The sequence below is a fragment of the Heptranchias perlo genome, chromosome 5 (assembly GCF_035084215.1).
Source record: "Heptranchias perlo isolate sHepPer1 chromosome 5, sHepPer1.hap1, whole genome shotgun sequence".
Taxonomy (NCBI): domain Eukaryota; kingdom Metazoa; phylum Chordata; class Chondrichthyes; order Hexanchiformes; family Hexanchidae; genus Heptranchias; species Heptranchias perlo.
Genome location: NC_090329.1, coordinates 53,118,548 through 53,262,726, shown reverse-complemented (window position 1 = coordinate 53,262,726; position 144,179 = coordinate 53,118,548). Strand labels below are relative to the sequence as shown.

At 42.7% G+C, this 144,179-nt stretch overlaps 1 protein-coding gene and 1 long non-coding RNA gene across 4 annotated transcripts; one reads left to right on the top strand and one right to left on the bottom strand.

Moving 5' to 3' along the window:
- Positions 1–27,678: 27,678 nt before the first annotated feature.
- On the bottom strand, positions 27,679–37,566 carry LOC137321379 (uncharacterized). The gene is made up of 3 exons (XR_010962799.1): positions 37,428–37,566; positions 27,899–27,989; positions 27,679–27,774 (listed from the first exon to the last, which is right to left on the bottom strand). It is a non-coding gene; the product is annotated as an uncharacterized lncRNA (long non-coding RNA).
- Positions 37,567–44,076: 6,510 nt separating this feature from the next.
- Positions 44,077–110,735, top strand: osr1 (odd-skipped related transcription factor 1). Of its 3 annotated transcripts, none has more exons than XM_067983766.1 (4): positions 44,077–44,399; positions 51,211–51,907; positions 52,353–52,452; positions 110,307–110,735. In XM_067983766.1, exons 1-4 carry the CDS (start codon positions 44,288–44,290, stop codon positions 110,307–110,309), a joined length of 912 nt encoding a protein of 303 aa, XP_067839867.1. In that variant the 5' UTR covers positions 44,077–44,287; the 3' UTR covers positions 110,310–110,735. The 3 variants fall into 3 exon arrangements, with proteins under 3 accessions (XP_067839867.1, XP_067839866.1, XP_067839865.1); XM_067983765.1 differs by lacking the exon at positions 110,307–110,735 and adding an exon at positions 97,068–97,126; XM_067983764.1 differs by lacking the exon at positions 110,307–110,735 and adding an exon at positions 52,806–53,634 and having other exon boundaries at positions 44,081–44,399.
- The last annotated feature ends 33,444 nt before the right edge of the window (positions 110,736–144,179 follow it).

The window sequence follows — 144,179 nt, the reverse complement described above, 5'->3', positions numbered from 1 at the left end:
TTTTTGATTTTGGTAGAAAGACTGACCTGTGGAAATCTTCGTGAACACATTTACAATGTCGCTACAAATATTGATCAAGGCAATTCTATCCCCAAGGTAAAAAGGCAGGTAGGTGGGGTCTAGATCTGTCAAAAAGGGGCAGGCTTCATTGGGCCAAATGTCCTTTACCTGATGCTAACATTTTTTATGTTCTTATGTTTAGCTTGACCTGGTTAGATGAAATACTATTACAAGAAATCCATTGCATTGCCTGTTAAAGAAAAACTCCAGAAAAAGAACAGTCAAAGGCAAATTACTGTAGCTTATCTCTATCATATGCGCCATGAGTTCACAACATGCTAAATAAAATAGTAAGTCCTTCTTGCTTGAAGCAGCCCTTTTGTAAATAGTTAGACAGTAATTACATTTGTTTCAATTTGTTCTCAGGATGATGGATAACCCTGACAAGGCCAAATTTATTGCCCACCCCTAGTTTCCCTGAGAAGGTGGTGGGCCTTCCTCTTGGAAGGAACTCAGTGGCTTGCTAGATTACTTCAGAGGGCATTGAAAGCAGTGTGGGACTGAAGTCACATGTATGTCAGATCGGGTAGGGATGGCTGTTTCCCATCCCTGAAGGATGTTAGTGAACCAGTTGGGGTTTTAATACGATCAGGCAGCTTTCATGACTACTTTTTTTTCTGATGCCAGCCCACAGATTACCAGATTTATTGAACTCAATTCTATAACTTGACATGGTGTGATTTGAACTCACAACCTCTAAACCACATTTCATTGACGACACCTGCTGAGTTAGGTCAAGCAACAGTCTCATTCTCTGCCTCTTCTGCCCAATTCCCATCACATGTACAAGGCTACTTCACAAAAACAGAACATTCTTTTGTCTTTCTCATTCCCACTTCCAACTAATAAGCTCCACAGCCTATTATCATCAGTCTGCTAAGCTTGTTGGAATGTGTTTTTTAAAATCTCCTGGGTAATTTCGATTATTTTAGCTTATTTTTCACATTAGGATCACTACAGTGTTGATTAGTGAATAGCAATCAATCAGACACAATGCATTTAGGCTATTTTTAAGACTGTTGAATGGAATTAAAAATATACAACTTGGAGTTTGCATGAGAGATATATTTTGCTCTGTCCAACCACTTTTAACTGCTTTCAATCTGTAATTTTTTCCTTCTTCCAGTGGGTAATCTGTTATTAGGCCAATGTGGTTGGCAGCTTGCTCAGTGGAATGTCTTACTAACCATTGTCTATTTTTGTCACAAATGTCCCTATTTGGTTATGGAATGATTTCTTGATTGATGCATTTTCATGAATGACATCACATAGAGATCTGCTAGATGGATTTGAAGTTGGCACAATGGCTTGTTAAATTGCTTACGACAATTTAAACTAACAGTCACTTAAAATTGTTAGAAAGCTATTAAACCAATTACCAGTGGACCACCGGTGACTTTGCTCATGGTGAGTCAGAAGATATGTTGATTTGCACAGTTAGCCCTGACAGCAACATTTCCTCTCTTCCAGCAGTAAAGGTGCCCACCCATCGCAAAGGTATTTCTATCTGTCCCTTTACTCATGTAAGTCCTGAGAGTGAGTGTTGCTAGATTATTCACTTCTGGAGGACATTACTACGATGCTCACTCCTGATCGTCACACAATCAGGAGTGGCAATCCTGATTGATTATTCCCCTCTCTAGTCCAAGACATTGAAGCCAATTGTAGCACTCTTGCCATCATCTTTGTGTCAATGAATTCACCACAGATCAGGGATTGAATCTGGGACGTTCCTGTCTGTTTTTCACAGTGTGATCCATGCTTCAATCAGATAGTCAGCATGTTCAGGATAGTGTCCACTTGTTCACAGTCATGGGTGAAAATCAGAACCACTCACAGTACATTTGCTCAGCCTTGTTCTTGGCTCCTATCTCGTTTCTAATCTTGCAAGATCAAGAGTTCATGCCTACAGTGTACAATAGTGTTTAATTAGCCTGTCTAGGTTCACACTTGAGGAGAGAAAGAAAAAGAAAAGAAGGAACTTGATTTATAAAGCATCTTTCACGACCTCAGGACATCCCAAAGCAGTTTCAGCCAATGAAGGACTTTTGAAATGTAGTCACTGTTGTAATGTAGGAGAGGAAGCCATCAACCAGCTTCAATCTAACTGTCAATCAGCATAAAGGCCAGGGAGGGGTGTTGGGTGGCCAAGAGTAGAGTGGGAGATGGAGATCAAGGGAGTAGGAGGTGGGTCTCATGGACGAGCTGAGCTTGGACAGAGTGAGGAAAGAAACTGCAGAAAGATGCGGGTTCAGGATTAGAGTGGTGGGAGATTTTTTTTTTTTTTTTATTCGTTCACGGGATGTGGGCGTGGCTGGCAAGGCCGGCATTTATTGCCCATCCCTAATTGCCCTCGAGAAGGTGGTGGTGAGCCGCCTTCTTGAACCGCTGCAGTCCGTGTGGTGATGGTTCTCCCACAATGCTGTTAGGAAGGGAGTTCCAGGATTTTGACCCAGCGACAATGAAGGAACGGCGATATATTTCCAAGTCGGGATGGTGTGTGACTTGGAGGGGAACGTGCAGGTGGTGTTGTTCCCATACGCCTGCTGCCCTTGTCCTTCTAGGTGGTAGAGGTCGCGGGTTTGGGAGGTGCTGTCGAAGAAGCCTTGGCGAGTTGCTGCAGTGCATCCTGTGGATGGTGCACACTGCAGCCATGGTGCGCCGGTGGTGAAGGGAGTGAATGTTTAGGGTGGTGGATGGGGTGCCAATCAAGCGGGCTGCTTTATCTTGGATGGTGTCGAGCTTCTTGAGTGTTCTTGGAGCTGCACTCATCCAGGCAAGTGGAGAGTATTCCATCACACTCCTGACTTGTGCCTTGTAGATGGTGGAAAGGCTTTGGGGAGTCAGGAGGTGAGTCACTCGCCGCAGAATACCCAGCCTGTGACCTGCTCTCGTAGCCACAGTATTTATATGGCTGGTCCAGTTAAGTTTCTGGTCAATGGTGACCACCAGGATGTTGATGGTGGGGGATTCGGCGATGGTAATGCCGTTGAATGTCAAGGGGAGGTGGATAGACTCTCTCTTGTTGGAGATGGTCATTGCCTGGCACTTATCTGGCGCGAATGTTACTTGCCACTTATGAGCCCAAGCCTGGATGTTGTCTAGGTCTTGCTGCATGCAGGCTCGGACTGCTTCATTATCTGAGGGGTTGCGAATGGAACTGAACACTGTGCAGTCATCAGCGAACATCCCCATTTCTGACCTTATGATGGAGGGAAGGTCATTGATGAAGCAGCTGAAGATGGTTGGGCCAAGGACACTGCCCTGAGGAACTCCTGCAGCAATGCCCTGGGGCTGAGATGACTGGCCTCCAACAACCACTACCATCTTCCATTGTGCCAGGTATGACTCCAGCCACTGGAGAGTTTTCCCCCTGATTCCCATTGACTTCAATTTTACTAGGGCTCCTTGGTGCCACACTCGGTCAAATGCTGCCTTGATGTCAAGGGCAGTCACTCTCACCTCACCTCTGGAATTCAGCTCTTTTGTCCATGTTTGGACCAAGGCTGTAATGAGGTCTGGAGCCGAGAGGTCCTGGCGGAACCCAAACTGAGCATCGGTGAGCAGGTTATTGGTGAGTAAGTGCCGCTTGATAGCACTGTCGACGACACCTTCCATCACTTTGCTGATGATTGAGAGTAGACTGATGGGGCGGTAATTGGCCGGATTGGATTTGTCCTGCTTTTTGTGGACAGGACATACCTGGGCAATTTTCCACATTGTCGGGTAGATGCCAGTGTTGTAGCTGTACTGGAACAGCTTGGCTAGAGGCGCAGCTAGTTCTGGAGCAAAAGTCTTCAGCACTACAGCTGGGATGTTGTCGGGGCCCATAGCCTTTGCTGTATCCAGTGCAGTCAGCCGTTTCTTGATATCACGTGGAGTGAATCGAATTGGCCGAAGACTGGCTTCCGTGATGGTGGGGATATCGGGAGGAGGCTGAGATGGATTATCCACTCGGCACTTCTGGCTGAAGATGGTTGCAAACGCTTCAGCCTTGTCTTTTGCACTCACGTGCTGGACTCCGCCATCATTGAGAATGGGGATGTTTGCAGAGCCTCCTCCTCCCGTTAGTTGTTTAATTGTCCACCACCATTCACGACTGGATGTGGCAGGACTGCAGAGCTTTGATCTGATCCGTTGGTTGTGGAATCGCTTAGCTCTGTCTATAGCATGTTGCTTCCGCTGTTTAGCATGCATGTAGTCCTGAGTTGTAGCTTCACCAGGTTGGCACCTCATTTTTAGGTACGCCTGGTGCTGCTCCTGGCATGCTCTTCTACACTCCTCATTGAACCAGGGTTGATCCCCTGGCTTGTTGGTAATGGTAGAGTGAGGAATATGCCGGGCCATGAGGTTACAGATTGTGCTGGAATACAATTCTGCTGCTGCTGATGGCCCACAGCGCCTCATGGATGCCCAGTTTTGAGCTGCTAGATCTGTTCTGAATCTATCCCATTTAGCACGGTGGTAGTGCCACACAACACGTTGGATGGTGTCCTCAGTGCGAAGACGGGATTTCATCTCCACGAGGACTGTGCGGTGGTCACTCCTACCAATACTGTCATGGACAGATGCATTTGCGACAGGTAGATTGGTGAGGACGAGGTCAAGTAAGTTTTTCCCTCGTGTTGGTTCGCTCACCACCTGCCGCAGGCCCAGTCTAGCAGCTATGTCCTTCAGGACTCAGCCAGCTCGGTCAGTAGTGGTGCTACCGAGCCATTCTTGGTGATGGACATTGAAGTCCCCCACCCAGAGTACATTTTGTGCCCTTGCTACCCTCAGTGCTTCCTCAAAGTGGTGTTCAACATGGAGGAGGACTGATTCATCAGCTGAGGGAGGACGGTAGGTGGTAATCAGCAGGAGGTTTCCTTGCCCATGTTTGACCTGATGCCATGAGATTTCATGGGGTCCAGAGTCAATGTTGAGGACTCCCAGGGCCACTCCCTCCTGACTGTATATCACTGTACCGCCACCTCTGGTGGGTCTGTCCTGCCGGTGGGACAGGACATACCCAGGGATGGTGATGGAAGAGTCTGGGACGTTGGTTGAAAGATATGATTCTGTGAGTATGGCTATGTCAGGCTGTTGCTTGACTAGTCTGTGGGACAGCTCTCCCAATTTTGGCACAAGTCACCAGATGTTAGTAAGGAGGACCTTGCAGGGTCGACTGGGCTTGGTGTTTTGCCGTTGTCGTGTCCGGTGCCTAGTGGTCCGATGCCGGGTGGTCCGTCCGGTTTTATTCTTATTATGACTTTTCGTAGCGAGATTTTACAACTGAGTGGCTTGCTAGGCCATTTCAGAGGGCAATTAAGAATCAATCACATTGCTGTGGGTCTGGAGTCACATATAGGCCAGACCGGGTAAGGGCGGCAGGCTTCCTTCCCTAAAGGACATTAGTGAACCAGATGGGTTTTTACGACAATCCGGTAGTTTCATGGCCATCATTACTGATACTAGTATTTTAATTCCAGATTTTTTAATTTTTTTTATTAATTGAATTTTTTAATTAATTAATTGAATTTAAATTCGCCAGCTGCCGTGGCGGGATTTGAACTCATGACTGTGGATTTTAGTCCAGGCCTCTGGATTAAATAGGGGGAGGGGGCGCTGGAGCCTAAGGGAAGGACACAGTGAAGACAGCTGCACAGATGATCTTGAAATTGGTAATGAACAAATTCATGAGCTCCTCACATTCGGTGTTTGAGGTAAGGGTGAAGAGGCGGAGAGAGGAGTTTAAGGAGGTAGATAGCCATAGAAAAATTGACCCTGAGATTAACCATGCCCTCTAGGATGATTGTAAAGTAATGGGTAGTTTTGGCTGAGGAGAGGAAAGCGGGTAGTGCCTTTAGTGGTCAAGCCAGATAAAGCAGTGAATGGCTAGGCCAGTTGTGTGCTAAGTACATTCAAGTTTAGGCAGCAATGTCCAGAGGCAGGATTGAGGGCAGGAAAAAAGAGATTGCCAGAATACGTAAGGAGATCCATATTAAGTTATTCCAATGCAAAATATTCCAGTTCATTCAAAGTGCACATATTGGGATAATTTTCCAACTACACGCTGGCAGCATGGAACTTCATCCATTGCCAGTGCATATATCAGATTCCTCACTGCCAGCACATACACAGAAAATTTAGGCTGTTCTTCTTTGATATCACTTTTTTTCTAGGAAAACTAAAGTTAAAAATAGCAAAGTAAAGGTCTATTTGAGCAGCATTCGAAAATATACAGCTTCCCACAGTCTTCCTTCCTTAGGAATAAAGGAATATACAATACTGAAACAGATCACTGAGGTCCATCTGGTCAGTCCAAAAGTTCAAATAATTCATACGGTACTTTATCTGGTATACCTCTCAATTACTTCTTTTAAAAACTATCTAGCTCCCACTTGAATTTGCTGACATTTAATATGTGAAATAGTTAGCTGAAAACTGGCAGTTCACCTTTCCTCTTCTCAGCTTGAATCTGTACCTCCAGTTATGGAGTTTGTCGGTATTGTGATCGATCGGTCTTGTTTTAAATCATAAGAAGCTCTCAAGCCAGTTTTCTTGATTTCCTGTCTCTCCGCAGCTGGCCGCCAGGCAGGCGAAGTAAATGTGTTCTGCCTGTGATGACTTGAATCTGTTTGAAGTTGTTTGTTCAGGACAGTATTCTAACCCATGCAGGCGAAGTACATCCAAAATGTGTTCTGCCTGTGATGACCTACAATTTATTTGCATGTGTGGGTTTAGGTCCTCTGATGTCCCCTGATTCATGTCCACCTTCTGGCAGGAAATTGGAGCAGAAATATGTCATCAGCCAGAAGGCCTCCAATACCAATCCCTGCCCCTGAAAGAAAAAAGTGGCTTACTGTGGATCCTCTGTTCTTTGCTGCCTAGCCTTTCTGGTCAGAGAGAGAGGCTGAGTGCTGGCCAAAGGCCCACCTCTTCTGGGTACTGCTCAAAATGGTTCATCCTTCCAGCACTACTAGAGGAAAATGAGGCGGGAGAACCATGAATGCCCCCTCCTGTTTCATTAGCATGGCTTCACTTTGCCAGCACCTGTTGTAGGCGCAGGCAACTCTTCAGGGGAGCCCCAGAAATTTGGGGGCAATATAAAGAGGGTGAAGACCTGGCATCATAGGTTTGCACCTCCTTTTCCTTTCCTTTGTGCCTGGCAACTGAGTGTTTCCCAGGTTCACGAGGAGGAAATCAGCCCTTCTAACTTTTATTATTCCTTTATGGGGTCTTGTAACTGCATTAACATTGTAACCACTACGGTGGCTGCTACTGCAGGCTGGGAGAGATTCTCTCAGCTGTATGTTGCCTAGTTTTGGAGTGAATCCACATCACTGGCTGGTATGCAGATTGCCACTTCAAATTGAGAGACCAGATTCAATCATGTCTTTAAAACAGTGGCCCTGAATTCTCCTAATCTCCAGCCAAAGTTATGATGAGATATCAGGACAACTCACCATGGAAATCCAGGACCATGGATACTACTAGGTTGAAAGAAGGTGACAAAGCTAATTGTTTCAAGTTTCTTACCCACCAGGGGAAACACCTGTATGAGAATTGCTTTGTTTCAAAGATTTTAAATATTGGGGGGTTCAATGTTTCTCTGACCACCTGTTTTGTATGAACATGTCAGTAATTTGCAAGGGGTTCTCCTGATCTCTTGCTGCAACTTTAGTGGAAGATTGAAAAAAAACCCTGAAAAATGGTCTGTTGATGCCATTTCTCCAAGATTTCTGCCAATGCTCTGCCGAAGATACAGTGGGAGGTCAGGGAACCCGAATGGAAATTCTACCCCTTATTCACTAAGTGCTTTCACATTGAGTTCCATAATCCTAATATCATTTTCCATTTTAACTTTCCTGACCAGTTTCATAACCTTTTCAACCATGTTATACTCATCACAGTCCTCTGAACTACATGTAGATTTATACTTGAAAAAGTTTGTTTTTTCTTTCACCCAAATTGCTTCACTTGATGCACATTAAAATCCGTGGGTCAACTGTAGTTATTCTCTTGGATTCAGTGTCATCGGTCACTTCTGTAAGTGGACCCCATGTCCACTATGATCTGGAGAGCATCTTTACAAAATGTAGTTAAATTATAGAGTGACCCAGGGATCATAACAATAGACCCCTGGTATGTACTGGATACCATGATTTCACATGTGCCACCACATGCATTCTCCTGCCTTTTTGGAAGGCAGACTGAAAAACACTCTAGTGAGACAAGGCTGATTATAGACTAGCCAGGTAATTGATTTTATATGACGTGATTGAACAGAATACAGTTTTCGAGAGAGATGCATGCATTTCCTACAATCTTCATGCTATATATAAAAGAATAAAATATGACTTCACCACTTTCTAATCAGAACCCATTTATAAACTAGCTGTCCTTGGGCTAGATGGACCCTGATTCTCTCTGTTACAGGCCATCCATGTTCATACCTCGGCCTGAACATTTTTGTGGTAGAAATTTGCCTTGGAAGGTACTGCATTGGCCATTCGTTATACGCCCCATTGGATATTCAGCTCCATTAATGTCAATGGATTTTAATTGAGGTGTATAAAATTATGAAGGGCCTGGATAGAGTGGATAGGAATGACCTATTTCCCTTAGCAGAGAGGCCAATAACCAGGGGGCATAGACTTAAAGTAATTGGTAGAAGGATTAGAGGGGAGCTGAGGAGAAATTTTTTCACCCAGTGGGTAGTGGGGGTCTGGAACTCATTGCCTGAAAGGGTGGTAGAGGCAGAAAAGCTCATTGCATTTAAAAAGTACTTGGATGTGCACTTGAGGTGCCGCAACCTACAAGGCTATGGACCAAGAGTTGGAAAGTGGGATTAGGCTGGATAGCTCTTTTTCAGCTGGCACAGACTAGATGGGCCAAATGGCCACCTTCTGTGCCATAAATTTCTATGATTCTATGGAACTGAATATCTGATAGGGTGTATAACGGGCAGCCAGTGCGACACCGTCCATTTTGCGCTTCCGCCCAAGATCAGTGTCTACCCCTCTCTCTTTCTCTTTCTGACAGACTCAAGAGAGAAATCTTTCTTTCTTTGCCTCAGACTCACACTGACTGCCACACCAGTGTGGCAGAGTGAGAAAACAAAGATTGTCCTCTGACCCCTTCTACACCCATAGGTGTCAACTATTGGTCCATTAAGCCACCAATCAAAGTTACCACCTTGAATGAAAACCTGTCTCATTCATGTGGAAGCTTGTAGTACCATTCTTGTTTATTCAGCTAAGCCTCTCTTGCTAGGTACAATGAATGAAAACCATTCTACCTTTAGGATGTGAGTTGCTATAGAACGTATCCAGTGAACTCCCGTTCTCTGAAAGCTGATTTAACAGAATGATATCTATTATGACTGGTATTCCAGCCCAAGAATTATCCTAATAACTTCTAAATGACTTTTGTATCTCTGGGAGTTAACCCTTTGTAAGCTGAATCAGATCTTATATCAATAACATAACAAATTCAAACAAAATCCCTTCCAGGCCAAATAGGCAAAAACCCTAAAATGTTACAATGCCACTTCCTCTGCTACAGAGCTTTCCCAGTGGTATTTGATGACCCTGTATTTGCTGTATTATATTCTTGAAAATATCCCATTTGTCCTTCATACTCATTCTTCTAACAATGTGACCCAATCTATCCATTATATTCTCTTCTTATACCCTAAAAATCTGCCCTACTAAGTTAACAGTCTTTGTTGTATTCCTCACTTTCTCTGTTGTAAGCATAAACTCAATCATGTTGTTATTATTGTTTTCGAGGTGCTCTCTTAAGCTCCTCTACTTTCTCTGGTTATTAAGTAGTATTGCCCCTTTCTTGTGGGTTGTGACCATTTGAAACATATATCATCGAGAATCATGTCCAGAAGCATATTTATACCTCTTTTGCTCCCATTATAAACCTCCCAATTTACACCTAATCAACAGAAATCACCTGTAACGATTATGTTTGATCCCTCGCATGCTGCTCCTATTTAAATATATATGCCAGTAATTTCCAGAGGGGTGGAGGGAGGATGACGTTTTCCAGCCATAACATTGACAGAAGATTGGCAGAGGCCCAGGAGAAACGGGACAACTCCTGTGGAAATTCTACCCCAAGGTTACTTTCGTTGATGGTCCAGCTCTAGCAAACGTCCAAGGGTGCCTTAGTGTGAATGCCAGTCTTGACTGCACAAAGGCATTTTTAAAAATAATTGATAGTTCTTGCATTTAACAAAAGATGTGCTGCAATGATATTTTCAAATGGAAATACAAAAGGAGAAACTGATTTCTCTGACTTACCCATGTTGTTTTCTTACTCCACTCAATTACACTTATGGAGGCTATGGGTTCCATACATTACCCAGAAATGTCTATCATCACTGATTTTGATTTTGAAATATAGTCAATGTTGATATTTGTCACTCTTAAATATGAACGCAACTCCTTAATAAATAATTTTGCTCTCCTGATATTTATCCATTGTTAACAGCTCCAAAATAAATTTCTGACTTGTGGATAATCATTTTAAGAGTTATTGTACAAAGTGCGTGACACCAAAGCTGTCCTGAATTAGCAGAATTACATTGTTATCTCTGGCAAATTGTACTGAATTGAAGAGTTTGTAACTAACATGCCATTATAATGCTACTGTTGGGGAAGTTCTTCATGTTTCAAGAGATGTCTTTGGTTTCCAGCATACATTGTAATTCCCAACAATGTACGACAACATTCACACCCATCTGATATTTAATTACGTTTCACAAAAGATGTGAAAAAAGCATTGAATTGTAGGACACATTTTTCTATCAATTCAATCCATTTCTGAAGGTAATGACATAGGATGTGGTTCCACAGACACCAACAGCCTTCTGTTACCTCACCTGAGTGATCATTTTTCATGTGTGAATCTAGACAGTGAGCATCAGCAGGCTATTTGAACATGTGGGAGATCAAATTCAAGCTTGATTATGCTCTATTGTTGTGTTTACGGACTTGCACTTTCCAGCAGGAGTCACTGGGAAGGGAAAATTGGGTAGGGAAACCCTGTTGACACATAGGAACAGGAGCAGTCCATTCAGCCTCTTGAGCCTGATCTGCCCATTCAATTTGATCATGGCTGATCTGTACCTCAATTCTATTTATCCGCCTTTGCTCCATATCTCTTGATATCCCTACCTAACAAAAATCTATCAATCTCAATTGACCCAACATTCACAGCCTGGGGTAGAGAATTCCAGATTTCCACTATCCTTTGCGTGAAAGAGTGCTTCCTGATTTCACTGCTTAATGGCTTAGCTCTAATTTTAAGATTGTGCTCCCTTGTTCTGAATTCTCCACTGGAGGAAATAGTTTCCCTGGGGGTAATTTTAACCCTAAAGAACGGGTGGGTTGGGTCAGGTGGGAGGTTAAAATAACAGCTTTTTCAAGCACGACCACAACCCAGCTCCAATGTGCCCACTTCCGGGTTTAACGTGGGTGTGTTTGGATGTGTGCAAGCAGCCGAAACCCAGAGGTTGCATCCCCAATTAATGCCAGCAGGCGGATCATTAACCGGGCAATTTACCTGCTTGAAATACTGGAGGTAGGTAATTTTTTGTTGATTCTGAACCTGAAACAAATTTTATTTCACCTGCACAGGTTTCCCATGGCTTCTGAATCTCATCATTGAAACAGAGGCGAGATGCAGCCGAAGTTGATTTGGCCCTTTAAACCTGTGATTGACACGTATCAATAATAGCTCATATATTACCACCCATCTCTCAGTTCTCTCAGGCAAACGTTTGGCTGAGAGTTTTTTCTGTTGGGTCTCTATTTACCCTTCCAGCCATCACTCAATTAAATATTCAGAAAAAAATCAATTGTTAGCATCCTGAATCAATCTTGAGTGCGTGCACAAGTTTATATTTTTAAGAATGATGACAAAATCTGAAATACTGAAATATTCTGTAGTCAAGTTACTTGAAAGGATCCTAACATTTTATAAGAACTTGGCTCTTTTACTAATATAAATTATAGCACTCCAAATATGTTTCCAATTCTCATCAATTTTTTCCTTTTTTTTCTTTTTCTGGCTTTCTTTCTCTCCATCTTCGGCAATAGGCTTTCCTTAGATATTTATTACAAATTCAGACTCCCACCCACATCCCTTTCTCTAATTGTCTCTTTCTCTGTCATATTTGCTTTAATAAATCTACTTTCCACACCAGAGTTCCTAAAGGTCTTTCTTTTTCCTCAGCTGAGTCTTTCCCCATCAGTTGTTGACAGCCCTTTGATTGAATCCACCACATTTCCCATATGCAGCAGAAAATAACTGCCAGGGACATCCATTATGCTTTTCATCTTTTATTGCTAATGCTAGTGCTGGTGCTGTTAGGAAGCTTCTCTCCTGCTCACCCTGGTATATGTTCCTTATTCCTGGCTTGAATCTGGAGCCAGCTCTTCATGCCCTCCTCCCAATGCAGACTAGCATGTACTGCAGTAGGTACGAGATGCTGGTGGCTCCCATTAACTCCCTGCTCAATTTCAGTACATTGGCTGCAGGTCTTCCCTTGTTTAATATTGATATATGTTGTCTGCTGGCTTCTCTCCACCACTACACAGTCAGTAATAAAAACCCTGGAGTTGTTTGTAAACATAAGGAAGTGTAGAGTACCTTAGAAATACAACAAGATGTCTAACCTGCAAAGAGTAAACATCCGTGGAAATCCAAGATGGTGGAAACACACACAGAATCAACAGTATAATCCTCAGAGCAATAGGCAACCCCAAAGAATGAATCCCAAATAACATGAAACACAGAAGCCATCCAAAAATGATTGAAAAAGTTTGTTAACAAATCTACTTGAATTACACTTGTGGCTGGCAGCGGGTGTACGTGTCCTGCAAATAGCTCGGCAAACATCCAATCTGCCGAGGAAAGTACCAATTGGACTTGTTGCTGAGTTCTTGAGAAGCACCAAGACACCCCATCCATAAATCGGATAAATCTCAAGCTCCTACCTTGTTGCCCCTTCCCCCACTCATCCCTCTCTCCCCCTCAGCTGCTTTTCTCCTCCTCCACCTCACCACCTTCTCTCCCTTTCCCCTTCTCCTGCTCCCTCTCTATTCCCCCCTCTTTCATTTTCCCTCTCTCCTCTCCCTTACCATCCTCCTCTCCCTCTATCTGCCCTCTCTCCCCTCCCCATTCCTCACCCTCGCTGCCTCTCCCTTCCCTACCCTTCCTCTCTCTCTCACTCAGTCTGCCTTCACTGTTCTGATTCTCTCCCTTTCTTTCATCCCTCCCCTCCCTTTCATGGTTCAATTATCTCCCTTGGTTGACTTGAAAAGTTTAATTGGTTTTGACTCCCCATGTGCAATGCCATCGGAGATCAACTAGCAAAAACTGCAACCGATGAAAATAAATCTCTCCCCTGCAGCACCACCATTGCATCACTTTCTACATCCCCGGTAGAATAATAAACGTTGCCCCCACTCAACTGAGCAAAAAATACTAAACCAAACCCCACCTACTGAGCAAAAATTGGGAACCAAGCCAATGATTATATCATAGTAGGTACAGCACAGAAGGAGGCCATTTGGCCCATTGTGCCTGTGCTGGGTCTTTGAAAGAGTTATCCCATTAGTCTCCCTGCTCTTTCCCCATAGCCCTGTAATTTTTTTTCCTTCAAGTATTTATCCAATTCCCTTTCAAAAGATATGATTGAATATGCTTCCACCACCCTTTCATATATCCGGAAACAACCACCCAAAAAATGACCTTAAGCTCAAATGCATCCCCATATCATAGGACCACAAACACATAGCAGATATTCCAGGGTAGGACAACAAACCTCTCCCCCAGCACGGAGCAGAAATTCTGGCATAGGATCACAAACTCTTATTCACCCCCATCTCAGAAATTGCTAGTTAGGATTTAAACCAACATTCACCCCCAGACCCCCCCCAACCCCAACCCCGATGACCAAGCCTCCCCCCACCGATGTCCAAGAGCCCCCCCCCCCCCCCCGCCACCGATGGCCGTGAGCAGCCCCCCCCACAACTGATGGCGGTGATCTCCCCCTATGGCTAAGACCTCCCCAATGGTTGATCCACCCCTTGCGAAGTCTCAGACCCCATCCCCACCCCCCCCCCTCCTCCGATCTCAGACTTACCTGGCATCTGCTCCCCAGCTGCTTTCCCTTCAGACAGGCAGCCAGCCTGTCAATCTGGCTGGCTGTCACGCAGGAAACCCAAAAGCAAAAATAATTGCCTTCGATTGAGTTGTGATCGCAGTTTCTGATGCACTCACTTCACTTCCGGGTTTCCCACATGGAAGTCTATTCACCCACTCAGTTCCCGGCTCCAAATAAAAATCGTGCCCTCTATCTCTAACCTATCTAATCCTTTTATCCTTTTAAACACCTTGATTAGATCACTCCTCAACCTTCTAAATTGAAGGGAGTACAAGCCATGTTTATGCAACCTCTCCTCATAATTTAACCCTTTAAGCTCTGGTGAATCTCTGTTGTACCCCCTCCAAGGCAAATATATCCTTCCTGAGGTACTGTGCCCAAATCTGAATGCAGTACTTCAGATAAAGTCTGACCAAGACTCTGTAAAACAGAAGTATAACTACCTCCCCATTGTATTCCAACCCCTTTGAGATAAACACCAACATTCCATTAGCCTTTTTGATTACTTTTTGTACCTGTGCAGTGGCTTTTAGTGATTTGTGTACCTGGATACCAAATCCCTTTGTTCTTCCACAGTTCCTACTCTCTCGCCATCAAGAAAATATTCTGATTTTTCTTTCTTGGATCCAAAGTGAACGACCTCACACTTTCCCTCATTGAACTCCATCAATGAGTTGTGCCCACTCACTCAATTGGTCTATGTCCTTTTATAATGTTCCACTCTCATCCACACAATTTGGATATACAACTCTCTATTCCATCATCCAAGTCATTGGTGAAAAGTTGAGGCCCCAGTAGAGATCTGTGGAAACACCACTGGTCCCTACTTTCTGTCTCCTACCTCCCAACCAATTACCATTCCGTCACAAGAATGGTGGCAGGTTGGCAGCGGGAAGGTGGGGGTGGGGGCTGAAGGTGCGCGCGGCAAACCCGAATAAACAAAACTTACCGTTTCTGACGCGATCGCAACGTAATTGATGGTGATTAAAGGTTTTTCCGGGTTTCACGCCCAGCAGCCAGCCTGATTGCGGGGGAAAGTGGAAGATCGGGGGGACATCGGGGTGGGGGGTGAAGAGGGGAAGATCGGGGGGTGAAGAGGGGGAGATTGGGGGGACACGGGGGCTGAAGGGGGGACATCGGGGGCATGAAGAGGGGAAGATCGGGGGAACATTGTGGGGTTGAAGACGGGGAGAACGGAAAGGGAGACATCAGACATCGGAGCAGGGTGGAAAGGTAGGTTGATTTTGTGTTTCAACTTCGTGCAATGGTTTTTTATTTAATTTATTTTGTTTCTTTTTGCCTGAGCCAGTCCTTAATCAGAAGCCATGGGAAAGCTGCCCAGGTAAGTTAAAAATCATTCTAACCATCTAATATGTCGCAAGTAAAGTGCCTTAAGTACCTCAATGAGGTACATTTGGCTCTTTAACTATCATCCCGCCGACTTTAATTGTCGGCAGGACTTCCGGATTCGGAATGCCCGTGCGCACACAGGTGCATCTGTGGGGTACTCAGAAGTCGTTGGGTTGGAGCCGGTTTCCGATCTGCTCTGCATTTCTGCAATTTTCGCAGCCCCTCGGCCCCCAACACACCCGCAATTTCCGTGTAAAATCGAGCCCAAGGTTACCTCACCAGATTTTTCTCCTCAGTGCTTAAATGGCGAAAATGTCAGCCAAGGTTTCCATTTCTGATCCTGATTAAGGCCAAGTGTAGAACTGTATCTCAACACAAACCATGAATTGACCTTGGGACCTTCCAGGTCTGCATGGTGCAATACCATATAGATATCTGCATTTATTTACAGACCCATTAGGAAAGCTCCATTAACAGTATATTCGAATCATAATCTTATGTTTCCCCATTTAAAATTTGAACCCAGAATATCCCTTTAAAGAAATGTTTTGTGGAGTTTACCCATTAAAGTTGAACAAGTTGGCTAGAACCCACTATAAAGCAGCCAGCACTTTTATATGGTTTCAGAGTGTCAGATTATGTCGCAGAGCACATTTAATACTTAAACTATAACTAATTATTAGAAAGTTAGGTATGGATTTCTAACTTATTTGCTTCACATGATGTATTGAAAGGGCCAAGGAATTTAGTGAGAGTACTTCTCTGCATAGCAGAAAAGTAATAATATTACATTGGGGAATCTCTGCAACCCACAATATGAGTGAAAGGATTGTTTTGGCAGCGGTCACTACCTCGAGCGAGGGGTCTCGTTTCATATTAGGAAATCACAACATATGTTTGAAATAATTTTGGAATCCCTCTCTTACCAGGATTTTAACTTAAAATATAAAGTAAATAAATAAGTAAATAATTCAACTGGAAAATTACAGATGATCCATAGCCAGACTCCAGCAGACTGTAATATCGACTGACGTGTACAATGCTGCCTGTTTTTATTTGTGTCAACATTTTTGGGTGGCTCTATACTCAGTAGTGATCCTGCCACTTCTACACTGTGGCTTATTTATTCGGCCACCACTATACATATCTGAGCTTAGTAGATTGATGAATAGTTTCAGATGAATTTATAGAATATAGAGACGCATCAGGTGACGCATTAGCAATGTGTAAGTGGTGCAGGAATTTCTTTCAGCGCAGTAATTCAGTTGGAAATCGTTTTTGCCACATGCACTTTAAAAATGCTTCCCCCAAGATTCCTTGCACTTTTTGAGCCATCTCATGATCCGCCCACCCACTGGCCTCATTTGCATGTGTCAGAATGAGAACCAATGGCATTGCAGCGAGGGGTTGCCTGGTTTCACACTGCTATTGCACTCTCGGTAAATTAGACTGGGATTTATGAGGCACAGCGGCTGCCAGGATCACATGATCGAGACGGAACTGAGGAGTCTGTGAGCGTGAAGAGTCTGGACATTTAATACAGTGATTTCTGCAGCTTCAAAATGCTTTTCGAACTTTCTTTTTGTATTCTTCTCCACAACAGCCTGCACTTGATTCTGACTGCCTCTCACAGGCTCAGCCCAATGGAAGGTTTTTGGACCACCCATCCTCTTCACCCACAGGCAGTGCATCTCAGGAGCAGTTATGGCTTTTCCTATAGACTTGCCACTCTATGCCATTATCATGGAGGAGGAGCAATTACCCCTCACCCCTCCTCCCTGGGAATATACTGGCAGCACAGGTCAAAACAGAACCTCTCTGAAGAACTCTGCATAAGAAGTACGTGCTTTACCAAAGAGGCAATAGAGCATCTCTGTGACCTGCTGCATAAAGACCTGCAGCCTGCCCGCACCACTCTCACAGTGGTAATGAAGGTCACCACCACAATCAACTTCTACAGCACAGGGTCATTTCAGGCAGCCATGTGGGATCTCTGCAACATCACCCAGAGAGCAACACAGGCTGACACACTTTACAGCAGAGCCCATTTCATAAGCTTTGGCATCACAGTAAGGCAGCAGAGAGATTGGGCCTTTACTGTTTAGTTGAACTGTCATTGTGAAACTTACAGACTGCCCTCCCAATCTCTGACTGACTGAGAGAGATATGCAAATGAATGCTGAAGAGATAGAATGGGAAGTGCTGGATGAACCCAATCAACACCTGAGGTGGTATTGCCAACAATATTCTTAGGAAAGGAAAGGGAGGGAAAGAGACTCTACACTGTTCAGTCTGGAATACAGATGCTTAAATATTTAGTATAGTTAGCTTGTAGTTAAGGGTTTACTGTGCAATAAGTGCTTAGCATGTCAGGCCAACTATCACAATGGAAGAAGGGGCCAATGCTACATTTCTTTCCTTGATTTATTTAGCACATATGTCCAGAAAAGATTTAACGTGGTGCTTCTCTTACTCTTTGGATGGGTATGAAGCTTTTTAAAGGATGTGTGGGATGACAAATGATCTGTTCTATGATCCAGTTATGTCAAAGTGAGGTTAACTTGTCAGACCATTTTCCCTAACACTGTTGGTAGCCATATGTATGAAGCCATTTTTGTGTACAGTTGCACGAAAATGCAATTCCATCCAACTTGTTGTCAGCTTGTCTTACAGAAAGGAAGATTGCTTTTTATTTTGTCCAAATGTTTTATATTATGTTACAAGAAGCAAAATAGGAAAGAACAAAAAATGTTTTCACATATTTGAAAATTCAATCATTATACATTACACTCAAATGGTATTAGCAGATGAGACATTGATAAAAAAAGTTTAAATAGTGCATGCTTGGGTGGCATTGTATATTGGGAAGCGTTGGGGAGGCGTTAGTGTACTGTGGTCTTGGATGAATGGAGGAGGAGACACATTGGATTAGACTATTTCTTGCATGGTTGGAGAGGAATATTTCACTCTTGTTTGTTCCATTCATGCTGGTCTGTGAAGGTATTGGTGCATTCATGGAAGATGTTGTGTCATGTGTGTCCATAAAAACTACAATGATATTGGTATAATTGGCAGATGGACACCTGAGATGATACATGCTATGAAGGAGTTGCTGGGTCTAAGTCGCTGCACTATAAGAAGGCAGCCACATGCTTTGTCAAGTACAAAATCAGTTCTGAGAGACAGAAATGTTGAGCTGCTGTGTCTTTCCAAGGAGAAGTAAGAAACAAAGGGATACTGAACAAGAAAGAATCTATTGAGTGTGCTGTGACTAGAATATATCATAATGGGAATAAAGATCAGATTATCTGGTATTCTTCAATTCTAAGTGGAAAACATAGTTCACCGATTCAGGCGGTGAACATAGCTCACAAGACTTTTACCTACATGTTTGCTGTTGGAAGTGTTGTACGTCACCATAGTTGGGGGATGCATTTTTTTGCAATTAGCAATAACAGTTGTCATAACCTATGGCAGCAGAGCAGCAGCAGCAACTCCAAGGAAATTCCTGGCCCTAGAACTCAAAGTGGATAAGTCATTGGGTCCCAATGTCATGCACTCTAGGTTTTTAAAGGAGGTGAGACAGGGGGTAGCAAAGGTCTGATTATCAATCCTCCTTGTTACCTATATTGTGCTGCTGGATTGACTGTACTCAGTCAGAGTTTTTTGAAGAAGTGACTGATTGTATTTAATAAAGGAAATGTAGCAGATGTATTTAGAGATGAATTTCTGAACCATTTTTGGGATATTTCCGGTGCATAATCGGGACAATGAAACCTTTGTGGCAGGCAATTCAAGCAGAAGCCATTTTCCTCCGTTTTCTGCCATTAAATCGCACCACCCAAAATTACTTGCAATTTTTGGGCCTTTCCACAATCTGCCTGAGTGGCCTCATTCAAATATATGATAATAAAGGCCAATGGCACTGCAACTCCAAGGCCTCGATTTTAACCCCCCTCCACGAGCGGGAGAGGGTCTGGGCCTGGGGGTTAAAATATCAGGATCGACCAACCCGACCCCATTCCCACTCCTTTAAATTTTAACATATAGGAATGAGATTATTGACGAGGTGCCTGCAAAAAGCAGACGGGGCTTAAGTAACATTCCAAAGTCATGGCCTGTGATATCATCAGGCCTCAACTTAAATTTAAATGGAAGTGAGAGGAAGGCTTGAGCTGTCGGCTGCCCAGCAGCTGATCTGAGGCGAGAGGTGCTGACTGGCCAAGTTAAGTACTAAAGATCTGCTCTTTTGAACAGTCCTTGTGGGCCAGGAGGAGCAGGAGTGCTCCCTGCAGGCCTCACAAGGAAGCTTTCTGCCTGTGTCTGCCCCGATCACTGCCTGGAGGCTCTGCCACCGCTTCCCCCCACCCCACCCATATCCCTGATCTCTGCCCAGAACTTTCTGCTCCCCCCGGCCCCATCACCAGCCTCCATCGCCATCCTGATTGCGGCCTGGAGCTAATGTTCCCTTCTGAGTGCCAGGGACCGTCCCCACGGGTCCCTGACTGCTGGACAGGAGGCAGCCCAACAATATTCTAATGAGGCCCTGCCGTTAATATCGGCAGGGCCTCCACGTCCTCAGCCTTGCCACGTTCTTTGGCCGATTTCAGTCTCCCCCGTACCCTCCCTGGCTCCCCGCTAACCTATAGGCCCAAGTTTCCTGCTTTTACACCCGAAATGTACTCATGGTAGCTTAGGCTGAGGATTATAAAGCGCAGCTGTTGCCAGGATCAGCTGAGACAGGTGGACGTGAAGTGTTTCGGAGCCTGAAGAGTCGGGAGAGTTTGATTAGCAATTTCTGCAGCTGTTTTTTTTGCCTACACACAGCTGAACTTTCTTCTCACTGCTTCTGACAGGGTCAGAACACTGGCAGATTTTTGGCACCCTCCACCCACCTGCCCCCAGGAGCAGATATGGCATTCCCAAAGGGCACACCCTCGTTTGCCATTATCACACAGCTTGATCGACATCCAGTCCTAAATGAGCCGCAATTGTCTCCAGTTAATTATTGGGAAGACTGAAACCATCACCTTCGGCCCCCGTTACAAACTCTGTAACCTCGCCGCCAACTCCATCCCTCTCCCCAGCCACTTTCTCGGGTTGACAGATTGCTCGCAATTTCTGCATCCTAGCTGAACTTCTGACCCCATATCCTTTCCTGTAGCATCGACTGTCTCTGCCCTGCCTCAGCCCATCTGTTGCTGAAGCCCTCATCCATGCCATTGTCACCTCCAGACTCGACTATTCCAATGCTTTCCTTTCCAGCCACCATTCCACATAAGTTTCAGCTCATCCAAAACTTTGTTTCTTGTATCCTATCCCATACCAAGTCCCACTCACCCATCACCTCTGTGCTCACTAACCTATATTGGCTCTCAGTCCCCCAACACCTCAAATTTAAAATTCTCATCCTCGTGTTCAAATCTCTTCATGGTCTAGCCGCTCCCAGTCTGCATAATCTTTTCCAGCCTCACAATCCTCTGAGAACTCTTCATTCTTTCGACTCTAGCCTCTTGTGCATCCCCCCTCTCTTCACCCCACCTTTGGAGACCATGCCTTCAGCCATCTAGGACCTATATTCGGGAATTCCCTTTCTAAATCCTCTCTACATCTGCACCTGTCTCTCCTCCTTTAAGACCTTCCTTAAAACCCACCTCTTCGAACAAGCTTTTGGTCACTCTTTTCAATACCTCCTTCTTTGGCTCTGCATCGATTTTTGTCTGATTAAGCTTCCTTAAGTGCCTTGGCTCATTTTTCTATGTTAAAGGTGCCAGATAAGTTGTTGTTATTCTACTTGATATTGTTATGAAGGTGACCATTACATTCAGCTATAATGGCAAAGGTTCATTTCAGGTAGTCACAGGCGATCTCTGTAATATTAGCCAGACTGCCGTAAGGCATGCATTTGTCAGATAATTGATGCATTTTACAGGAGACCTGGTGAATTCTTCACCTTTGGCATCACAGCAAGGCAGCAGTGAGTTAGGTTTTACTTTGATGGCACGCACATTGCTTTGCATGCTCCCACAGAACATCCCCTGAACTACATCAACAGGAAGGGCTTCCACTCTCTCAATGTACAGATAGGATTCTACATGTCAGCACCCAATATGTTGAAAGTTATCAATACATTTATCCTTTGAGCAACAGGGAAGTTAAGTGCCTGGAAGAGCCACATATTATATTATGTTGTACAACTGAAGCGATGCTATTTTCGGAATGTAATGTTGTTTTTCAATGCAGCCTGCTTCACTGCATGTACAATAATGAGAAAAGCATCCCATGCTGATTTTGGAGATGATGACATCCTTTTGCAAGAATGTGATTTTTAGTATTACGAAGGAATTGTCTATCCAATGGTTTTGATGAATGCTACTCTCCCCTGTTTAATGCATTGAAAATTATTATTTGCCCGATAACCTGAAATATCCCCAAACGGTAATGAAAAGTGTCAGCGACATTAAAAGTTATCACAGCAATTAATTTAACTGCATAGACATGGCAATGCAGGACTTCCTACTCAGATCATTACAGAAAAGGTTTAGGAATAATGCAGAGTTCCTTTCCAGACTCTACATTTCTTTGCATTATACAACTGTGGCAAGAGAGAGATGTGGGCCCTGAAATTATTGGGTTTTGGAGGATGTAAGTCGGCAATTATGCCTTTGTGGGACCAAGAATTTTTGACGGGGCCCAGGTACTTTGGGGCTCCTTTACAGAAGCACCCCAGTATAAATTCTATGGAGTTTCAGGGTGCAATGAAGCAGTATCTGCCCTCCGAGTGACAGCCACATGCAAATGATGGAGTTAGGATAGGATGGTGTCACCTGTTTTAAATTCCAATACTTGTACCTCCCTATCTGCCCTCTAGGATCTGCACCACTGTTTAAAAGGTACAGTTTGCCAGGATCTGTTCATCAAGGCAGAAGTACTTGGTTAAAGGAACGTTGATTAATTGAGATTGCTTGTGGAGACTTTTGGCCATATCTTTGGATTTACTGCAGGTATTTTAAAAAAATTCACTCAGGAATTATACTCAAGAAGCCTTTCCCTACATTCTGTATTGTCCTTGAAAAGCATTGTATTTCAAGAGAACTAGCGGAGCTAGTTTCTACAGATACACAATGAGCTTCCCATAGCTTTGGCTCAGTGGTAATACCTCTGAGTCAGAAGGTCATAGGTTCAAGCCCCACTCCAAAGACTCAAGCACATAATCCAGGCCCTCACTTCGGTTCAGTACTGAGGGAATGTTGCACTATCTGGTGTGACGTTAACCAAGGTCCCATCTGTCCTCACAGGTGGATGTAAAAGATCCCGTGCCATTATTTGAAGAAAAGGAAGTGAGTTTTCAAGGTGTTCTGGCCAACATTTATCCCTCAATCAAAAGCATCAAAAAAAAATTTCTGGAGGGAAGCAGGGCCTTGTCCTGGCCAATATTTACCCCTGAACCAACATCACTAAAACAGATTATCTGATGATTAACTTCATTACTGTTCGTGTGACCTTGCTATGTGCAAATTGGCTGCCATGATTGCCCAGATTACAACCTTGACAGCACTGCAAAATTACTTCATTGGCTGTAAAATGCTTTGGGACTCCCTAAGGATGTCAAAGGTGTTATATAAATGCAAGTTCTCTCTTTCCTTCTCAATGACAATCCCACCTTATATGACCTATACAATGGAAGAAGAAGAGCAGCAGGAGGGTGTAAAAGAGAAACCAAATAATCAGACAGCACCAGAGTTGAGCCAGATCATGCCGGCATAATCCATCCAGGAGGATCTAGAGTCTCAGACATTCTTTCCGAGACCATTCCCAGGAGTTCTGTCGCAGGAGGCTGTGCTTCAGTCATGAAGCTTTGGAGGAGCTCTGTTTGTTGCCACAGCATGAATGGCTCTGACTGTGACACAGAAATATACACCAGGCACAGCTGCTGTCCCGGTCACCTGAATCAGGCAGAAGTGAGGAATTTGAGAGATTTGAAGACTCTACAAACTTTTCTTGCTGATTTCTGGCTTCACAGATGTTTTGTCAACACATTATTTCAGTTTTTTTCACTGAGACTTGCACTTAACCCCAACCCACAGTGTTATAGTCTCACCCCACCCCTTCAGCCTCCTTCTGTGCCAGTTGCCAAAAAAGTGATCTTTCTTGAAACCACTACTTAGCATATGATTATTGAACAGCCCTTGATGCCCCAACAGGACTGTGGTAATATTCATCACCTGAGTATAATTGTCCACACCAGCTGAATACTCCCTTTCCCGAATGCCCAGGAATAACAAAGCACAAGATCAGTGCAAAATGTACATAAATAAAAACGTGTTTTCCAGTTGAAGTAAACAAACATTGTAATCTTTGTTTACACTCTGCTTCCTTTGGTGAACAGGCATCACGTCCTATCCCCTCATCTGTTGCTACTTCTAAGTGCCACCTGAGGGCTAGGCTGGTCGCTCCTCATGCTGTACAGAAGAATCTAGGGACTGAGGTGACCCTCAGCTCATGGCAGCTGGCTCTTGACAAGGAGCCGCAGCTGGCTGCATCTCTGGAGGGAGCTCCTAGGCAGCCTGGACTTGCCTGCCACCATCCGTGGGCATTGTGCTTCGAGGGGGATTAACAGAGTCCTGGCATCTGCTGCTATCCTGAGAGACGGCCCCAATGATCAGTGGGATGATTGGTCTCATGGCAGCAATGTGATCCTTGAAGTCCTGAGACACACCATTGGCAACCGTGTGGAACCAACGATCCATGCTGCGTTCCAGGCTGTCTCTAAGGCCTACACAGCTGTAGTAGTACTTCCATGGAGGTGGAGCCTCTGACTGGTCCCTGGCTGTCTCTCATCTAGGGATCTGCTGCAGATGTCAATGCAGTTGCCACTTGCTCTATTGGTACCTAGAAGGAAGACAAGGCGTCTGAGATGTTGGTGCAAATGAGAGGTGTGAACTGACTGAGGATGAGGTAGATGGAGTGGAATCACTATGCTGATTCTGTAGCCTAGCCTGCTGTCTGCTCTCCTTCTCCTCCAGAACTTCCACTTACTGCTCCATTATTGACGATGGGCACTGGTTCATTTCCTCCTCTCCCTCAGGGTCCTCTTGTCCCATGGGAGGCTGCAGGGAAGGATGACAGAAGATGAAAAGGAGTGAACACGACCCCTCAGGATGAAGGAGAGATGGAAAAGGGGATGAAAGATTAATGGGTGTGTGGTTATGCCACACGATGCCAGGGTAAGATTATAGGTATTGAGGTATTCATCATGGTATGAGCTGCAGCAATGGGACTGCGCATGCCCAGGATGTCCATGGCCTTCTCCTTTTGGGGGGTCAGGGGTCTGCAGGTGGGATGCCCCCACTGGTGGTGAACCTCTGCCAGGCACTATACAACAAATTCTCCTGCAACAAGGCAAGTAAATGAAAATTAGGCTTGCTGTTTAAGAGTGTGTGGCAAGAGGAATGGGAGAGGTGAGGTGAGAGAGGAGTGGGTTTGAGCATGTCCGAATGGAGAAAGGTATTTCCAGTTTGTGCAAGGCCGTTGCTCTGTGTTAGGGAAGGTGAATGGCCATAATGCGAGATAGGGAGATGTAGTTGCCTTTAAGCAGAGTAGAGTGTGAAAGGTTAGTAAGGTCAGTGTTACTTTAAGAGGGTCGAGAGTGTGGGTGGTGCCCACAGCGAGCAAGGAAGAAAAGGAAAGAGTGCTTTTTACCTTACCGTGCCTGCCCTGGTCAAACATTGAACTTATTCCGGCATTGTTGTACAGTCCTTGGCATGAGGGAGCTGGCAGTGAGTGCCAGGGCCACCTCTCTCCAGGCAGTAAGGCTGATACTGCTGGATGGTTTGCTGCCTGACATGCCCAAGAGTCTATGCCTCCTGTCTTCCACTTCTTCTATGGAGGCTTGCAGATCTTCCTGTGAAAAATCCACAGTCCTTTGGCGAGATACTGCCCTGTCAGAGTGCCCCAATGACACAGCTGGCCTGTGACTGCTCATGGTTCTGACAAGAGGCACTTCTGATGTTGGTGGGAAATCCCCTGAGTGGATAAAATGCAAAGGGGTCAAAGAAAGAATCTCTGCAGCCTCCCCTTTCTGTCCCCAAGTGCTTTTAGAAAGATTCTTTACAGATGTTGCATTGCTTCTGCACTGAAGTTACACCACTTTCTATGCAAATGAACTTACATAGAACTCCCTCTGCTTGTGAATGGTGGTGCAACAGACATCAAGGAAATTCAGGGCCTATATTTCCTGATTCTACTGTCGTGGTTGGATTTGAAGTCATTCCGTATTTATCTTTTGTATACCATTTAGTATTTTATTCACTTCTGTAAGATCAGATCTCAGCTGGCTCCTTTCTCCAGCCTTTGCTCATAATCCAGTGTTAGGAATCAGCCTTGTCGCTCTTCTTTGAACTGCCTTCAGGGCCTAAATGTCTTCCTTGGTGATAAAAATTGGACACAGAGTTGAGTGTGACTTTCTCTGACTTGTCCTCGTGACTCTGGCTGGAAATTTTGTGTGTGTGTGTGTGTGTGTGTGTGTATGTGTGTGTATGTATGGGTCAAACTTTCAACTTTGGCAGAGGTGTACAATGGACAGTAGTGGCTCAGCCACCCCTTAAACACCCGCCTAATTTTCCTTTCTATTGACTTCACAAATCCGCTGCAGTTTAAAGTTCCTCCCAATGTATGTACTGAAGGCAGAATTGGGCATGGCTGTGTCCAAAGTTGAATAGCTTGCTGACATTCACTGTCTACACTCACACATGAACAATGATCACTTTGACAAGTTACTGAAAGCAACCAGCACTTCCAGCATGTGTCAGGTGCCCTCAGGAGAGGAGAGAAACTAGTGGAGAATTAAAATGTTCCAAAAAATCAGTACAGAATTACTGTGCCCTAATGAAGAGTGGCTGACATTTTGCACCCAACTGATAAATGTTTTCAAAGCACCTTTCCAAGTCCCTTCACAGTGAGCTCCTGCTCACTGCAGCCCAAGCACCTTGAGAATCCTTATGTTATCCTTCCCAGATATAGCATCAGGGTGTCAGGTACATACATTTTACTTTGTTACCAATTGATTGCAGGGCAACACTAAGAACATAAGATAATTTCAAATATCTATGAAATCCACAAAGTATTTAGCATGTTTTTAACTGGCTTATCGTGTTAACTCCACCAGCTAAAAATTCATATCTATCTGTTTCCATGATAAAGCTTTTCTTCCCTCTCTCTCTCCCACCACTAATAAACAGAACGCCAGATAAAAATGGCTTTACTTTTTTAAACTCTTGTACATATGGTTTGAAGCCAGAGAACAATACTGGAGAAAGAATACATTTTATGTGCAGAGTCAAGCTCATGTAACCCAAAAACCATGCAAATTTTACTGCTAAACTTCAGAAATGACAGGCACAGGAGATAAATTGTAGCATTAAATAGATTCACTCTCCGTTTTATGGAGCAACCAGAACAAACAGTTCAGTATTGGAATGAGCTCTGGCGCAAGCTGAAGATTCATGCAATGCAAAAGCGTGCCACTCAGTGTAGAGATTACTCATGCTGACGGGGGGGGGGGATCTCCTCCATATCCTCCTGTTTCATTTCAGTGTTCATTTCTTTATAAAAAAAAACTTTTGACAGGTTAATTCTTGATCACAGAAAAACCTAATTGGCTGCAAATGATAAAGTGATTTCTTCTACTTGAAGAACTCCAGAACAAAATACATTTCTTAGCACATGGAGGGGAGCAGTGAAATTAATCCAATTGCAGAGTAGTGAAATAGCTTCAGTAAAATTAAATGAAGTGAATGTACTCTGTGCAGCAGTTAAATGTTGAGCAGACTAGTCTTGCGTTAGACAGGGGTTGGCATTTTTTCTTGTTTTCTCTCCATATAACTTCTTTCTTGAAACTTAAGTGTTTCTAGATTCGCCTTTTGTTTTATTTGGTACAACCAAAGAAACTGCAACAAGAAAAAATGTTTCATAAATTTAACCATAAGTGAGAGGAGTGAAAGATCTGAAGGCAACAATTGTGCTGGAATATCAATAGGCAACGTTTAATGATTGACCCAACAATGCTATTTCAGCCATTGATGGTTAACTTTACATCTCAGCTACAATGTATACAAATGTACAATTTATGTTTGCTTTTTCCTTCACTTATGCACGCAAGAGGTTTTCTCAAAGTTTCCTCAGCTGATTTTCTTGGGCTATAAAAATATAATAGAAATACTCAGTAAGCTCATCATTCTCATTATACTTAGCATGACAGTTTTGTATTAGTTGCAGATGCTGGTTATGCAAAATCAAATCTTCCATGGGAGGCCTGCTTACACTGATCATTTGCTCTGGGTTGGGCCAGGGCAAGGACAACAGAACTCTGCAGATATTTGAAACTTTTCATCACCTCAGTTGTTTTGAGATGCTAAACTCATAAAAGATAAAAAAAACAAGAATTGTTAACTCATTGTGTTATACAAACAATCTCAAATCTACAGTGTTTGAATTAGGCACAACTTGAGATGGCAGATGGTCTGAAGATGCCAGTTAGCCATACTGCAGCTGGCATGAGGCATTTCTACTGTGAGAACATCGCTTGAAAATGGCATTATTTATGTCCACTCGTATGAGTTTGGGACATCAATGGGACTCTAAACTATACTGGTTTCACAAAGATAACAGTGGAGCATTAGGATATTTGGCATTACGATGTCATACTAGTGGAAGCAGGTTTTTTTTATATCCACTGGCGTTTCTCCACATAAGCATGATAAACTTAAATAGACTAATAGATCACAGAAGTTCTGAAGGACAGAAGGAGGCACATCAATCTAATTAGTATAACTGAGAGGCTCCACAAGTACTTTAGTGATGACAACTGATGGAACTACAGATGAAAAAAATTAACAAAATGATTCAAATATATCCTTACAATGTGATTTTGTTTTAACTGGAGAAGCTGTTTAGATATCTTTTCCAAACAGTTGAACTGATGCCGTGGTTTAATTTCACAATGCTGACCCAAGGAGTGATGCCTCCCTCTCTCTCTCTTTCTCTCACTGTCTGTGACCTCTTCTGATGAATATCTAAGGGTTGAAAATGCAGGTACCAAGGATATACTAAGCCATGACTTGAAAAAGATAGCCTGGAAATGACAATGAATGAAAGAGCATGTAATTTAACAGCTGAAAGTGCCAATGGAATGTGTGAGTACACAACCGCAGCTGCCAGGGAATGAGCAACTTTTAAGAGTGGAAACTTTATATTAGGTTATAATTTTAGTCAGAAGGATGATTTCTGTCACTTGTCAACACTTGAATTGGATTTTCTGTATGTACTACTGCAATCAGTTCTCATTGTAAATATTCCGAATAAATGTAATCATTTATTCAAAGTTCTCAGTGGCAACATTTCTCCCTCAATCAACTCAATCCAAAAACAGACTGATTCATCGTTCAGCTCATTACTGTTTTTGAGACATTGGAGGTGAAGATTGGCTGCAAAGTTTACCTACATAATAATGGTCAATGCACTTCAAAGTAATTCATTTGTAAATGGCATTTATATTTCTAAGAGATGTGATGAGACACTATATAAATGGAAGTCATTCTTTCAAATAGTCTGCCACTTCTTCTAGATTGCAGCCTTGAATACAGCAGAACTATGCCTGCCACAGACAGCAAGATTCCCATTACAAGGTTGATCATGGCACTTTGACAGGTTTTAGTTGTGTAAGGAAAGTTGGAGGTATCATAAACCTGAGTCAGGAATTGGGGTGAGGTAGATTGTAATAGCACATTGAAGCATTCGTATAAAGGGGCATTCCTCATACAAAGAGATAGTATTATTGGCCTTGTTGTCAAGACAGTCAGAGAGCTGAAGGCAGATCATCGGCACATTCTCTCAGCTGGGAGAGGTATGAAAGTGAGGGACCTAAAAAAGGGAAAAATAAGACATTAAGAATAAGTGGAGTGACTGATTGTAAAACATTCTCTAGTATGACGTGATGGCAGCTACCTTTTCACAGATTTTGTTTTTTCCTATCTGATCTTTTTTTAATGAGGCCTGAAAGAGATTCTGAGAAAGGAATGGCTCACTTGCATATGTTAAAAGACAGAGAGGAGGGATTCAGCTGTAGTGGATGAAAGAAGAAAGACAGAGACTGAGAAGGACTCAGCTGTGAGAAGATAGAGAAACACAGAGAGTTTCAGCTGTGAGAGAGGGATTCCAATGTTGGTGGGTGAAAGGAGAGACTAGCAAGAATTCAGCAGTGAGACACTAAGAAGAGAGAGACTGCTGGAGATTCAGCTGTGTGGAAATGAAAAGAGAGAAAGTGTAAGGGACTGAATTCTGGGTGGGTGAGAGACTGGAATGAATTCATTGATTCAGGTGTGAATCAGTGAATAGGGTGAAGACACACACAGGAATTCAGATGCAGTGAGTGAACAGAGTCAGACCAGAAAGTACTCAGCTGCTGGTAGTCTTGTGATGCACATACAATTATTTGTTTGCTGATATTCTAGAGTAAGAGGTGGGGATGGATAATATTAGGCATCTTGGTGATTGATACCAATGTCCAAGACCTGACTTGTGGGAATTTATGGTACAGTTGACTTCCTGGTGGTGCTATATTTACACTATATACATGTTCACATGCATACTCCTTAATCTGGTGAAATTCACTTTTTAAAACTATTGTGACTCGCACACTATGGAGAAGCATCACCATAATGAAGTTATCTTCCCTTTGTTCATTAGAGTAGAAATCGTCAGATACATGGTTTACCATTCAAGGGTTGCATCATATTATGTGATATTAAAAATATATTGTAACCATATAAAACACTTCATTTCTTTTTGAAAATTCAGGCTACAAATGAATAATGGCCCAGACCTTTAAAGTAAGCCGTAGAAAAGTAAGGTAGAAATTAATTTCAACGGTTTACTATAACAAAAAATGTGAGGCAACAGAGCTCAACAACTGATTGCAGGGGTTCCCCAATGGTTTAGTAGGTAAATGCAGTGTGGTACTGAGCAGTTTAGTCCAGAAAGGTCCCATGTTCAATCTGCAGTATGTGCCCAGTTATTCAACCTCATTGGGGTGTTACAATTGGCCTCAGTGCATCTGAGCTAAGGAGGGGAAATAGCAGGCTTGATAATGGATTGGATATGGGAGAGAAAGATGGCAATGACATAAGATTGCCAGATGTAGAAATCTGTGGTTCAGTCCTTAATTCAACATTAGTGTATCCTCCGTGGTATTGCTATGGAGACAAGGCTGACATTGAGTTGTGTCACCTAATTCAGTTGCATATGTTAAAAGACAGAGAGAGGCTGTAGTGGATAGAATATCAGCAATCAAATAATTGTATGCACATCACTAGACTACCAGCAGCTGAGTACTTTCTGGTCTGACTCTGTTCACTCACTGCATCTGAATTCCTGTGTGTGTCTTCACCCTATTCACTGATCCACACCTGAATCAATGCATCCCACTCCCTTTCTGCCTTCCCAGGCCTGTCACTGTGTTTATTCTTGCTCTCCTACTGCCCCTGCTTCTGCTGATTTTTTCTTTCTAACTTTTTCCATATAATAAAACAAATATTAGAAATCACCGCGGCGTGTTCTACCACTACATCACAAATGGAGAGCTAAGAGTGTCATAGTAAGATCAGTAATGAAGCAGTACAAGCAGACTGGCTGGCTCCAAATGATAAGGCAAGGAGGACTGCGAATACACAGGATCTGCTCAGACGAGGAGGAACGCGATGAACACCTACAGACGCTAAAAGACGCCCTCGTAAGAACGGGATATGACGCTCGACTTGTCGATCGACAGTTCCGACGGGCCACAGCGAAGAATCGCATAGACCTCCTCAGAAGACTAACACGGGACGCAACCAACAGAGTACCCTTCGTCGTCCAGTACTTCCCCGGAGCGGAGAAACTACGCCATGTTCTCCGCAGCCTTCAACATGTCATCGATGATGACGAACACCTCGCTAAGGCCATCCCCACGCCTCCACTACTCGCCTTCAAACAACCACCCAACCTCAAACAGACCATCATTCGCAGCAAATTACCCAGCTTTCAGGAGAACAGCGTCCACGACACCACACAACCCTGCCACGGCAACCTCTGCAAGACATGCCAGATCATCGACACAGATCCCACCATCACACGAGAGGACACCACCCACCAGGTACATGGTTCATACTCCTGTGACTCGGCCAACGTTGTCTACCTCATACGTTGCAGGAAAGGATGCCCCGGAGCATGGTACATTGGCGAGACCATGCAGACAATGCGACAACGGATGAACGGACACCGCGCAACAATCGCCAGACAGGAGGGTTCCCTCCCAGTCGGGGAACACTTTAGCAGTCAAGGAAATTCAGCCACCGATCTTCGGGTAAGCGTTCTCCAAGGCAGCCTTCAAGACACACGACAACGCAAAATCGTCGAGCAGAAATTGATAGCCAAGTTCCGCACCCATGAGGATGGCCTCAACCGGGATCTTGGGTTCATGTCACGCTACACGTAACCCCACCAGCAAGGGAAAAAAAGTTATCTGTTTTTAATACAACTGGACATTCTCTCTCTCTCTCTCTGCCTTTCGGGTCTCTTTCTCTCTCTGGCTTTGTAATCTGACCCACTGTGTATTCAGTATACTGGGATGTACTGTTTTCCGTGGCTAACCTGTCTGAACATAAACGACACCTTTGATTGGTGTGACCGTGTCCCAGCCTAATATAAGATATGCGATTTGTGAACCTTTCACTCACTCACCTGACGAAGGAGATAATCTCCGAAAGCTGGTGATTTTCAAATAAAACTGTTGGACTACAATCTGGTGTTGTAAGTTTCCTTACATTTGTCCACCCCAGTCCATCACCGGCATCTCCACATCATATTTAACATTAACACTGATGTTCATTATGAACTTAGACCGAATGGACTACTGAGCTTTGGATTTACCAAATATCTGCACAGGTTGTTGTCATTACTATGCACAATTCCTGTTCTGCAGGACCTGCCTTTACTAGCATTGGTTTAGAGTTCTGTCACAGAACAATCAGGATGGCCACAATCATACTGGCTAATGAGAGTGCTGGAAACTGACAGTCAAGAATAGTCATGTGATTACTATAGACCAATACTGTTGATCAATATTGGCTGATAAGCTGGCTCAAAGGAAACACAGAACAATAAAATACATCTCTCAGGTCTCTTGATAAATGTTGTTCTGTACTGATAGTGTTGCCATATGCTCTAATTATGCCAACTCAGTTGCTTGAACTCAACTCACTTAAATAAGAACATAAGAACATAAGAAATTGGAGCAGGAGTAGGCCAATCGGCCCCTCGAGCCTGCTCCGCCATTCAACAAGATCATGGCTGATCTGATCCCAACCACAAATCTAAAGAACACAATAAGTCGGAGCAGGACCCGGCCACATAGCCCCTGGGCCCTCTCCGCCACCCACAGGGCATTGACCGATCCGAACTCAGCTTCATGTCCAATTTCCTGCCCGCTCCCCATAACCCCTAATTCCCTTTACTTCTAGGAATCTGTCTATTTCTGTTTTAAATTTATCTAATGATGTAGCTTCCACAGCTTCCTGGGGCAGCAAATTCCACAGACCTACCACCCTCTGAGTGAAGAAGTTTCTCCTCATCTCAGTTTTGAAAGAGCAGCCCCTTATTCTAAGATTATGCCCCCTAGTTCTAGTTTCACCCATCTTTGGGAACATCCTTACTGCATCCACCCGATCAAGACCCTTCACAATCTTATATGTTTCAATAAGATCGCCTCTCATTCTTCTGAACTCCAATGAGTAGAGTCCCAATCTACTCAACCTCTCCTCATATGTCCGCCCCCTCATCCCCGGGATTAACCGAGTGAACCTTCTTTGTACTGCCTCGAGAGCAAGTATGTCTTTTCTTAAGTATGGAGACCAAAACTGTATGCAGTATTCCAGGTGCGGTCTCACCAATACCTTATATAACTGCAGCAATACCTCCTTGTTTTTATATTCTATCCCCCGAGCAATAAAAGCCAACATTCCGTTGGCTTTCTTGATCACCTGCTGCACCTGCATACCAACTTTTTGATTTTCTTGCACTAGGACCCCCAGATCCCTTTGTACTGCAGTACTTTCCAGTCTCTCGCCATTAAGAAAATAACTTGCTCTCTGATTTTTCCTGCCAAAGTGCATAACCTCACATTTTCCAATATTATATTGCATCTGCCAAATCTCCGCCCACTCTCCCAGCCTGTCTATATCCCCTTGCAGGTTTTTTATGTCCTCCTCACTCTCTACTTTCCCTCCCATCTTTGTATCATCTGCAAATTTTGATATGTTGCACTCGGTCCCCTCCTCCAAATCGTTAATATAGATTGTAAAGAGTTGGGGACCCAGCACCGACCCCTGTGGAACACCACTGGTTACTGGTTGCCAGTCCGAAAATGAACCATTTATCCCAACTCTCTGCTTCCTGTTTGATAACCAATCCTCCACCCATGCCAGAATATTACCCCCAATCCCGTGATTTTTTATCTTAAGTAATAATCTTTTATGTGGCACCTTGTCGAATGCCTTCTGGAAGTCTAAATACACTACGTCCACTGGTTCCCCTTTATCCACCCTATACGTTATATCCTCGAAGAACTCAAGCAAATTTGTCAGACATGACTTCCCCTTCATAAAGCCATGCTGACTTTGTCCTATTAAATTATGCTTATCTAAATGTTCCGTTACTGTCTCCTTAATAATAGACTCCAAAATTTTACCCACCACAGATGTTAAGCTAACTGGCCTATAATTTCCAGCCTTCTGCCTACTACCCTTTTTAAATAACGGTGTTACATTAGCAGTTTTCCAATCTGCCGGGACCTCTCCTGAGTCCAGGGAATTTTGGAAAACTATCACCAAAGCATCCACAATCCCTACTGCCACTTCCCTCAAGACCCTAGGATGGAAGCCATCAGGTCCAGGGGATTTATCCGCCTTGAGTCCCATTATTTTACTGAGTACCATCTCTTGAGTGATTTTAATCGTATTTAGCTCCTCCCCCCGAGAGTCCCCTGTTTGTCCAGTGTTGGGATATTCTTAGTGTCCTCTACTGTAAAGACTGAAACAAATTATTTGTTCAGCATTTTTGCCATCTCCATGTTTCCCACCATTAATTTCCCGATCTCATCCTCTAAGGGACCTATGTTTGCCTTAGCCACCCTTTTTCTTTTTATATAACTATAGAAACTCTTGCTATCTGTTTTTATATTTTTTGCTAATTTCTTTTCATAATCTAACTTCCCTTTCTTAATCAATCCTTTAGTTACTTTTTGCTGTCTTTTGAAGAATTCCCAATCTTCTATCTTCCCACTAAGTTTGGCTACCTTATATGTCCTTGTTTTTAGTCGGATACTATCCTTGATTTCTTTACTTAGCCACGGGTGGCTGTCATTTCTTTTACACCCTTTTTTCCTCAGTGGAATATATTTATTTTGAAAGTTGTAAAATAACTCCCTAAATGAACACCACTGCTCATGTACCGTGTTACCCTTTAATCTATTTTCCCAGTCCACTTTAATCAATTCCGCTCTCATACCATCATAGTCTCCTTTATTCAAGCTCAGTGCGCTTGTTTGAGAATCAACCTTCTCACCCTCTAATTGGATATGGAATTCAACCATGTTGTGGTCGCTCGTTCCAAGGGTTTCCTTAACTAGGACATTATTAATTAATCCTGACTCATTACACAGGACCAGGTCCAAGGTTGCCTGCCCCCTTGTAGGATCAGTTACATACTGCTCAAGAAATCCATCCCTGATGCACTCAATGAACTCGTCCTCAAGGCTGCTCTGCCCAATTTGATTTGTCCAGTTAATATGATAATTAAAATCCCCCATAATTATGGCTGTTCCCTTATTACATGCCCCGACTATTTCCTGATTAATACTTCTTCCAGCAGAGTTGCAACTATTAGGAGGCCTATATACTACGCCCACTAATGTTTTTTTTCCCTTATTATTCCTTATCTCCACCCAAACTGTTTCATTATCTTGATGCTTTGTCCCAATATCATTTCTCTGTATTACAGTGATTCCTTCCTTTATTAACATAGCCACCCCACCTCCCCTTCCTTCCTGCCTGTCCTTCCTGATTGTTAAATACCCTGGCATATTTAATTCCCAGTCGTTGTCACCCTGCAGCCATGTTTCTGTAATGGCCACAAGATCATACCCATACGTAGTTATTTGTGCCGTTAACTCGTCCATTTTATTACGAATGCTACGTGCATTCAGATAAAGAACTTTCAAATCTGTTTTGTGACGCTTAGTTCCTGCTTTTTCCTTTTTTAACACTTTACCTATTACTCCATACCTTCTGTCCCTTCCTGTTACGCTTTCCTCTCTCTCCCTGCTCAGGTTCCCAACCCCCTGCCACTTTAGTTTAAACCCTCCCCAACAGCACTAGCAAACACTCCTCCTAGGACAGCGGTCCCGGCCCTGCCCAGGTGCAGACCATCCGGTTTGTACTGGTCCCACCTCCCCCAGAACCGTTTCCAGTGTCCCAGGAATTTGAATCCCTCCCCCTTGCACCATTCCTCTAGCCACGTATTCATTTGAAATATCCTCCTATTTCTACTCTGACTAGCACGTGGCACTGGCAGCAATCCTGAGATTACTACCTTTGAGGTCCTATTTTTTAATTTACCTCCTAACTCCCTATATTCTGCTTTTAGGACCTCATCCCCTTTTTTACCTATATCGTTGGTGCCTATGTGCACCACGACAGCTGGCTGTTCGCCCTCCCCCTCCAAAATGACTTGGCTCTGCTAACATACAAGGATCAAGTTATTGTGAAAAATGGAAAAATATGAAAGTAAATTAAAAAGCCAGTTCCTTAAGGCACTCTAGGGAAAGGAATAATTAAGCAATAAAGAATTCCCCCATGTACTGTCGTTGGGGAACTAGCAGTGGTGACAGGATTAAGGGCCAGTCAAAAATCTGTATTTTCAAACAGAGCAAATTAACATTCTATTGTGCTTCAGAGATGTGAGGATAAAGATGTTAAGTGGGCAGATGTTCAAACTCCACATTGGCCCAGTGAGTAAAGATACTACCCACTGTAGCACCAAGTCATACAGACCAGAAGGCCCCATGTTTGATTCCTAATCTCGGCTCAGCTTACAGTAGTGGTCCAGGGAGGGCAGCAATAGTGATGCAGGGAGGGGAAATATTGCTACCCAATGGCCCCTACCAGAAAGTGTACGTAGTCAAAGTATCATAGTAGGTACAACACAGGAGGAGGCCATTCGGCCCATCATGCCTGTGCCGGCTCTTTGAAAGAGCTATCCAATTAGCCCCATTTCCCCTTTGTTCTTTCCCCTTATGGGGAAAGCCCTTATTGGGGGGGGGCACTTGTTGTTGTTGTTTTAATATAAATATAAATCTAAAATAGTTCCTAATAAATTCAATAGGGAATTGAGGAGAAACTTCTTTACCCTGTTGAGCCAAATGGCCTGTTTCGTGCTGTATATTCTATGTAAAATATATATAAATATATTATGTATATGTACAAGTTGTTGTAGTAGTTGTAACATATAAATGCAAGTTGTATTGTATAGGAAGAGAAAACAGGGAGAAAAATAGATGGTGGACATCAGATGAGTGATGTAAATACAATGCATAATGTAAAATGCAGCTACATTCCTCCAAATGCTGTTACAGTGAGATGCAGTACTTGTATCCAGTACTTCAGAGCTAGCAGAATTGGACACCAAACTTCAAGGTTACTGCTCAAATCGTTTGCCCCTGCAGATGGGTCAATAAACAGAAACATTCAAAACTCAGTACCTTATTCTGTCCTGAGCAGCAGCCACGGGAAAAGTTGAAGTTTGAAGTGGAGATAGATGCCATTCCTTTGGTGTGCATGGGGTTGGAGATTTTCCTGTTTGAGGATCCAGAGACTGCTGTTGCAGATTTACACCTGATCCTGCTATAGTACTGGAGGAGAGTAACCTGTGAGTATCTTTAACAGAGCAGATACGAAACTTAGGAAACACACTGTTCAACTTTTTACTGGAGGAGGGGCTGAAAATGGATCTGGGCAATAGTACTTAAATCAACGAAGCAAACAAAAGTACATCAAGGACTAGTACTCCTCCAGCATCAAGGAAAACATTTCCTTCTAATCAACCACAATGTAAGGTGAAACTACTGTTCCTAAATGTGATGCCACTCATATGGACATGCAAATAAGCTCACAAAACATTATGTTGTGATTGGAATTGTAGTTTTAACACTGGTGCAGATGAGTTCTAAATTTATCACAAGTTGTGTAGCTTGAGGCTTGAAGAGGAAAGCAAGTAGTGGAAAAAACAATGCTGCTGAACAGCAGAGGGCACATCAACAGTTCCATTTGGAGGGCAAGGATCTGGCCCCTTCTTTAATCTGTACATGCCAGTACTTGCAATGGTCTTCTCTAGACTGCTCTGATGTTCTTCATGCTACCAATGCCATATTTTGAGGTTACATTTAATTTGAAACTCAGGTGTTTTTACTTATATTATATTGATTGTTGCTCACTAATTTTGCACATCTCATTATAGCAGTCCTGAAGCAATTTTTAAAAATATGTAGAAAAACTATGGCAAATGTTTTTATTTAGGTTTTAATTTCTCGCTCTGCTCAATTGTTGGAGGGTCTGCTATGTGGGGAAAAGCAAAAGCCCTTTTTAATTTAGCTCAGTGATGTTGTTGATACTAAAATCACATGCTGATTACTCAGAAAAAGACTGTTTCCAACATAGGTGTAAACTTGTGCAATGAGAAAAAAACTGTTTTAGTAATTGAAATATTGGTGGAATTTTGCTTTACCCTCCATGGGACATCATTACAGAAAAATCTCAGTAATGTGTCTGTTGAGTTCTTTTCTTTGTGTATACCTTTGAAATGTGGTGGGCTGGGTCTTAATATTTCTGAAGTATTTTACAGGAGATATTATTACACAATGGCCATGAGCTACCACACTGTAATTATGACCACACCTTCATTTTGGAGTATGTACATTATCCTCCTTATGACTGCTTCTAATAAGCGAGGATGTGCTGAATTTATGCTCTTTTCAGTTTCTTTCTCTCAACCCTTGTTCTCTGTTGTGCTTTTTAAATGTAAATTACGCAATGGTATAAACATATCAAATGTTGACTGTGTCTTTTAGACTGTCATGTAACCATTGTCCCTTGAGTTACCTGTAACCATAAGTGTACAAAAATAGTCTTGACCTTCAGATTTAAAGATTAAAAAACACCTAGGAGTGACTACAAAACAATCTCATTATGTGATTGAGATTATGTCATAAACCACAAGAGGAAAAACTTGAATGGTTTATAATATATTTACATTTTTAAAGCACCTCATCACATTAAAATTTGTCTATACTTTTGGAATATAGTTATACAGGTAAGTGTAAACATTAGTTGGACTCTGAGATGAAGCTATTGCCTGGCATCACTTCTTTGTACCATGCTATTTTTTGAAGTACAATCACAGGAGCTCATGGAGACCATTTGTTTTACTTGTGGATGCCACGAAATACCAGGATGTTCAGTATAATATGCATGATCCTCAAGAAATTCAGAGGACGATGCATACCCAGGAGTCATTACAAGTCAGTCCTGTCAACAAGAAGTTCAAATGACATCTGTATTTGTCATTTGGACCATGGGAAGGGATCACAGGCTTGGCAACATTCCAGGGTATCTGTTATTTTTCTAATATTCTAGTAAAGTTCATGAAAGTATTGGGCCTGGTTTTCTTTTGTCATCAGCACCTGCATAGTGGATACTGGTGGCTAGTGTGTTCAATACAAGGCTGTCAACATTGGGGAAATGTTAGGAGTGAAATCTGAGATTAAAAAGTGTGGGACAGATTTCAAACTCATTTAACCCTATTCAACTATGTTTATTTCTAAGCGTGAGTTAGCCCAAAATGAGTGTTTTTTTAAAAGCAAAATGAGCAAATCTCTCCCCAAATGTATTCCCAAAGATATCTACGGTGAGGGATTAATGATTATGGCATAAGTTGATTGAATGATAGTGAACAGTTAGCTGCAGAGAAATACAACATCTAGGGGTACGTTTTGTTCTGTGTGTAAACTTAATTAGAAACCTTCCAGTTTAGTTTTCTTTAACTTTACACGCAGAGGAAATTAAAAGGTAGATATTCCTGAGTCTGCACTGGATCACCTGGACAGCAAATAATTGGAAAATTGGCCGATCAGAGTGCACGCCTGTACAGAAACCCACCCGATTTTCCTCCCTTTAAATTAATGGAGGAAAAAGATGTGGGACGAAAGTTTCAGCTCCGACAGGGGCGTAAAACCGGCGCTATTGAATCAGCAGCTCTTGAAACACCCTGTCAGATTTTCCTTTCTGCAAAAGTCAATGGACAGGAATATTAGGTGCGGTGTATAATGGGAACCGATCCAACACTGCCAGCTTTACAGCCCCGCCGAATTTAAAAGTCTTGTCTGTGGGGGGCGAATTTGGGTTTCGGGGGTCTGACTGGCAGAACGTGTTGGTCGGCCTCCCCCGTTGCGGTGGCAAAAAGGCAGCTGCGATTTTGAGGCTTAGCGAGCTGCAGGGTGCCGAACAGGTGTCTTGATGCAGCTCACCAGATTAACCCTGGCCAATATTGTCAACTTTCATCTATTAGTTGCAAAAATGAGCAAGGATATGATTTGAGCAAGGATATGATGTTTTCATAATGTTACTTAAATCTGTTAAATTATTGCATTGATATTGCTACAGTGAATATCGCTCAAATACAGGTTCTCAGGAAACGTCAGTAAACTGAGTTATTAACCAATCATAAGACAGGATTTTTTAAGTGTGTTGTGATTGGCCAAGTAGTTGTTGCGGGTAATGAATCCTTGCGTCATTAGGCCTTCATGGAAATGCAGAAAGTGGGAGGGCCACAGAATTCCTGGGAGCCCTCAAGCTGAGTTTACTATGAAACTATTTGGATTAACTTTCATTTCACAAATGCATAAAAGCAAGTGTGCCAACTAATGGCTCTGATGCACTGAATAGATGTCTGTGGCCTTGCTATGCATTAACGCGCAGGAGGTATTCTACACTAAGCACAGTGTGCATTCAAAACCATTCTTTGAAATGAATATAGAATTTACTGTATACTGTATACTGTACATACAGTAACGCGCGTATTAGTCTGTAAAAATCACTCAAGATTTAGCCATCACATCATTTACACTTAACAAATAATATTGCAGTGAGATTAATTCATACAAATTTATGCAAATACTCACCTGAACAATTTGGCGCGCTGTACATTCCAGTGCGATTCATATTATCATCAAGATAAACATTGACATTTTTACAAAGATGCTCTAGACAAGTCAAGGGGTGACTTTCAATTTCCGCACAGATTTTTGAGATAATTTTATCAAGTGCGAGTGGTTCTCTATATTGAAACTTTGAAGTGATTGCATTTTAGCATGAATTGGCGAAGTGGGGTGCAATATTGAATCACTGCTATTTTACATGGCCAGAGGGTGGCGCGTTTTGTTCGTGTTGGAGCTGGTCTGGTCTTGTTGGATGACTTGCGCAGTTTTATTTTTATAAGCGACCAAGCAAACACATCTTATTAATATGGTAGGTTGACGGGATAGTTCCAAAAGATTTTAATATTGTAAAATAATTTTGCAATTAGTTATGTTTTTGAATATTCTCTGATTTCGCATTTGACAGCAATTAATAATAACACGAAATATGTCACTTTATTCTACAAAATGTTGAAACATGTGCATCAAAATAGTATAAAATCCAATGACCCAGTGATATCTGGTAATGGTAAAATGATATTTAGTCCCGAAAACAAATGTTACTACTGTCGTCGCACAATTTATTTCTTGCAATAGCTACCGTTGTTTTTTAAAGAAGTGGTTGGCTGGGCTTAAAATGAAACTACTTCCTGATTTTAGTGAATTAGCTTTAGTGAATTCTGCCACTGCGACAAAACCCTTAAAGGGAGGCTGTACGGTGAGTGTTTGAACAGAAAAGGATGAGCCATAACAGACTGTGTTTGTAATGGCACAAGCGATTATCAACAATGAAATATATGCATTAAAAGAGTGAGGTGTTAGATGCCGTGCTGTTCCTTTAAAAGCTGGATCGTCTCATTAATTCTCGTTTCGCTTACAATTCTAGATTTGATACAAACCGCAAAATAAATTAATTAAAACATTCTGCGTCTTTGGTATGACAACGTTCTCTGAGTAATAGTATTAAAATAAAGCCCAACATTTAACTGTAGCCGTTTAATTTATCTTAATTGTAATTTGAATGACAAATTGAATAATAGTTTAAAGGACTGTAACATCTTGTGCGCTGTTTGCTGCGAGTTTCCAACTCGAGGTGACGTCTGTATATTTACGTTAATTATACTACATTAGAGAATTGTTTGTTTTGCATTACAACTAAAACAACAGGTTATTATGTTACAGGAAAACCGAATGGGTCCTGATTGTGGAAAAAAATGTTTATGTAACGAACTTCGTATCAATTTTTTTTAAAGTACCGATGTTTAATAAATGTCAGAATAAAATTCCCACAAGAGTCTGAACGAATAGAACATCAGTCATAAGAGTGAGAATGCTGTTCTTCACATGATGGTGCCTCACGTGAAACCCGAATAAAACCTCATACAGCACAAACCCTGCTCGACTAAAGCGGTGCATCTCGTAAAAACAAACGTGTCCCCTTCACACTAACATACCATTAATACTTGTTACATTTCACTGGGTACATATATTTTTCATCATTTCCTCTGCATAACGATGTTTTAAATAACCTTTCTTTAGGTCCGTCACCGGGGAGGTTTGGAAAACAAGCTATATAGTTTTATACACGCTTTCATATTTCCTTTGCAAATGTTATATTTCAAGCACAAAACTCCTGCTCGATGCACGGTTTTAAAAAAAAAGCTGTATTCAGATCGAATCTGTTTGACTGTCAGCTGTGAGCCCATGTCAAGGGATGGATGAGGACTTGGATTGTGAAGTGTTTGGAAAGGTGAAGAGTGACGATCCTGATTACCTGGTGTCTTGAATAAAACCAGGCGCACTCTGCTTTCTGGATGAGTCAGTCACACTCGCCTCAAGTCGTGGTTTTTTTTAGATGAAAGAGAGGAGCTGTCAAAAACCGCACTCTTTTTTATCTCCAGGACTACTCGCTGCCGTTACTTTAATGCATTTTAGTTTATTTTTGTTTTAATTATTTGGAAGGGAACAGAGACAAAGGCACAAAATGAGGAAAAGAAAACGGAATGCAAATTGGGAAATGGATGAAAAATATGAAGCAAGGAAATAATAAACGAAAACACAAAAGGAATGATTGTGCCTGAATACAAGAGTGGGGACGGGGTGAGCCACACTTGCCTTCAAGAGACATGTCTCAAAATGTCAAACTAAAAACAAGACTGTCCTCCTCTAATTATTGTATTGACCCTAAAATTTAAACGACTCTAAACGCATTAAAGAGCTTAATATAAAGTTTTCTGATAAACTGACACATCATTAATTATTAAAGAACCCATAGTGCCTGTAACAACACTCCTACATGTGTGGTTTAGATTTCATTAACTGAAATATTTTTTATTTATTTTTTTTCTAACCGCGCCCAGCCTTTTTGATCACTTTTTGTGTGGAAGAAGTTGAATTTGTTCTTTCCCTTGGTGGAGAAACTAAAGACTTTTGTAATCTCTCGGAAAAGAATTTGGTCGAGCAATATTTCTGCCCCATTAATGGAGTTTTACGTTGGACTGGAACTGATCATTTTAGGATTCATTTTACCGAGCAAGACGATTTAGCCTTTCTACGTATGTCTTTAATTTCTTAAAAACCGTGCTTTACAGAACTAATGGTTATCTACAGCTTCCATGAACCTCGGTGTGTCCTTCCCACCATAGCTCCCTGTATCTAATTACAGCAAAAAACCCTCTCTTTTAAATTGATTCATTGCCGATGAAATCACTTTTAGCAGATATCCCAATCTGCTGTGATGTCTCACAGCCCTTTCCTCATATCACTTGTGGTTTGGTGCGAAAAATAAGCTGATGGTTTCAGCGGATTCTTAAAATAGCCCAGTTATCATCTGTGCAACCATCAAGGTCAGAATCTACTGTCTATTTCATTTCGATTGGTGGCCTGGGCGTTTTTTTTCTAGAAGGACGCTGCACATTTGCTTTGAATTAAGTTAATCAGAAAAAGTATTAATGCATCGTTGTCCAAAAGATTTAGGAAACATTGCTACTTTTTTTTAAAAAAAACTTTTATTTTCGTCCCTTAAACCTAAGGCGGCGTAAAAATCCACAGCCCCGGTCTCCCGGGCGATGCTGTGAACCTTTTTGAAAGTTTATTGACTTTTGCTGTCAAAGAAGTTGGTGGGGCCGGCTGGCTGCGCAGTGCGCCTGCGCCGTTCGGGGATTTCTCTCAGGACTCGGTTGAAATAGGAGGTGGATCGAGGGGTCTGGAGGAGTCAGTCTGTGATCGGCATCTCCCTCCGAACAGAAGGCAAGCGGCACCTCTGCCGTTCAAGGACCATCTGACACGGTCCCGATCGCTATTGCCTGGCACCCACCACCCAGCCCCAATACCCCCCTTCGCCGCCGCAGCGCCATCTCCGAGCTCGGAGCATGCCAACTTGGGTATGCGCTTGTGCCACAACCGCCGCCACCTCCACTTCTGCCATTAGTTCAAGCGAGAAAGCGGCGACACTCGCAGCGGCCGAGGAGTTCCCCGGTTCAGGTAATCGCATCGCGTTTCTTTTTATTGATTTGGGAAGAGGGGAAAGTGGCTTGTCTGACGGGAGGAGAGAGAAACAGAGCGTTGGGGGGTTTTGGCTGGGAAAAAAAAATTGACATGTTTCAGAGGCACTTTTTTTGGTTTCAAATTGGACGCTGTCAATTAGACAAAATATAAATGCATTTTGTGTTTTAAAAAGCGAACCGCCCTAATTGCAGGAGCAGTTCTGGGTATCCGGATCCACTTTAGTGAAATTTTACATCTATGTGATATGTTTGTGTAAAGTAAGTTGAACATTTCAACTTGAAAGCCCGAGTGACTGTATTGGTATCGGAGTTTTACTGTACACGGGGTTGTGGGAATGATTATTCTGAAACTGGTTCAACTTGAACCAAGTATAATCCAACATTTGTACCCTGCGCTGAAACTGTAACTCCTCCCAAGCGGCAGTGTACACAGTGCAGCCCCAACTCTCCCATCAGCTATCTCTCTATCTGTGTGCTCGATGCACAAGGAGCACGTTTATTTACACCTCAGCCCAGACACTATTTGGGTTTTAACTGGGCGCGTTAACGCAATGTTTATACACAATATAGAATGAAACTAACCACGTTTCCTCTTTGCTGAGGTCTAGTTGCTATTTTTAGTTGGAAATTATCTTCGCGCATTTTGATCGTATCTCCCTAGACTTTGACAGTGCCCGATAGAACACGTGCAGTAATCCACAGGCTGTATATAAACACATGTGACCCACCTCCAGCACACCTGAACCCACTCGAGCCCACCAGTTGTGTCAGTGGGTAAACCGTGCAGTGAACGCTATCGAATTATTTGAATCGTTTTATTCCCTTTGCTATTTGGAAGTGACATTTGATTTTACCCAACTCGTTCAGATGCAAACGCTCCGTGCTCTGGTGCAGTCCGGGCGATATGACCTCGAACAGCAGACTAGCGTAGCTGAAAGTCGAGTCCGGCTATTGTGTTGTTCCCAGCTGTTTCCGGCGCAGAGTGTAGTTTTCTCCTATTAATTTTAATAGGAAACATTTAATAAGGGGCTTCGGTGCGGTTAATGGGACTGTTATTTAACAGCGTTAAACGCGCGGAGCACGTTTTATTCGCAAACGGCCTTTGGTTTATTTCCACAAACTTAAGGCTCCCAACGTGAGATTTAAGACGAACCGTTAACAATATTTTTTAAAAAGAACAAGAGAGGGGAAATCGAGTTGAATTCCCGAAACCTACAAGTAATCTCCAATTCTTTTATTTCATTTTTCGAATACGATGTTTATGTGAACATGATTATGTGATCGCATTAAATTTGTCAATAACGCAAATCATGTTTTATTATTATGCATTTTAAAAGCCAAATAGTATCCTAACCCATAGGTTAAGATGTTAGAACTGATAAGACAACAGATACCTCCATCACACCATCTTGTGTGTATGGTGCGATCTCAGTGGCCTTTCACTCTCTTATCTGAAGATCAACGATTGAATTTACCGGAAGACCCAAAATATTCTACTTAAAGATACAAGGTGGAAGAAAAACTGTGCCGATCTGTAACTTTGACGATCCTTAGTGAACTCTCACCCAGTTATTTTTGAAATCAGAAGTGTATTGTAATCTGTAAAGTATTATATAAATATTACAATGGACTCGACCATTTCTGTACCCACCTCCCCGAAAATAGGATGCAAAACAGCTGACTGCTGAAACCTGCCCACCTACTTTCCTTCATCCTGTACACAGACTGCACAATGGATTAAAACATTTCCCAAACCCATTTTCCCCTGTTTAAAAGCCATGCATCCATAGTTTACATGTTGAAACTGTTTGTTTGTCTTTCTCCGTGTATTAATCAACATTGCCAGTTGAAAAGTGCTCTGAGCTCTTCGATTCTCCAAACAGTATACTCATTGTGATATTGTGATAATCCGATGAATAATGATGCCCTCGAAGCATTTAGGACATAGATCTAAAAGCAAATACTGATGGATATCTCGCAGCGCGCCCAACCTTCCAATATTCCTATACTCAATTGACAAGTACGTTTCTTATTAGGCTGACATTACCAGGGCGAAATTGCACGGCACTGATAAACGAGGCAGCAGCTCGACCGGGCTGTTGTATTAGTAAAGTGGGGGGGGGGGCGGGGGGGGGGGCAAATGTAGGGAAAGAGATTCTAGACAGATGCACCCTTTCAAGTTTATGGTCCTATTTTGCAGGGTAAATTTATCTTGGCAGAATGAAGTTTGTTTCGATAGAATGTCAGTACACAAGTGGTCTGTTCTCAATTACTCAGCAACCAACCTTTGCTGTTTTTTTTTAAAAAACGTGGTATTTTATTGCGATCGAGGCGAGATAACGCGCCACACTGCTTTAAGATGAAGATAACGATCTGTTTACATTAACGAGAATTCACGTCAGTTAGTCGGCGAAGAATAAACTGCATCCTTCACAAACGATTTTTTTTTAGTGGCCAACGAAACTTTAAACGAAGTATCGTAGAGTTCGATCGATACTTTGCCGTCAGCGGGAAATGAAGAGTCTAGTTTATTCGGCTGCTTGTTTTCATTCTCTTGCAACTCATAATATTAAAATCACCCGTTGCAGTTGCCTCTTGAGGTGTTCAGCAACAGATTTTTGTTTGGGGAGAGAAATGTTCCAGGATACGAGGCTGCTTATCACATTGGGAGGGAAACAGGCCATATTTTAACGTGCCTGCCTTTTCATTACCTCGCTTATATTGATGCTTAATCCCACTGAAAGCTCCGAATACCGACCACTCGTATTAGTTAAGCTTTTGGGCATTGCACGACCGAGCAGCTTGTAAAACGCTGTACCGGTCAGTGCATTTTCCAACTTATTACATTGAGTGTGCGTATCTGGAAGTATATTATTGAATAGCACAGGAGATTAAAGGCACGCAGGATATGATTGTTTATTCCACAATATGGTCTGAATAAAAGTAAAACGGTGAAATCAGATATATGTAGGATCACGTTGATTAGTTTGTTTATATTTATCAATTATATTTGTGACTATAACAACCAAAACTCGTGTTTTTTAAAATATATATATATTGGAGCAAATGTTGAACAAAATCACATTTCCTCTGAAAATCACCTTCTACTGAAAGGCACCAGTTTCTTCGGCCTTTTCGCCAGAGCTCTCCTTGATCCCCCAGAGTTTGTGCTCTTCCTTACGATGGCCTAATTAAAGCTATCAAACTATCTAGGCTATCTTGATTGTCGGGCACAGAATGTTTGAAAACCAATATGTGCCACATTTGTTATGATTATTTGCGCCTTCTAGAGTGTTTTGTGCTGAAATATAGCAGTTGAGCGGTTGCCGAAATTAAGGACTATCTATAAAAAATGCCTATATAATGCTAAAATAAATTTGCTTGTTAGTGGATTAAGAGTTATTTGAATATGCGGGTATTGGATCTTTATTTCGTATATATAAGAGGCAATGAATGTGTGACCCAACTCACCATCCAGTAATAGGCGCGGATACACCTGCTGTACGTAACCATTTGCGGGTCTCTTGAAAGCACATTTATTTTAGAGCTCAGTTTAAAAAAAACTTTAGAAGTGCTGTGGTAAAAAATAACCTCTGCACGTTGGTAAGATGCTGCACTGAACGGTGTATTTACACGATTGCAATCCATTAAGACCTGGATCCTGTGTATTCGCATGACAAGCAATGTATTATGATTGTGGTTACATCAAATATAAGATAATTTCAGGCTAGATGTGATGGACTTCACCCAAGTGATTTACCTACTTGCTTCTCGTAGACTAGTCGCATTATTAGAGACTATCGCTGGGATTGATCAGATTGTTTTTGTAATGGATTCGTGCAGTACACGAAGCATATTCCGAGCGGCGCTGGCGGATATCTCCTCCAGTCCCGAACTTTCGATTACTTGTTCATTTAAACTCTTTCGTTTTGTCGAACGGACTAAACTTCATATAATGCCTATATCTTCTAGTCTGGCTCTCTACGGTCTCCTTGGTCTCTAGTGCTCTAATCTATAGGGAAAAAATAAAAGTTCTATTTACTGTTAGGTATATATATATTTAAAATCTGCATATATGATTTCAATGGGAATTTCAGTCCCGAATGTATTTGTTGACGGGAGATATGAGACGATATTCTTTCTATTGGCCCCCAGAGACCGTACGCAAACGCTATTAAAAGCCAAGCCAACACACAATGTTCCCTGCTGCTTATCTCACCATTGCCGCAGATGCCAGTACATTTGAATGAAGATAAATCAAATGGATTACAGTTTCATCGTAAAGAGTCATCAGTATCTGTCTAAAACTGTAAAATTGAGGTTGGAAATTTTCCAATAAATTAAATGGGACACTTAAGTGGTTAGAGTATTTAAGGGACAGCGATCCGTTCCCCTTTTCTTGTACGTGCCATTTTCATATACGGCTGTATTGTAACAAATTAATTAAGGCACTATGATGTTTTTAATCATTTAAAGATGGTTCTGTGCTTCTATCCCACGGCACAGTAACACAGTAAAGGTCGCGATCAAATATTTTCAATGCTCTCCTTGAAATATTGTCACATTCAGAATCAAATGAAGACTTTTGCAAATAAGTTGAGTGTAAGGATAATAATATATTTTGTTTTAATTAAAGCTAAGGGCAGATATTTGTTGCACTATTAAATTAAATCACTTCGAACCCTATGTCAGGACACAGACTCGTTTGGTTTACGTTTGTTTTCTAATTGACCTTTAATAGACCCACGACCACACTCTATAAAGTTTAATGTTCGTGACAGGCTCCAAATATTTTAATAAGCTCGTTAATAAAGACACATAAGTGATCGGTATGCTATATAGTCGTTTGCCTCAATCCTGTTAACACTTGTAATAACCAACAGGGCACGTACCTTAGTTTCTGAATGTTGCAATCCAGTTAATAAAATAAAATTGGTCCTTTAATTTCAACCAATTACTGTAAGAACAAACGCCATCGGATTGGTTGTGAGACTGAAGTATAGGTTAACATAATAGAGCCTAATCAGCAGCTAATTTAATTACAGATACATAACCCAGCACTGGAACTTCTTTCATCGCGCATACGTTGACAAATTACCCGTGACTAGTTGCACTGAGCGTTATCTGCCATGACTGCTGAGAGTTAAAGGAGATTTCTGGTGTGACTTTTCTTACCAACACTAATGGAAAGTCTCACCAATTAGCAAAGCCAATCTTAGCGAAATGTCACTGTATTTTATTCCGGGTCATTGCAGAGGAATTCCACATGATGTCAGTTCGCTTGGTTTGCCAATTCATTTCAAATGATTTATGCAGATTACTGTTCTGGTTCCCTTACGTGTTTCTTTTCTTTTTTTTCTTAAAGTAAAGACTAAAGTGGTCGTTAATCTCCAGAGCGAAGTAACCATTACGATTATTTCAGCAGTTTCCTAATTTCTTTAAAAAAGTAAATGTTATTTGTTGTCTTCTCAAAGAAAATCTGGAATAACTGACGGGATCTTTCTAATGATCCAAAGTAAAAGTCAATTACTTCTGCGTCATGACCATAAACCGGTAAATCCCTGGTGATCTCAGGACCAGAAAATGCTAATTAGTTGCACCTCACCTTATTTTCCCAAATACGACAACAACTACTCATTTGCACTGATTCATTCGTGTCAAATGTTTAAAGTCACCATCGAAAAAAAACAAGAACACCATATTAGCACCTGAAACACGCAGAAATATCGAATCCCACCGGGTCCTGCAGGCTCCTTCGTAATTCGCATCTGAGATTTAACGTTAACTGTATATTATTTCTGCAGATTTAAGAGAAAAGATGAAGATATATTTAAGAATGAGAAATAAAATTTAGTAGTGGATGGGGCCGTTTTACTTGACGCTTACCGCTACAATGGCAATAGGATTTCGATAATGTTACGAGCTGTTGATCAAATAGAAATAAAACACAAATATGCCTCCTTACGAGGTTGTCCCTTTGATGTATAACCGCGGTTAAAGGTTACCACAAATAGCCGGCGCGACCTACTTGCACGTGCTTCTTCTTTTACCCCTATTGTTACATTGCTGGGACCAGCGGTAGGTTCCGGTGATGATAAATAGTGATTAATAAAATTTTAAAAGTGAAAAATAAAATTCTCTGTGACAAGTTTATCGTCCTTCAGACCGCACCTCCAAGTTTCTGTTGTTGTTTGTAAAAGAGGGAAAACAGCTTTTTAAAAACAATTAACAGTGTACATCACAGTAACGTTAGGAGTGACCAGGTAATCTCCCTATTATAAACAAGAACAGGAGACAAAGGTCAATCTCTGTGTCTTGGAGCTTGCTCATATATCTACCTGTCGTCTCTTTTATTGATGGCTCTTGTTAGGCTGAAGGTTGAAAATGTTTTCATTTTACCTCAGTTTAAGACCACAGCGGGGCACTTACTTGCTTTCCACAGTCCTCCAGGAAGGGATAATAAATAAACTATAATGTTGCGGGTGGCGGTCCGTTGGAATCGCCGTGGTTTACTGGTGTTTGTTCTGTGAGGCATGGGAAGCATCGGCTGCCCAGAAACAAAATACAAGGTTGTGTTTGGGAAACCTGTTTACACTCTGTTAATAAGACACGTGAATTTAACTGTTATATTGTTTGTTCTTTATGTCACTTTATATAGAGCCAGCATTCTAGGTGTGTGTGTTGAAGTGAAATATCTTATTGTTGACGTATTTGAAAATCAATTGAATTTTTGATAAGAATGAAAGTTATGTCGTCACTCACTGCATGTGTTCCGTTTCTACACCAAGGTTTCTGCAAGTTGGCAAGATCTCCTGCAACCCGAGCACCACTTGTGAGCACCATGGGCAGTAAGACTATTCCGGCTCCAGTGCCTATTCATCCATCGCTACAATTGGCGAACTATTCATTTCTCCAAGCTTCCAACGGCATCCCCACGCCTTCAGATCAGCTACACAACCTCTACGGCTTCAGCACCCTGCACACTGTCCATCTCCATCAGTGGACCCTGGGGTACCCACCGATGCCTTTGCCCCGATCTTCCTTCTCCAAAGTACCTGCTGTTTCCGCTCTGGTGGACACTAGGTTTCAGCTGCCCACCATCCCGATCTTCCCCCACGTTTTCCAACCAAAACAAGAATCAAGCAGTATTCCAAACAAGACACGGCCCAGGTTTGACTTCGCCAATTTGGCTATTGCAGCTACCCAGGAGGACCACCCTAAATTTGGACAAATGGACGGACAGTGTTCTCCTTCAGCCATTGGTTCGTTGCTAGATGTCACCAAGCTATCGCCGGAAAGGAAGCCGACCAGGGGCAGGTTGCCGTCCAAAACCAAAAAAGAATTTGTCTGTAAATTCTGTGGGAGGCACTTTACCAAATCTTACAATCTCTTGATACACGAAAGGACCCACACCGATGAGCGGCCCTACACCTGTGACATTTGTCATAAGGCATTTAGGAGACAGGATCACCTCCGTGACCACAGGTAAGAGAACACTGTTTCACCGGACAGGGTTCAGTATTCGCATGGTGGAATCTCCTTATTGCAAACTCTATTGTCACAAATGTTTGGTTATAACAGGATCCAGCTGGTTGGAGACTCAGTTGTAAACTGCAGAGGACCTCAAACTTTGATACGAATTCTTGATAACGACTACTTTATTGGTTCCAAGGAGTTTGCAACAATGAGTTGAGATTGTAATTTAAGTAGTTTAGTTCCTCTATTAAAATATAAACGATTTCTTTAACTATTGAATCCTTGCACTAGGATGGGCTTTTAAAAGACTAAGTGTGAACAATATTTGTGAAAACATGCAGATAAACTGCTTGTCAAATGAGCTTATATTGATTATAACCGCTCATCATAACTTATATTAGCAACTCTCGGTTCATTTTAAAGGCAAATAATGCATTCCTTTGTTTTAATTTAGGTACATCCATTCCAAGGAAAAACCCTTCAAATGTCAAGAATGCGGAAAAGGATTTTGCCAGTCCAGAACATTAGCTGTTCACAAAACACTGCATGTGCAGGTAAAAGAGCTCAAAACCTCTAAGATAAAGTGCTGAACATAGAATCTGCAAACACGACTCAGAGTGGAACATTGATGAAAGCCTATATTGCGGACATATCTGTCAAATTTAGAAACAGCATAGACTATATCCATTCTGCTGCTGTTCTTTTCTGTTATTTTATTCCAATACAAACAGATTATCTGTGGGATTCTACTATGGGAAGACCTGTGTCGTTGTCTAAATGTGAGCAAAAACCCTGTTTCAGTTGATTCCCCTTGAAACGAGGGCGGTTGGACTGTGTCGCCCTTCTTCATGTCCTCCGCCGTGAACTTGGAGTTGGAAGGTGATGCTTTGTCTTCTGTGTTTAACAGGAATCTCCGCACAAATGCCCGACGTGTGGCAGAATGTTTAATCAGAGAAGCAACCTGAAAACCCATCTCCTTACTCACACTGACATAAAACCTTACAACTGCCGTCAGTGTGGGAAAGTTTTCCGGAGAAACTGTGACCTGAGGCGCCATAGCCTCACCCACAACCCCAGAGACAACCCAGAACTCAAAAAGGCTGCAATATGTGGATAGAGACGTTATTTGAATTCATCCTGTCTGGTTTTCCCTAAGATTAGGGTGTGGGATGGAATAATTGACAAACCTCGCCCAGAAGCCAAAAATCAGAGAGAGAAAAAATATGGAGACTTTGTGATGTTTGAATGTATGAGGAACATCTGACTTGAGAATTGAGGGGCGGTTTCATCTCTATATTTGGGAATGCAGGAATACATGTGTAATGTTATGATAGGATACAGAGCTGAGCCCCATCATTTCAGCTTCTTGTGGTGAAAATCTACCACTGCAAAAAAGTGCACCAATAGACCGCGGAGGGATCTAAAACTGCACCCCAGTGCTGGCTTGTGAACTTCATGGCGTAATACTGCAGAAGTAGACTGAGTTCAGTGCTAAGCCCGTGTGGTTTGGAAACATGGCACATTGTTCATTAGAAAAGAAAACAGAAAGAAAAACAAGAAGAAATAAAAAAACAGTCTTGCAAGTTAAGAACATTCGAAACTACATTCCATTCTGGGTGTTTTTAAACACAACAATTGTTCTTTGTAAATGTTTTTGGCACTTTACGCTGTTTTTTTTTACTATTTTCATGTATCACTGGATTTCTAATCTTTTTAAACGAATAAATTGCCATTTCTTAGGCAGTGTTCAGTGCGCTGACCGTTCCTTTTCTTCATCCAACAATACAAACGATTTTTCTTTCACTTAAGACTTGTGCTCTATTTCTGCCTTCTTGAGATGAGGAAGTAATTCGATAAAGCATCAAATATAGGAAATATATTCACAACCCCAAACCTACTCTATTTAGAAAGAGACCGAATATTACATGTCGGCCCCTGTCTGACACCTCCCCCCACCCATCTCAGTTTTCTTCATTTACACAAGGCAATGTGGAAGATATTAGTTGCTATTTTAAAAACCCTTGATGCTTTACTTGAGGGCAGTTGCCAATGTGCTGGTGTTTGAATGGGGTCGGTTTACTTGCTGACACGGGGAGAAATGTTATTCTTTGCGCTGAAAACAAAAGCTTTCTTCTTTGTCTCCAACGAATTTCAGTTCACCGGTTTGATACTGGGCTGACTAAGTGGGGCCGAATGGCCCTGGGAAAATTTGAGCACTTAGTTTAAGAGGCGCTAACAGCACTTCAAATGCACACTGCCAATAGAGCTTTTGTAGTGTGTATTTCCATCTGTAAACCTACCTCACACACCGACCGACTAGTACGGAACTGAGCTTCAGAAACCGGCAGTACGGATTTTAAAATAAAACAAAATATCCCCCTTCCTGTAATGTTTTGTTTTATATTTCAGCTTCAGTTTTAAAAAAAGTTCCTCTCCAAGTACATTTGTCTTCTTTTCAATCTTATTGCAGGAAAATGAGACAACTTCCGTTATGTTTGTTGGAGAATGTCTGTTCAAACATTTGACAATTATTTTCACAGGGACGTCATTTGTTTTTCTGTAATGATCACGATCACGTTATTATTGCAAATGAGGTTTTATGCTTAATTTCCTGTTAAAAAAGACACCGCTATTAACCACTGGGTCATATTTTAACACTTTGGGTAAATTCGATTCGGATCTTCATTGGTACCTGACGATTGTTATGGTGTGGCCGAGTCAGGTCCCGGGGTTGCGCTGAAGCACTACTGCAGACAACCTGTAGGGAACAGGTTGTCACACTCTTAACCAAAGATCACCAACAAACCAAAGTCAGAAACCTCCTTTACTTTCTATGAACCTCACACTCAGTTGTGTGAAACTTCACACTGGGAACAGCCCCTGTACACAGCAGGGTATCTGGGGTAGCGCAGATTTTTTCTTTCACCCCAACTACTGTACTGACGTGATTTTTGTTGCTGTTGAGAAAGCTACGTTGCATTTACTGGTCCCAACCCAATAGCTGCAGTAAAAGTTCCCTGAAGGGTCCATACCTGAAACGCCGACTTGTCTGTTTTCTGCACAGATGCTGCCGACTTGCTGAGTGTTTCCAGCACTTCCTGTTTTTGTTTCAGATTCCCAGCAACTACAGTTTTTTTGGCTTTTTATTTCTCTGTTTACACGGCCTGCCTGCAACTCCAATTCCCAGACACTGGAGAGAGTTCCACATGGTTACACGTATGCACTGAGCTCTCACCCAGCAATTAACATTTAAATGTTTAGAGAGGCAGTGGCCACATTCTCTTCACATTTAAATTACCTGCACATAGATTTAAAAACATTGAGAAGTTCCAAAGGACACAAATGGCCTCCTTCTGTGCTATATCATTCTATGAGTCTATGATTTTTAAAAAATGTAATTTGACACCAAATTGGGAGTTACACTCCATGCGATTTTTAACCAAAGTCATGAGATTATAGCCTCCAGGAAGTCTCATGTCACATCTCTCTACAGTCAGATCGGTCCTGACTCCGGATTTATGCTGCAACGTTAGCACTGGTACCCAAAGCATAAACCACTTTGTAGTGACGCTAAATTTGTAGTGTAAACACGCTCTTAGTTGACGGGGCCAAAGCTCTTGAGTGCAGAATCCTACAAGGTTGAAAAGATAAGGTTATTCTTGAAGTATAGATTACATTATTGCCAAGCTTGGATTTTAAAAACAGATATTATTTTTAAAGTGGAAATGCTGAAAATGTGAAATTAAAACAGAAAATGCTGGAAATACACAGCATCCGAAGAAAGGAAAAAACAGGCTTACAATTTGGTGTAGATGCTTTGTCAGAATTGAAATATTAACTTGCTTTTCTGTTTTTAGATGCTGATTGACCTGCTATATATTTCCAAAATTTTCAGTTTTTATTTTGGGTTTCAAAAGCCTGTAGATTGTATAAGAAAATATTGACAATAACCAATCTGTGTACTCTTTGTGCTTATCAAGGTGAAAGATATCAGCTGTAGGCGATGGAATTTTTTTTGCGAGATTGGGCACTGGATGTTAGCATTAAACACTCTTAGGTCAATATAGTGCAGGCCAGATACAGCGTAGAGCTCATTGTCCTCTCCGAGCAATGATCTGAAATCCCAGCATTAGGAGAACACTACCTGCTGCAACCAGTGCGACTTTTCTTTTAATTTCCCTTACCAATAATCCCTATAACAGCTTTGAATGAGATTGCTAATTTATCTGGAAGATTTCCTCTAATCACTATGTGTAGCAACATCATAAATGCATTCAAACAAGAACAATTTTGGTACACATAGCGACTAGTGCAATTATTGTCCCTCAGTGCTAAATGCTGGGCAGTTTTGTCTTATGGACTTATGTTCACCAGAACTAGCTCGCAACTGAGTAAACTTGTATCAAAAGGTCTAGCAAAGACATTTAGCGAAGAAAATAAGCTTTCCTCCCATCACTGTGGGTTAGACTTGAGTGCAGGTCCTAGAGGTGAAAGGGCAGCATTCTAATACACTGCACCATTCAACTCCAATTTCCCCCAGCTGTCCATTTTTAAGCACATTTAAATAATGGTAGCTTTCTTCAGTAATTTATTCAGGAAAGTCTAGATTGTGATTGTGTGTCATGGATGGAGCAAAGCAAGAGCTTCAAAGGCTAATGGGATACCATCAGTATTATGCCATCTCATCACTTGTATCAGTGAGATGCTGTTAGCAAAGTAGCAGTACATTCACACAGAGACAACTGCAGTTTTATAACTAGTGTTATTGTGTGTCTTGTATTGTGATATGTGTACTGTGTGCATCATGCTGTTTGCTGTGTACTGTGTGTTTTGTGCTGCTTGCTGTGTACTGTGTGATATGTGTTGTTTGATGTGTACTATATGTTGCTTACTATCTATTTTCTACTGTATACTGTGTGCTGCATGCGATTTACTATGATCTGTATATTGTTTTCTGTGAAACCTTTACCTGATATCATATACTGCTTATTGTATGCTGCACGCTCTTGCTCTGTGCTTAATGACATTCACTGTGTGCCAGTTTGGCTCGCTAGTAGATCTCTGCTCTCAATTAGATGGTGGGGGGTTCAATACCCACTCCAGGACTTGACCACCTAAGCTAGGCTGACACTGGGTAGGTGATGCATTCTTAGAAGTGCCATCTTTCAGGTGAGATGTTAAACCAAAGCCCTGTTCAGGGGGATTTAAAAGACCCCATGATATTTTTTTGAAGAAAAGCAGGGAATTCTTCCTTTGTCCTGGCCTATATTCATCCCTTAACCAACACCACCGAAACAGATTAACTGATCATTCATCTCATTTGCTACCTGTGGAAACTTGCTGTGCGCAAATTACCTGCCATGTTTGTCTACTTAACATCAGTGATTGCACTTCTTGAGGGCATGAAAAATGCTAAATAAATCTAAATTATTTTCTTTCTTTACGATACACTGCTGTATGCTGTTTGGTGTGCTGTGTACTGTTTGCTGTATACATTTTTATGCATTTTCTTTTTTATTCATTCATGGGATGTGGGCATCGCTGGCAAAGCCAGCATTTATTGCCCATCCCTAATTGCCCTTGAGAAGGTGGTGGTGAGCTGCCTTCTTGAACCGCTGCAGTCCGTGTGGTGAATGTTCTCCCACAGTGCTGTTAGGTAGGGAGTTCAAGGATTTTGACCCAGTGACAATGAAGGAACGGCGATATATTTCCAAGTCGGGATGGTGTGTGACTTGGAGGGGAATGTGCAGGTGATGTTGTTCCCATATGCCTGCTGCTCTTGTCCTTCTAGGTGGTAGAGGTCGCGGATTTGGGAGGTGCTGTCGAAGAAGCTTTGGCGAGTTGCTGCAGTGCATCCTGTGGATGGTACACACTGCAGCCACTGTGCGCCGGTGGTGGAGGGATTGAATGTTTAGGGTGGTGGATGGACTACCAATCAAGCGGGCTGCTTTGTCCTGGATGGTGTCGAGCTTCTTGAGTGTTGTTGGAGCTGCACTCATCCAGGCAAGTGGAGAGTATTCCATCACACTCCTGACTTGTGCCTTGAAGATGGTGCAAAGGCCTTGGGGAGTCAGGAGGTGAGTCACTCGCCACAGAATACCCAGCCTCTGACCTGCCCTTGAAGCCACAGCATTTATGTGGCTGGTCCATTTAAGTTTCTGGTCAATGGTGACCCCAGGATGTTGATGGTGGGGGATTCGGCGATGGTAATGCCATTGAATGTCAAGGGGAGTTGGTTAGACTCTCTCTTGTTGGAGATAGTCATTGCCTGGCACTTGTTAGGCGTGAATGTTACTTGCCACTTATGAGCCCAAGCCAGATGTTGTCCAGGTCCTGCTGCATGTGGGCATGGACTGCTTCGTTATCTGATGGGTTGCGAATGGAACTGAACACTGTGCAATCATCAGCGAACATCCCCACTTCTGACCTTATATGATGGAGGGAAGGTCATTGATGAAACAATTGAAGATGGTTGGGCCTAGGACACTGCCCTGAGGAACTCCTGCAGCAATGTCCTGGGGCCGAGATGATTGGCCTCCAACAACCACTACCATCTTCCTTTGTGCTAGGTATGACTCCAACCACTGACGAGTTTTCCCCCTGATTCCCGTTGACTTCAATTTTACGAAGGCTCCTTGGTGGCACACTCGGTCAAATGCTGCCTTGATGTTAAGGGCAGTCACTCTCACCTCACCTCTGGAATTCAGCTTTTTTGTCCCAGTTTGGAGCAAGGCTGTAATGAGGTCTGGAGCCGAGTGGTCCTGGCGGAACCCAAACTGAGCATCGGTAAGCAGGTTATTGGTGAGTAAGTGCCCCTTGATAGCATTATCGATGACACCTTCCATCACTTTGCTGATGATTGAGAGTAGACTGATGGGATTGAAATTGGCCGGATTGGATTTGTCCTGCTTTTTGTGGACAGGACATTGTTGGGTAGATGCCAGTGTTGTAGTTTGACTGGAACAGCTTGGCTAGAGGCGCGGCTAGTTCTGGAGCACAAGTCTTCAGCACTACAGCCGGGATGTTGTCGGGGCCCAGAGCCTTTGCTGTATCCAGTGCACTCAGCCGTTCCTTGATATCACATGGAGTGAATCGAATTGGCTGAAGACTGGCTTCTTTGATGGTGGAGATCTCGAAAGGAGGCTGAGATGGATCATCCACTCTGCACTTCTGGCTGTAGATGGTTGGTTGTTTGCTGTGTGCTGTATAGTGTAAACTACACAGTTTGCAGCATATAGTTGCAGTCCTGCCACATCCAGTCGTGAATGGTGGTGGACAATTAAACAACTAACGGGAGGAGGAGGCTCTGTAAACATCCCCATCCTCAACGATGGTGGAGTCCAGCACGTGAGTGCAAAAGACAAGACTGAAGCGTTTGCAACCATCTTCAGCCAGAGGTGCCGAGTGGATGATCCATCTCGGCCTCCTCCCGATATCCCCACCATCACAGAAGCCAGTCTTCAGCCAATTCGATTCACTCCACGTGCTATCAAGAAACGGCTGAGAGCACTGGATACAGCAAAGGCTATGGGCCCTGACAACATCCCTGCTGTAGTGCTGAAGACTTGTGCTCCAGAACCAGCTGCGCCTCTAGCCAAGCTGTTCCAGTAGAGCTACAACACTGGCATTTACCCGACAATGTGGAAAATTGCCCAGAGAGTGACTGCCCTTGACATCAAGGCAGCATTTGACCAAGTGTGGCACCAAGGAGCCTTCGTAAAATTGAAGTCAATGGGAATCAGGGGGAAAACTCTCCAGTGGCTGGAGTCATATCTAGCACAAAGGAAGATGGTAGTGGTTGTTGGTGGCCAATCATCTCAGCCACAGGACATTGCTGCACGAGTTCCTCAAGGCAGTGTCCTAGGCCCAACCATCTTCAGCTGCTTCATCAATGACCTTCCTTCCATCATAAGGTCAGAAATGGGGATGTTCGCTGATGATTGCACACTGTTCAGTTCCATTCGCAACCCCTCAGATAATGAAGCAGTCCGAGCCCGCATGCAGCAAGACCTGGACAACATCCAGGCTTGGGCTCATAAGTGGCAAGTAACATTCGCACCAAAAAAGTGCCAGGCAATGACCATCTCCAAAAAGACAGAGTCTAACCACCTCCCCTTGACATTCAACGGCATTACCATCACCGAATCCCCCACCATCAACGTCCTGGGCGTCACCATTGTCCAGAAACTTAACTGGATCATCCATATAAATACTGTGGCTACAAGAGCAGGCCAGAGGCTGGGTATTCTGCGGTGAGTGACTCACCTCCTGACTCCCCAAAGCCTTTCCACCATCTACAAGGCACAAGTCAGGAGTGTGATGGAATACTCTCCACTTGCCTGGATGAGTGCAGCTTCAACAATACTCAAGAAGCTCGACACCATCCAGTACAAAGCAGCCCGCTTGATTGGCACCCCATCCACCACCCTAAACATTCACTCCCTCCACCACCGGCGCACAGTGGCTGCAGTGTGTACCATCCACAGGATGCACTGCAGCAACTCGCCAAGGCTTCTTTGACAACACCTCCCAAACCCGCGACCTCTACCACCTACAAGGACAAGAGCAGCAGGTACATGGGAACAATACCACATGCACGTTCCCCACCATCCCGACTTGGAAATATATCGCCGTTCCTTCATCGTCTCTGGGTCAAAGTCCTGGAACTCCCTTCCTAACAGCACTGTGGGGGAACCTCACCACACGGACTGCAGCGGTTCAAGTAGGCGGCTCACCACCACCTTCTCAAGGGCAATTAGGGATGGGCAATAAATGCCGGCCTCGCCAGCGACGCCCACATCCTATGAACGAATATTTTTAAAAATATAATATATTGTGCATTGTCTTGTGTATTCTTTGAGCAGCATATGGTTTGCTAACTATTGTATGCTCTACGCTGTGTGGGATCATAGGGGCCTAAATTCATTAGCGCCTGCAACCAGGTACGATCCTTGCGGCATGCAGCCATGGCGCACCAGCATGGAGAGGCCCAAGGACTGTCCTAAATTGGTTCTCGGGCTTCATCAGCATAATTTTGAACCCCATCTACAAGATTTCCTCTTAACTTTACTGTAAAAAGAACCCCAGTTTCTCTGGTCTCTTTTCACAATCTCTCTTCCCTAGTACCGTTTTAGAAAACTTATTATGCACCCTCTCCTTAGTCTTGACATCTTTCCTAAAGTAGGGCATCCAAAGCTGGACTCAACGGGGGAGATTTTCCACTTGGGCACTCCCATTGCATGCCAGGAGTGCAATGGGGAAATTGCCTACTCTCGCCCATAATTTTCCATCCATTAATTTTAATGGAAAGAAAATCAGTGACTAGGGATGTGAAATCTCCCAATGTTGCTAGCATGCAATGGAAACATAAAAACATATAAGAAAGACAGACAGAAGAAGACCATCGAGTCTATCCCATTCAGCCATGTTGCAACTAGGCAATATATCCCTACTATTTCTTACCCATGAAAAGCCATCTAATCTCCTGGGAGAGGTAAAAAACACAGACTTAAAAAAAAACCTAGGCCAATTCAGGGACAAAAAAAAGCTGGAAAATTCCCTGCTGACTCCCTAATGATATCATAAATGAGTTCTGGGAGATAACAATGAGGAATAGGTAAATTCCCCAATATCCCACCTACCTTTTGTATACAGTGATAGCAGTCTCTTCTCCAAGACCTTTTGAATGTTTGCAGTGAATCTGCACTCACTGTAGGAGCTGGTAACCTATTCCAAAGGTCAATGACCCTCTGGGAAAAGAAAAACCTCTTGACGTTTAACCTAGTTGTTTGAACTAAAGAGTGCTGTGGTGTAAAATCTCATTATTCTAATTGCAACCTAACCAATGATTTGTATAGATTCACTAATACCTCTTTGCTTTTGTACTTATGCACCTATTTATATAACCTGGGATCTCATATGCTATTTTTAACAGCTTTATTAACTTGTCCTCCCACTTTTAACGGTTTGGATGTCTGAACCCCTAAGTCTCTCTGTTCTTATACTTTTTTTACAGTCTTATCATTAATGTATATTCCCACTCCTTAGTCTTCGTCCCAAAGTATGTCACCTCATGTTTCTCCTGATTTAATTTTATCCAACAGCTATCTGCCCAGTCTACTATCCTTTCTATGTCCTCTTTACATTTAACCACACTTTCTATTTTTTTGTCATCTGCAAATTTTGACATTGTGTTCCTTTTACCTGAGTCCAGATCATTTATATATATATTGAGAAGAGCCATGGTTCTAATGCTGACCCCTGGGGCACAACTATTTTACATCCCTCCAGTCCAAAAACATCCATTAACCACTGCTGTCTGTTTTCTGCACTTTAACTAACTGCTTATCAATGGTGCCACATTTTTTTTAATACTGTGAACCTTATTTTTTTATCTATGAGCTTCCTATGCAACATCTTATCAAACACTTTTTGAAAATCCATATATTTAAAATGTACCGCATTTCTTTTATCAATGCACTCTATTATTTCCTCCAAGAATTGTTATTAACTTTGTCAGACTTGCCTTTTACAAATCCATGTCTTTTGAAGTATTAATTTAATCCCATAATATGGTTTCTAGAAACTTACCCACTATAGATGCTAAGCTGACTGTTAACTTATCTGGTCTATCCCTTTCTCCCTTCTTGAGCAAAGGTGTTACATTGACGACCCTCCAATCCTATGGTTGGTTGAAAAATCATAGCGAGAGCCTCAGCTGTTTCCTCTCCGATTTCCCTCAGCATTCTAGGATGCATGTCATCAGGGCCCAGTACCTGTTCCACTTTCAGCTCCACCAACATTTTCAGCAGTACTTCCACATTTACAGTTATCCTTTTTAATTGTTCCACGTTCTCCTCTTGTACCCTTTCATTCTCACTTATTACAATCTTCTGTGAAAACCAAGGTAACATACTCGATTTAGTATCTCTAAAGTTGCTTCAACCACCATAAGAAGCTTTCCTTTCTTGTCTCTAGTCAACTCTACCTTTAACTATTCATTTAGCTTTTATGAGTTCATAAATTCTTTTACTATTTCCCCAATGGTCCCTGCCATTCTACCTTCATAATCCCTTCAAAAAAAGCAATAACATGGGTGAAATCAAAAAAAAATTCAGGTGCAGGAGATCTGAAATGAAAACAGAAAATCTTGGAAATACACAGCAGGTCTACCATTATCCAAAAAGAGAAAAGGCATGTCCAGACCCCAGGTGCAGACCGCACCCACCCCCCACACCGCACCGCGGCTAGAACTATAGATTGAACAATCTATAACCAAAATGTCAACCTGCCTCCTCTCCCCCCAGAAGCCAACAGGTCCACCCTATATCTCCAGCATTGAAAAAAGGGGCAGAACTAATGTCTGCTTCTAAAGTAGATAACTTAACTTACGAATAATAATGATCCATTCCCCCAACCCATAGATACCAGCAGTTTCAGGGAATACCAGTTCACTTGGCCAGTGTCTTATCATTTCAACTCACATACTGGAGCAAACCCCACTATGAACATAATAGTGTTAATATCAGCTCGGATCATAATATAGTTAGGTTTAATCTTATTGACCATTCCAAAGCTTCAGCCAATCTAATGCTGGTCCCAGGTTTTAAGAGGGCTAACTTTACAAAAATGGCTGAAGAACTGTCAAAAAGTTGATCGGGCAACCTTACTGGATAGGTAATCAAGGACCGAGGACAAATGGGTTCTATTTAAAACCCTTCTCAAACATATGTCCCAATGGTTAAAAGATGGACACATGGCAAAACAAAACCATTCTGGTTGACGAGGAATGTACAGAGGCAAATTTGAATGAAACAGAAGGCATTCTACACTTTAAGGCAATTAACTCGCAGGAGAACAAGGAAAAGTATCAATTAAGGAAGATAAAACCCGCCATAAGATTAGCCAAGAGATCTCTGGAAAAGAAGATGGTAATTGTGGCAGAAATAGCAAAAGCTTTTTTAGCTATGTTTGTAGTCAGAAGACCATAAGGGACCATATAGGGCACTAAAGGATACTGTAGGGCAGATTCAAGCTGATTCTCAGGTTATGACAGAGTTGCTAAATGACTATTTTGCATCAGTCTATACTCCTATAGACGATGCTTATGTTCCAGATGAGGGGTGCATAGTGTTGAATCACATTATTAATATTAAAATTGATAGAATGTCATCTTGGATAGGTTAGGAAAGCTCAAAATTGATAGGGCACCAAGTCCGGTTAATGTCCATCCAAGGGTGATTAAAGGGATGGGACAGGTGCTCTGATATAACGATCTTTAATAGTTCAGTAGAGTCAGGAGTAGTTCCCTTAGACTAGAAGCTAGCTCAAGCAGTTACTATTTTCAAAAAAGGGGACAAATCAGAGCCAGGGCACTACAGGCCTATCAGCCTGAAATCAATTATTGGGAAGATGCTAGAAGGAATCTTAAGGGATGCCTTTTATGATTACTGGGAAAGGGAAGGGGCCAGTAGAAATACACAACACGGCTTCTGAAAAAATAGGATGTGCCTAACAAATTGATAGAGTTTTTTGAGGAAGTCACTAGGGTAGTGAATGAGGGTAATCCGGTAGACATTGTCTACCTGGACTTTCAGAAAGCCTTTGATAAGGTACCTCACACTAGGATACCTCACAACATAAAACCTTGTAGTATCAGTAGAAATTTGACAAACTGGATTAGGAATTGGCTCCAATCCCGGAGCTGAAAAGTTGTAGTTAATGGATGTGGTTCAGCTTGGAGACATGTTACTAGTGGTGCCCCCCAGGGATCGGTCCTGGGCCCGCTATTCTTCATGGTCTTTATTAATGACCTGGACAGTGGTATTGGGAGTATGGTAAGTAAGTTTGTAGATGACACCAGAATCTGTGCAAGGGTTAAGACGGTAGAGGAGTGCAATCAAATCCAAAAAGATTTAGATGTGCTAGGGGAGTGGGCCACACATTGGAAAATGGTGTTTAATTTAGATAAGTGTAATGTTATGCATGTGGGCAGGGTAAATGCTCAACATACATACACCCTTCAGGGAAAAGCATTAAAGCAGATGGAGAAAGAAAGAGATCTGGGTGTTCTATTGCATAGGTCTCCAAAGATTCATGAGCAATGTCGGGAAGTGATAGCTAGAGTGAATAGGATGTTGGGTTGCATTTATAGGACAATTGACTATATGAAAAAGCATATTATTTTGTCCTTGTACAAGACCTTGGTCAGGCCTCAGTTGGAATACTGAGTCCAGTTTTGGTCTCCTCACATGGTGGGTGATATTGAGGCTATGGAAAGGGTGCAGAGGAGGGCCACAAGACTAATTCCCAGTTTAAAGCATCTTATCAAGATAGGCTAAAAGATCTGGGACTCTACACTTTAGAGAAGTGTAGACTTAGGAGCGATTGGATCGAGGTTTATAAGATGATGAAGTGAATAGATTGTGTTCGAGTTGACAGTTTCTTAAATTAAATATATTAGGGACGACCAGGGGTCACAATTTTAAGTTGTATAAGTCCAGATCTAGGTTAGATGTCAGGAGGTGGTTCTCTTCCCAGAGAATAGTGGACCTCTGGAACAGGCTACTGGCTCGTGCGGGGGACGCCGATTTGTTGAATTCCTTCAAGCGAGAGCTGAACCTATTTCTGACTGGGGCAGAGATCACCTCTTACAAAGGTAAGTAATGCATAGAATTATCAGAGCCAGAGTGATCTCGTGGATAGTTTCGATCATCAAAGGGGTCGGAGAGGAATTGCCCAGATTTTTTCCCCCAAATTGGCCTGCATTTTTATCTGTTTTTTCACCTCTCCCAGGAGATGACATAGTTTTGGGTGGGGTGGGGAGAGTATATATTGTGATACACAAGGTATCACAATTGTGTGGTACAGACTGGATGGACCAAAGGGTCTTTTCCTGTCTGTCATAGTTCGTATGTTCGTATATTGTTTATATTTTAACTCTTATGTACTTTTTCTTTTGTAAACTTACCTGTTTCCCAATCCCCCAGGATCTCTCCATCCACTCAAGGTAAGAGCCACATTGCAAAAATTGGTCTCTAATTTGCAAATTTTATTCCCAGCTAACCATGGTTTAGGATATTAAAGATTCATCCAGCTATATCGCCGAAGCGACCAAGCCGATCTTGGGATAGTCTGTTTTACTGCTATTTGCAGCTCTTGCTCAATATGATAATTCATTGGTAGGCCAGCTGAGTGGGCACCCAGAAATGAGTGGCTTTCTATCAGAGCTCTCTGCAATAAAATATATCACTTTTTCTCCCCCTCATTAGATCACTCCCTTCTGTGTCATGCACCATTCTCTGCTAAAGGAGGGTGTAAGACCTCTTGCTGATACATCACTGTAGTCAGTTGCTAGGCGATGCTGGAGAGCTGTGGCGTGGTTGCTTAGTGCCTCCACAAGACATGTGGGGAATCATTTATGTAAACTGGCATTCTGCAGCCCCATGATCTAATTAACCAAACTGCTGTCCAATTATTATTATTTTTTAACAAAAAGTTTAATTATGAAGATGATTGACTTATTAGCCTAAACTTTCTGATCATGCATAAGCTTGACCAGAAGTGGGATGGTGTGACACTAACACTCATCCAATCTGTAGTGCCCTGAGCTCATGCGTAGTTCCGGAATCAGCATCATTTGAATAATGTGGACAAGCTCCAGGTGTGGAAAATGCCTGTGATTGGGGATTGTGAGCTTGTCTGTTGATGAGTGGAAAATTATGTGATGCTACAGGGTTTAATGGGCTGCAGCTGCTTAAAGGGGCAGGCGTTGTAGTTTGGCTAATTTGGAACACAGCTAATTAATTAAAAGCAATGTCTACAGGGAGTGCAGGAAGTCAAAGAGCAACCCGTTTCTTAGATGGGGCCATTAAAATTTGCCTGGAGAACTTGAGGCAGAAAAGGGGGCCTCCTTCAGCAGTGAACTCAACTTTGATGTGCAGAAGAGCAGCCCAGGGTGAATGGTAGGAGGTGTCCACCAATGTACATGCCATGGGCAATACAATACATTCTTGGGGGCAATGAAGGAAGAAGTTTAATGATCTTACCAGGTCAAACAAGGTCTGAGCACACACAATGATCTGCCATTAATGCAGATTACTAAGCAGGTATGGCACTTACAATTACTTCCTGATCACACTGTCTTGAAGTATTTTCAAACCTTCCGATAAATGTCCAACACACAGCAAGGTGCACGTTGCAACCCTAGCTTTCATCTGCAAGTCTTCCTTCACCCATATCCTTACAAAGATTCAATCTAAAATGTGGTTCTAATGTAGCTGAATGTTACATGTACACATCGTCACACTAAGAACTGCAAATTAGGTCATGTCATCTTGACAATTGAAACTTCTTAAGTCTTCTACTCTTTTGGGATCTCCATGACAATGTCTCATGCAGGTGTAGCATGCAACATGTAGCATGCAACAGACAACATAATCTGTGAAACTTTACCTGGGCTGTACTGCAGATCTATCCAGGCACCTAGAAGGCTGCTTCAGCATATCAATATTACAGGGGTGCTGTAGTGTAATCCTCCATGGCAAATCCAGAATTTGAATTCAATTTAAGAAAAAGATCTGGTGATAAAAAGTTGGTATCAGTAAAAGTGACCATGAAGTTGTTGGACTGTTGTAAAAACCATCCACTAATGTCCTTTAGGGAAGGAAACTGGCCGTCCTTCCCCACTCTAGCCTATATGTGACTCCAGTCACACACTAGCCTCTTAACTGCCCTCTGAAGTGGCCTAGCAAGCTAATCAGATGTATCAAATTGCTAAACAGCAGTTCAAAAAGGACAACCACCACCTTCAAAGGGCAACTAGAGATGGGCAATAAATGCTGGCCTTGCCAGCAATGCCCCCATCTCAAGCATCTATCCTGAGGCTAGCTTTTGTACTATCTTAAAATGAAGACATTTTGTGACAGTTGCCTGTGAAGCGAGCATTGACTTATTATAATGTGTTGGTGATGGTTGCACATGAGCTAAATATTCAGAGAGTGGAATCCTTCCCTATTAATGTAGGTGGTGGCAGATTGTAAGTGATTATCTGGGTGCAGTGTTTAATCTCCTTGAGTTTTGGGAACCCTGCCACCCTGTAAAATTGCACAGCTTTCTCATAGTGGCTGTCTGTGGGGAATGAAATTGCTTACTCAAGTAAACAGGGTATCAGTCACTTGCTTTCTACATCTAAGGACAGCTATTTGGCTTTTTTAGCTAATGTCACCAGTGGTAGCCTTAAATGTACCCAAAACTGCCATTGGAATTACTGTGTTTGTGGAGGAGCTTGGAGCATGCATCACAACAATGATATGGCATCCACTGTAAATTAAAGCTTCCACAGGCACTATTCCTCTGATAAAAGTAGGTATGTGCCTGCAGATTCTGATACAGTGCCAGTGGAAGGGTGCAGAGTACATCTCTTGCAGCCAGACCTGCCTGGCATCCCTCTGCTGGACATCCTCTTCTTCTTCCTAAAGGTACAGATATTGGGGATTCCCATGGGAAAATCCACTGTTTGGAGGGAAAAGGCTGCACCGCAACAATTGACATAAAGGCCCCTCAGCACCCATGTGGCAACATCAAAAATTAAAAATAACAAGAAAAACAGTTTAGAATGGTTCAGAAAATAGTGCATAGAATCTTCTTACAGGAGGACTCTTTGAATTAACTTACATACATAGCTCAAGTTCCTAGCGACCCTGAACACTCTGGATAGATGGCACAGTGTTATGCATGCATGAACACCAAGAAATTGCATGGACATCTAAATGGTCTATTGTGGACTTCATTCAAATATTTCAGTTCATGTCTAGCATGTTTCAGACAGGAGCTTCTTGTGCCCATCAATTTCCTTACTGGAAATGTAGGTGATGCACAAAATGGGCGGCGATCTAGCACGGCAGATTTCTGCTGCATTGTCGATTGGCAATGCCCATTTTACATCTGAAAAATGGGGCTACTGATCAGAACCTCTACCTGTTAGTGTTTTCAAATAAAGGAAACACAGATTATTACTTCAAACTACAACAAGAAAGTAGGACCTGAAGATAGAAATGGAAATTAGTGAAAAATAAACTTTAGACCTTTTTTTTTAGGACAAACTTATTTACTCAGTGATAAATGTTTGGAATTATCTACCAAGAAAATTAATAAACATTGGAGTTAATCAAACTACATTTAGATGTCATGATGGGAGGATTAACATATAAGATGGATGAGCCTTGAAGGATCACATGGCCTTTTTTCAGCCCTGACTTTTCTTATATCGTTAAGTAGCGGTCACAGTCATTCCAGCAATTAGCCGAAATCCAGCTATTAGCTGAAATCTCAGTGCTAGTTTTATGTCTTTGCACCTTCTCACACTACATGACAACTGTACGTCGTAAATATATTAAAAAATCTTGATTGAAACTGCCCAGAATTATCAGCTATAATGTTGACATTAAGATTCTTCTCTTTGCTCTCTATATAGATCTAGTATTATTCAGGCTAACCTTTTTGGTATAAAGAGGGTATATCTATGTACATGTGTGTGTGCATGAAGACAGTGAGCACCGCATACCAGGAGCTCTTTCAGAACCTCTTCATACAGGAGCCAGACAAGATTATAATTGATTCTATCTGGGAAAATTGTCCTTTGCAGAATGGACCTCCAGTGGCAGTTGCATGGGAGCATTGTGAATATAGCAACAGGAATGCACATGTTTTATATTGGCAAATGTTTATCAGTGGAAGTTCAATACCCCTTTCATACCAAACTTTGTATTATATATGATTTACATTAGCAATGCATATTTGTATGAGCTCAATATTATTTCTACACCTGTGTAGATCCAGTTCATATTGGCAACTTTATATCACTTTATGAACTTATATATAATGGATGGAAAATCCTGCAGGGCCTGTTGACCTCCCTACCTGAATTCCCAATACATGCTCTTGGTGCACCGGGTGTGTAAATTGGTAAAAGAAAGCCTATGGAGTATTGTGCAGAGTATTGTTTTACACTCATCGAATTTATTCTCCTACCAGGAATCACTCTGTAACACGTTGTATAGGGTTTCATTTTAAAATAAATTGGTGCTTTATTGCAATTGAAACAATGCAGATTAACAATAATGGCAGGTTTGTCAGCATCTTTAAAGAGAAAAGACAAATTAATGTTTGTGGTGTAGGTCATTAATCAGAACTGATGGTGTCAATAATGGGATTAGTGTCTTTAGGCAGATACACGATGAATATCGAGTGCCTACCGCCTCTGGACTCTGACTCCATTAAAGTGGATCTTGTGAGATTGGTGAGTTATATTGGCTGATCACACCAATATAAGTGGAGGGAAGGATGTTGACAGAGTTCCACCATATCCACATACATAGGGTCAATTTTCTGACTGTGCTGTCAGTGGAAATGGAAAATCATGCACAGTGTGTAACTGAATTTCCATTCTGTTCCCCCGCTGGGCACTCAAAGTCGAACAGATAACTTGTGTTCATAATGTTGAGACCAATGGTGTTTCATTTGACATTATTACCTGAAGGTGGTGACATGTGTTGGGGTATGGTTCACAGGTACTAGTAGCCCTCCAGAACCTCATCCACGTGATCAATGAATCTAAAGTGTTGGAGGACAATTCAACATGGGAGCATCACAGTTAAGTTTGATCCTATCCTTCCCTAACGTCCACATGTACTTTCAAACAAGGATAATGGAAGTGCAATCAGGAGTGAGAAACCTGGCTGATTTTTCTCTCCCTAGTCTAGGGACACCGAGGCAAAATGTAGTGCACTTGTAGGGATCAGCTAACTCAGTATAGATGGGGAATCAGAACTAGGTCTGCCATTTCCTAGTTTGCATGGTTCAGTTGAGTACCACATTATGTCATTTACCCACTGAGCCACTAAGGGGAGTAGTATTGCATTCTTATCAGGTTACTTAACATAATATGGTTAATTTTTAAAAAATTTGCTAATGGAATTAAAAAATGAGATTTCCATATTTACGGATAAAAGTGTTCTAACAGTTTTGAGATTGTGAGTTCATATGTATTTAGGGAACTATTTTACACATTTCAATGAGATCACCTCTCATTCTCCTAAACTCCAAAGATTATAGGCCCATTTTACTCAATCTCTCCTCATAGGACAACCCTCTCATCCCAGAAATCAATCTAGTGAACCTTCGTTGCACCTCCTCTAAGGCAAGTATATCCTTTCTTAGGTAAGAAAACCAAAACTGTACACAGTACTCCAGGTATGGCCTTACCAGAGCCCTATATAATTGCAGCAAGACTTCCTTACTCTTATATTCCAACCCCCTTGCAATAAAGGCCAACATACCAGTTGCCTTCCTAATTGCTTGCTGTACCTGCATGTTAACTTTCTGTGACTCATGTACAAGGACACCCAAATCCCTTTGACTACCAATATTTCTTAGTCTCCCAGCTTTTAAAAAATATTCTGCTTTTCTATTCTTCTTACTAAAGGGGATAATTTCACATTTTCCCACATTATACTCCATCTGCCATCTTCTCGCCCACTCATTTAACATAAGAACATAAGAACATAAGAAATTGGAGCAGGAGTAGGCCAATCGGCCCCTCGAGCCTGCTCCGCCATTCAATAAGATCATGGCTGATCTGATCCCAACCACAAATCTAAAGAACACAAGAAGTCGGAGCAGGACCCGGCCACATAGCCCCTGGGCCCTCTCCGCCACCCACAGGGCATTGACCGATCCGAACTCAGCTTCATGTCCAATTTCCTGCCCGCTCCCCATAACCCCTAATTCCCTTTACTTCTAGGAAACTGTCTATTTCTGTTTTAAATTTATCTAATGATGTAGCTAACCTGTCTATATCCCTTTGCAGCCTCTTTGCGTCCTCCTCACAGCTTACTTTCTCACCTAGCTTTGTATCGTCAGCAAAGTTTGATACATTATACTTGGTCTCTTCATCTAAGTCATTGATATATATTGTAAACAGCTGAGGCCCAAGCATTGATCCTTGCGGCACCCCACTAGTTACAACCTGCCAACCCGAAAATGACTCGTTTATTCCTACTCTCTGCTTTCTGTCCGTTAGCCAATCCTCAATCCATGCTAATATATTACCCCCAATCCCATGAGCCCTAATCCTGTGTAACAACCTCTTATGTGACCCCTTATCGAATGCCTTTTGAAAATTCAAATATACTACATCCACTGGTTCCCCTTTATCTACCCTGCTAGTTACACCCTCAAAAAACTCTAATAGATTTGTCAAACATGATTTCTCTTTCATTAAACCGTATTGACTCTGCCTAATCATATTATGATTTTCTAACTGCTCTTTTACTATGTCCTTAATAATAGATTCTAGCATTTTCCCTACTACTGATGTCAGGCTAACTGGCCTATAGTTCCCTGTTTTCTCTCTCCCTCCTTTCTTGAATAGCGGGGTTACATTTGCTACCTTCCAATCCACGGGGACCGTTCTAGAATCTAGGGAATTCTGGAAGATCACAACCAATGCATCCATTATCTTTGCAGCCACCTCTTTTAAAATCCTAAGATGTAGGTCATCAGGTCCAGGGGATTTGTTGCCTTTTAGCCCTGTTAATTTCTCCAGTACTTTTTCTTTACTATTCTTAATTACTTTAAGTTCCTCACTCACATTTGACCCTTAGTTCCCCACTATTTCACTAATTGTTTTTTTTTAAATTGTGATTGTGTTTAAAGAGTCCCTGCCATCATTCCAAAATTGTTCATTTTTCTAGGAAAAGCCACATCCAAGTGATGGTATCCCACCGTTTAGTGTTACTGCTTGCTGGTTCCCTAAACACTTATGAATTGACAATCTCAATACTGTTAGAACACTTTTATCCTATAAGAACATAAGAAATAGGAGCAGGAGTAGGCCATACACCTTCTCCGCCATTCAATAAGATCATGGCTGATCGTCTACCTCAACTCGACTTCCCCGCACTATCCCCATATCCCTTGATTGCCTTAGTGTCCAAAAATCTATTGCTCTCACTCTTGAATATGCTCAACGACTGAGCCTCCACAGCCCTCTGGGGTAGAGAATCCCAAAGATTCACAACCCTCTGAGTGAAGACATTTTTCCTCAACTGTTTCCTAAATCTCTGACCCCTTATCTTGAGACTATGACCCCAGTTCTAAACTCTCCAACCAGAGGAAACACCCTCTCAAGTCCTTTACCCTGTCAAGTCCTCTAAGAATTTTATACATTTCAATGAGATCACCTCTCATTCTTCTGAACTCTAGTGAATATAGGCCCATTTCTTTTGTTTCTTATGTAATCATACCCAATAATATTTCTTGCAACAATGTCAGTCGACACAGTTAATACTAGTCAATCTCCTATTGTGTTACACACAGTGGGGTAGATCTTGACTTTGGACGATAATGTAAAACGGATGATAACAAATCAGCAGCCCGTTTTACTTCTCTCCTGATTTATATTTCCATTTTTAACTGTATTGGCATAGCTTGACCAGGGAGCTGGTTAGTTCAGGTGCGCAGGTCTTCAGCACTATAGTTGCAATGTTGTCAGGGCCATAGTCTTTGCTGTGTTCAATGCACTCATTGTTTCTTAATTTCACATGGAGTGAAGCGAATTGGCTGGGACATTGGCTGTGGTGCAGTTTTCAAAGCAGTAACAGTAATGTTAGATCAGTGTGGTTATGACAAGTCATGAGTGATATATAAATAATATAATTAGAAAATTTGGGAATCTCAGACCTGCCACAAGTGTGGCCAAATCACCAAGAATTGCTCTGATAGGCAAGAATCAAAATATGCAAAACAATAAACAGTTTATAATACAAACTACAAGAGATAAGTAAAAAATAGCAAATATAATTTCCACATTATTTGAACTTGGTCTGTCCTTCCCATTCCTTCACTATCATTCTTTCGCTGTTCTCTTTTTCTTCAATACGCTCTATTTAACTTATTTTATACTATTATTTTCATCTATGTTCTCTAAGTTATTCTTCATGTTACATTATTTCTCCCTGTTTTTAAGTGAAAATCTTATATGTTTGCCTCTGTCTCTACTGACCAGTTCTCTGTTTTGTAGCTTTGATCTGCAGCATTAAACATCCCTGCTTGATTGGCTAAAAACCATTTTCAAAGACAGTGGCTTTGAAATTCATGGGTTGGAAGAGGGCCAGAACCCAGCTTCTCCATTTAGACCAGGCCTTTATATTCCAGTCATCATTCTGTAGTCAGATCTTCCATCCAACCCACCCAGGTCAAATGTGCATGTCATGGGGCGTTCCCGAGCTAACCCAGAATTCCTCCCTTCACGTACTTGAAAGGCCTCAGCATGACTCACATCATCTGTGAGGCCTTCTGAAGGCCCCAGACCTTTATTACAATAAGGTAATTATTCCCGGGGGAACTTGGTTACTTTCTCCGGCAATGAGTGGCTTCATTTGGAGCTAAAGACTAAATAAAAAAAAAATTATTTGATGGATTTCCGCCTCGGAGGTTTCAGGTGGAGCAGCATGGCACTGTTTCATCTTGATTGCGGATCATGTTAGGTCCGGTCGCCCACCACTGATACACCCTTGCAGGTGCTGACAGCCTACCTCAGAAAGGCAAAGGACTCCATCCCCAGGATTTGGGCCAGAGTCTCTGGCCTGGGGTTAGGGTGGACGGGGTTTCTGCTCTGCCACATTTATGCCTGTGGAGGAAGACTTCAAGAGTTTCTGGACCAGCTTCTTCAGTCAGAAACAAAAACAACTTGGTTTTAATGTGTTTTTAATGTAGAAAGATGCTTTAAGGAGGATAAAGGGAAAAAAATGGATGCCAAACCAAAGCAGACAATGTTAGGAGCAGTGATAGAAAGCTTGGTCAAAGAGGTGGGTTATAAAGAAAAAGAGGGGGATAAAGTGGTTTAGGGAGGGAATTCCAGAATGTGGGATCTAGGTGGTTAATGGCATGGCTGCCAGTGGGAGTGAAGGGACAGGTTATTGCACAAAAGGCCAGAGTCCCAGGAATGGAGAGTTTGGGGGAAGGGCTGGAACAGGTTACAGAGATAAGGAGGGGTGAGGCCATTGATGGATTTAAGCATGAAGAATGCAATTTTAAATTTGAAGCAATGGGGGCCTAGGAGACAATATAGCTCAGCAAGGACTTGGTGCTGGATAAGATATGGGCAGCAGAGTTTTGAATAAGCTGAAGTTTATGGAGGGTGGAGAATGGGAGGTCAGCCATAAAAGTATCGGAATAGTCGAGTCTGGAGGTGAAAAAAGGTGCGGATGAGGGGTTTAGTAGGGTCAGAGGAGGGTGATGCTATGGAGGTGGAAGTAGAAGGTCTTAGTGATGGAGAGGAAATGGGCTTAGCTCTGAGCTTAGCTGAAAATCAAATAGGACACCGAGTTTGCAAACAATCTGGTTCAGCCTGAGACAGTGGCTGGATAGGGGTATGGAGCCAGTGGTGAAGGTGCAGATTTTGTGGAGGGGGCTGAAGACGATGGCTGGAGACAATTGTTGATCATCCAAGTCAGTCAGGAAATAGAACATTAACGTTTGATCTTGCATTATTATTGGAGATTCAGTAAAATTACAAGGATTTATGAATCATTAACATAGAGTTATGAATAAATGTTATTGGAACATTTAAAATGAAATTGTCTTATTATTTAATCAGAAATTCAACCAGTATACATGCACAAGTAGCCAATGCTTACTGAAAAATTCAGACTATGCAATTTAGTGATATTTTAGGATTGATCAATCCCCATGAATACACACAGCTAGTCTTTATTGACAAATTCTATGCACTGTTTACTGAGTAGTAGCTAAGTTAGTGATTAAGCCATTCTCTAGTACTGTATAAGAAAATTAAATAAATATATTAAAGATGCACAAAAGCAATGCAACATTTTGGCTGACAAATAATTTATCAAAATTCACTTATTGGTATGAATGTGGTCAATGAGGGTTCTGATCATCAGGTGCATTTTGGCCGGGAATTTCCTCGGAGCTGCTCCCGCTCCACCGCCCGAACTTCACCGTTCATATTTTGCGACTTACATTACTTTTATGTATCATGAAGAATCTCTCAGTTTTATAAAACAAGCTGTAAAAGATGGGTTCCAAGAGTTCAACACACACAACTTTTATTCTTTCTTTACACCTCTATTCCCTTGTATAAAACCTCTTGTGTTTCTTCTTAAAGTGTAACCTGTAGTTTAATAGCAATAAATGTAGGAATCCCAGTGTGTATAAGGCAGTAAGCAGCTTGTGTGTACTGAATAAACATAGAGGCCAATGGTTGAGGTGTTTATTGGTGCTATAATGTTTGCACTATGCATTATACACAGTGGCCTTCACTAAGTTGTTGTTGGTTGAGAGTATGGGGCTGATATCCACATACTTTATTGGGAAGATCATAATCTCATGATCTTCAACTAACTGTTTAATATTATTGAGCATAGCTCATAAAGCCAGGCTTCTTTTCAAAAATACTTCTTTTTGTAATAACTTTATTTGTGAACATTATTTAGTTAATTTTCCACTCATCAAGGTGAGACATGTCAAAACTGAGGAATGAAACATTTTTTCCAAGTTTTTGTACCCAATGATAGCATCAAGCACACTAACATGGTTAACACTGATTAACAGACAGGAAACAGAGAGTAGGAATAAACGGGCCTTTTTCAGGGTGGCAGGCAGTGACTAGTGGGGTACCGCAGGGATCAGTGCTTAGACCCCAGCTATTCACAATATATATCAATGATTTGGATGAGGGAACCAAATGTAATATTTCCAAGTTTGCTGATGACACAAAACTAGGTAGGATCGTGAGTTCTGAGGAAGATGCAAAGAGGCTTCAAAGCATTTTAGACAAGTTGAGTGAGTGGGCAAATACATGGCAGATGCAGTATAATGTGGATACATGTGAAGTTATCCACTTCGGAAGGAAAAACAGAAAGGCAGAGTATTATTTAAATAGTGATAGATTGGGAAATGTTGATGTACAAAGGGACCTGGGTATCCTTGTACACCAGTCACTGAAAGCAAACATGCAGGTGCAGCAAGCAGTTAGGAAGGCAAATGGTATGTTGTCCTTCATTGCAAGAGGCTTTGAGTACAGGAGCAAGGATTTTTAAAAAAATTTTTATTCGTTCACGGGATGTGGGCGTCGCTGGCAAGGCCGGCATTTATTGCCCATCCCTAATTGCCCTTGAGAAGGTGGTGGTGAGCCGCCTTCTTGAACCGCTGCAGTCCGTGTGGTGACGGTTCTCCCACAGTGCTGTTAGGAAGGGAGTTCCAGGATTTTGACCCAGCGACAATGAAGGAACGGCGATATATTTCCAAGTCGGGATGGTGTGTGACTTGGAGGGGAACGTGCAGGTGGTGTTGTTCCCATGTGCCTGCTGCCCTCTAGGTGGTAGAGGTCGCGGGTTTGGGAGGTGCTGTCGAAGAAGCCTTGGCGAGTTGCTGCAGTGCATCCTGTGGATGGTGCACACTGCAGCCACAGTGCACCGGTGGTGAAGGGAGTGAATGTTTAGGTGGTGGATGGGGTGCCAATCAAGCGGGCTGCTTTATCTTGGATGGTGTCGAGCTTCTTGAGTGTTGTTGGAGCTGCACTCATCCAGGCAAGTGGAGAGTATTCCATCACACTCCTGACTTGTGCCTTGTAGATGGTGGAAAGGCTTTGGGGAGTCAGGAGGTGAGTCACTCGCCGCAGAATACCCAGCCTCTGACCTGCTCTCGTAGCCACAGTATTTATATGGCTGGTCCAGTTAAGTTTCTGGTCAATGGTGACCCCCATTATCTGAGGGGTTGCGAATGGAACTGAACACTGTGCAGTCATCAGCGAACATCCCCATTTCTGACCTTATGATGGAGGGAAGGTCATTGATGAAGCAGCTGAAGATGGTTGGGCCTAGGACACTGCCCTGAGGAACTCCTGCAGCAATGCCCTGGGGCTGAGATGCTTGGCCTCCAACAACCACTACCATCTTCCTTTGTGCTAGGTATGACTCCAGCCACTGGAGAGTTTTCCCCCTGATTCCCATTGACTTCAATTTTACTAGGGCTCCTTGGTGCCACACTCGGTCAAATGCTGCCTTGATGTCAAGGGCAGTCACTCTCACCTCACCTCTGGAATTCAGCTCTTTTGTCCATGTTTGGACCAAGGCTGTAATGAGGTCTGGAGCCGAGTGGTCCTGGCGGAACCCAAACTGAGCATTGGTGAGCAGGTTATTGGTGAGTAAGTGCCGCTTGATAGCACTGTCGACGACACCTTCCATCACTTTGCTGATGATTGAGAGTAGACTGATGGGGCGGTAATTGGCCGGATTGGATTTGTCCTGCTTTTTGTGGACAGGACATACCTGGGCAATTTTCCACATTGTCGGGTGGATGCCAGTGTTGTAGCTGTACTGGAACAGCTTGGCTAGAGGCGCAGCTAGTTCTGGAGCACAAGTCTTCAGCACTACAGCTGGGATGTTGTCGGGGCCCATAGCCTTTGCTGTATCCAGTGCACTCAGCCGTTTCTTGATATCACGTGGAGTGAATCGAATTGGCCGAAGACTGGCTTCCGTGATGGTGGGGATATCGGGAGGAGGCTGAGATGGATTATCCACTCGGCACTTCTGGTTGAAGATGGTTGCAAACGCTTCAGCCTTGTCTTTTGCACTCACGTGCTGGACTCCGCCATCATTGAGAATGGGGATGTTTGCAGAGCCTCCTCCTCCCGTTAGTTGTTTAATTGTCCACCACCATTCACGACTGGATGTGGCAGGACTGCAGAGCTTTGATCTGATCCATTGGTTGTGGAATCGCTTAGCTCTGTCTATAGCATGTTGCTTCCGCTGTTTAGCATGCATGTAGTCCTGAGTTGTAGCTTCACCAGGTTGGCACCTCATTTTTAGGTACGCCTGGTGCTGCTCCTGGCATGCTCTTCTACACTCCTCATTGAACCAGGGTTGATCCCCTGGCTTGTTGGTAATGGTAGAGTGAGGAATATGCCGGGGCCATGAGGTTACAGATTGTGCTGGAATGCAATTCTGCTGCTGCTGATGGCCCACAGCGCCTCATGGATGCCCAGTTTTGAGCTGCTAGATCTGTTCTGAATCTATCCCATTTAGCACGGTGGTAGTGCCACACAACACGTTGGATGGTGTCCTCAGTGCGAAGACGGGATTTCATCTCCACGAGGACTGTGCGGTGGTCACTCCTACCAATACTGTCATGGACAGATGCATTTGCGACAGGTAGATTGGTAAGGACGAGGTCAAGTAAGTTTTTCCCTCGTGTTGGTTCGCTCACCACCTGCCGCAGGCCCAGTCTAGCAGCTATGTCCTTCAGGACTCGGCCAGCTCGGTCAGTAGTGGTGCTACCGAGCCACTCTTGGTGATGGACATTGAAGTCCCCCACCCAGAGTACATTTTGTGCCCTTGCTACCCTCAGTGCTTCCTCCACATGGTGTTCAACATGGAGGAGGACTGATTCATCAGCTGAGGGAGGACGGTAGGTGGTAATCAGCAGGAGGTTTCCTTGCCCATGTTTGACCTGATGCCATGAGATTTCATGGGGTCCAGAGTCAATGTTGAGGACTCCCAGGGCCACTCCCTCCTGACTGTATATCACTGTACCGCCACCTCTGGTGGGTCTGTCCTGCCGGTGGGACAGGACATACCCAGGGATGGTGATGGAAGAGTCTGGGACGTTGGCTGAAAGGTATGATTCTGTGAGTATGGCTATGTCAGGCTGTTGCTTGACTAGTCTGTGGGACAGCTCTCCCAATTTTGGCACAAGTCCCCAGATGTTAGTAAGGAGGACCTTGCAGGGTCGACTGGGCATGGTGTTTTGCCGTTGTCGTGTCCGGTGCCTAGTGGTCCGATGCCGGGTGCTCCGTCCGGTTTTATTCTTATTATGACTTTTCGTAGCGAGATTTTACAACTGAGTGGCTTGCTAGGCCATTTCAGAGGGCAATTAAGAATCAACCACATTGCTGTGGGTCTGGAGTCACATCTAGGCCAGACCGGGTAAGGGCGGCAGGCTTCCTTCCCTAAAGGACATTAGTGAACCAGATGAGTTTTTACGACAATCCGGTAGTTTAATGGCCATCATTACTGATACTAGTATTTTAATTCCAGATTTTTATTTAATTAATTGACATTTTTAAAAAAAATTAATTAATTGAATTTAAATTCACCAGCTGCCGCGGCAGGATTTGAACTCATGACTCTGGATTTTAGTCCAGGCCTCTGGATTACTAGCCCAGTAACATAACCACTATGCTGCATATCTTGCTGCAGTTATACAGGGCCTTGGTGAGACCACACCTTGAGTATTGTGTACAGTTTTGGTCTCCTTCCCTAAGAAAGGATATACTTGCCATCGAGGGAGTGCAGCAAAGGTTCACCAGACTGATTCCAGGGATGGCAGGACTGTCGTAAGAGGAGAGATTGGGTCGACTCGGCCTGTATTCACTAGAGTTTAGAAGAATGAGACGAGTTTTCATTGAAACGTATAAAATTCTGACAGGGCTAGACAGACTTGATGCAGGGAGGATGTTTCCCCTGGCTGGGGGTTTTAGAACGAGGAGTGACAGTCTCAGGATATGGGGTAGGACATTTAGGACTGAGATAAGGAGAAATTTCTTCACTCTGAGGGTGGTGAACCTGTGAAATTCTCTACCACAGAAGGCTGTGGAGGCCACGTCACTGAATATATTTAAGAAGGAACTAGATAGATTTCTAGACACAAAAGGCATCAAGGGGTATGGGGAGAGAGCGGGAATATGGTATTGAGATAGAGGATCAGCCATGATCATATTGAATGGCAGAGCATTCCTGCTCCTATTTTCTATGTTTCTGTGTTTTTCTAACATCAGGTATAGCTCAGTCATAGACTGGGCAAAATTCTTTCTACTGTGTCACAATGTACCTTATACCGAATTGCAGAAGAATACCCCTACTGCACTGCTATGACTTTATTTTCCCACAAAATCTTGTGACTAAGACTCCTATTTTAGTGATAAATAGTGCTTAGCAATTTATGTCACAGTTGCATACCCAGTAAACTGAATTCAGAGTGCCACATTTCATTTTATGTAGGACCCTTATGGCCATCTGAGGGGGATAAACTTATGTCTCACTTATCTAGACTGGATTTTAATTTAGGTATCAGTGATAGGACAGTGTACTAATCCACTGGGCCATCAGTCTCCATGAAGCTAATTAACAAGTGATACCTTAAATGGTATTTATTACATCAAGTTTTGGGCAGGTTCACTTTTTAAAATTGCTATTCTGAAAACTTTGCTGGCACGCAAACATGTTAGTTTCTACATCAGACACTACATTCACTGTGAAAGAATATTTTTCAATGGAGCTTTTGTAATGTCAGTCAGTCTGACTGACAGGATTGGCAGTAAGAAGGTATTAATACATCACCAATCATGTTCTCTTATTCTCCTCTATTTTTAACCTGGTAAATTGCATTGCAAACACTTCAACAAAAGAGAATGTTTCTTTCCTGAAGCAGGAATTTATTGCTCTTACTAAGGTGAGGCTCAGGATGTTCTTTTCTTTTTTATTATGGAATCGTTTACAAAGCTCACTTTTAAACTAGCTCCATGCAATAATCTTAAGATCACTCCCACATATCCTTTATATTTTTTCTAAAAAGTGATTTTATTTCATTCTGAGACCATTTTGCTGCTGCTGCATGTGTCACAGTTCATGACATGGTGCTTTCAGCACTGAAAATATAACATTTGCAAGGTAATCAAAGTGTGATAATAATTAATGAATGGTAAATGACAAAACCAGAATATATGATAATATTTTAAGTGACATCCCCTGTTTCACTGGAAATGTATCCAGGTCAAACACCCAAGTGTCATAATGTAACATGAAAAGAAGTGAACATAACTACATGACTAGTGTGCAAGAAGGTCATGGGTGTGATAGTCCAGGCAAATCTACTCATTATCCCACAAATGATGGAAAAGTAATTTTAGTTGTTAATGTGACAGACATTTGTTTATACAAAAATAGTAAGAAATAGAGGAACTATACTGATGCATGATATTGCAGAGGAATACACGAGTAACAAGATGATTAGAGTCAATCCATTTTCATCACTTTTGATTTTTTAATATTTTAGTATATATTTAAGTTGATTTTGCATTGGCATCTTTTATCCTAGTTAATTTTTTTTGCTCTTTTTTAGTGAAATTTGACTAGAAATAATAGCAGTGTTGTGCAAACTGGTCACATAGTGAACTTGTAACAATTGAAGATATCACATCATTCAGACTGTTCTAGGGGCCACAGCTTGGTATAAAGTACATTCATCATCCTACTCTTCCAGGTCTGTGAAAGCTATAGCATTCCATTCACAATAGCCAGAAAAGGGTTCAATAATTGATCCCAACTGAGAAAAAGTGATTGGTTAATTTGTCAATTTAAAGAAAACAGCAGCCAGATTGAGTGAAAAAATTATCTTTTGGATTCTAAGGATTTACATGCTGGATACTTAGAAACATTATGAAGGTGGGACAGATGCCCATTTCAATAGATACTATTAAAAATTCAGATTCAACCATGAATTAGACATTGATCAAAGTTAAATGATTTTGGATTGAATTTCAATCTAAAAGTCCTGTGGTGCCTGATTCCATACAATAATACCACTTTCAACTTGACTTTGGTCCATGCAAACAGGCAATGTGAAGTGAAGCAGATTCAAAGAGCTGATAGTATTTGTTTTGTACTTTGTTTAACTGTTGCCAATAACATCAAGCCAACTGAATCAAGTTCTCCCTGACTCAATGCTGTGTCAAGTGTTTACGTGGCGGCAAAGTGAATTCAATTGAAAAAAATACAGTCCTGGGGTCAGAGCTCTCTCTCTTTCTTATTAGGCTGAGACTCAATGCCATAAACTGAGATTAGCATTTTGAATTTGCTGCCTATTGTTTGAAAAAACCTCCACATTCATACCATGGGGAACTCAGTGAGCAAAATAAAAGGAACCCAATATATAATTTGAGTTCTGCGGGGGTGGGGGGAGGGATGTTCAGGAAGGGAGCCTCCCACCCAGTTTTGTTTGGCCTTGGGCTGAGGTCATCCCTTCAGATGCATCCCAAGCATTTATTTTCAGTGGCAAGTGGAAGGTGAATCCACTAATATTGCAGGCTAATTTGATCCGACTGGATTTGATTTAGATATAGCCTGTAAAAACAGGCATTCATCCCAAAACTGGTTTGGCACCTCCCTAACATTTATGAATCACTGCTTATGATTATGCTTATGTGGACATTGTATTTACATGACACAAATGAAGTAATAAAGCAGTGATGGATACCCCTTGCTGGACTGTAATTTTCCTTTTATACTTGAGGATTAAAAAAGAACAACAGATAAAGAAAAGAAAGAACTTGCATTTATATAGTGCTTTTCACAACCTCAGGATACACCAAAGTGCTTTACAACTAATGAATTACTTTTGAAGTGTCGTCACTATTGTAATGTAGGAAACGCAGCAGCCAATTTATGCACAGCAAGGTCCCACAAACAGTATATCTTTGGATCAAACTAATCTTAATTTGCTTTCCCTGCTTTGTCTAACTAAGATTCTAATAGGGAATCACAGTAACATATACAAATAATTTACATAATTAGAGGAAGTGTGCAGATGATACAATTGTATTGGGGTCTACATGGAAGATACTGGAACCGTATTGGTATGCTTCATGACAGTATTCCAATCAAAGAGTTCAGATGAACTGTACGATCAAAATTCTAGTAATCCATCAACTGAATCCAGGTTATTTTGTAATTCACTAATAATTACTTAGTATTAACAGTGTTAATTGAATACAGTAAATGTGGATTTTTAAAATGTTCAATAAAGTTTTTCTGTGGTGAAAAGTTTGATGCTATACTGATGATGTGACAAGTAATGTAGGACATACAGAATATCAATTAAGTTGAGTGGTGAATTATGAAAAATTCATTCTCCATGTAATATATATATATTGTAATAAATAATATGGGTGAGTGTCAGTGACTATATGAAAAAAAACAATAGGGGTTCAGCTGATAACAGAGCCAAGTTTGCACATTTTATTGCCACCGGAGCCCTGAGATGAAATTGCTCTCATTCTAATCATTCCCAGCCACCCATTTACATTTCATAGTATCAAGCAATGTTATTTAAGACAACAAAACCTGAAGTAGTCTATGTTGGCATTGCGTATTGCTCTCTTTAAAAGGCAGTTTTATCAGCAGTAGAATTCATGGCCAATATCAATGACCATGTAGTTCTACTCAGTTAATGGGATATGATATTGGTGCTGTAACATTAAACTTGTGATGTAATCACAGCACAATTACTGAAATTTCATATTTGTTAGATTATTGGGAAATAACATTGGTTTCTATATCCATCTATATATGTAAAACTCTTGCTTCTGGTACACATAGATCATATTCAAAGTATCACCCTGTCATGTTTCCAATATGGAAAGTGATTGGTTGGCTCAAATACTGTTAACCCAGTATCAACTGATTGCCTTCAGTATGACGACATGGGTAGGAAAACTACCAATGAACAACCAGCAAGGAGCATAAAGGGTAGTAATTCACAAGTAACTGGTATCATAAAGGTAGCAATGAATTACCAAGAATCACAATAAAACTTACAAATGCACAACCAAAAACACCATAAGGCCAACTAGCTCAAAATATTTTAAAAACTGATTCAATAGAACCATAGAAGTTTACAGCACAGAAAGAGACTATTTGGACGATTGCATCTAGGCTGGCCCTTTGCGAAAAGAACCCAATTAATCCCAATACCATGCTTGTCCGCTCACTCCCTCTGCTTCAAATGTTTATCGATTCTTCCCTTAAAAGGTATAATGGTGTTTGACTCAACTATTCCCTCCGGTGAAGCAGTCCATGCTCCAAAAACCGTTCGCATCAAGAAATTTCTACTAGCTTGTCTCCTCAATCACTGAGCGGATGAAGACTTTCCATTTCAAAATGCATTGAAAGTCTTGTACCATACTAACTCAGTGGGAAAACCCATAATAAAAGAGACACCATTAACTGCAATACTTGCTATGCCTCTAGGTGGCACTGTGATATGTTTCTTCAATGTTTAATATCACGTAACGTTAGCTGCCAATACAACAGCAGCTATACATGTTGACAGGTAAAACCAATAAAACAGGTTGAGTTTGCATGTAATTACAGGCCTAGTGTCACTGGCGTGTTTAAGTACGGTACATAGGGTACGGTAGCATAGTGGTTCTGTTACTTGGACAATAATCCAGAGGCCTGGACGAATAATCCGGAGTAATGAGTTCAAATCCCGCCACGGAAGCTGGGGAATTTAAATTCAATTAATTAAATAAAATCTGCAATAAAAAAAACTAGTATCGGTAATGGCGGCCATGAAACTACCGGATTGTTGTAAAATCCCATGTGGTTCACTGATGCCCTCCTGCAGGGAAGGAAACCTGCCGTCCTTACCCGGTCTGGCCTATATGTGACTCCAGACCCACAGCAATGTGGTCGATTCTTAATCGTCCTCTGAAATGGCCTAGCAAACCACTCAGTTGTACAATCTCGCCAAAAAAAATCATAATAAGAATAAAACCGGACAGACACCTGGCATCGGACCACTAGGCACCAGATATGACAAAGGCAAACCAAGCCCAGTTGACCCTACAAAGTCCTCCTCACTAACAGCTGGGGACTTGTGCCAAAATTGGGAGAGCTGTCCCACAGACTAGTCAAGCAACAGCCTGACATAGCCATACTCACAGAATCAGACCTTTCAGTCAACGTCCCAGACTCTTCTATCACCACCCCTGGGTATGTCCTGTCCCACCAGCAGGACAGACCGACCAGAGGTGGCGGTACAGTGATATACAGTCAGGAGGGAGTGGCCCTGGGAGTCCTCAACATTGACTCCGGACACCATGAAATCTCATGGCATCAGGCCAAACATGGGCAAGGAAACCTCCTGCTGATTACCACCTACTGCCCTCCGTCAGGTGATGAATCAGTCCCCCTCCATGTTGATCACCACTTGGAGGAAATACTGAGGGTAGCAAGGGCACAGAAGGTACTCTGGGTGGGGGACTTCAAAGTCCATCAACAAGAGTGGCTCGGTAGCACCACTACTAACCGAGCTGGCCGAGTCCTGAAGGACATAGCTGCCAGACTGGGCCTGCGCAGGTGGTGAGCGAACCAACACGAGGGAAAAGCTACTTGACCTCGTCCTCACCAATATATCTGTCACAGATGCATCTGTCCATGGGAGTATTGGTAGGAGTGACCACCACACAGTCCTCGTGGAGACGAAGTCCCGTCTTTGCACTGAGGACACCATCCAACGTGTTGTGTGGCACTATCACCATGCTAAATGGGATAGATTCAGAACAGATCTAGCAACTCAAAACTGGGCATCCATGAGGCGCAGTGGACCATCAGCAGCAGAATTGTATTCCAGCACAATCTGTAACCTCATGCCCAGCATATTCCTCACTCTACCATTACCAACAAGCCAGGGGATCAACCCTGGTTCAATGAGGAGTGTAGAAGAGCATGCCAGGAGCAGCACCAGACGTAGCTAAAAATGAGGTGCCAACCTGGTGAAGCTACAACTCAGGACTACATGCATGCTAAACAGAGGAAGCAACATGCTATAGACAGAGCTAAGCGATTCCACAACCAACGGATCAGATCAAAGCTCTGCAGTCCTGCCACATCCAATTCGATTCAACTCCACGTGATATCAAGAAATGGCTGAGTGCACTGGATACAGCAAAGGCTACGGGCCCCGACAACATCCCGGCTGTAGTGCTGAAGACTTGTGCTCCAGAACTAGCTGCGCCTTTGGCCAAACTGTTCCAGTACAGCTACATCACTGGCATCTACCCGACAATGTGGAAAATTGTCCATATATGTCCTGCCCACAAAAAGCAGGACAAATCCAATCCGGCCAATTACCGCCCCATCAGCCTACTCTCAATCATCAGCAAAATGATGGAAGGTGTCGTCGACAGTGCTATCAAGCAACACTTACTCACCAATAACCTGCTCACCAATGCTCAGTTTGGGTTCTGCCAGGACCACTCGGCTCCAGACCTCATTACAGCTTTGGTCCAAACATGGACAAAAGAGCTGAATTCCAGAGGTGAGGTTAGAGTGACTGCCCTTGATATCAAGGCAGCATTTGACTGAGTGTGGCACCAAGGAGCCCTGGTAAAATTGAAATCAATGGGAATCAGGGAGAAAACTCTCCAGTAGCTGGAGTCATACCTAGCACAAAGGAAGATGGTAATGGTTGTTCGATGCCAATTATATCAGCCCCAGGACATTGCTGCAGGAGTTCCTCAGGGCAGTGTCCTAGGCCCAACCATCTTCAGCTGCTTCATCAATGACCTTCCCTCCATCATAAGGTCAGAAATGGGGATGTTCGCTGATGATTGCACAGTGTTCAGTTCCATTCGCAACCCCTCAGATAATGAAACAGTCCGTGCCCGCATGCAGCAAGACCTGGACAACATCCAGGCTTGCGCTAATTATTGGCAAGTAACATTCGCATCAGACAAGTGCAAGGCAATGACCATCTCCAACAAGAGAGAGTCTAACTACCTCCCCTTGACATTCAACAGCAATACCAACACCAAATCCCCCACCATCAACATCCTGGGGGTCACCATTGACCAGAAACTTGAATGGACCAGCCACATAAATACTGTGGCTACAAGAGCAGGTCAGAGGCTGGGTATTCTGCAGTGAGTGACTCACCTCCTGGCTTCCCAAAGCCTTTCCACCATCTACAAAGCACAAGTCAGGAGTGTGATGGAATACTCTCCACTTGCCTGGATGAGTGCAGCTCCAACAACACTCAAGAATCTCGACTCCATCCAGGACAAAGCAGCCCGCTTGATTGGCACCCCATCCACCACCCTAAACATTCACTCCCTTCACCACCGGCGCACTGTGGCTGCAGTATGTATCATCCACAGGATGCACTGCAGCAACTCGCCAAGGCTTCTTCGACAGCACCTCCCAAACCCGCGACCTCTACCACCTAGAACAAGGCCAGCAGGCACATGGGAACAACACCACCTGCACGTTCCCCTCCAAGTCACACACCATCCCGACTTGGAAACATATCGCCATTCCTTCATTGTCACTGGGTCAAAATCCTGGAACTGCCTACCTAACAGTACTGTGGGAGAACCTTCACCACACGGACTGCAGCGGTTCAAGAAGGCGGCTCACCACCACCTTCTCAAGGACAATTAGGGATGGGCAATAAATGCTGGCCTCACCAGCGATGCCCACATCCCATGAATGAATTAAAAAAAAGTGTGAGGAGGTGCATTTTGGTAGGACGAATAAGGTGGCCATATACTCCTTGGAATTTAAGTGGAGTAGAGGAGTGAAGGGATCTTGGGGTACAGATACACAAGTCACTAAAAGTAGCAGCACAGGTTAATAAGGCCATAAAAAAGCCAAACAAAGCACGAGGGTTCATTTCTAGAGGGATAGATTTGAAAAGCAGAGAAGCTATGTTAAACTTGTAGAGAACCTTTGTTAGACTACACTTAAAAGTATATAGAGCCACTTGAGAAGTTACAAAAAAGATTTACAAGGTTGATACCAGAACTGAGAGGTTATTCCTATCAGGAAAGATTGAAAAGAGAAAGCTTTAAGGTGTGACCTAACAGAGATCCTTAAAATTATGAAGTGGTTCGATAGGGTAGGTGTGGTGAAGATGTTTCCACTTGTGGCGGAGATCAAAACTAGAGGCCATAAATATAAAATAGTTACTAATGAATCCAATAGGGAATTCAGGAGAAACTTCTTTACCCAGAGAGTGGTTAGAATGTGGAACTCGCTACCAGAAGGAACAGTTGAGGCGAATAGCATAGATGCATTTTAGGGAATCTAGATAAGCAGATGAGGGAGAAAGGAATAGAAGGTTATGCTGATAGGGTTAGATGAAGTAGGGAGGGAGGAGGCTTGTGTGGAGCAGAAACACTGGCATAAACCACTTGGGCCGAATGGCCTGTATCTGTGCTGTACATTCTATGCAATTCTATGTAATCCTGTTTGTCTCAGTTCACAGCCATGTTGGTATAAGAAAATAAACCAGGTAGATTTTAAAGCTTATCCCAATCTGCTTTTCTATCTCTCCCCATTCCCTTCCCCATTTTCTTTTCCCCCTTTCCCCTTCTCCCTCTGTCCCTCCCCCTTGCCTCCTCTCTCTCTACTCTCACTCTCCCTCCTCCCCCTCTTCCCTCTCCTTCCACCACCCCTTTCTTTCTCCTCTCCCTCCTCCTACTCTCCTTTCTCCCTCTCCATCCACCCATTCCTCTCCCCCTTCTTGTCAGTTCAGTAATTCCCCCATCCTCTCAGCTACTTATATAATTTAATTTCCCAGAACTAAATCAAACAATGCTTCTTTCCTTATTTAGGTGAGAAACATACTGATCAAGGATGCTAACTCTACATTACATCTTTTCAAATTTTAGAAGTGCCTTGTGCTCTATCTACAAATGATTCAGAAGTGAGGATTTTATTTCAGGTGAAATCCACTATCCTGTGATTAGCTCCATGCTTTCCATGTCTTGTTCTTGCTGGCATGTATATCTGATATTGGACAGTATGTTTGTGTAGAATACTGTCTGGGAAAGGATCCAATGGAAATATATTTGTTTTTCAGAAAAGAAGAAATAAAATTAATATGACAGATATCTGGTGGGACCCGTCCGTAGATAATGCCAGTATTGGAATGTTAAAGCTTCCTTGCAGAAAAAAAAAATCAAGTTTCCCACCTGTTGATAAACACAACCAACAATCTATTGATGTACATACATACGAACAAACAAATTAAGAGCAGGAGTAGGCCATTCGGCCCCTTGTGCCTGCTCTGCTATTTGATAAGATCACGGCTGATCTGATTGCGACATCAACCCTACTTTCCCGTCTACCTACTATAACCTTTGACTCCCTTGTTAATCAGGAATCTATCTAACTCAGTCTTAAAAATATTCAATGACCCTGCTTCCTCCGTTCTCTGGGGAAAGGAGTTCCACAGACTCACGACCCTCTGAGAGAAAAAAATTCTCCTCATCTCCGTCTTAAATGGGAGACCCCTTATTTTTAAACTGTGGCCCCTAGTTCTAGTCTCTCCCACAAGGGGAAACATCCTCTCAGCATCTACCCCTTCTAGTCCCCTCATGATCTTATATGTTTCAATAAGATCACCTCCCATTCTTCTAAACTCCAGTGTATACAGACCTGACTTGTCCAACCTTTCCTCATAAGATAACCCTCTCATCCCAGGAATCAGTCGAATGAACCTTCTCTGAACAGCCTCCAAAGCAATTAGGTCCATTCTTAAATAAGGAGACCAAAACAGCACACGGTATTCTAGATGTGGTCTCACCAATGCCCTGTACAACTGTAGCAAAATATGTTTACTTTTATATTCCATTCCCCTTGCAATAAATGACGACATTCCATTTGCCTTCCTAATCACTTGCTGTACCTGCATACTAACTTTTTGTGATTCATGTACTAGGACACCCAGATCCTTCTGTACCTCAGAGTTCTGCAATCTCTCTCCATTTAAATAATATACTGCTTTTCTATTCCTCCTGCCAAAGTGGACAAGTTCACATTTTACCACATTATACTCCATCTGCCAAATTTTTGTCCACTCACTTAACCTATCTATATCCTTTTATGGATTCCTTATGTCCTCTTCAAAACTTACTTTCCTACCTATCTTTGTGTCATCAGCAAATTTAGCAACCATACATTCAGTCCCTTCATCCAAGTCATTGATACAGATTGTAAATAGTTGAGGCCCAAGCACTGATCCCTGTGGCACTCCACTCGATATATCTTGCCAACCTGAAAATGACCCATTTATGCCTACTTTCTGTTTCCTGTTAGCTAACCAATCCTTTATCCATGCTAATATGTTACCCCCTACGTCATGAGCTCTTATTTTGTGTTGTAGCCTTTGATGTGGCACCTTGTCAAAAGTCTTCTGGAAATCCAAGGACACCACATCCACAGGATCCCCTTTATCCACATTGCTTGTTGCTTCCTCAAAGAACTCCAATAAATTAGTCAAACACGATTTCCCTTTCACAAAGCCATGTTGACTCTACCAGATTGCATTGAAATTTTCTAAGTGCCCTGCTATAACCTGCTTAATAATAGATTCTAGCATTTTCCCAAGACAGATGTGAAGCTAACTGGCATGTAGTTTCCTGCTTTCTGTCTCCCTCCTTTCTTGAATAGAGAAGTTACATTCGCTATTTTCCAATCTGATGGGACCCTTCCAGAATCTAGGGAATTTTGGAAAATTAATACCAATGCATCTACTATCTCTACAACTATACTTTTAAGATCCTAGGATGAAATCCATCAGGACCTGGAGACGTGTCAGCTTTTAGTTGTAATATTTTTTCAGAACCCTTTCCCTGGTGATTGTAAATGTTTTAAGTTCCTCCCTCCCTTTCACCTCTTGATTTACAATTATTTCTGGCATGTTATTTGTATCCTTTACAGTGAAGATGGATGCAAAATATCTGTTCAATTCATCCGCCATTTCCTTATTCTCCATTATTAATTCCCCTGACTCACTCTCTAGAGGACCAATACTCACCTTACTTACTCTTTTCCTTTTTAAGTACCTGTAGAAACTCTATTTTTATATTTCTAGCTAGTTTTCTCTTGTACTCTAATCTCCCTCCTTATTATTCTTTTAGTCATTCTTTTCTGTTTTTTATATTCTGTCCAATTTTCTAACCTGCCACTAATCTTCACGGAACTGTATTCTTTCTCTTTCAATTTGATACTATCTTTAACTTCCTTAGTTAGCCACGAATGGTATGTCCTTTTCCTAGAGTCTTTCTTTCTCACTGGAATGTATCTTTGCTGAGTGTTATGAAATATCTCATTAAATATCTGCCACTGCATCTAGCAACATAGGAACACAGGAACAGGAGTAGGCCATTCAGCCCCTCGTGCCTGCTCTGCCATTTGATAAGATCATGGCTGATCTGTGATCTAACTCCATATACCCGCCTTTGGCCCATATCCCTTAATAGCTTTGATTGCCAAAAAGCTATCTATCTCAGATTTAAATTTAGCAATTGAGCTAGTATCAATTGCTGTCTCTACTGACCTATCCCTTAACCTAAGTTCCCAGTTCACTTTAGCTAGTTCTGTCTTCATGTCCTCATAATTGCCCTTATTTAAGTTTAAAACACTAGTCTTAGACTTACTCTTCTCTCCCTCAAACTGAATGTGAAATTCAATCATATTGTGATGACTGCTACCTACAGGCTCCTTTACAATGAGGTCATGAATTAATCCTGTCTCATTACACATTACCAGATCTAGAATAGCCTGCTCTCTGGTTGGCCTTAGAATGTGCTGCTCTAAGAAACTGTCCCGAAAGCACTCTATGAACTCATCTTCCAGGCTGCCTTTGCCAATCAGATTCTTCCAATCTATATGTAGATTAAAATCACCCATGATTATTGCTGTTCCTTTCTCACAAGCCCCATTATTTCTTCCTATATACCCTGTCCTACAGTGTGGTTACTGTTAGGGGGCCTATAAACTACTCCCACAAGTGACTTCTTGCCTTTACTATTTCTTATCTCTACCCAAACTGATTCTACATCTTGGTCTTTAGAACTAAGGTCATTTCTCTCTATTATACTCATGTCATCTTTAATTAACAGAGCTACCCCTCCACCTTTTCTTAGCTTCAAGTCCTTCCGAAATGCCAAGTACCCTTGAATATTCAGGTTCCAGCCTTTGTCATCTTGCAGCCATGTCTCTGTAATGGCTATCCGATCGTCCATATTTATTTCTATGAGAGCTGTCAATTCATCCGTTTTGTTACAAATGCTACGCGCATTCAGATACAAAGCCTTTAGTGCTGTCTTTTTACTATTTTTGCAACCTCTAGTCTTGTCTGCTGGCGCACTCTTAAGTTTGCATGCTCTGTCCCTTCCTGCCACTCTCTGACTATCATTTCCCTTATTGCTACCTTGCTCTCTTGCCTTGTCTTCTTTTTTTAATTTATCACATGTTCCCTTACTTGATCCCTCATCCCCATTATTTATTTTAAAGCCTTCTCTACTGCCCTAGTTATACAATTCGCCAGAACACTGGCCCCAGCACAGTTCAGATGAAGGCCGTCCCAACGGTACAGCTCACACTTTCCCCAGTACTGGTGCCAGTGCCCCATGAATCAAAACCCATTTCTCCCACACCAATCTTTGAGCCACGAATTTAACTCTCTAATCTTATTGATCCTATGCCAATTTGCTCGTGGCTCAGGTAATAATCCAGAGATTATTACCTTTGAGATTCTGCTTTTTAATTTAGCCCCTAGCTGCTCATACCCCCTAAGCAGAACCTCTTCCCTCGTCCTACCTATGTCGTTGGTACCTTTGTGGACCACAACAACTGGATCCTCCGCCTCCCACTCCAAGTTCCTCTGCAGCCCAGAGCAGATGTCCCGAGCCCTGGCACCGGGCAGGTAACGCAGCCTTCTGGTCTCTCGTTCTCGGCTGCAGAGAACTGTGTCTATCCCCCTGACTATACTGTCCCCTACTACCACTACATTCCTACTAACTCCCCCGCTTGAATGGCTTCCTGCACCATGGTGCCACTGTCAGTTTGCTCATCTAACCTGAAGCCCCTGCTTTCGTCCATACAGGCTGCAAGCACCTCAAATCTGTTGGACAATTGCAAAGGCTGAGGCTCCTCCACTTCTACCTTCTCAATCCCATTTCCTGCCTCGCTCGCAGTCACATTCTTCTGTCCCTGATCACTGACTAATTTAGACGATCTTATCCTAAGGGGTGTGACCGCCTCCTGGAACCGAATGTCCAGGTATTTTTCTCCCTCTCTGGTGTGTCGCAGTGTCTGCAGCTCGGCCTCCAGCTCAATAACTTTGAGCCAAAGCTCCTCAAGCCACAAACACTTACTGCAGACCTGTTTGCCCTGGATCACACTGGGGTCCAGGAGCTCCCACATTCTGCAGTCGCTACACATCACCTGCCCTGTCATCTTTATTACGTGTTAATTAATTTATTATTCTTAATTAAATTTATAATTTATAAACCCTACTACTCCCATTAATCTTTACAACTGCTAGTAAACCTTCTACTACTATTAAAACCTTACAATTACTAAGTTACGCTTGTTTTGAAAGTTAAACGAGTCAAATACTGGATGCTGGATAGTTGTTTATAATAGCCCCTGTAGAAAACTCCAATTATTCAACTTACAAAATGGTCAAAACAATACAGAGAACGCCTGCATTATTTCAGTTTAATGCTTGGCTGGCAAGTTGAAAATCTTTCCTTGTATCTTTGAATTCACACAGCAACCCTTGATAATAAAATGACTCATACGAGCTTTAACTTTATATCTAATTTTATGTATAATAGGACAATTATATTGCACAATGTGCATTGCTGCAAACTGGTTTTGACTTTGTAGAGGTTCAAAATATTGTAGTTAAAATGTAAGGGTGTGCTTAATCCTAAGACTGAAGTGTATATTTTCCGATTGGTGAATGCTTATTGCACCTGTACTATTGGCTACTTTTATTCAGATGTTCATCTGATGAGAAAATATACTACTGGCCATACAAAATGGGAAGTATTCCATTTCCCAGTGGTAATGCATGGTTGAATACAAAATAGTTTTTTCTTTAAAGTGAAAGAAAAAGAAAATGCTGAAAAAATGCCTGGTAAATCCTTAAACATTATTAAGAATTTAAAAATCATAGAAGTTGCTTCCTATTTGTTTAGGCTGTATTTTTTTTCATCAATCATACCTCTTCCAAAAGATTTGCAAGCAGCTCCACATAGTTGAAAAGCATCCTACAGGCATTCAGCTTTCCAAACTTCTAAACAAGCGGTGTCTGGTAAATCTGGTAGCTGCAAGTCTAATGTGTTGGACATTTAATGAGAAGATTTGAAGGCTCAGGCCTGGATTTTCCACCTCTGTGCTTGCCAGGCTATGATTTTCTGCCTATTAAAGTGAATGGGCAGAAAATTGTCAGCTGGCAAGCATAAAAGTGAAAAACCCAGGCCGGAGTCTCAATCATGACTGAAGCTTCTACTCAGGCTTCCTCTAGTTTTGTCTGTCTTAGTTAGATCATCAGTGCAAGAGAGGAAAAGCTGGCTTCTTAAACTCACCACTGATGTTCACCTTCTGGCAGATTCACAAAAGAGCAGCATCAGTGGTAGTCATGGAGCTGCGAATGGCCTGCGCTGTCCAGGTTAAAGAGAAACTAGTGATGTCTGATTTCTACACATACTGTCGTACTCCTTGATGAACATTATTATAGAAAATATAAATTACCTTATAGAATCTCTATAGAAACTATCGTGCAAACCATAGATTGTGTAGCTTCAAGTGTCAATAAAAAATATTTAAATACTAATGAGATTGAGGATCAAGGATATCTTAGTTATTCTTAACCCAGCAACTAAGCAATTCCTTGATTACACTTTTATGGTTCCAGGGGGGAAATTTCAATGGTTCGAATGGAAAAGTGGATAAACATTTGAAGCAGAGCATGATACACGGCTATGGGGAAGAGAGTGGGGCAGTGGGATTAGTTTTGGATTGCTCTAGCAAAAACCTGGTCCAGACAGAATGGGCTTCCTTCTGTGCTGTAAACGTTTATGGTTCCTCAGGAAATTATTGTGTGGGTTGTCCCCATTTATACCAACGCATTTAACAAGGCCCTGCCTAACTGGCACCATTCCATCTTTAATCAATTTGTGTGCATTTAACATTCTTGCACTGGCTGTTATAAAGATATCAGTAAGGTGGTATCTTCAAAATGCAACTCAGGTTGTTAGAGAAGAATTGGGGATGCTAGAATATTAATGCTAGTTTGAGCTCATCTGTGGTTTCCACAGTGCCTTGGAACCGATATTGGCCAATAAGTGACAGTGTGAGCTGAGTGCACGTGTTGGACCTAGTTTGTAGTGATGCTCTGTATAATATTGTTGGTCCAGCCAGATTCTGACTAGCACAAACTCTGCAGTGTATATATAAAGTATTTGTTTCTTCATTTATTTACTTCTTAACAATTGGTTGGAATCCAGGGCATTAATTGGTTAACTGTTATCAGTTGCATTATGTAACATGTGATAATATTACTATTCAAGGACACAATTGAAAATGTGGAAGTAATCACTACACAATGGACTGAATGATATTCTTGGGGACTTGTAGTGAATTTGGTCAAATATTCAGATCAGAACATTCCCTGTGCTATATGGAAAACGTAGAAATTTCCACAGTTTATCTCTACCTGAATTTCTAAGCCATGATTCAACCACTCATCTGATCTTTATCTCCTGAAGACTGGTTGAAGAATACATTCATTTGTAATACAGCAACTTAGAACAACTAGGTTGAGAAGCATTACTGTAACTATCTTTAACAAGTGCAGAAAATCAAGCTCTTGGTCATTTGCTTATCTGATCAAAATGCCCAACCTTTGGATGTATACTTTAAGCACTGCTAATCCAAAATGCAATTGCTGCAGCCACACAAATAACAAACAGCATCCTTATCAAAGCATTTATATAAGGATCACAAGAGTTGAGTTCCAATTTGTAATAAATATATTATGTGAAAGAAAACAGCCTTTAATCATTTAACGACTGATTATGTTCACAAATTTATTGAAGGTAACATAAGTAACTTCTTGTTATCCTTTTAATGTATACCATGTCCCAATTTATTCAAAACTGAAAAGCCTGAGAGAATATTTTATGTGCTAAGTACTTCCAACTGTCTTTTTCCAGGATAAATTTAGCAATCCAATGCTCCCCATGGGGAGCCTTGCTCAATGGGAGCGCGGATTGGAGATACGACAAAAATACTGTTGCACTGATTCTTCAATCCATCCTCCTGTTGACCAAGGCTCCCCACAGGCAGCATGGGATCTCTAAATTTACCTCTATATTTTTTGAAAGACAGTTGATTTTTTTTTTTTGCCCGTTGACTGTAAATGAGCAGAGAACCTAGTTCATTGGGGTATCTCATGTTTTTGGAGATATCTTCAATTTAACCTTACATTTCTTCTTTCACAGAGACCTGTTTCTACTCTGGGCTGATTCTATGGGATGTGGTTTATGAAGGTGGCCTGCCAATGTCCCAGAGCTCCTCCATTATTTTCTGTCCAAGTTGGTAATTGAGTTTTCCCTGGAGGCTGATCAGAGAGTTCCTGGCCTACAGAATCTTAGCACAGTGTCTTCCTCCTTGAACCTCTACAGCATCTGATCTGGGTGTTGATTTCAACTTCTGATCTTATCTATCTCTTCAGTTTTTGTGTTGGATTCTCCTCTCCACATGCAAATGGTTCCCTTCCAAAATCACGTGCTGTGTCAAGGAAGACAAGATCACCGAATCGAATGATACCAGTGATTGCATGTTACAAGCTTGTGTAGCATCATCAAATGCCTGTGGCTAGTGCAAGAATGTTTCAAGATTATTTTCTGTAAGGAGGTATTTTGTTGGTTGTTATCTTTCATTGATCATAAACTTACTAAACATAAACTAATCATGTTTTTTTAAAAAATGATCTTGTTTCAGTATGAGGTGTTGATCTGAAACAGTATATTATCTGTTGAAGTTTCAGAAACAACTGCTACTTGGAGACTATGAAAATAAAAGCTGTAAAATAAATTTAATTCCATATTTCAAATGATCAGCATAGGGAAATGATTGATTTTAAGGGGTCACTTTGTCTTAGTGCTTGGTGATCTTTTTGGATATCTGCCAGGCAAAGACTTAGGAAAGTGACTTGGTAGGCATTTTGACAACTCTCCCACATCAGTAGTATTCAACTTAAATGCTGTAGCCTGATTCCTGTGGAGTTTCCCACCCATGTCCAGAGATGACCTAGGAAATGCACGTCAAGCACAAAGGGGGCAGAGATTGGTGAAACAGGTCATTGCCCTGTTCTCCTTTGGGTAGCGCCCTGGTAATAGGTGTTCATGGAGTGCAATGCAGTTTAATCCGTCCCAATATGTTAATGCTGGCTGGATGGGCCTCTGGATCAATTGATATTGCGCCAGCCCAGAGCTGGCAGGCTGCAGCGGGATGCTCGTTGAGGGCATGCAGCTTGCCGGTGGCATGGTAATGAGGCCCAGCCCTTAAAATGTTCTGGGTCTCCCGCTGACAGGAGTGTGTGGCTAGACGCCTGAGAGTTAAAGTCTACCCTAGAATGCGCAGGCAATGACTGACCTCACCACCCTTCAAACAAAGTGAAGTCCATTCCAAGTGCTGATCATTTTTTGTGTGAAGAAGAACTTCCTGATATCAATCCTAAATTTGCCTTTTATTGGTTTGAGCCTGTGTCTTCTGTGTGCTACTCACACAATTTATTTTAATCCCATACTGTTAAAGATATAATGAAGCAAGGGACATTAAAAACTATACATCTCTTACCTACATTAGATGGTTAGCCATTTGCAGGTGGTCAGTTACATAGGATAATTGTCCTAACCACTTTGTGTTTGCCAATTATCAGGGATAGTACTAGGCAGAATGACATCAATGGCTTTGCCGAAGAAGACGATTCACCAGCAACACCAGCAACATCACTAACACCATCAATGTCACCAACACCACCAACATCACCAACACCAACATCACTAACTCCATCAACATCATCACCAACACCACCAACATCACTAACACCAACATCATTAACACCATCAACATCACTAACACACTAACATCATCAACATCATCAACACCACCAACATCAGCAACACCATCAACATCACCAACACCAACACCAGCAACATCATCAACACCACCAACATCACCAACACCAGCAAAATCACCAACACCATCAATGTCACCAACACCACCAACATCACCAACACCATCAACGTCACCAACATCACCAACATCACCAACACCATCAACACCAGCAACAACACCAACATCAACATCACCAACACCATCAACACCACCAACATCACCAACACCACCAATACCACCAATACCACCAACGTCATCAACATCACCAACATCAACACCCCCATACCATCAACATCACCAACATCAACACCACCAACACCACCAACACCACCAACATCATCAACATCATCAACATCAACATCACCAACACCATCAACACCACCAACAACATCAACATCAACATCACCAACACCACCAACATCACCAACATCATCAACACCCCCATACCATCAACATCACCAACATCAACACCACCAACACCACCAACACCACCAACATCATCAACATCATCAACATCAACACCACCAACACCATCAACACCACCAACAACATCAACATCAACATCACCAACACCACCAACATCACCAACATCATCAACATCAACATCATCAACATCACCAACATCACTAACATCATCAACATCAACATCACCAACACCACCAACATCACTAACATCATCAACATCAACATCACCAACACCACCAACACCATCAACATCAACATCACCAACACCACCAACATCACCAACATCAACATCATCAACATCACCAACACCACCAACATCACCAACATCATCAACATCAACATCATCAACATCACCAACATCACTAACATCATCAACATCACCAACATCACTAACATCATCAACATCAACATCACCAACACCACCAACAACATCAACATCAACATCACCAACACCACCAACATCATCAACATCAACATCACCAACATCACTAACATCATCAACATCAACATCACCAACATCACCAACATCATCAACATCAACATCATCAACATCACCAACATCACTAACATCATCAACATCAACATCATCAACATCACCAACATCACCAACATCATCAACATCAACATCATCAACATCACCAACATCACTAACATCATCAACATCAACATCACCAACATCATCAACATCAACGTCACCAACATCACCAACATCATCAACATCAACATCATCAACATCACCAACATCACTAACATCATCAACATCAACATCACCAACATCACCAACATCATCAACATCAACATCATCAACATCACCAACATCACCAACATCATCAACATCAACATCATCAACATCACCAACACCATCAACATCAACATCATCAACATCACCAACACCATCAATATCAACATCACCAACATCATCAACATCAACATCACCAACACCACCAACACCATCAACATCAACATCACCAACACCACCAATACCACCAACATCATCAACACCATCATTACCACCAACACCATCACATATCATAGAGCATTTATAAATGGAAATAAATGGATGCTGAGTCACTGCAGGAGAAATCAGCTGGCATGACCAAAAGATTGCTCAAAAGAGATAGGATTTAAGGAGGATCTTAAAGGAGTAGAGGGAGGTGGCGAGGCAGAGGGGTTTCATTAGAGAATTCCACAGCATGAAGACCTGGTGGCTGAAGGCATGGATGTTAATGGTGGCGAGAAGGGAGGGGGGAAGGCACAAAAGGCAAGAGTCAGAGGAATGGAGAGTACAAAGTGGTTGTAGGGCTGGACAGAGATAGTGAGGCCATAAAGGGATTTAAACATGAGGATGAGAATTTTAAATTGGGGGTGTTGAGGGATTAGGAGCCAATGTAGGTGAGCAGGACTTGCTGCGGGATAGGATATGGGCAGCAGAGCTTTGGATAAGATGAAGCTTATGAAGGGTGGATGATCGGAGGCTGGTCAGGAGAGTATTGAAATAATCAAATCTGGAGGTGTGAGGTAGTGAACTGATGCATGTCAATAGCTGCATCTAGGGATGGAGATGGCCCAGTATCCTTTTGTCCTGGATGTAGGTGGCCCTGCAATGACAGCCACCAAGAGTATTGATGTGGTAGCTGCCTGGTCCTATGTGCTTTGTGATATTTCTATGTTGATTTGGGCAGATGTGGCATCACCCTAAGAGACATCTCCATCACCCGTACTAGTTCCTGCTCTTCCTTTGTGCTCAGCATGCCCACAGATATGTGAGGGAACACGCCGCTGGACAGCAATTAGGGCTTTCTCTATCTGATGTCCCAGCATATCGAATCCACATACAACACTGTTGTAGATTGAAGCTCAACATCTTGAGAGCTCCAACATAAATATTTGTGATCGAAACTATGCCTGGACATGGGACCTTAGCCAAGGAGGCTCGAGAGCAAAAAAGCCCTACTAAGGCTATGCTCTCCAGTTTGAGCTGCAACTTAATCAGGCAATCATGTAGTACTGTACAGATGTGGGTTATGAACTCCTCTGTAGATACAACCAAACTCTATAGGCTGCTTAGCACTGTCTCAAGTGCCTGAATGACCAGCTGATGCGGAGCTCTGAACTGCACTTGTAAGCAGGCCTGATGTGTTCTGAATCCCAGCCCTTGAGCTGACCTTCCAGCTAGCAGGCTGTATCTCCAGCAATGCTACCTGCTGTTTCTTTTCCTCACTCATGTTTTGTGCTTTACTGCTTGCTCCTTCCTGCAGCTACCAAATGATCTGTGCCACTGTAGCAATGGGTGATGCAAGATGCTGTGAGGCGCTCAGTTGAGGCTGGTCATTGGGTTTTGACGCTGTCTCTTCTTAGGGGCCCAGAGCAACAGAAGAAGAACATATTTTAGAATGCTAGCAGTAAGACCCCCATTGAAACAGAGCCTTACAAGACAAGAAATATTACAGTTTTAGGATTCAGCATGAATGAATGTCAGGAAAAAGCATGAAAAGAAAAAAATGGTACTAATCATGAGCTTGGGGGAGGCCTTCAATTTCCCCCTCTCCCACTCTCTCTATTGCCTCCATGCCCAGACTCTCCAGGGTTCTCTCTTTATAAGAAATCAAGGATCACAGCTTATGTGAAGCCTTTCCTGTCTGCATTCACTGGTGTTGGTTATGTGTGACCTTCTCCTGCAAACAGATTGAACAGAAACATATGTTGGAACAAGGAATATAGGAGGAAATTTTCTGACTTCATGATCCTGGCAAGGAGCTTCATCTGCCATGATTGCATATCAGAAATTCAGACGCACATGGTGCACAATCTTCCAAAATGATCAAATAATCATTTGCCATATGTGCTCCCAGCTGGTGAGGTTCTCAGCTGGGATCATGAAGTTAGAAAATTACCCCTTATGAGAGAAGATGTGTGTGATCCAAATGCCCAGACATGTAGCCATCTAATGTAAGTATGTGTGTTAACCTGTGGTGTGAAGGTGCTGCTAGCCACATTTCATGGTCCATTGGGCAACAATGCAGAGTGCCCTGGTAAAACATTTGGAAAGTAGATCATCAATTACTACAGAGCTGTAATTGATCTGTAATTGATCTGTCAGTCTGTGATGCTGAATTAAGCTTATAGCAAAGCGCTATTAAGATCCCTTGTAAGATAACACTGTTACATTATGCAAAATTTGAATACATTTACCTTGGCAAACTTGGAAGAAAATTTCTTCCTCACTTGCTCGCAGGCATAGTGCACAGATGAGGCAGCATTAACTCTGGCTGCTCTGGTTGTACTCTTGACTGGAGGATGGTCCTCAGCTTAAAATTGATGCACCCTTGCAGATGCACCCCCAGAGCAGCATTTTGGAATGGTGCTGTTCTGCACCTTGATTCTGCCATTTTTACATCTGCAACCAGTTACCCTTTAATGGTGACCAGCAGCCCTTTAAGAGCTGCTTGCACAGATTAGCCTACCTCCTGAACCCTGTGTATTCCCAATGCATGATGCATTATATGCCAAGAGTACTCAAAATTTATTTAAATGAACTGGCTTCACATTATAGCACAAGAACAGTTCAGTGCAACACAAATACACACAGCATCTGAAGAGCAGCGGTCCCAGTATTATCAGTCCCCATATTTAAAAAAAAAACATCCTCATAAGATATTCAATTCTGTTTATGTGTCCCTTAATTTCCCATCAAAGATTCTAAAATTGAAAGTAATGAGAGTCACATTTTCATAATTGATTTTCATATTGCATGAAACTATCAGAAAATGTTAACATTTGTTACCATGTGATCTTTCATACTGCGGCTGTGGACTCTGCAGAGCATTGAGTAACATGATTAAGGTTTTTGGTGAGGGGTTTGTGCACACACAGGTCATTATCTTCCCGCGATCCTGGCTAGGTACAAATCTAAGCAGGAGACATCCAAAATATATTTATTTTAGTGCCACAAACATTAATTTTAAAGCTAATTTTCCCATGATTATCATTGATGAATATATTAGCAGTGTCTCACCAATATAAGTGTCAGTTCTAAAAATTAAATCACTATTTCATTTCTTCAGTTTCCTGAATTGAATATAAAGTCATTCCTTTTCACATTCCAGCCTGTCAGTCACTATACCAACGCACATCAGGGGAGCGGAACTGGCTTCTTTTTGTTTTGCTACATTTTAACTGAGAACAGCCACATATCCCCAGCCTACTCTGTGATCTCTGACTGTGGCATTGACTGCTATTTGGAAAGAACTCCAGTTGCAGAGAAATTAAACAAAGTGCTAATATAATGTCACCTGGAATTTCTGGGAGTCTCCTGGGTTGGGAATCGACTCTTCTTCCTGCAGAGATTCCCAGAAATGTTCCCAAACATTGGCATGGAAGCTGTCAAGTGTTTCAGAACATGGATGGCAACCGATGCATGTGCCAGCCAAAAGAAGGGTATGCCAACCACTCACAGAAAGCAGCACTGCACTCCTTCTCCTGGCTGATTTTTCAGACAATACCTGTGGAGATTAAAGAGAGACGGAGAGGGGGAGAGAGAGAAAGGGGAGGGGGAGAGAAAGGGAGAGGAGGAGAGAGATAGGAGGGTGAGAGAGAGAGGAGGAAGAGTGAGAGGGGAGGGAGAGAGGGTAGAGGAAAGCACGGGGAGGGGGAGAAAGAGGGAGAGGGGGAGAGAGGGGAGGGGGAGAGAGGGGAGTAAAGTGTCCTCCGCAAATGCTTCTGGAAATAGTGTCAAACTTAAGCATGAAAGTTCTCACCTTGCTGGACTTCTGATTTACTAAGCAGTAAAATGAGATCCGATATCAAGGAGACTTTCCAAATTCTCTTTATCAACAACAAGCAAAGTAAAACTCTTCACTAATGCCTCGTCGCAAACTGGAATCTCAGCAATCATCAGCAGGCATCAATATTAATTTCCCAAATTTCATTTAAAAATATCAAGTTGGCCTCTGCATATTTTGACACAGGGCTTAGCTATACCAGCCACCGGTTTGACTCCTTATTGACTGATTTTGTGGCCTGAAATCTTAGCAAGATTGTGACAGTGCTGTCTGTTTTGGATTGCTGGTGGCTATAAAATAAATGGGGGTGAGATATCTCTGAATATACTGAAAAATAGTTGGAGAAAAATCTTATTTCCTGATTCCAGTTAGCCCAAACAAATATAACAAATTATTAATGGCAAAAAGTGGCAAACTCATTCTTCTACTGTCATTTCTGCACAGAAAGAAGGATGCCTTCTACGGAATCCTTCTTATTTTACTTTATCTCCTTTCAAAGAGTCCAAAAAGATTATCCAGTATGAGATGTCATCCCACTGCTAACCTTCCTGGAACTATGCAAAGGACAAGTTTTAAAATTGACAGCGAGGGTATTGGGCAGGATTGGCGACATTCAAAATGGCTGAGATGCTGGCTGACTACGTTAATATCAGTGAAGTACTTCTAACAAGAGCATCTGAGCACCATGGCCAATTGGTTTAATTCCTCCCTCCCCTTCACTTGGCTCTTGTAAATTCATTTCAAAAAGTTCTGCCTTTGAGGCTTATCTATTACAAATTAGATTTGACCCCTTTTTTAAAAGAATATATTTTCATGCCAATTTTGATAAACTGCAAATTTCTAAATATTTACTTGGGATTTTGAGAATAGAATGTGAGTAAATATAACTTTAATACAAAAGAACATTGTAAATGATTTGTTTATTACCACACAGCACTGTGATTTATAAGTTATTCCACAATGCATAGAGTGTTCTGGAGCAGAATTCACATAATCTCTGTGCACATCATTACTGTTGTCTCAGCTACATCAAAATGTAATTTACCACTGTGCAGATTCCACTGTGATAGTCACACTGTACAACAAAGGAGAAATAACATGCTCAAACAGAGCAGTAAAACTTCTAAACTGTCCAATTCCACAAAGAACTTGGACATTCATTTTATTTGCATAGATTAAAAAGAAGTCGTGCAATAGACAGTAACCAGCAACCAGTCCAAAAACCTTGAACTGCAATTCACATTCCTGAGGATTTGCTGGGAACTTTTGGATATATTTTAGCTCTTATCTTTAAAATTATCCTGAATTACAGAGGAGCAAAAGCTAAATACTGCTGATAGAAAATATAGCCTAGATAAAATATTCATGTTTAGGAACAGATTCCATATACTTTTCCATTGGCTAATGGTACAAGTGAGACAAATGGCCCAGTGTCAGCATAGAACTGCAACATTTATGTAACCAGCTGGTGAGTTGAAGTCAGCTGTGACTGCATCTTTGAGTTTAGATCCCAAAGCCACAGATATTCTTTTACTGGCCTCGAAATTCCATGTGCAACGATCTGAGTGCAATCACCGAGATTACACCTGCTGGTGCCCTCCAACACTGACGCTTACAAGAACTTGCTTGGAGCTGGCAGACACAAGGTTGCCCAGGAGCGAAGTATTATATAATATTTTGATTTTATATTTTTTTATTTTTGGTTCATAGAATCATAGAATCATAGAAAGGTTACATCACGGAAGGAGGCCATTTGGCCCATCGAGTCCGGACCGGCTCTATGCAAGAGCTATCCAGCTAGTCCCACTTCCCTGCACTATTCCCGTAGCCCTGCAATTTTTTTCCTTTCAAGTACTTATCCAGTTCCCTTTTGAAGGCCATGATTGAATCTGCCTCTACCACCCCCTCAGGCAGTGCATTCCAGAACCTAACCACTCTCTGTATTAAAAAGAATTTCCTCATGTCGCCTTTGGTTCTTTTGCCAATCACCTTAAATCTATGCCATCTGGATCTTGACACTTCCGCTATTGGGAACAGTTTCTCTGTGTCTACTCTGTCTAGACCCTTCATGATTTTGAATACCTCTATGAAATCTCCTCGCAACCTTCTCTGTTCCAAGGAGAACAACCCTAGCTTTTCCAGTCTATGCACGTAACTGAAGTCTCTCATGTCTGGAATCATTCTAGTAAATCTCTTCTGCACCCTCTCTAAGGCTTTCACATCTTTGCTAAAGTGCGGTGCCCAGAACTGAACACAATACTCCAGTTGTGGCCAAACCAGTGTTTTATAAAGGTTCATCATGACTTCCTTACTTTTGTACTCTATGCCTCTATTTGTAAAGCCCATGATCCCATATGTTTTTTTAACCGCTTTCTCAATCTGCCTTGCCACGTTCAACGATTTGTGTACATATACCCCCAGATCTCTCGGTTCCTTTACAACTTTTAGAAATGTACCCTTTAGTTTAATTTGCCTCTCCTCATTTTTCCTACTGAAATGCATCACCTTGCATTTTTCTGCGTTAAATTTCATCTGCCACGTGTCCGCCCATGCCACCAGCCTGTCTATATCCTCTTGAAGTCTATCACTATCCTCCTCACTGTTCACTACCCTTCCAAGTTTTGTGTCATCTGCAAATTTGGAAATTGTGCCCTGTACACCCAAGTCCAAGAAAAGCAGTGGTCCCAGCACCGACCCCTGGGGAACACCATTGTACACCTTCCTCCAGATCGAAAAACAACCGTTCACCATTACTCTCTGTTTCCTGCCACTTAGCCAATTCTGTATCCGTGTTGCTACTGGCTCTTTTATTCCATGTGCCCCAATCTTGTTGACAAACCTACCATGTGGCACTTTATCAAACGCCTTTTGAAAGTCCATATACACCACATCAACTGCATTGCTCTCATCTACCTTTTCTGATACCTCATCAAAAAACTCTATCAGGTTAGTTAAACACAATTTGCCTTTAACAAATACATGCTGGCTTTCCCTAATCAATCCACACTTGTCCAAGTGACTGTTAATTCAGTCCTGGATTATTGTTTCTAAAAGTTTTCCCACCGCCGAGGTTAAACTGACTGGTCTATAGTTGCTGGGTTTATCTTTACACCCTTTTTTGAACAAGGGTGTAACATTTGCAATTCTCCAGTCCTCTGGCACCACCCCTGTTTCTACGGATGTTTGGAAGATTATGGCCAGTACCTCCGCAATTTCCACCCTTACTTTCCTCAGCAATCTAGGATGCATCCCATCCGGACCGGGTGACTTATCTACTTTAAGTACAACTAGCTTTTCTAATACCTGGTTAAATAGAATCTGGTTAAATAGAAAAGCAGTGCAATTTGGGAAGCAGAGATGTAGAGTTGGTTGGAGCATACTAATTTCTCTGCAGAACAGGCTGAGGAGCTGGTGGGTGCAAAACTTAGGCATTACAGTGCCATAGTTGGGTGTAAGTACAGCATGACACATTACATAGGCTGGTTTCCATTATGAATGTGGGCGTAAGAATTTACAATAGAAAAAGTTAACATAAAAGTTGTCAAAAATATGTCAACAGAAAGTAAGGTTTTGTAGATAAAAAATGCTTGCTGATGTCAGATTTTAATATAAATTAGTTCTTGTGAATGTATTTTATATGCAGAGTAAGAAATTTCTTCAAGTGGGTTATAGGGCGATGTGCGATTGAAAAATTTGAGTGATGGGCCATGGAGACAAAGAAACAGTTAACAGGCACAAACATCATGATATTCATGTGATCTATGGTACTTACAACTCAACACAGATCTCTCTGATTTTACTTCTTGTACTGGAAATAATATATCATCTGTATTAGATAATTGTTCTTGTGATCATGATACCTACAGATGTCTGGGTGCATGGGCCTCTACGCTGTAATGGCAGTGGTGCTTGAAGCTTCTATTGGCAAGAGATTACTTGGTCCAGCTAATGCATAACACTGTAACACTGTAATATTCATAGAACCAGCTACCAACAGTTCAGGTTGTATTCATGTTGTAAGCAGACTGAACATCATCTGGAAGAAACTCCTAACTGAAAATCTCAACTATTCTTTCCTCATATGGAGTGAGTTATTGGGTCCGTCACCTATTCCATGCTGTGCCCTGCTAGTATGTTCCAGCTCTGACTTATATAGAAACATAGAAACATAGAAAATAGGAGCAAGAGTAGGCCATTCAGCCCTTCGGGCCTGCTCTGCCATTCAAAATGATCATGGCTGATCATCTAACTCAGAACCCTGTTCCCGCTTTTTCCCCATATCCCTTGACTCCTTTAGCATTAAGAAATATAAGAACTGTAGGGATGTGCGGAGTAGGACTCTTAAACATAAGAGGGTTAAGACACAATGATTTGTTGCAATATATTCTTGTGCAATATATTCTCTTTGCCATGATATATACAGTATATATAAATACATACGTGTGTGTGTTGGTCTAGTACATGCCCAACACACTTCCGATGTCACACTTCAAATGCTGAATTAAAAAAAGAAAAAAAAAGGCAGTCATTTCGACCTGACTTCTGACCCAGATCTGGGAATTTACCAGCCCTTCCCAAGGCATAGCTGGACAGCAGGCAGACACCTGTTCTTAGGCCCCTACCAACGGCACAGAGCTAAGAGCTGTACAAAAGCTGATGTGGAGTGACTTCCCTTCCAGTTCTCCTTGTCTCCCAGTCTCTGGAGAAACACTTGTCTTTACTTGGCACATTTCCATTCTAGCACAGCTGAGACCAGGAATTCCCTAAGTGAGGAATCATGGATGCCCCATTACCTTGTGCTGTGCCACCTTGTTGGCTTTCTCCTCACCTCTATACTTGGAAAGATGATCTGTTCGTCTGCCTAGTGTACCTCTATCTATTAACTTCACCAGAAGCCTAAGATTGTGGCAGGATTTAATTATCTGTAAAATTTCACTGCAGGGATATTTCCAATGAGTCCTACTCCACACATCCCTGCAGTTCTTATTGCAGAGAGAATACAGCAGTTTCCAGGCGATAGATCTGGAAACACTCATCATCAACAAAAATGGAGGAACATTTTAAAATTCTTAATAAAGGACAGAACTGCATGTGAGCATTTTACACTAGAACCCCAGGCAGTACATTCATTTCTTAGGATCATTTCCCTGGCAGACTGGATAGAATCAGCTTGTCAAAGTCAATCTCTGTAGTTCCCCTTTGCTGCATACAGCAAGATAGAGTTGGAGAAAAGAGGAAGGTCCCTGAATCACTTTGGTACAGACGCAATAACAAAGTGAAAGGGTTGTTACATGACTGACGATGTCCTGGTGTTACAACCTTACCACCATCCAGTGTCTAATACAATTTAAAAACAATTTTTAACTGAAGTATGACACAGCCTGCTATATGGTACAAGGCCTGGGCGCATTGATACACTGTTAAAACATCATAAATAGTCTATCTTCATTCTCAACAGCAACGTACGTCACTGTCTTTGGTGACACAATGGGGTCAATTTCAACCCTACCCACCCGGTGGAAACTGGGCAGACGGGCAGTTAGAACGAGCATGTTACTTAGCCACTTTGAATTTGACTCTTGCCCGCCGTGTCCGATATTAACCCGTAGGGTTTTGAAGGTGGTTGAGGCACATGAATCTATGCAAATTGAGGTCCTGTTATAGCAATGAGACTCCAATGGCATTTTAAATGGGTTCTGAGGTAAGTGTACAAAAGTACTACTCTATTCATCTCATCTAGGTAATGCATTTAGAGGAGAAACAAAATCCAGCAATTGAAACCCAACTCGGAAAAGGTTTGTAGTGTTGGTATTCTCAGCTGAGTGGTTCCTTGCTTAATGTGAGATCCAATACAACACATCAAGATGACTCAGGTCAACAGCTGGTGGGAAGAAAGAGGAAGCACTTCAGGTAAGTCAAACATTTCCTTTGTGGGGCTAGTAGGAGCAAGAGCGCTCCTCCGAGCCTCACAAGGAAAGTCACGGCTTCCCCTGCACCGGACTTCCCTTCCGTGAGACCCTCCTAATACCCGCTCCCTGTTACTTGGAAGCTGACTGTTGACCAAGGGCTTCCCGATAATAATGGCTTCCCCTACCAGCAGCCGCTCTCCGCCCTCTTCCCGCCTGTTCCGGGTGGGAAATAAACCGTGGGCATTTAAATGAGGCTCGGTGGTTAAAATCACCATGGCATCCTGCTGCCTCTGGTGGGCGGGAATTAACTCGCTAGAGTGGTCCGCTCCAAATTAAAATCCCTACAGATATATATAATATGCAGGAAAATAGTGGTTTCTTGTTGTTTTTTTAATTTTCCCAGTAATGACATCAGGGAGGACATCAATGAATAGGAGGCTTTCTGCACTGACTGATTTGCTTTGACAAGCGCCTTGAAATTGCATTGTGCGGTGAAGAGGAACCCTATCAGCCACAAAGCCATCAGACAGTGGTCAGCATGAAACGTTCTGGGGGTCCCGCAGGGAAAGGAGAGGATGGATCCAATCGGGCAGTTCCCCGACCAGTTGGTCAAAGCCACTTGGCAGAATGTCTCGTTGCCAGAACTGACCAACAGGCACCAGGATGTAGCTTGGATGGTGGTGAGAATGGCCCATCCAGTGTGGTCTTTCCTGCACGCACAACATCTCAGCGCTACCACGAGCTGCCCTCGAGGCTGAAGCGGGGACAAGACCGTCGTCCATCTCCTGGTGGACTGCCCCTTTGCGCAGAAGGTGTGGAGAGAGATGCGTTGGTATCTGTCCTGCTTCATCCCAAACAGCTCGGTAACACAGGACGCTGTGCTCTATGGGCTGTTCCCCGGGATGCACACTGAAACAGATATCACCTGCGGCTGGAAGACCGTTAACTCAGTGAAGGAGGTCATTTAGTCTGCCCAAAACCTGTTGGTCTTTCAGCTGAAGGAGCTGTCCACGACCGAATGTTGCCGACCAGCACACTCCAAGGTCCAGGAGCACGTGCTGCAGGACGCACTGAAGCGAAATGCGGCCTATGCAAAAGCTCTGTGGGGAAAGGCCACCGTGTAAGGCCATCCCACTTTGTATTGTACAGAATGTATTAAAAGATATGTACTGTGTTTTGAATTGTAATAATGGGATCTTATTATGTACGATCTGTATTGTGTTGTTTTGAGCTGCATTGCTTGGAATTGTGATTTTTACATTGGACCATGTGTATCTTTAAATTCTATGAAATAAAGTATATTTTGAAATGAAAAAAAAGTTAATACATTTGCATGGAATTCCTCTGTCTGCTATTTTAATGCAAGTGGTAACCCAGGAATTTATCAAATAGCAGAGAGGGAAATGTCATAAAAATGCATGAATGTGTTTGTTACTAATATTGCACAGTGTAATAAGTACTGATAATAAGATTTAATTTACTGATGACTAAAAGGGAATATCAGAGGAGATTTTATGCTTCAGCACTTTTTGTGTATGCTGGGAGCACACATCGGGAAACTTTGCACCCCCCCAGCTTGTGATTTTTTCCCCATTAAAGATTAAGTGCTGGGTGTGACAACGCATTCTCTAGATTGAATTACACAAATGTTACCTGCCATAGTTTGTGTAATTCAATCTAGAGAATATCCAGTAAGTGCTGCGCACTCTGGATATTGTAATATTGTACTTGCTTTATTTTTAAATCAAATGCATTATCATTTTTATCTTAACGTTTGGGGTCATTTGCTCGAGATGAGCTTTCAACTACATATCCGCTCCATCACTAAGAACACCTACTTCCACCTCCGTAACATTGCCCATCTCCGCTCCTGCCTCAACTCATCTGCTGCTGAAACCCTCATCCATGCCTTTGTTACCTTTATGTGGAGATACCGGTGATGGACTGGGGTGGACAAATGTAAGGAATCCATTAACACCAGGTTATAGTCCAACTGTTGGACTATAACCTGGTGTTGTAAGATTCCTTACATTTGTTACCTCTGGACTGGACTATTCCATAGCTCTCCTGGCTGGCCTCCCATCTTCCACCCTTTGTAAACTTGAGCTCATCCAAAACTCTGCTGCCTGTATCCTAACTTGCATCTAGTCCCATTCACCCATCACCCCAGTGTTCGTTGACCTACACTGGTTCCTGGTTCAGGAACGCCTCGATTTTAAAATTCTCATCCTTGTTTTCAAATCCTTATATGGCCTCACCCCTCCCTATCTCTGTAACCTCCTCCAGCCCTTTAACCCTCCGGGATCTCTGCATTCCTTCAATTCTGACTTCTTGTGCATTCACAATTTTATTCGCTCCACCATTGGCAGCCGTGTCTTCAGCTGCCGAGGCCCTAAGCTCTGGAATTCCCTCCTGTAACCTCTCCACCTCGTTACCTCTCCTCCTTAAAACGTACCTCTTTGACCAAGTTTTTGGTCACCTGTCCTAATATCTTTTTAAGTGGGTCGGTGTCAACGCTGCCATGAAGCGTCTTGGGACATTTTACTATGTTAAAGGCAATATAAATATTGGCAATATATAAATGCAAGTTGTTACTGCTGTCATTCTAAAATCCAGTTTTCTGGAATTAATTTTTTGTTTCAATTCCCTCCTCGTCCCAGCTTTCCTGAAGGTGCTAACTCACACTGGGACACAGCTGCACAGATATTAGTGGTAACCTTCCAGTACCTTGCCCAGGTGGCCATTCCTAACGGGCGAGACCAGGCAGCAAGTGCAGGATTTTCCACTGGTTCCTGGCTGTCTGTCACATTTTCAGTAGAACTCGGTGGCAAATCTTCTGCAGCTGCTCCGCCAGCTACCCACTGCCCTCTGCCACTTCTGGGAGTTTCAGCCGAAGGCGACTGGGGGCGTACAGTATATCCTCCCAAATATGGGCAGATGATTTGTAAATGGTATGCAAATGACAGGAATCAATCCTCTGATGTATTTTGTGTCTTTTGTGCCTCTAACAATGCTGGGCATCAAATTGCCTGGGTGCTCTTACTGTCCAGGTTTTCTACGGCAGTTGAGAGAGGGGGTTATAAATTGAGGAGGCGCTTTAGCCAATGCAGGGCAATTGATTGCATAGGTTGAGAGTTTTTCTAAAAAAAATTAAATATTTTTATACTTTATGGGCCAGACTCAATGGCTGCCGGCAGGCACCTACAACTCTCCAAAGGTTTTCAGAATTTTTGTCCCCTTATTTTTTATTGTCCCCATCCCTTTAAATTTCACTCACCTGCAATTTTCCTCTCCCACCACTAGTATGCTCCTAATGGAATTGACCTAGGGAAACTGGGTGCAAACAGCACATTTCTATTCAAGTCTGTCTAAAACGTGCCAATACCCATTCAGGTCTAAGCTACGCCAATAGAGAAAAATCTAGGCTAGGATGTGTGACACCAGACACCCCCTTCTGGTTACCATAATACAGGGCAACTGAATAATAACTATAACTAAGAAGCTTTCTTAACATTTAAGGGGAATTTAAGGGGAAGATAGATAAGCGCATGAGGGAGAAAGGAATAGAAGGGAATCCTGATAGGGTTAGATGAAGTAAGGAGGGAGGAGGCTCATGTGGAGCATAAATGCCGACCAATTGGGCCGAATGGCCCCTTTCTGTGCCGTAGTTTCGATGTAACTCGATGTAACCTTTTTAACATATATAACTGATAGCAATTCAGTAGAACATACTTCCCTTTAAAGTACAGTGGAAAAGAAGTTGTGAAAAACCTTCTGTGCATTTGCCGGCATATTGTGCACACTGTCCACACAAGCAACTCATCGGCACAGGCACATTTCACTTCATTTTGAGCCGGAGATAAAAGCGATGGACCAAATAGGTATTGGAAAACCAGTACGAGGAAAAACAAGCCAGTTATGAAAGGACAGGAAATGGTTGGGATGACAGTTGCCATGTTTTGCTCTCAAACCATCCTCATTTTATTTGTTTCTTCCCACCTATGGGTGTCTTGGCTGATAGCAGCCTCTACTGATTGAATTGTAATTTGACCATAAGGGCTATTGTACAATGTGATTTCAATCATGGTGATACCTTTCATTGCGCTTTACAGCAGAATTTCCCACTGATATTATAGAGATAATAAGAGGATACACAGTCACGAGTCACTAATTTAATTGAAGGGTTCAGCTAAAGTAAATAGTGAGAGGGAAGATTGAGCAGGTTATAATCATCATCAAAATCCCTAAAAATTACTCGGTAGTGTCATTTTTAATCATAGCACTAGTAGATTGGCAATGGCATTGCTCATGGTGAGTCTGATGAGTTTCTGAGTCATGAACATTTTTATCACCAAGATAGAGTTCATCCTTTCAGCTGCCTCTGCTGCGTCACCTCCTATGCCTTTCCCAGGAAACCAACCCTCCCCACAGGATCCCCCTACCCTAACTCTCAACTTCTGTCTCTCTTTCTCTCTCTCTCTTGATTTTCTCCCATCTCCCCATGCTCCCTCTGAGCTCATCTTGTCCATGAGGCCTATCTTCTGCTCCCTCGACCCCATTCCCATTAAACTGCTGATCACCCAACTTCCCTTCTTGGCCCCATGCTAGCTGATATTGCAAATGGTTTCCTCTCCTCAGGCACTTTCCCCTTCCCTTTCATGACCCCCACTTCAAAAAAACAACCCTCAACTCCTTTGTCCTTCTATACTACCGCCCCATCTCCAACCTACATGTCCTTTTCAAATTCCTTGAACATATTGTTGTCTACCAGATTTGGGCCATCTCTCTCTTGCAACTCTATTTGAATCTCTTCAGTCAGCACTAAAATGGCCCTAATGAAAGTCATGAGTGACATTCTCTGTGAATGTCACTGTGACTGTAGTGCATTATCCCTCTTTGTCCTTCTCAACCTCTTTGCAGCCTTTGATATGATCGACCACATTATTCTCTTTCAAAGCCTCTCCTCTATTGTCCAGCTCAGGTGGACCAACCTCACTTGGTTCCACTCTTACCTTTCGAATCATAGCCAGAGCACCTCCAGTAATGACTTCTCTTCCTGTTCCTGCACCGTTACTTCAGGAGTACCCCTAGGATTAATTCTTGGCATCTACATATTACCCCTTGGCAGTTTCCACATGTACATTGACAACACCCAGCTCTACTTCTTCACCAACTCTCTCCACCCCTCCACTGCCTCTGTACTGTCAGGCTTCTTGTTTGATGTCCAGTCTTGGATGAGCCACAATATTTTCCAGCTAAACATTGGGAAAACTGAAGCCATCGCCTTCGACCCCTTTGTAACAAACTTTGGACCCTCGCCACCAACTGCACCCACCTCCCTGGCCAGTGTCTCAGGCTGAACCAGACTGTTAGCAATCTCAACCCTGAGCTGAACTCCTGACCCTCCACTCTGTAAACTTCAATTTATCCAAAACTCTGCCCATACCTATTCCGCACCAAGTCCAGCTTTCCCATCACCCCTGTCCTCGCTGATCTATTTTGGCTCCTGGACCTGAATCGGCTCAACTTTAAAATTCTCACGCTTGTGTTTAAATCCCTCCATGGTCTCATGTCTCTCTATCTCTGTAACCTTCTCCAGTCTTACAATCCTCCAAGATCCCTGCGCTCCTCCAATTATGGCCTCTTGCGCATCCTCGATTTTAATCGCTCCATTACTGGCGGCCGTGCTTTCAGCTGCCTGGGCCCTAAGCTCTGGAATTCCCTCTCTAAACAGCTCCTTCCCTCCACTTCTCTCTCCTTTTTAAGATGCGTTTTAAAAGCTACCTCTTTGACCAAGTTGGAAGCACAATAGATGCTTGACCTTTCTTTATGGAATTCCGATCTGTTATTGGATCTGTGGAAAAATGTGTCAAGATAACCTTCTATGATAATTATGTCTGCACTGAAGCTTCAGAGTTTTTTCTGCAGTTCCACTTGCCTAATAGCACTTTCTGCTTCATATGGCCCATTTCCATTTCTTATACATCTTTTCACATCTATAGTTTGTTTCCAGGGAATATGATCCAGACTTTCAGTGTGTGTGTTCCTTTTCCATTTCCTATGACTCTTTCTTTATTTCTACCATCACATTGACTATTTTCATTCCGTTCCCTAGGCCCATTTCTACTCCCTGGACAATATTTCTGTGACCTGCTTCCACTCCCTGTGGCCCATGTTTATTCCTTTATTGGTTGTTTTTGTTCCTTATGGCCCATATTCACTCCCTATATATCTGATTGCTAATGCTTGTTTTTACTGCTTGTACATTGTTTCCCTATTTGTGGCACAGTTCCACTTCATGTACTCACTTCCACTCTTTATAGCACACTGTGACTTCCTGTACATCGTTTCTACTCCTTATGGCACAGACCATTATTCCTCTGGCTCAGATTTTACTCTCTCAAGCTGTGGTTTCAGTCTTTCCATTCACAAGTGACCTCTGAATTCTATTTGTCAAATGTTGATATTTTAAAGTTAGGAACTAATAGCTTCAGAAAGGGAAAGAAAAGGGGCTACCGTTAATCGAGAGCAAACAAAAATATTTCACACAATGCCAGGTTCTCCATACAATACAGACATTGGGGTCAACTTTAACTGTTGCTGCCAGGTGTAAAATGAGCGATCGACCCACTGCCGCCCATTTCCTGCCCAGTGCGGATTAGGTAAAATCAACCCCATTATTATTTTTCACATTTTCAACCTGGATCTGAATTCAGGATAGACTGATAAGATAAAACTTCTCTCTCCACTAGTTGTAAGGGTCCTTAGCGATATGAATTTGAAGAATTTCAAGCTAGTTTCTTGACGGTTTGGGCCCAAAGCACAATTATTTGCAATCTACGAGTGGCAGCAATGATGGCTGGTGTGGGAAATACAAATTTCACACTATTTTACTGTGTGAGGAGGAGTTTTAAAAGCACGTTATTGGAAGTTTTACTACGCATTTAACCCTACTCTACTTTTTGTGGGAGTGCTTAATATTGACACTGAGGAAGCTAAATTCTTTAGCGCCCATTTCTGGGCATGACTCCCACGGAGCACTGCAATAGCTTGCCCTAAGATTGCTCGAGGACCATTCTAAATTGGTCCTCATTATCTTCAGCTGTGGACGACAATGGGGTGCCCCGATGCAGCTCACCGGTTGAGGCCCGGCAAATTTCAGCCCGCTCAGATGTTGGTGGCGGTGCTCAATTAAATCCTGTTGGGGGGGAGTGGGAGGGGGGAAACGTGAGCCAGCAGCAGCCTGTGTGTATTAATGAAGGCAAGTGGAGCACTCCACGTTGAGGTAAGTGTAAAAAAACGTACCTAATGGTTTCATCGGCAGCCTCCAGTGTTCCCTTTAAGGCTGCCCAAGACCCAGAAAAACTAGTCAGAGCTCGGATTAGTCTTAACTAATTTAGCAAATGGGTCCTGAATTGGACACAGAACCCTCATTTCAATATTGAACAGAAGCCTATGATTGTTTCAGGCAGCCACCAGGGCCACCTAAAAGAAGGTCCTGATGAAATTTAGCAGTGGCTTAAACACACGCAGATTGGGCGAGGGCCATCACATCGTTGCCCCATAAAATGGGCACAACAATATTGAATTTCTCCCCGAGTGCATAAAATGAATGTGTGAACTTGAGCAGAAAGTCAGTAAAAAATTCACAGTTTAAAAAAAAGTATCTCCTTTAAAATGCTGAACAACATATTTGTCTGCAAACTAATGATGAATGGATTTTGTCATGTCACAGATGTCTGTGGGGTTTCATGTCTAGGAGAAAGAGGAGAAGGAAGTTGAAGAGCAAGATGCACATCAAGGTTTCGATTAGAGTACCCATTTTGCTAATTGCCCAAAGCAGTCCTGACATGAGGTATAATGTTCACTTTGCCATGATTGCTTCACTACCAATATGCCACACTTCCTGTTTCCACGACTCGTACAAAGATTACCTGAATACAATTTAATTAAGACAGAGGCAAACACAGTTCTGTGGATAATATGATTAATTGGTCTGGGAAATAGTTGTAAACTCAGCCAAAGAATTGACACAGATTATACTTGAAATAAGATTCAGTAACAGCTAGCAGAAGCCTATCCTCCCTCCCTCTTTTTCTCTGAACACAGCCAGGCTTGGCTACTGCTCCCATCAATAACAAGCGCCATCCAAGAAAGCAACAAAACTTCAGATTTATTTACTCCAGACTCTTATATTTAGAGTATAAATTGTATACAGCCTGTAGCAGTCACAAAGTCCAGACTATGTCCAATGTGCCTGTATCACAGCCTGCTTAGTATCTGTCTGTTTTTTTGCATCAAAACCCTGCTTATGACATCATGGGCAGCAATTTTTAATATACGACAGAGGATATAATCCAAAGTTTTACCTTTTCTCTTCAACTGCTCCACTCTCAACAACCTTTGGTAAATAAAATCAAATAAACAGAATCTAGAGACAGCAAAGGTTAAACGTTGCTTTTATCAATGACAGAAATGACGTTTGACCCATTATCAGTTAGACTAAACAACCCTTGTTACACAAGGCTCAGTGAACCAATGTCTTTTTTAAAATAATATTTTTTTTTGCACTCTTAGGCTAAGGGTTGCTCTTAATGGAAAATGAGAGATAATTCACTCTGCATCTGTTGATGGCATTAAGCACTTCCAGGTCAGGTACACTGTCGGCTAATTGTATGTGCTCTGTCATTGACTTCACAATGCAACCTCAAATCAAACCCCATAAGCACTTGCCTGCTAGAGCAGAGGATATGTCAAAATGTGTTTATGCTGGTGAGTTAGTAGCACTCCACTTGACTCCACTCCAATTGTGTTCACTATGAGCCTACGTCTATGTAAGACGTAGCGGCAGCAGTTTTAGGGAAGATCAGACTTCAGATGAATGTTATATGGATGTGGATAGTACAGACACTGATATGATGAACTTACAGCACCACATTTCCTATTGCCTGGAAATGTCTGTTCCTGCCAAATTATAACAAACATGCTACTGCTTAAATTGTGGGAGTAAGACAAGGGGATGTAAGTTCGAACTAGCAAAAGGTAATTTTTGGATTGATATCAGGAAGTCCTTTTTCACAAAGAGGGTGATCAACACTTGGAATGGCGGTAAACAAACTGGATGAATTTAAGAAACAATTGGATGCGGCATTGGGGGACTGGTAGGTGCTTCTGGATAGAAGAAGTAATATGGACCAAATAATTAGAGGTTGGGACCAAAAATGCAAAACTTAATTAAAAAGAACTAACTTTCATCTTTACTCCTTCATCAAATATTTCAGCAACAGTGTTGATGTTATCAAAGAGACTCTACTTATATAACACCTACATTCAGAATTTTCTTATTCGAATGTTAGTACAGTCCTTCCAGGATTTCGCTCCTTTAAGCTACCCCTTTCCTCCTGTTCTTTGTTTGTGTTCTCTCTCAAATATATGTAATGCCTCAAACACTCAGAACATGTAACAAAATAAACAAATCATGCAAAATTTTAAATCCAAAGATTCACTTGTCACACTGAAATTGTTGGACTGAGCCAGAACAGCGATGCAAGCAGTACAGTTGGGCTCAATGGCCCTGGGCTAGGGAGGGGATAAGTTGGACAAGGTTCCTGCTTCTGATTCCTACCTCAGGACCCTGGTTTGAAAGTGTGCTGTGCGCTAGCAAAGGACTGGCACAGATCAGTAATTTACATCTAAACTTTGCACTTGGATGATGAGTTCTAGGTGAGTGAATGAAAGTATGTTTGTTACATTGGAATACGCTCAGATCACATTTAAGCTTGGATTGGATTGCAATGAGCTGAAGTTGATTCAGCTTTATTCATGTTGTCTATGTTTTTTGTTCTGGATTTATTTATTGAGAAGTGAAAACTTTGATTCACCAGACTTTCAGCTGCGTTTTCCCACAAACTGAGAGATTGGCTGTGAAAGCTATGCATTATTCACACAAATGCCTTTAAAGTGTCCTCTGCTTAGAATCTACCATTCCTGTTTAAGTGATTAGCTACTGTAATATTGTAAACTTTAACTGTTCAAAGCACCATCCTCCGACCTGACACAGTGCACACAGACAGAACATGTCAATAAAAAGACATAACATTTTCAGGATTACTAAAGCAGACACAGTTCATGATAACAAATGTGTTCTTGAGTATTGGAGGCAGCTGCAGGCAATTGGAGGGAGTCTGAGTATGTGCGGCTGTCCTGATTTTGCCACTGTACATATCCTTGATAAAGCTAACTTTCATCATTTTCTTTTAATCATAAGTGGTTTTGGACTCATGTGAAAGCAAACTGATATCAAGAAACGTAAACTTAGAAGAAGTGGCGTGTTATTCAAAGGCCATGTGAAAGAAATTTTATGATCTGCAATTTATATTGTTAATATGTTCTTCATAACCCTAGAGACCCAGATAAACAAACACATAAATGGTGTTTTAGTACAGTCTAAAGGGCCGATTCCTGATCAAGGAGAAAATGTGGCCATGGCTGTCACACTCGTGCACTCCCGTGCTGACAGAGTGGTCTACAGACCTTGCTGGATTCATTGACGTCACTTAATTTAAATCATGTATGGATGATCCCTGTGCATTTTCCAAGTGAACAGGAAGCACCAGGACAACAAGTGGGATGGTAATTTTAATTGTGGTCGATGGTGTAAAACAGACTTCAATGGAAACGAAAATCAGCCGTGGTGTATAGTAGGGGGCTAATTCGATATCGCCCTTTTTACAATGTTGCCCAAGGGTAAAATTACCCCGTGGTGGGAGGATGAGCAGCACAGCAGCTCTTAAATGACTACTGCTGTTAAAGGGTTGCTCGTATTTTTAATGCTGGTTGACTGTTCTGTCATACTGTTGTGGAGAAGATGTTTGGAGCAAATGGTAGAAGTGCCCCATTTAAATAGTAAAATCTGGCCGTGCTCCTGGAGGAGGTGCAGCAGAGGAAAGTGGCAATCTTTGCATCTGAGGAATCCTCTCACCTGAGCCAATGTGCAGCAAGCACGACAGGAGGTCACCATCTAAGTACATGCAGTTGCCTACACCCATAGATCGTGGGGGGAAATGAGAAAAAAGTTCTCTGGACTGAGAAAAAGTGCCAAGGTAACGTTGACTAACGTGTGTTCAATCAAAGGAAATAAATCTTTGTACACTGCATGTATCAAGCACCGGGCCTACAACATGGTGCTAGATCAATGTTATCATCTGGAAAGCATCATCCTCACCCCTCATATCCTCCTCTCCCTAACTACCATCTCTGAAATGCCAACTTGGTGGCTGCCAAAGAGCAAGGCTTCCTTTGTCTCACATAACTGTTGAATGGTTCACATTCGGTGCTCACTCTTTCACACCAGGTGGGATGTAGGCTGGTCACTGGTGTGCACCTTGTGCTGAAAGTGTCTGCATTCAAAGAAGGCTTCAGACAACCATCCAGAGAGAACTCCCACTGCTGGCAGACCTGCCAGCCTGCATTGCCTCATCTGCCATGAGGAGCTCACCCTCCATATTATTGAGGAGAAAGCCACAGAGGGAATGCTTGAAGGAGAGCTTGGCTGCTTGGCTGCTGCTGGGGTATTGAGGGTTCACCTGCATTATTCTGTTCTGTCTAACACCACCCATACATTGATGGAATTGAAGCTTTTCCAATTCATAAATACCACAGAGCTGGGGACCCTGATGGCTACATGTATGTCCTACAATTTAGGGAATCCTGCCACCTGGTAAAAGTGCTGTGCACCCTCATGCTTTCACATCCCTTCTATGGGGAAAGTTAGAAAAGTATTTACCTCGACAAACAAGGATCTGTGACGTGCTTGATGCATCAGTGGACTGAAGTTGGACTAATGCAGCAAATATAACCAATGGTGATTTGAAAGGACCTAGTTGCATAAGAGTTCAATGCTGTGGTGATCTTCACAGTAATGGCTGTCCCTGTGGTAGATCTTGTCTGAGGTATCACTCTGTCACAGCCTCCCTTGTTAAGTGGGGACAGTAAAGGAAGCTGTCCTCACAAAAGTGGATGTGCCTGGATCTTAAAATTTGGGCCACTTCCATGTGGGTACTGGATACCTGAGGTACAAGTGAAATTGCCTTTCTTTCCTCTGTCCAAACTTCTCTTCCTCCTCCAAACCCGTAATGGCCAATCGAATGCCTGAGCTGAGCAGTGTAGTTCGAGCTGAGGTTGACAGTTGGAGGCAGCAACCATGTTGTGGCTTGAGAACCATGCAAAAGGAGACCTGCTGTACAAAAATTCAGGAGGAAATAGCAGAGAAAAAAAACAATTGTAAAAGCAGGAATGGGGAAACGGCAGTATGGTAACTGAAAAAGGCAGCAAGAAGTGACTTCCCAAAAAAAAAACTCCCAGTTTTAAGAATGGAGACTCCCAAGCGAATACCATGGATACTGTTAAGCACCCAGTGGAAATGAGTGAGCAGGGCATACAGAGTTCAGAGGACAGTAAAGGAGGTGAATTAGTCATTGGACCTAGTACTATCAATTTACATAAATTTTGGGGGCCATAATCACCATGAAGCTAGTAATGAGGCCTGAAAGAAAATAAAACTTGCAGTACTGCTGAACTGGAAGTGTCATACTGCCAGTGCTCGGCCTCCCTGCCCGATGCTACACTTTATGCGTGTTGCCTGCAGGGGGCCACTCATTTTTAAATGGAGATGGTGTCATTCACTTGTTTGGATTTAATATTTGGTAATTGTATTGGTTACTTTATGGGGGAGAGGAGTTTGTTAATGCTAACACCAGGCTCACAAAGTTGGAAAAGCATTCTATTCTCTTGCACCAATATCCTTCAACTTGACGAGTTCAGCAGTTCATCCATGAAAAAGTCAGCTTCCTCAACAGATGTGTTGGTTGTACCTTTATAAAGAATTTGATTTTCAATTTTAAATAAAAACAGAAAATTCTAGAAACACTCAGTAGGTTAGTATTTAAAAGAGAAAAATAGGCGAATGCTTTGGGCAGAATCTTTCATCAGGAGTGTTGGGTGCATGTGGTGGTGAAAGTGAGAAACTACATAGCAACTGTTTCTTTATCTTCCTTTGTGTAGGTGCCTTATCTGCACACTTCTATTTTGTCACTTTCTGCTCACAGTCTAGTTCAAAGCAGGAACTTATTAATGTGCAATTCCGCTGGACACCAACCCAAACTACTCACTGACACAGGCATTCCCAGCATCATCCATTAAGAGTGTTTTTATAAAAATTAAACAATTTTTCTCCTAAGAAAAATAACTACGTGATGGTCTGTTATCTATCTTCTGGCTGTCAAGTCTGTCTGCCAACTTTCTTCTTTCTCATTGGTTAAATCCCCGTGCTTTCTCCTTTGCAATTATTTTAATTTTTTTTTTCTACTTTTCATTTTAACTAATCATATTGCGTGAAACCTTTCTTCCCTGATCACATTCCACCAAAAAATTCTATGCGTTTGCAATCCAGAAAAAAGAAATCTGAGTCAGAAGCCTCCCTGGAGGCACTTGTCATAGAGGTGAGGGCAAGGAGAGAACTCCTGTTCCTCAGCAGTGCCGGGAGGGTTGCCAAACACTCTGTCCACCAGGCATGGAGAGAGATTTCAGAGGTTATCAGCTCCGGGAGTGTCACCTCCCTGGACCTGGGTACAATGCAGGAAGCACTTCAGCGACCTCACTAGAGAGCGAGGGTGAATATTGCTTTTCATTTACCCCTCTCTCTCTCTACAACACATGGCTGCAGCCCTTCACCTCCTCTCCACCACTCTCAACAATTCCCTTCCTTCCATCACTTCCTTCATTACCCAGCACAGTGTCACACTGCACCAACTCTCATTCTCATTACAAATTCCTTGCTCCCTTCACATCAGTCAATGTTACCATTCTCCTCTCACTTGCTGGCCTTTGCATATTCACCAACTTCTCTCAGGACTTCTTCCTCACTTCATATTCCACACACTTGCTTCCCATTCAACACCTCCCTACCCTGACTACATCTTACTTCTTCTCTCACAGCATATGCTCTATCAGCATAAGCCCTACAGATTTACTCTCTCCTTTCAGTAGTCACTCACTAACTCGAAGTGGCACACAATAATCATGAGTGGAGAAAGACCAGGGTTAGGGAGAAGGACCACCTAACTTTATGATCCTCAGCGAGCTGGAGCAGCAAGCCATTGGAACCGTTGGGCCTGCTAGAGCTGTGCATATCGGCCGGCACTGAGGGTAGCGAGGGCACAAAGCGTACTCTGGGTGGGGGACTTCAATGTCCATCACCAAGAGTGGCTCGGTAGCACCACTACTGACCAAGCTGGCCGAGTCCTGAAGGACATAGATGCTAGACTGGGCATGCGGCAGGTGGTGAGCGAACCAACACGAGGGAAAAACTTACTTGATCTCGTCCTCACCAATCTACCTGTCGCAAATGCATCTGTTGGTAGGAGTGACCACCGCACAGTCCTCGTGGAGACGAAGTCCCGTCTTCACACTGAGGATACCATCCAACGTGTTGTGTGGCACTACCACCGTGCTAAATGGAATAGATTCAGAACAGATCTAGCAGCTCAAAACTGGGCATTCATGAGGCGCTGTGGGCCATCAGCAGCAGCAGAATTGTATTCCACCACAATCTGTAACCTCATGGCCCAGCATATTCCTCACTCTACCATTACCAACAAGCCAGGGGATCAACCCTGGTTCAATGGCGAGTGTAGAAGAGCATGCCAGGAGCAGCACCAGGCGTACCTAAAAATGAGGTGCCAACCTGGTGAAGCTACAACTCAGGACTACATACATGCTAAACAGCGGAAGCAACATGCTATAGACAGAGCTAAGCAATTCCACAACCAACGGATCAGATCAAAGCTCTGCAGTCCTGCCACATCCAGTCGTGAATGGTGGTGGACAATTAAACAACTAACAGGAGGAGGAGGCTCTGCAAACATCCCCATCCTCAATGATGGCTGAGTCCAGCACGTGAGTGCAAAAGACAAGGCTGAAGCGTTTGCAACCATCTTCAGCCAGAAGCGCCGAGTGGATGATCCATCTCGGCCTCCTCCCCATATCCCCACCATCACAGAAGCCAGTCTTCAGCCAATTCGATTCACTCCACGTGATATCAAGAAACGGCTGAGTGCACTGGATACAGCAAAGGCTATGGGCACGGACAACATCCCAACAGTAGTGCTGAAGACTTGTGCTCCAGAACTAGCTGCGCCTCTAGCCAAGCTGTTCCAGGACAGCTACAACACTGGCATCTACCTGACAATGTGGAAAATTGCCCAGGTATGTCCTGTCCACAAAAAGCAGGACAAATCCAATCCAGCCAATTACCGCCCCATCAGTCTACTCTCAATCATCAGCAAAGTGATGGAAGGTGTCATCGACAGTTCTATCAAGCGGCACTTACTCACCAATAACCTGCTCACCGATGCTCAGTTTGGGTTCCGTCAGGACCATTCGGCTCCAGACCTCATTACAGCCTTGGTCCAAACATGGACAAAAGAGCTGAATTCCAGAGGTGAGGTGAGAGGAACTGCCTTTGACATCAAGGCAGCATTTGACCGAGTGTGGCACCAAGGAGCCCGAGTAAAGTTGAAGTCAATGGGAATCAGGGGGAAAACTCTCCAGTGGCTGGAGTCATACCTAGCACAAAGGAAGATGGTAGTCGTTGTTGGAGGCTAATCATCTCAGCCCCAGGACATTGCTACAGGAGTTCCTCAGGGCAGTGGTCCTGGGCTCAACCATCTTCAGCTGCTTCATCAATGACCTTCCCTCCATCATAACGTCAGAAATGGGGATGTTCGCTGATGATTGCACAGTGTTTAGTTCCATTCGCAACCCCTCAAATAATGAAGCAGTCCGAGCCCGCATGCAGCAAGACCTGGACAACATCCAGACTTGGGCTGATAATTGGCAAGTAACATTCGCGCCAGATAAGTGCCAGGCAATGACCATCTCCAACAAGAGAGAGTCTAACCACCTCCCCTTGACATTCAACGGCATTACCATTGCCAAATCCCCCACCATCAACATCCTGGGGGTCACCATTGACCAGAAACATAACTGGACCAGCCATATAAATACTGTGGCTACGAGAGCAGGTCAGAGGCTGGGTATTCTGCGGTGAGTGACTCCCCTCCTGACTCCCCAAAGCCTTTGCACCATCTACAAGGCACAAGTCAGGAGTGCGATGGAATACTCTCCACTTGCCTGGATGAGTGCAGCTCCAACAACACTCAAGAAGCTCGACACCATCCAAGATAAAGCAGCCCGCTTGATTGGCACCCCATCCACCACTGTAAACATTTACTCCCTTCACCATCGGCGCACAGTGGCTGCAGTGTGTACCATCCACAGGATGCTCTGCAGCAACTCGCCAAAGCTTCTTCGACAGCACCTCCCAAACCCGCGACCTCTACCACCTAGAAGTCAAGAGCAGCAGGCACATGGGAACAACACCACCTGCACGTTCCCCGCCAAGTCACACACTATCCCGACTTGGAAATATATCGCCGTTCCTTCATCGTCGCTGGGTCAAAATCCTGGAACTCCCTTCCTAACAGCACTGTGGGAGAACCGTCACCACACGGACTGCAGCGGTTCAAGGCGGCGGCTCACCACCACCTTCTCAAGGGCAATTAGGGATGGGCAATAAATGCCGGCCTCGCCAGCGACGCCCACATCCCATGAACGAATATAAAAAAAAAATTGTGTAACTTATGTGGAGGCGGAAGATGTTGGTATGTTTCTTACTGAATACTTTGCGTCTGTCTTCACAAAAGAGGGGGACAGTGCTGAGATTGTAGTTAAGGAGGAAGAGTGTGAAATATTGGATGGGATAAACATAGAGAGAGAGGAAGTATTAAGGGGATTAGCATTTTTGAAAGTAGATAAATCGCCAGGCCCGGATGAAATGTATCCCAGGCTGTTAAGAGAAGCAATGGAGGAAATGGAGGAGGCTCTGATCTTCATTTTCCAATCTTCCCTTGCTACAGGTGTGGTGCTGGAGGATTGGAGGACTGCTAACGTTGTACCATTGTTTAAAAAGGGAGAAAGCGATAGACTGAGTAATTAAAGGCCAGTCAGCCTAACCTCGGTGGTGGGCAAATTATTGGAATCGATTCTGAGGGACAGCATAAATCGTCATTTAGAAAGGCACAGGTTAATCAAAGATAGTCAGCATGGACTTGTTAAGGGAAGGTCGTGTCTGACTAACTTGATTGAATTTTTTGAGCAGGTAACAAGGAGGGTCGACGGGGATAATGCGTTTGATGTAGTGTGCATGGATTTTAGTAAGGCTTTTGTCAAGGTCCCAAATGGCAGACTGATCAAAAAATTAAAAGCCCATGGGATCCAAGGGAAAGTGGCTAGTTGGATCCAAAATTAGCTGAGTGGCTGGAAGCAAAGGGGTAATGGTTGACGGGTGTTTTTGCGAATGAAAGGTTGTTTCCAGTGGGGCCCCACAAGGCTCAGTACTAGGTCCTTTGCTTCTTGTGGTATATATTAATGATTTTGACTTGAATGTGGGGGGCTTGATCAAGAAGTTTGCAGATGATACAAAAATTGGCCATGTGGTTGATAGTGAGGAGGAAGGCTGTAGACTGCAGGAAGATATCAATGGACTGGTCAGGTGGGCAGAAAAGTGGCAAATGGAATTCAATCCAGAGAAGTGTGAGGTAATGCATTTGGGGAGGGCAAACAAGGCAAGGGAGTACACAATAAATGGGAGGATACTGAGAGGTGTAGAGGAACAAAGGGACCTTGGAGTGCATGTCCACAGATCCCTGAAGGTAGCAGAACAGGTAGATAAGGTGGTTAAAAAGGTATACGGGATACTTTCCTTTATAAGCCAAGGCATAGAATATCAGAGCAGGGAGGTTATGCTAGAACTGTATAAAATATTGGTTAGGCCAGGGCTTGAGTACTGCGTACAGTTCTGGTCACCACATTACAGGAAAGATGTGATTGTGCTGGAGAGAGTACAGGAGAGATTTACGAGGATGTTGCCAGGGCTGGAGAATTTTAGCTATGAGAAAAGATTGGATAGGCTGGGGTTGTTTTCTTTGGAACAAAGGAGGCTGAGGGGATATTTAATTGAGGTGTATAAAATTATGACAAGACTAGATAGAGTGGATAAGGAGGACCTATTTCCCTTAGCAGAGATCTAAAGTAATTGGTAGAAGGATTGGAGGGGAGCTGAGGAGAATTTTTTTCACCCAGAGGGTGGTGGGGGTCTGGAACTCACTGCCTGAAAGGGTGGTAGAGGCCGAAACTGTCAACTCATTTAAAAAGTACTTGAATGTGCACTTGAAGTGTCGTAACCTACAGGGCTACGGACCAAGTGCTGGAAAGTGGGATTAAGCTGGATAGCTCTTTTTTGACTAGCATGGGTACGATGGGCCGAATGGCCTCCTTCTGTGCTGTAACTTTCTATGATTCTATGATTTTGAGGCTGGGGGCTTCATTGAACAAGGATTCTGACAATCATTTGTACCCCTTCATTAAACATTGGAAAAACACACATTCAGTCAGCTTGACCACATTAAATTACATTGTGATACATGTCTTCTACAACTGTGCTGCCTCCCAATCCTAAACCTTCTTCCTTTTATCCTTCCCCTAGGTCCTTATCAACAATTAGAGCCCCCCAAAAAAGATACCTCAGAGGAGGAGAATCCTTTTGAGGAGGCACTGTCAAGCACTCCATCAACCCAAGCAAAAGTACAGAGATTGGCACCCTGGCTGGGTTAAAGAGTCAGGTAGAGGGTCTGCATGCGGTGATGCATCTAGCACCAATGCACAGGAGCAGATACTGGTGGCAGGGATAGCCCAGCTGACAGCTCAAAAGTGGACGAGGTCCTCTTCCTGCTCTGCTGAGGAGGACAGAGGTTAGAACTTCAGGACCCCAGCAATGTGAAGAAAACTGCTTGTCTCACACAAACAGATGTACAAGGTATTGTAAGGCCTGCCAAGGAAAGTATGGAGGAGTCTGCTTCCAACCTGACTTGTGACATCTTGCATTGGCATCAGCACTCTGCAGTCTGCCTTTGAAGCGTGTGGCCATCTTCAGGGACGGTGCAGCCGAGCCCTCAACAGGAGTCCATGTTCGTACACTTCGCAGCTTTGGTGGAGATTCAAATAGCTGCCACACAAGAGTCTGGGCTCAAACCTGTTCTTTGCCTCAGATAGACAGTTGTCTGCTTCGGACACATTGGTGGAGCAATGGATAAGGGCTTTCAAGGCACCACTCATCTTCTGCAATCTGCCCTCCTGCAGATCAGTGGAAGTGATGAGCCCCACATCCATGGGGGTGGCAGTGGCATGTATGGACCACTCTCAGGTCGTCAGCACGTTTGCTTCTCTGCCAACCCCCGTGACCAATACCCAGTACAGTGCCAGAAAGCCAGCTGGGCCAAACTGCCCTGGCAGAAGCTGAAGTGCAGCAGTCTGCAGCTGGGCCCTTTCAGGCTCGAGCACCCAGGAGTCACCGGCTACAATCATCTCAAGGGCCCCCACATGAGCAGCAGCAGCCTTCCACCAACTCTACTGAAGCCACTGGGGGAAGCACCTCGTAAGGGTAGTAGAGCGAGGAAACCTTCTGTTAAGATAAACACCATGGGTTAAACACTTGGGTGTCAAGAGATTTTAGTTCAATCTTTCATTTGAAAATAAATTCGTCACCTTCTTCACATTTGGGTGTTTGCTACATGGTCTCTTTTCACTGCAGCTAGTTAATCTGCATTATCAGAATGTTGCTGATTTCGAGGTTGACTGAATGGTTTGGCCGTTCTTCAATACAGAATGAAGGGAGTAGTGAGGTGGGTACCAAGGACCGTTAATGCAGAGGAGCTTTCTGTCACTTTTCAGGTGAGTGGATTGAGCAGATCAACAAAGGCACTGAGAGAACAACTGCTCCCTGGCATCAGAGAAAACACATTGAAAGTTCCTTCTTGATGCATCCAAAAGCGATTTGAGAGAAGGAGTTCTCAGTGTGGGAATAAGTGTCAAAACTCAGGCAGGGTCTGCACCCCAGTCATTATCCTGTCACCCATGTTGGAAAATACATTGCAGTTGCTTTTATGTCGGTCATTTTCTAATTTGGATTCAGGATCTCACAGTCTAAGTGCTGATTCCTGCTGTTAGTCCTGCTTCCTGTGGACCAACAACAGGCTCGGTTAACCTGAATCTGTGAGGCTGCCACTGGGCTACGGAAGGTGGATTTAACAGCAGAAATGCTGGGAGGTGGCTTACAGATGCCAGATTTCTGGAATACGAATTAAAGGACCATCACAAAATCAGCTCATGTCAGGTGAGGAAAGTTTGGGTTCAGTTGTGACATTCCCACAATTGGAAAATCTACTCAGTTGACTAGTCAGTCATGAAAGCATTTTAATATTAATTACCCTGCAAAAAGGATTACTATTTCTTTAAAAGCTAAAAGGCCGACTTTAACTCCCCCACCCGGTGAAAACAGTGTGGGCAGGGGATTAAGATGCTGGTAGTTGGGGGGGGGAGGGGAGTTGTCGCCACCTTCCCGCCCCTCACCATTCTAACTTGTTTGATTGCATGTGCAGGAAGGAGAGGGGGGCCTAATTTAAATGACAAAGTTGGATCCTGATGACATAATCTGGATGTGTAAGTCATTTAACCATGAGTTGACTAAGGACCGCAGTCTCGGGTCCACCAGCTAAAGCTGGTGACAGCAAGGATTCTGTTCCACAGGAGGCCTAGGAACCTGACTCCACAAGTATTCCTTGGGTCTCCCCGATGCTGGGGTTCTCCCATCCCTCTCCCACTGTGTTCCCTGATCTCCTCCCCCAAATACTTACCTTGCCCGGGGCCATATCCGTGACACCCACCAGCTTCAGGTATGAGTCACTGTCGGAATATGTTAGTGAGGCCCGGGAGTTCATATCTCCCAGGCCTCAGGCTCCACGGGGCTGAACGGTTCACTGCCTGCTTTCCACCAGACGCAAAATACCCGCCCCGAGTAAAAATTGGCCCTCAAAAGTGAAAAATATAACTGTCAACTTATTGGGGAAGAAATTTTTTCCTAGGTGGTAGTGCAAAGCGGGAGGTATTACACGGAACGCTTGTTACAGTTCTATTGGAGTCAGTGGGACTGAGTATCGGATGGGGCGTATAACAGGCGGCCGATTTGATACTGAGTATCAGGCGGGGGGATAAACGGGCGGACGATTCGAGGCTGAGTATTGGGCGGAGCGTATAACAGGTGGCCAATTTGATACTGAGTATCAGACAGGGGGTAAAACGAGTGGCCGATTCGAGACTGAGTATCAGGTGGGGCTTATAACAGGCGGCCGATTCGAGACTGAGAATCGGGTGGGGCTTATAACAGGCGGCCGATTCGAGACTGAGAATCGGGTGGGGCTTATAACAGGCGGCCGATTCGAGACTGAGAATCAGATGGGGTGTATAACAGGCGGCCGATTCGAGACTTAGAATCAGATGGGGCTTATAACAGGCGGCCGATTCGAGACTGAGAATCGGGTGGGGCTTATAACAGGCGGCCGATTCGAGACTGAGAATCGGGTGGGGTGTATAACAGGCGGCCGATTCGAGACTGAGAATCGGGTGGGGCTTATAACAGGCGGCTGATTCAAGACTGAGTATCAGGTGGGGCTTATAACAGGCGGCCGATTCGAGACTGAGAATCGGGTGGGGCTTATAACAGGCGGCCGATTCGAGACTGAGTGTCGAGTGGGGTGTATAACAGGCGGCCGATTCGAGACTGAGAATCGGGCGGGGGGGGGGGGGGAACGGGTGGCCGTTTCGAGACTGAGCATCGGGCGGACGGGGGAGGGGGGGAACGGGTGGCCGTTTCGAGACTGAGCATCGGGCAGGGCATACATTGGGCGGTCGATGCGAAACCGCCCACTTTGTGCTTCTGCCCGTGACGAATTTCTACCCCACTATATATAGAGCTAAATACACTATTGTCCTAAAGGATGAAGTGACTGAGAACGTGTTATGACCCCTGATGTTGTTAGCTGCTGGTATTGTTGTGCACTCTGTGAGGTAACAGTTTCTCTGATTGTTATCTGTGGTGACATATAAGTGTGTATATGAAGACTTCCTCTTTGGTATTTTTAGTTAAATCAGAAATATTAGTTTAGAATATGTTAATGATTTCTCTAGAAACAGGGATTGTAGGAACACTTCACAAACCCATTTACGATGGCACTACACAAAGTGACCGGGGAATTCCTATCCTAACATGTTACTTCAATAAACAAGGGCTTTGCTTAATGTTAGTTTGCTTAAAGGCATGAAAGCTATGGTCATTTTGATTATATCCTTGGAGTTAAATATATTTTGAAAGCAGAAACTATTTTCACATTTTTCTGTGCAAGCTATCATCTGGATGTGTGGCGTCAGAGGGTAATAGTCCATGTAGTACCATCTGCTGATGTAACTGTAGCTTATTTTCTAGCTTGAATCAGTGCAAACTGTTGTCTCACACATGGCTCGATGACCAACCCTGTTTAGCATTTCGATCCAAAGTTATAATAAATATATACGCAGTAGAAAATGTAATAATCTTTGTGTGTGAAACCAGGCTATATATCTTAAAGACTTTTTCTTTGTATTCTAGGGATTGACAGCAAGACAATGTATCAACTGTAACGACATTAATAACACATGGATGTGTTTAGACTGGAGGGAAACTTGTTTGAAATTTTCACCAACGAGCTGTACAGCTGCCAGTAAATCTGGGTACCAGAGCACTGGAATTAGGATGGATGGTTCAGTAATCTTACTTTCAGGAGTTCCATGTATTATTGTACTTTTTTCTTTTTGTCCTTATTTTTATTTTAATAACAGTGAAATAGAGATTTTAAAGTATGCTCATAACTTAAGAGAACATTGACAAAATACTTTTTGCTTCTGTTATTTATTTAGTGGGAAAATATTTAGATGCATAGTTTGGAAAGTCAAATGCCACTAGAAATTCCAATAATCTGGAAAGGAGAATAAAAATCTGTTTACAATTTACAACAATGTTAGCTGTTGATAAGGAAGAACAGATTTAATGTGCATTGTTCTGATGCATGGACCTTTATCCCCATGGTGATTTGGGCATTCTCTCACATTGGTGGAGTTATGGGCATGAGAAGGGGTGTTGATATTTTTAAGGTTGGTAATCAGCCATATTTGCTTGCAGCAGGCAGTGTTTGAAGGTTTTCCACTCTCACTTACCGCCAAACAAGATTTCTGGAATGTTTACTCAGCTTAGTAGGACAGTGACTATCCATAGAAATGAAGTTTGGTGAAATACAGAAAATCTAATTGCAGTTAACATTAACTCGACCGGTCTGGACAACTGGCAACACAGCAACTTGCACAGACTCAGACTCCAGCTTCTGGTCTTATTGGCTGAATCACATCACATGACCTGAATGTCCCTAAACTGAAGTAAGATTACAGCAAATGACATGCAGTCTCAACTTAAATTTCTGTACAGTAATAATTATGTTCTTACAGAAAATAATTTAAAATAATTGAGAGGACCTTTAATTGTAAGGTACAAGTCCCAGCAAGCTTTGAACATCTGCAAACCTTTGTATGAAACACAATATATATGAATAGGAGCACTCAACAATCTTTCGTGAATTTAAAATATTTCTTAAGGTGGTTTCGACTTTTGTATGCTATAGAATACTAACTTGATTTTATTGTTATTTTTTTTAAGTTGTTATGTTTGTTTTAAATATAAAATCAAGCCTTGCCAAAGTCTGGTATGCTGCAAGCCTTTGTTTTTGGATTGTGCTCACCAAGGGCATGAACACTTTTCCAATGTTTAGTTAATATCCCAATGTTTAGTTAATACTAATATCAACACTACCAGATCAGGCATTACATAGGCCAGAGGCACAGCAATGTTTCCTTATCCAAACCTAATAGTGTGCCTCAACCCCAATGTCAGTGAAACATCCCCTACTGTGCCACCCTTAGCTCAGTGATAGCACACTCATATCTGAATCAGAAGGTTGTGGCTTCAAGTCCCACTCTAAGGACTTGACCCCATAATCCAGGCTGACACTTCAATACAGGGAGTGCTACACTGTCAGAGGTGCAGTCTTTTGGATAAAATCTTAAACCGAGGTCCCTTCTGCCCTCTCAGGTGGATATAAAAGATCCCATGGCACTATTTGAAGAAAAGCAGTGAGCTGATTTTGGCCAACATTTATCCCTCAACCATCACCTCTAAAACAGAGTATATGGTAATTTTTCTCATTGCTGTTTGTGAGACCTTGGTGTGTGCAAACTGACTGCTGCAGTTGCCTACACTGCTAAAGTACGTTATTGGCTTTGTGATGGTCTGAGGGAAGCACTAAATAGGTACAAGTATTTTCTTTTACTGCACCGGTGTAGATTTTCCACTTCTTACAGTAGGTATTCTCTGGATGAGACTGCCAATTTAGTGCCAATCTGTGGTAGATTATCCATTGCAAACTGAGTTGAGACTACTCTAAATCATTTGATACAGTACATTTACAGCCAGCAGACAATAAAAGCTTTCATCTCCATCATTCTAGGTTGCATTTTAATCTTAGTCCCAGAAGATTAAAAAAAGCACTGTAATAACCTACTGTGTCATCCAGCTCCCCCTTCCCTTTGTGTGGAATTTAACACGTCTTTCACATTAATTGACATGAGTGATTTAAAGTATCTGATTCTTTTTCTTAAAACTCCCTGCCATTTTGTACAATATGTTTCCTATTATTTGGTTGCCTTATCCACGTGTCAGTGTCCTTCAATGATAAGCAATGACCTTTTCCCTGGCTTCAGTCTTCAATGGGAAGTTTGTGAGAGTCCCAAGGGCCAATGAACTCTTTGGTTTCCTCTCCCTTGTTGTCAATCATTAACTTCACCCTGACCACCCTTCTAAGTGAAAGAACTCACCTCTAGGGCATCTGTCAGGGAACAAGCCGCCGTTACCAATTCGTAACACAATGGGCTCAATTTTAAATGAAAGTCTGGGTGCGTTGCGGGTTTGGGGGGGGGGGGCCAAAGAAAATCGTGTTTTTGTGGAACAGGCAGAAATCCCGGCTCCAACACGCTGAAGAATGCACATGACCCAGAGTCATCTGGGTGCACGCGACAGGGCAACATTTAAACCAACAATTCAAGTACTTAATGTATTTGAAATGTGCATGAATGTAATTAATTATGCTGGCAAGCGATTTCAACGTTGCCTCAGCGTGTTTCCCGTGCTGTGTGAACCACGCCATGGTGAAGGAGTCATGTTTCAGCCGGCAGCCATTTGGACATTTAAATCCCTGTTTGACAGATGGGGATAAAAGGTGAATTATTGCAGCAGGGCACTCAGTTCTCTCAGACAAACTTTTGGCTGGGAGATCTTTGTGTTTAGACTGAAAATTCTTGGTTTCCACTCAGAATTGTTCTGTTTACACATATTGACGCGCCCCCCTCAAACTGACACCATCAGGATGGGGGGGGGGGGGGCGCGATGGCTGCATTCACCACTACATCTGAGGACGAGCAACATCACCATCCTCGCCAGGCACGGCGTGCACTTCCGCCACTTGGAGCTCCACAACACAGTGCTGCGCCACAGGCACCTGCACAACAGCATAGAGGGGAACAACAGAGAGAGCGACGTCACAGGAAGCACTACCCTCATCAGAGGGTCTACAAACCAAGGCTCAGCATCCTGGACCTCTCTGAGGAGCATTACATACGGAGGCTGAGAGTGAGTCTCCAGGTGGTCGCAGACACCTGCAGCCTTCTTCATGTTGATTTGCTCCCGGCTGGGCCTGTCGGCATCTCATTACCCGTCGCTGTTAAAGTCACCACTTCCCTCAACTTCTTCGCCTCCAGGTGCCATCCGTGACATCGCCGGGGTCCCTCAGTTGTCTGCACACAAGTGCATAAGGCAGGTCACCGATGGCTTGTTTTGCAGAGCCTCGCAATACGTCAACTTCCCCATGGACGACCTCAGCCAGACGGAGAGGGCAGTGGGATTCCACTTTGTGGCTGGCTTCCCACGGGTACAGGGTTCAATCGATTGCACCGCCACACGAGCCAGGACTGTTCACCAACAGAAAAGGGTATCAGCTCATTTGTGAGCACCGCAGATGATTTCTTCACGTGTGCGCCAGTCCAGCCACTGCGCGACTTTCTGACAGCAAACCCGGATACAAGATTAAGTCATGATCGCGTGGGGAACGGTAAGTTTTTATTATTTGCATTTGTCATGCGTCCAGTGTGATTATGAAGTGTTATATCGCCGACTCGGGCAAAACATCCATTAGTTTAATAATGTTACAGAAAATAACTTCAAAGAAGTTTTGGAAAGTTGAACACGAGTCAAGTTGGCCTTTCAGCACCTCCCCCGCCCTCCCCCCCGGCCCCCTGGCTTTAAGATAGACGCGGGGCGGAAAAAGAGCAGCAAATGCACCACTTGGATTTTAAATCCTGTACAGTCCGGTTTCCGTTGGGCAGAGGGAGTTAAAATCGTCCCCCCCCCCCCCAACTATCAATTTGCGATTACACAATGAACGATTATATGAATTGCATCTGGTAAATGATTGCCCCTTGACATGCAGTTTAGCCATAGTAAGATATTTGGCTATAGATTTTGATATAAAGCTGACAACAAAACGATGTCATAAAAATGCTGCAATTTCCTCGTTGTTACTTAGTTTGGCACGTTTCTAAATTTAATTCAAACAGTAGCACTGTAGGGAATGTTTAAGAAAGTTAATTCTTTAAAAAAATTATATTAACTTCAAGATATATTGAGCTATTTAAATATCACTATTCTCGCTTCAAGTTAAACTCTGTTACTTTGAATTTCCTTGAGGGTTCCACTGGACTCCCACTCCGGCGGGAGACTGCCCTAACCCACCAGAAAATGGCTGGCATCCAGTTGCTCCAGGTCTCTGCTGTTTCTGAGATTTTCCTTCCTTGTAAGGGGTGGAACCTCCGCTTACCCCTTGCAGGGCAAATGTCATCGGGGGGTAAGGCCGGGGTTGGGAACTCCCTATGCCTGGAGATCCTGCTTCCTTGGCTCATTTGGGAGCTGGTATGGTACTGTAGGCTGGTACACCCAAGTAGATGAACAGTACTGGCTTCTTGATTGGTGAAAGTAGGCCCTAGTAGGAGAATGGGCCAGGCTAGCACTCAGCACTGCTTTCTACTCTTCCATTCAATACTATGACAAATGTAGTATTTGATGCCAGTGTTATTAAGCAAACAATATTCCTCCACAGTAATTTGATTAACTAAGACGCTGAAATATCTCAGATGGCTACATTTCTTCAAACATGCATCTGCCCAACAATAACAATATTTTTAATTGTTGATTATTTTTATTGGCCCATAACCAGTAAATTCCGCTTGGTTGGTTCATGTTTGACTATATAAACCTTTAATTAGGGCTATGTGTTTTTCACAGAGTTATTTTATAGTTGTATAATTTAGCATTAATTATTTAAAGAAAAAATTTTACTCCAGGAGAAATTTAGTAACAACTAATAGTTGTAACCTGTGCGTGTGTGTGTGTCTATTTTCTATGTGTGTGTGGGGTGGGAGGGAGGGGGGTGGGGGTGGGGAGAGAGAGAGAGAATGCTTTACTCTTTCAGGGTGTTATCACCTGCAACACTATTCCATAAGAACATAAGACCATAAGAGATAGGAGCAGGAGTAGGCCATTTGGCCCTTCGAGCCTGCTCCGCCATTTAATGAGATCATGGCTGATCTGATTTTTACCTCAGTTCCACTTTCCTGCCTTTTCCCCATATCCTTTGACTCCCTTGCTGATCAAAAATGTGTTTAACTCAGCCTTGAATGTATTCAATGACTCAGCCTCCACAGCTTTTTGGGTAAAAAATTCCAAAGATTCACAACCCTCTGGGAGAAGAAATTCCTCCTCATTTCCGTCTTAAACGGGTGACCCCTTATTCTGAGACTATGTCCCCTAGTTTTAGATTCCCCCATGAGGGGTAACATCCTCTCAGCATCCACCCTATCGAGTCCCCTCAGAATCTTATGTTTCAATAAGATCTCCTCTCATTCTTCTAAACTCCAATGAGTATAGCTCAAACCTGTTCAATCTTTCCTTATAAGACAACCTTCCATACCCGGAATCAACCTAGTGAACCTTCTCTGAGCTGCCTCCAATGCAAGTATATCCTCCCTTAAACAAGGGCACCAGAACTGTACGCAGTACTCCAGGTGTGGTCTCACCAGCACTCTGTACAGTTGTAGCATGACTTCCCTGCTTATATACTCCATCCCCCTAGAAATAAAGGCCAATGTTCCATTTGCCTTCCGGATTACCTGCTGCATCTGTATGTTGACTTTTTGTGTTTCATGTACGAGGACACCCAAATCCCTCTGTACCCCAGCATTTTGTAGTAATTCTCCATTCAAATAATATTTTGCTTTTTTATTTTTCCTCCCAAAGTAGATGACTTCATATTTTCCCACATTATATTACATCTGCCAAATTTTTGCCCATTCGCTTAACCTGTCAATATCCCTTTGCAAAGACTTTGGGGGTGATTTTAAACCCCAAGAATGGGTGGGTGGGAGTTGAGAATAGTTGTTTTTTGGATCGTGACCGCAACCCAGCTTTATTTCTGGGTTTAACGTTGGCGCGGAAAAGTACAGGCTTTGCATTTGCAAAGTCCAAAAATTTTGCAGTTGTGATCCAAAAAAACAACTATTTTCAACTCCCACCAGCCCCCAACCCACCCATTCTTGGAGTTTAAAATAATCCCCTTTGTGTACTCCTCGCAAATTACTTTTCCACCAATCTTTGTATCATCAGCAAATTTGGCCACAAGACATTCTGTTCCTTCATCCAAGTCATTGATATATATTGTAAATAGTTGAGGCCCCAGCACTGATCCCTGCGGCACCCCACTAGTTACAGATTGCCATTTTGAAAATGACCCTTTTATCCCGACTCTTTGTTTTCTGTTAGTTAGCCAATCCTCTATCCATGCCAGTATATTACCCCCAACACCATGAGCTCTTATCTTGAGCAGTAACCTTTTATGTGGCACCTTATCGAATGCCTTTTGGAAATCCAAATATACTGCATCCATTGGTTCCCCTTTATCCACCCTGCCCGTTACTTCCTCAAAGAACTCTAAGAAATTTGTCAGACACGATTTCCCCTTCATAAAACCATGTTGACCCTCCTTGATTGTATTATGAGTCTCCAAATGTCCTGCTAATACTTCATTAATAATGGATTCTAGCATTGACAGTTGTTAGGCTAACTAGTCTATAGTTACCTGTTTTCTGTCTCACTCCCTTCTTGAATAGGGGTGTTACGTTTGAGGTTTTCAAAGCTGCTGGGACCTTTCCAGAATCTAGTGAATTCTGGAAGATTACAACCAATGCATCCTCAGATGCAAGCCATCAGGTCCAGGGGACTTGTCAACTTTTAGACCCATTAGTTTACCTAAAACATTTTTTCTAGTGATAGTGATTATTTTTCGTTCCTCCCTCCCCTTTGCCCCTTGATTATCTTCTATTATTGTTATATTATTAGTGTCTTCTACTGTGAAGACAGATACAAAATATCTGTTCAATTCCTCTGCCATTTCCTTGTTTTCCATTATTATTTCCCCAGCCTCATCCTCTAAGGGACCAATGTTTACTTTAGCTACCCTCTTCCTTTTTATATACTTGTAGAAGCTTTTACTGTCAGTTTTTATATTTCTTGCTAGTTTACTCTCAAAATTGATTTCCGCCTTCTTTTTTATTCTTTTAGTCATCCTTCGCTGGTTTTTAAAGTTTTCCTGATCTTCGAGCTTATCAGTAATCTTTGCCACGTTGTATGCTTTTTCTTTTAACCTGATACCATCCTTGACTTCCATAGTTAGCCATAGTTGGTTTACCCTTTTTGTGCAGTCTTTCCTCCTCACAGGGATATATTTTTGTTGTGAGTCATAAAATATCTTTTTAAATGGTTTGCCACTGCTTTTTTTTATTCGTTCATGGGATGTGGGCGTCGCTGGCAAATCCGGCATTTATTGCCCATCCCTAATTGCCCTTGAGAAGGTGGTGGTGAGCCGCCTTCTTGAACCGCTGCAGTCCGTGTGGTGAAGGTTCTCCAACAGTGCTGTTAGGAAGGGAGTTCCAGGATTTTGACCCAGCGACGATGAAGGAACGGCGATATATTTCCAAGTCGGGATGGTGTGTGACTTGGAGGGGAACCTGCAGGTGGTGTTGTTCCCATGTACCTGTTGCTCTTGTCCTTCTGGGTGGTAGAGGTCGCGGGTTTGGGAGGTGCTGTCGAAGAAGCCTTGGCAAGTTGCTGCAGTGCATCCTGTGGATGGTACACACTGCAGCCACTGTGCGCCGGTGGTGAAGGGAGTGAATGTTTAGGGTGGTGGATGGGGTGCTAATCAATCGGGCTGCTTTGTCCTGGATGGTGTCGAACTTCTTGAGTGTTGTTGGAGCTGCACTCATCCAGGCAAGTGGACAGTATTCCATCACACTCCTGACTTGTGCCTTGTAGATGGTGGAAAGGCTTTGGGGATTCAGGAGTTGAGTCACTCGTCACAGAATACCCAGCCTCTGACCTGCTCTTGTAGCCACAGTATTTATATGGCTGGTCCAGTTAAGTTTCTGGTCAATGGTGACCCCCAGGATGTTGATGGTGGGGGATTTGGTGATGGTAATGCCGTTGAATGTCAAGGGGAGGTGGTTAGACTCTCTCTTGTTGGAGATTGTCATTGCCTGGCGCTTGTCTGGCGCGAATGTTACTTGCCACTTATGAGACCAAGCCTGGATGTTGTCCAGGTCTTGCTGCATGTGGGCTCGGACTGCTTCATTCTTTGAGGGGTTGCGAATGGAACTGAGCACGGTGCAATCATCAGCAAACATCCCCATTTCTGACCTTATGATGGAGGGAAGGTCATTGATGAAGCAGCTGAAGATGGTTGGGCCTAGGACACTTCCCTGAGGAACTCCTGCAGCAATGTCCTGGGGCTGAGATGATTGGCCTCCAACAACCACTACCATCTTCCTTTGTGCTAGGTATGACTCCAACCACTGGAGAGTTTTCCCCCTGATTCCCATTGACTTCAATTTTACTAGGGCTCCTTGGTGCCACACTCGGTCAAATGCTGCCTGATGTCAAGGGCAGTCACTCTCACCTCACCTCTGAAATTCAGCTCTTTTGTCCATGTTTGGACCAAGGCTGTAATGAGGTCTGGAGCCGAGTGGTCCTAGCGGAACCCAAACTGAGCATCGGTGAGCAGGTTATTGATGAGTAAGTGCCACTTGATGGCACTGTCGATGACACCGTCCATCACTTATCCACCATCATACCATCTAATCTGTTTACCCAGTCCACTTTAACCAATTCCGCCCTCATTCTTTTTTAATTGCCCTCATTTAAGTTTAATACAGTAGTTTCAGACCCAAGATCCTCGCTCTCAAACTGGATGTGAAATTCTATCATGTTATGATCATTGCTTCCCAAGGGATCCTTTACTTGGAGATCATTAATTAATCCTGTTTCATTACCCATTACCAGATCCAAAATGTCCTGTTCCTTGGTTGGTCCCTGACATCATGGTCCAAGAAACAGTCCTGAATACATTCTATGAACTCCTCCTCAGGGCTACTTTTGCCAATTTGATTTGTCCAATCTCTGTGAAAGTTAAAATCACCCATGATTATTGCATTACCTTTTTTTATAAGCCCCCCTTATTTCCTGATTTATATTTTGCCCTATATTGTAGCTACTGTTTGGGGGCCTATATACTACTCCCACCAGTGATTTCTTTCCCTTGCTATTTCTTACCTCCACCAAAATTGATTCGCCATCTTGATCTTCTGAGCCAAGATCACTATTATACCAATTTCATCCTTAATTAACAGAGCTATTGCACCACCTTTACCTTTTTTCCTATCCTTCCGAAATGTTAAATAAGCCTGAATATTTAGCTCCCAACCTTGGTCACGTTGCGACATCTCTGTAATGTAATGGTAATTCCAAATATAAGAGCTGCAAATGTTCTTGTATGTCTCCCATTTTGTGGTTGCGCTTTTGTGACTGGATAAGAATTGATCTCTGGATTGATTGGCAGAGGCATTGATCTGTCTGTGTATAAACTCTACCTCCCCACCTACCTAACATCCCTCTATCCATCTAGGGGGCAAAATTCCCTCTGTTGATAATTGTACCAAAAAAAAAGGAGTCTTGTTTTGAACCCATGCTGACTTTTTCTACTGGAAGTATCACCAGGACACATTTCACCTCCTCCCCACCCAAGTTGTGAAGTTGTGTGACCACATAAAGGCTTGAGAAAGCATTCTATTACAAGGTTGGTGGCAAATTTAATTTAATTTAATAAAATTAATTAGAACATAAGAACAGTAAAAGTCAATTTACTCTGAAAAAGACATTTCTCTTAATTCCTACTTCTTCCACAATTGTATTCAGTTGTCTCTTGAACCGTCATACAATCTGCTTTCCTGACCTCCTCTGGTAACATATTCTACTGTTCATAGAATCATACAGAACAGTAGGAGGCCATTTGGCCCATCGTGCCTGTGTCGGCTCTTTGAATGCCATTGTTCTTTTTTTGTGAAAAGGATTCACATGACTTTCCTATTTACTCTTAATTTCCTCATTTTAAATTTGTGTCCTCTGGTATTTGGATCCTTCGCCATGGTAACAATTTGCTGATCAATTTTCTTATCTCTTTCATAATCTTCAAAAGTTGTTAGATCACCTCCAAGAAACTTCTTATCCAAAGAAAACAGACCCAACTTCATAACCCTTTCCTCATACCTTAAATTCTCAATACTCACTTCTGTTGCTTAATCTTGTACTTTCACAAGAGTAATAGCATCCTTCCTGGAATTAGCTGACCAGATCTGCACACATTGTTCCAGATGGAAAGGTAGAAACTCCAATAAGGGGTGTTCACATATGAACATTTAACATGCTGGCACTACATTTCTGTATGTTCTATTTCCACATAGACATTGGGCCATAATTTGCTATAGCAGGGCATCTAACAGTGTCTGCTGTTAGTTAGACTTGCCCGTGCACGTTTGGGTTTTTAATCTTTTGGCGTGGCAAGTTGCAGAAAGTGCAAGGTGATAACGGCGCAGTGAGGGAAACAGGGCATCCGGGACCTGAGTGAACAGGGCAAGCAAAGGTGTATCTCCTTTACCAATCAGATTGAAGGATTGTGAAATTAACAGCACAAGGACTGAGAAGGAAGTGTAAATTAGAGTGGGTGAATCCAATGTCAAATCAGATACAGAAACAGAAATAGAGAGAGGGAAAGAAAGATTGGATTAAGAAAGAGAAAAAAGAGACAGAAAGGAAAAGTAAAACTTTTTTTTTACATTTTAAAAATCTCCAATAACAATTAATACCTGAAGGAATGAGGCTCCACACATGTAATAGTTAATTTTTAGTGCCAGAGAGGTTGACTGGAAGTAATTAACGCTTATCACGTCGTTGAAAGGGCACTTAGACTTGAAATGACTTGACTTAACTTTCTGTGTTGAGTTTAGTTCGTTTCTACCATGCAAATATAGCAATTTCACACCGTTCAATGCATTTCAATGGTGATGCAGACAGCGAGATGCCATTTTCACGAATCTAACGGTGAAGCGGCGCAACTTGGACAGCAACTTCTGGATTTTTGACTTTAACAGCACACCTGCCCCTCGCTTAAAGTTGCTGTGCCATTTGCGCATAAATAACAGCGAGCGCCAATAACCTCACTGTTATTTTGACAGCAAAATCTGGCCCATTAACTGTTGGCTGAAGCCCTATGAAAACAGTACACACAGGAATGTAGTACAAGCATGTTAACCATTTCTACATGTACTTCAATGATCAGAATTTCTACCCTGGTGTCTAACCAACACTTTATACAGCAACAATGAACCTGTTTTTTTGGTTTGTACTCTGTTCCTCTGCTAATACAACCCACTATCTAATTTACCTGTTGTTACTGCAGCCAAGCAACATGCTGATGGTTCCACAGATTTATCCACTATAACCCTCACACATTTTACTTGCCTCCCATGTCTACATTTTTAATGATCAATTTTTTTTGCCAAATTTCTACTCTTCCCTCCTCTCCAGGAGGCATTGGATTCTAGCTGGGGTATGGTTCCTTGGGATCTGCTCAAGTGACCATTCTTCATATCTGAGCCTAAACAGTCTACTCAATGAAGACATCACAGCCGAGCCAATCCGTTCTCACCCAATGTCCACACATATGCATTCATAGCAAGGGTCACTGGATAG

Coding starts and splice junctions, on each gene's coding strand:
- osr1 (XM_067983764.1), top strand. CDS start 44,288: ATGCCAACTTGGGTATGCGCTTGTGCCACAACCGCCGCCACCTCCACT. Junction 44,400..51,210: donor CGAGGAGTTCCCCGGTTCAG/GTAATCGCATCG, acceptor TTCTACACCAAG/GTTTCTGCAAGTTGGCAAGA. Junction 52,453..52,805: donor ACAAAACACTGCATGTGCAG/GTAAAAGAGCTC, acceptor TGTGTTTAACAG/GAATCTCCGCACAAATGCCC.